Source organism: Melitaea cinxia, chromosome 24, assembly GCF_905220565.1.
Source record: "Melitaea cinxia chromosome 24, ilMelCinx1.1, whole genome shotgun sequence".
NCBI classification, from domain to species: domain Eukaryota; kingdom Metazoa; phylum Arthropoda; class Insecta; order Lepidoptera; family Nymphalidae; genus Melitaea; species Melitaea cinxia.
In genome coordinates this window covers 6,608,285-6,730,889 of record NC_059417.1, presented here as the reverse complement: position 1 = coordinate 6,730,889, position 122,605 = coordinate 6,608,285, and the positions used below count along the sequence as shown (strand labels likewise).

The window sequence follows — 122,605 nt, the reverse complement described above, 5'->3', positions numbered from 1 at the left end:
CTATAGATAGTGAAAAGGTGTCCAAATAATGTATCTTAAGAAATCAACACCCTTTTGGGGTTAAAATGGAGGATGGTAGGTTGACTCGCTCATTACGAAATCTCCGAAACTATAACATATACAAACTTGAAATTTGACAGGTAGGTTTCTTATAGGACGTAGACATTTGCTAAGAACCGATTTTACGAAACTCGACCCCTAAGAGGGTGAAACGGGGGTTGGTAGTTTGAATGAAAGTCCTATGTTTTTGAAGTAAGAGACTTGAAATTTAAAATGTAAACTCTATAGATGGTGAAAAGGTGTCCAAATAATGTATTTTTAGAGATCAACTCCTTTTTGGGGTTAAACCGGGGGATGGTAGGTTCGCTCCCTCATAACGAAATTTCCGAAACTATAACAGATACAAACTTGAAATTTGGCAGGTAGTTTCCTTATGGGGCGTAGACATCTGCTAAGAACTGGTTTTATGAAATTCAACCCTTAAAGGGGTAAAACGGGGGTTGGAAGTTTGTATGAAAGTTCTATATTTTTGAAGTAAGAGACTTGAAATGTAAAATGTGTGCTCTATAGATGATGAGATGGTGTCCAAATAATGCATCGTAATCTATATATATAAAAGAGAAAGGTCACTGACTCACTCATCACGAGAACTCAAAAACCGCTGGAGGGTTCATCCATCCAGGATGGACAAAGATGAAATTTGGCAGGGAGGTAGATTATAGTTAGTAGACGTCCGCTAAGAACGGATTTTGCGATATTCCACCGCTAAGGGGCTTAATTGGGGTTGATAGTTTTTATGAAACATATAAGTTCGCCTGATAGGTTATTTATACTGCTGCCTGAAAATAAAACTAAGAATGTGGTGTATAGAGAGGTTTTATAAAAACAACTATTAAATTATACTGAATTGTGCCTTTTAAAAAATTACTCAGTGTGATAAGCATTTCAAGTAACTGAAATAAAACAATAATTTGCGTTAAACATCTTAATAGTAATGCATATCTTTATAACCACGCGGATGTAGTCGCGGGCAACAGTTAGTGTATTATAAAACAAAGTCTCCAAAAGCGTATGTGATAGATTCCCTCAAAATCTACTGAACGGATTTTCATGCGGTTTAAGAGGAAGGTTTACGTAAAGGCTAAGCCGATTTTGATGAGAGTTTCACTGGAAGTTTGCCGGGAAAACTTTGTGACACACTGATTTCAACGCGGGCGAAGCCGCGGGCACAGCTAGTATATCTATAATCTATAATCTATAATCTATAATATATATAAAAGCGAAAGGTCACTCACTCATCACGAAATCTCCGAAACTATAACACCTACAAACTTGAAATTTGGCAGGTAGGTTCCTTATAAGACGTAGGCATCCGCTAAGAACGGATTTTACGAAACTCGACCCCTAAGGGGGTAAAACGGGGGTTGGAAGTTTGTATGAAAGTCCTATGTTTTTGAAGTAAGAGACTTGAAATTTAAAGTGTAAGCTCTATAGATGGTGAAAAGGTGTCCAAATAATGTGTCTTAGAAATTAACTCCCTTTTGGGGTTAAAACGGAGGATGGTATGCTGACTCACTCATCGCAAAATCTCCGAAACTATAATAGCTACAAACTTGAAATTTGGCAGGAAGGCTCCTTATAGAGCGTAGACATTCGCTAAGAACGGATTTTACAAAATTCGACCCTTAAAGGGATTAAACGGGGGTTGAAAGTTTGTGTGAAAGTCCCATGTTTTTGAAGTAAGAGACTTGAAATTTAAAATGTATGCCTTATAGATGATGAGAAGGTATCTAAATAATGTGTCTTTAGAAATCAACTCCCTTTTGGGGTTAAAACGGGGGATGGTAGGTTTACTCACTCATCACGAAATCTCCGAAACTATAACACCTACAAACTTAAAATTTGGCTGATAGGCTCCTTTTAGGGCGTAAACATTCGCTAAGAATGGGTTTTACGAAACTCGACTCCTAGGGGGGTAAAAAGGGGGTTGGAAGTTTGTATGAAAGTCCTATGTTTTTGAAGTAAGAGACTTGAAATTTAAAATATATGCTCTATAGATGGTGAGGAGGTGTTCAAATAATGCATCGTAATCTATATATATAAAAGAGAAAGGTCACTGACTCACTCATGACGAGAACTCAAAAACCGCTGGATGGTCTATCCATCCAGGTTGGACAAAGATAAAGTTTGACAGGGATGTAGATTATAGTTAGCAGACGTCCGCTAAGAACGGATTTTACGATATTCCATCGCTAAGGGGGTTTAATTGGGGTTGATAGTTTATATGAAACATATACAGCCTGAAAATAAAACCAAAAATGTGGTGTATAGAGAGGTTTTATAAAAATAACTATTAAATTATACTAAATTGTACCTTTTAAAAAGTTACTACAGTTTGATAAACATTTCAAGTGCTGAAATAAAAAAATAATTTGCGTTAAACATTCAGATAAACAACGTTCATAACCACGAGGACGTAATCGCGGGCAACAGTTAGTGTATTATAAACAAAGTCCCCAAAAGTGTATGTGATCGATTTGCTCAAAATTTACTGAATGGATTTTCATGCGGTTTCACCATTGTAGAGGGCTCCACCATTGGCAAGAGGAAGGTTTACGGAACGGCTAAGCCGATTTTGATGAGAGTTTCACGGGAAGTTTGCCGGCAAAACTTTGTGACACACTAATTTCAACGCGGGCGAAGCCGCGGGCACAGCTAGTATATATATATATATGTGTGTGTGTGTGTGTGAATGTTTGTCTATGTGTCCTTTATAGATTCGTAAACTATGCATTTGATCATGTCATGACCTTCAGCAGTGTTGTGCATAAGCCCACAAAGGTCCAACCAAGAAGCTTATACAAAACACTGGAGAATGCATCGCAAACAATACTTTGAAGACAAAAAATTTGACCTTGAATTACGTCGCGTATGTTCTTTATCTCTTTCTGTAGGGCGACCACCTTGATCCTAAGTTCAGGATCCATACTATTTAAAAAATTTGTCAAGCATTTACTTCTTTATTTTGTTTGCTCGCAAAAATGAAAAGGGACAGCGGCGTCCCTATGGACGATAATGGTACTAATCTATCAAAAAACGTTTACTATTTGAGCTGGTATTTTTATCGTTTCTAGCTTCATTTTGAAGCTTATTTCGGTAGATTATGATGTGCTAGGGATAAGGAATCTTCAAACTCAAGTGATAATTAGATCATCAAATTTGGTAGGCTAAAAAAAGTGATGACGAAGATGCGTTGTTACTTGATGGACCCTATCGTAATGTTTGCGATTAGTTTGATCTCAGCCCAATCCACGCGGGCATATCCGTCCGTCATCCGCAGTGGATGTGGTAACGTCGCAATTTAATGTCACTGGTAGGCCGATGCGTAAAATAAAAATCAGTGGACATGTTCTAGCTCAGTATAGTTTAGTGTTGATAAACAGACTTACACCAATTAGCTGCTTTATTTTTAAGGCGCGCACACTTTGAGTATCTAAAGCACATGAATGACTCCTAACACAATAAATATTTGTGTTTTTAGAAACAGAGTGAATTGAAAAGGTAAACTGATGTAACAAAAGTTACAATGAAAAAAAACTTCTCGTAACATTATGGCCCATTTCTTTTAAACCACTGAACCGATTTTGATGAAATTTGCACTGTACGCTAAGATTGAAAGATTCTTAAAACAATTAAAAAATATTTTTAGATAAAGATCATCATCATTATCAGCAACCTATCAATGGCTCACTACTTGGCGCAGGTCTCCTCTCAGAATAGGGTTATAGGCCATTAGTCTATCACGCTGGCCGAATGCGAATTGACGGACTTCACATACCTTCGAGAACTTAATGGGGAACTCTCAGGTGTATAATTTTCTTCACGATATTTTCCTTCACCGTTGAAGCAAGTGTTATTTAATTACATAAACGCACTTTACTTCGAAAAGTCAGAGGTCCATGCAGGGATCGAGCTGCGACCGTCCTAATAGGAAGCCACAGTCCAAACCACTAGCCTATTAATGTTTAAATAAAGATAAAGTAGGTATTATTTTATTTTATTTATTTATTTATTACTTCTTGCATACATATAATCAAACACATTTACGTAGTAAAAAAGCAACAGTATAGAAATAAACATAAACAAAAAGTTGTTACAATGGTATATAGGTATATTAAAAAATAAAACTTCTTCAAAAAGCGAATATTCTCTTTTTTAATACTTTCTTATTATGAATAATAAAAGTAGTCAACCTAAAATCAACATCAAATCATACTGTTTTTTGGAGTACAGTGTTGCTATAATAATAAAATAGCAGCTCTCTACAATTAGGGAAGTAAAACCAGAAAGGAGAACACTGATCTTACGAAATCCTAAAAATCAGCATCCACATCAAGGTAGGTACTGATAGATATGCTATTTATTATATGCATGGTTTGACCATGCTATTGGATAAGCAATGGTTTTAGGCAAAAAACTTGGTAAAATCATCCTTTTAATAATAAATAAATTAATAGTAAAAGAAACATGCTGATCAAGTTAAAATTATACAAAAAAAAACACAGTGTATAATTTATAACAGGACAAAGTGAACGCAAACGAAAAACAAATAAAAGAAAAAAATAAAAGGTTTGTTGGTCATTTTGGTGGCATTCTGATAAAATACACATAGACATGAATCCATACATAAACACAGAAAACTATGGACTATATGTAACATAAGATATTACAATAAATAGCGGTAATGGAAAACGTTTCCAAAATAGACTTATGATTTTACTTGGAATGCAAGGCGTCGATTGTTAGTGAAATGCGAGAGGAAGATAACATGACAGGCTAGTAAAATAACCGGTCGATACTAGCATGCTCATAAGCAAATCTGTTTTGTTTAGACGCGCTCAAAACACGTCCCCTTCCACCCGCACTGCAGTTAGCAGGCTAAAAATCAAACGACCGTCAATTTTTGAGCATGTACTAATAATAAGCATGTTTATTCTTCTACCTATAGTATGCTTGTTATAAACATGCTCTTAGATAAGCATGTTCAAAGCATAAACACCAATACACATGCTGTTTAATAGCAAACTCTCTGCCAGTGAGCGTGTAGTAATAATAGTAAACCAAGTGGTCCTGCACACAGAACTTAATTAAATCATCTTTTTTTTAATAAAAAAGTGAGCAAATGAGTAGGCGGTCACCTGATGTTAAGTGATTAGCCCCATCCATGAACATTTGCAGCATCAGAGTAACTACTCAATGTTCAAGTCTTTCAGGAATTTGTTGGTCTGCCCCTTGAATAACCCTATGTTGTAATCTAGTGGGAACACTGTCGAAGGGCGTTGATCCCACAGGTTCCCCTACAAATCCTTTTGCTTGGAAAACATTGTGTCCAAAAATTACTACTATAATATATAATTATATATACTTATAGGTAGCATTTGCTCAAAAAAAGCATGCTTTCGTGCTAAATAATGAACATGTCTGTCTGCTCCTTCGCACGTATTGATTGGGATTTTTCGTACATGGCATGGCAATTTTAAATAAAGTGTGAGGGGGATAGAAAACATAACTGGGGTGATTGAACTTGTCTTCACTAAAATGTTTTAGATGCACTCTCCACTGTTTTATATAAACTTCTTGGTAACAACGCACGCAAGGTTTAATGGCAATAGGCAATTATACAGCTAGTTTATAAAAAGTTTGGTTACAGCCAGACTCTATGGTTAAAGAAAGACACCAGGACAAGAGAAACTAAAAACAGGTTACAATATGAGTGTACCTACTGTTATTTATTTAGTACGGAACCCTTCGTGCGCGAGTCCAACTCGCACTTGGCCAATTTTTTTTATACAAACCTCTTTTTATTTTTGTAACAAAACTAAATACTTAAAATCTACATATAAAATTACACATCATCTTTTGTTTCTTGGTTACCCCTTTCTAACAAGTTTATTCGTTTTCTGCTCTCTTAACTGCGCCATTAAGCTCGTATCGTAAATCATTTCATCTTTCACAGTATTATTTTTAACTATAACGCTTACTAGTATAAATTCTGCACTCGACTTTCTTACAATAGGTTTTTATTTTTTCAAGGCCGTGGTCATTTCCGTGAACGTTTCGGGTTTTAAAGTAATGAGGCATATAAAACTTAGACATCTGCAGATTAAACAACTAAAATCGTGAAAATAAATATCTACACAATACACACACGGTCGTCTGTTCCTAAAGTATACTTGTGTTATAGGTAACAGTCGACTACTATAGCTACGTTTGTTTTCGATAAACATACTTATAATAATAAATATGTATAAACATATAAATAAATATGTATATTACACCTAGACCCGGGGTGGGAATCGAACCCACAACCCTTGGAGCAGAAAGCACGGTCACTACAAACTGCGCCAATGGGCTAGTCGTAAAAACATTAAAATATTTTCAGTACATTAAAATATATGAGACATTTAAAAAAATTAAACAATACGATTTTTTCCCGATAATAATTGTCTATTCTAGGAGAAAGGAACAACTTCTAATCAATAAATATTTATTTTAATTTAATGCAAGCATTCTTGTTTCTTTTGTGAGAAATCTTTACCCTTTATTTGGGCCACCCATTATTTTGATGCAGGGTATGCTACTCTGCATATGAACTGCTTAGACAGAAGGAATGAATTTTTTGCAATTTATCAACTATATCGAACTTAGTGGTAAGTAAATTGCTGGATTCACAATCTTTGTCACTCTCCTGTTGACAAAACATTATCAAATAAAATAAATGACTATGACTTATTAACTTATTACATACACACCGTTGTCTGTTCTTAAAAAAGTAACAATGATTTTTATTACAAAGGTAGCAAAACAATCTATGCTCCGTCTGAGGACAAGCAAACGCAGTAGCTATCTGTCACCGACCCTCCCAGGTGCTCTGGCTCCCTCACTCACCACAGGCACACAACACTACACGAGCGCAGTATTATTTAGCAGTGATCTTGGGCTATTATTGTAATTAAAAATTACAATAACACTTGTTTATGGCACTTAGTAGTGCCATAAAAAACTTAGAAATAAATTTTTCCTAACTATTACTTTACCCTATTATACCAACTTTGCTCATTTTCTTTTTATTTGCCTCTCTCTCCACGTAGGATGGAAGGGTTCTTTCATACACAGATTCACTGCAGGTTTGCCCAATTAATAATTATTTAAAAATTATTAATATTTTCTACATATTTGACTAGTGAAATAAATTTCAAATAACTTCCTAAAGTATAACTATCAATATAACAGTTTCTATGACACTTATTATAATATCGTAATAAACACTATGGCAACGGTCTTATTTATACCATAAAATAAGTACTGACCGAAATCGTCATGAAAACAAACAGGTCCATTTAAATAATACTAAAGTGTGAATTAAGATATAATATTACATAAAATTGTGTTCATATGTATAAAGGTTTAACTTTTTTTAAGCATTGTTTAATTTGACCTAATTTAATTTTCATTATCGAACAATTAAAAGTGGTATGATTATTCATACATTTAGTATAATAAAAAGATTACAATTTTTACAAAATTCATAATATGGATACCTGTATTGTTCATGGAATACTAGTGTAAGCAATTACACTGGCAAGTAAGTATATCTGAAATAACATATTTATATGAATGAAGTAGAAGTTATTATGTATCTACATAATAAAAATAAATCATCGAAATAAATGCACATACATAAATTCCAGAATTTGGAATCCAAATGACAGAACTAAATTGGATATTTATTTTATTTGTGTTTCTTATTGTCAGAATAATGTTTGTATATATGAGATAATGTTAAAAAGTTGATATATACGAAAAAAAAGGGTAATTATGTACATCGCCGGCAAGAAATTTATGGGGTTGGGGGGAAGGGGGGGTGTGGGTTTTTCACCCCCCCCCCCCCGGACAACTATTTTCGTGTAAACCCCGTTGTTACAGAGATATCGTGGTTGAAGTTTTGAGGTTCAATTTTTAAATCGGAAAAAATTAACCTACCACCTTTGAGGTTAGAATAACGCTTGGCTCCGGCGCTGCGGGATGTGCAGCCCTTCCGCCCTTGCGTGCAAAAGCACGCTCACTCATGCTCCGTTCCGCAGCTTCAGCCGCTCCTCTACGCTTTCGCATGGCGGGCGAGAGCTACCTCCCTCGCGCCTCCGGCTTAAAAAAAACACTCCAGGGGTAGGGCAGACCAAGACCACGTGGACAGTGGGGTGCTCCAATTCGGTTTTGGGTATTTTTAGAATTTCTATACCTATATTCTAGCACACAATGTTACTAATTTTATTAGAATATTATGCCTGACGCGTTATTTTGTTTTAAGTGTCTACATAGTTGTCAGTCGTTAAAGGTCAGTTCGTATCGTATTTTGATCTTGCAGTAAAGATCGTTTTTACGTAAATTTGTTCGAAAATAACGCGTGAAAGTCGCAGAACGGAGCATGAGTACACTTCCCGCAGCACCGGAACTAAGGTAGAGTCAGAAATAACAAAAATTTAACCTCCCATAAATTAGTCTACCTGTGATGTACATAACCCAAGTTTTAAAGTATGTATTCGCTGTATATAAAACCTAAGTAATTCATGAAATTAAATATTTTAGGTAGTTAAATAGAGTTTTATTATTACTGTATTTGGTTGAGACCCTGATTCTTTACTTATATGAACGAATTTTTATTATTGAAAAAAAAAATTATTTATAAAACTTCAAAAACAAAGAAATTGTTTCCTATTATCGACTGTCAATAGCATTTTTTTGTCTTCAGTACGCAGTCCATTAAATTTGAAAGGCCTAAGGTCGTTAAACATACAGCATTCTGTGATATTTAACCTACATTTCGTTAAATTTTTTGTTTTTATAATATTATTATGTATTTCAAGTAGTAATAAAAAGAACAATAATCACTAACTTATCACTCTAATTAAAAATATGAAAAAACTATAAAGTAATTTTAATAAAAGCTTTTATTATAATAATAATGTTATTTTTCCAGTCAAATGGGTGGCGCGTTGGGCAAGCTTTGTTCAGCTTCAAGCGTACAGGCCGTTGGATCTGTTCTCGACCGAGTAATTTCACAGCCTAGCAGTGAAGATCATACTGTTCTCTATAAGCTCGCGGATTATAAAAAAGGTGACATTTGAAACCTAAATTTAAATTAATTAATTATATAGCATAAATATAAAATGACGAAGGTAATCTTTTATAAAGGTCGATAACACTTACGACCCTATACTACAACGCTCAGACCACGACAAACATCTATATGGCCGATACAAATGTCTGTGGTGAACGGGAATCGAACCCGCGACCGCCTGCGCAACAGCCAGTGCTATGACCGCCGCGCCAACGCGTCGTCAATGAATATGAACCTTATATTCTCAAAGACAAAATCATTCAAAAGGCATTTCAAATATATCGAACTGAACAGGAGCAATTTAGTCTGAAGTTATAAAATATCAAAATTATTTTAGGAGGTTTGTTGTTGGAAACATACGCTAAAAGTGGTATGATGGCAGCGGAGAAGTTAATACGTGAAGAATTTGCAGCATATATGTACGCGGGTGGACAAGGAAGAGTTATCAATCGTGCAGAGTATTTACGGTGGAAATTTAGAGACCAAGAACAAGTAATTCATAAAAAGAACGAATTCGTTATAAAATTAAAATTTTATTTATTGAATAGGGGTTTACCTTTTTAACAACTATCAGGTGGTGTTGCCAATAGAAGCTTCACTGTCTCCACACGATCCACTCGCGAAATGGGAAGATCACACTGCATGCTGGCAAATGAGTTACCGTGGAGCGCTTGGAGAGTCTCTATTACATGTCCTTATTATATGTGACACCAAGGTTTGACTCTGTCTTATATGGAATGCTTACTGCTTACGGGTATATTATTTATACGACACCACTTTAATCATGGAGAGTAAATTATTACTAGCCTATGATCTTAGCTTTACCTCCCAGAATGTGGACTTTAATATTATTAAATAGATTTTCCAAAAAGTGGAGTAAAATAAGACCTTCTCATTCGTCCTTTTAATTTTCCTTGCTGGAAAGGCTATCACCAGGGCTACCACTATACTAATGATATAAGTCCAGGACTTGGTAATGACACCGATATCTTACCTCTGATAACACTAAATAAAGATGTTTTTACCGACATCTCCATTCAACTCGACACATGGGAATCCCCCTACGACGAGTTGAACATTTTTTGTACGGAGCGGCAACAGCTAGGAGGTTTCGAAACAAGGAGGATAAAAACAAGTTTATTTAGTGATTTCAGAGGTAACGCTATCGTTATCGTTACCAAGCCCTGCTCTAAGCTACTCGCTTGCTCTTGTACTCTTAAAAAATAAATAATTGTATGTACATCATAGGATGAAAATGGCCGACCAGCAGATTTTAACAGGTATTTCATTACGGTTAGCCCCTACCCTATGGAAAAAATCTCATAAAACATGGAAAAATGAAGACAGAATTCTCATAGATCTCATAACTCGGTATAAGAATTTCGTCTGCATTTGTCCATGTTTTATGAGGTTTTATTAGATTTTTTCCATTGCGTAATCCTTTCCTTTCGTTAGCTAGTTAGGCCATTTTTTACTACAAAGTACCTTCATGATATATTTAAATATTGAGTTAATTATCATAAAATTAAACCTATATCGGTACAGCTACTAACAGACTCATCGATGTGTTATTGTTAAAATTTTAGATACACACAAGACTAGCCCGGACACTTGTAAAATGTTTTCCAAAGTTATCACTGGACGTTGTTGAAGGCGAAGAATATTTGGGTAAACTAACTTATATTTTAATGAGGAGCTTTTATGATCTTGTGAATATAGAACTACTAACTATAATACTTATCAATTTTATATTACAGGCGCGAGTTCCTTACATCTTGCGATCGCATACAGCAATAATGAATTAGTCCAAGATTTAGTGGAAGCTGGTGCAGATGTAAATCAAAAAGCTATCGGTAAGTTAATTTTGAAATAATAAAAATAAAAATAAATAAACAAACGCTTCACTCTCGAGTTCATTTTAAAATAATTTAAGGAATGATAATTTAAGATCTCGTTTCAATTAAAATAAATACCTCTCAGGTAGTTTTTTCCTTCCACGTGACCAGCAACGTGTTCCACCAGTTCGTCAAACAAATTACGAAGGTCTTGCGTATTTAGGAGAATACCCCCTTGCCTGGGCTGCTTGTTGCGCTAACGAAGCAGTATATAACCTTCTATTGGACTCAGGAGCAGATCCTGATTCACAGGATTCCTTTGGAAATATGATACTTCATATGGTTGTTGTGTGTGATAAATTGGTAAGTTACTTGTCATATAAATATACAAAATTATTGGAAACTACCAACCGCATCAATCATTAAATAGTGTAAGACTTTACTCACAATATTTTCAGGACATGTTTGGCTATGCCCTTCGACATCCAAAACTCCCAGCGAGCAATGGCAGAATAAATAAAGCAGGTTTCACACCATTGACTTTGGCTTGTCAGTTGGGCCGAGCTTCTGTATTTAGAGAGATGTTAGAACTTTCTTCTAGAGAATTCTGGAGATACTCAAATATAACGTGTTCTGCTTATCCTCTTAATGCATTGGATACGCTGCTACCCGATGGACGAACCAGTAAATAATAAATCATTTTAATATAAATTGGACCGCAAATAAAAATATTCAATATCTTCAAAAACACAAGCTTAATATGTATTTATTTATTTCATACTAGCTGACCCGGCGAACTTCGTATCGCCTAACAGTGACTTTTGTACTATCACAAATCTCTTGTATGGGAGTATAGAAAAGTGTTGTTTTTAGACTTTTTCAGAAAATTTAAATTTTTTTTTAGAATTTTTCTCTCCGTTAGAACCATCCTCGTACTTCAAGGAATATTTTAAAAAAAGAATTGGCGAAATCGGTCCAACCGTTCTCGAGTTTTGTGCTTAGCAACACATTCAGCGACTCATTTTTATATTATAGAATAGTTAGGTCAGGTACTTTTGAAGATATTGAAGATTTTTTAACCGAACCTTTTTCTTTGTAATCCAATGTATTTGTTTATTATCAAAATTAAGTTATTTGTGTCTGTTGCTAAGAATTAAATCGATAAAATTGTAAATAAAATCTAACCACCTCATATTGTTTATTATATATGCCTCAAATACGACTTATTTCATGACTAATTTCATGATTTTACTTTTTTAAGACTGGAATTCTGCTCTTTTTATTATTCTAAATGGCACTAAGCAAGAACACTTGAACATGCTAGACGGTGGTATAATTCAAAGACTTTTGGAAGAAAAATGGAAGACATTTGCAAGAGTCGGTAACTTCACGAAAATTTTCAGATATACAAAATTTTTAAAAGCATTTATTTATACTGTGTTCTTTTTTCAGACGAAATTTCTCAAACGACTTCTCATTTTAATGCTCCATCTGCTTTTACTCTCAATATCTGTGTACCTCCGACATAGTAGTTTGGAAGCTGATGCCCATCCTGATTGGGGACTTGAGGTGTACGATGCTAGAAGTGGAATACGTCTAGCTACTGAACTGGGCACTATTATAAGTACATTATGTTACATTATTTTACAACAAGGAGATGAAATTAAGAATCAAGGTCTAATTGCATACTTTAAGCAGTTGGTGTGTCATCTTAATTTTTAAGCTTTATTTCCTCTCTATAAATGTAACATTGTTTTAAATAGATTTTTTCTTTCAGATACACGAACCAGCGAAGTTTATCTTTTTAGCTTCAAATCTGCTACTTTTAGCTTGTATTCCAGCTCGTTTGAGTCGAAGAACAACACTCGAAGAAGCAATACTTATATTCGTACTGCCTGGATCCTGGTTTCTGCTAATGTTTTTTGCTGGGTATTCTTTCGTTTTTCATAAATATAAAATAATTATAGTATCATAGAATTATACCTTACTATTTTGATGTGTAAATTTGTTTTATTTTCTATAATATTTTAAAGTTACATACAAATGCTCAAATTATGAGATGTTTGATTTTGTAACTAATTTGTGCAAGATACTTTGATACCTACTCAAAAATATTCAAAGATGAATTTTTCAGATAATGCAAATGTTTCGTTTCAGAGCTGTGAAACTAACTGGTCCCTTTGTAACTATGATATACAGTATGATCACAGGTGACATGTTTACTTTTGGAATTATCTACTGCATCGTCCTTTTTGGATTTTCACAGTCGTTTTACTTTTTATACAAAGGTGTGTTATTGATGTTAGAATATAAAACATATACAATATTTTGTTTTTAGTATTACAAAATAGGTACAGAAATAAATTACGATTTCAGGTTAAAAACAAGAAAATTTTAAGTGAGTTTTTGATTTTCTTGCAGGTTTTCCTAGTGTTCAATCAACACTATTTTCAAGCTATCCAAGTACGTGGATGGCTTTGTTTCAAATAACTTTGGGCGACTATAGTGTAAGTTAATTTTATTTTTAAATTAAAATAAATTTCTAATAACAATCACATCCTAGTTCTAAGCCCCGCTGACAGTTCCAGATAGATCCAAATAAAAAATGATGATTGATTGGATGTTATTGTAAACTATTGTGTTTGAAACAGGGATTCCAAATACTTTATTCCAATTTGATACGTTAAAGTCCAATTTTCATTAGGGCATTTTTCAATCCAGATAGATCTAACAGGATCCCCAATGGAACTTAACACTTTATACCGGAGTATTTCCGCAGGGAGCCCACGTTCATAGTGATTTGACGATAGGCTGGCGCAGTGGTTGCGTCAGCTGGTCATTGTGGCATGGACATGTACAGTTTGGGCATTTGTGTTGTGTGTATATTTTTTTCGACACAGTGGGTGTGACAAGAAATTTATCCCAATAGTGTTCGTTGACTATGAACATATTTTATTAAACACTTATATACTAAAGTATTGAAATAACATTAAAAGGTACGTTAATATTTTGGATATAATTATGATATTTCATCTGAATTAATGTTTCCTACAGTATTCGGACCTTGGTCTAACAACATATCCGAATCTTTCAAAAACGGTATTCGCAGTATTCATGGTATTTGTACCAATACTGTTGCTTAACATGCTGATCGCCATGATGGGTAACACGTATGCACATGTCATTGAACAGTCCGAAAAGGAATGGGTAAAGCAGGTAAATACTTAAAAAAATACTAACTTAGGGCCATTATTCCTTAGCTAGGTAGTTAATAGGCAAGTTACCTAAAATTGAAGCTTTCACGGTTACCGTTAACACTTTCATTGAAACGAGACTGAGGCCGACTATTTTGAAATTCCTGATATTTTGGCGACGTTGCAGATGCTATGGTCACAGAAATGTTGTATGTATTAGCATTACAAAAAAAATCGTTTAATTTCAAACCTCCCTTACACTTACTTTTAGTGGGCAAAAATAGTGGTGTCACTTGAGCGATCTGTGTCCCAAGAGGACGCACATCGTTATCTTCAAGAGTATTCAATAGGGTTGGGTCCATCGGATGATCCTCGATATGAACAACGAGGAGTTATGGTTATCAAGAGTAAAGCCAAAACCAGAGCTAAGCAGAGGAAAGGGGCTCTGGCTAATTGGAAGGTATTAAATTAAATTTTTACTAAATTGACTAGCCGTTGGCGCAGTTTGTAGTGACCCTGCTTTCCGCTCCGGGGGTTGTGTGTGGGGGGGGGGGTCTTTTACAAAAATAATAATTTAATTTTAAAGTTTTGATTCGTAAAATGACGATTCGAAAGTGCTCTTAGAGCCTATTTGAATAAAGCCATTTTTGATTTTGATTTTGATTCCCACCCCGAGGCTGTATATTTATTTATATATGTATTTATAAGTATGTTTATCGAAAAAAGTGTAGCTATATAAGTACCAGTCGGCTGTTATCTATAACACAAGCATTAAGTTGCTTACTTTATTTTTATAAAAAAAAAGAATTACCGTTTGAAAAAGATTTGGAAATTTATTTTCTGTGTTTAATTTAATGTAGCGAGTTGGAAAAGTAACTATAGCTGAGTTGCGCAGAAGAGGGATAACTGGCGAAGAATTGCGGCGACTAATGTGGGGCAGAGTTTCTATATCTACACCAACTAAAGCCCCTTTGGTGTAAGTATTTAAGACGCCCATAAAATATGTGCCTATCGTTATAACTAGGTACTCATGCATTGCTATTTTTTTTTTTAATCTAACTCATAACTTGGAAACTAAAAAATTTCTATACTGTACCTAGTAGGTACCTTTTTAAGATACTTATTAATTAAGCTCCATAAACAAATAACTTTTAAAGAAAATAAAATTACTACACATTTTGACACTAAAATATTTTAAATAATTATTTGTCAAATAGTTATTTTAACTACGGTATACGTCCTTTGGTAAAAATATTTTTTACTTTTACAGACGTATTCCTCCTCCGGAAATAGTAAATACAGCAGAAGGTCCAGAAGCTGGAGTAGGACCAGCTTTGTCTTCTGCTCTTAATGTTATGGCATTCACACACGATCTTGATCTGACTAATACAACGTCAAGTAATTATAAAACTGCTTAATTTTTAATAATAGTTAAAATAGAATTATAGCATGCAATAATACAAATTTTATTAAATAACTAAAATTTATAGATTTAAAGTAATCGCTCGTATTAACTTTAATTTTATTTTGACATACCTAATTCTATACTTTTAAAATTTATAATGTGAATAAAGGTAGTACTGGCGCAGTCGACAATTTCAGACTAATATACCAAAACAAAAACAGTTTCAGAAAGTCAAAAGCAATCAACACCTGACCTTCTTGTTAACGGTCAGATTCCGAGAACGAATCTTCCTCAAAATCAAACAATGACGAATCATATGACTTCACAAAACCAGCTATTAATGGTTTCTACAAATCAACCACAAACAAAAAGTGACCTTGAAATGAGAATACCCTCAAATTTACCTTCGTCTGGAAACAACCAACCACAAATGCCGATGAAAAAAGATGCTCTGACGGTTACTTTGCCGACTCAAGATCTTCAAACGATACAAAATATAAAACCATCAGGTAATTGACATTTAATACAACAAAAGTTGAAACAGAACTTGTACTTATATGAGACATTATCGCTATTGTAATTCTGAAATACCCAATTTTTAGTCAGGTGCGGGTCAGTTGATTCAAAAAAATCTGGATAGAATATTTTTTACGATTAATTATTACCATCTATTTTTGGTAATCTTGGTTAAAACAGTCAAGGTGAAACCATACCTTAGCCTACTACCTACTTACTAAACAAAACTTAAAATGTTGAAACTGCTGTACTTAGTAGTTGGCAAACTGTTAATTTATTGAAAATTTACTAACCAAATTTTAGAAGGCATAAATGAAAAGGTCTACAGAGACTATCTCCGCGAATTGATGGCTATGGAGCAAAAACTAGACCCGAATGATGAAAAATTGAAAATGTTAGCAGAAAAAGCCGCTAATCTTGTCGACGTACCAGAGATCGATATTAACGTAACGGTAAGTATTTTAAACATTATCGCTTTTCGAAACGGTAAGATATTGCGTAAATCTATGTACTCGTAAGTATATAAATAAAAATGGATGAACACTTCGTAAGGGCTGCACCAAGTCGGATATTTATTTTTTTGTGCTCGTTTTTATCAGGACAAAGTTTTTATCAACATAATCGTATTTGCTCGCAAACGAAAAAAAAACCGACTTCAATTACATCGACAAGTAATACAACGTAGATCGACGAAAAAATAGTCAAGTAACTACGCGTTATCAAAGATAACTCAAAAGTAGTTATCAGATCTCGATAAAATTTAAATGTGACCACATGATAAACATCCAGCTTTCGATTAAATTAAAAATTATCAAAATCGGTACACCCAGTAAAAAGTTATGCGGATTTTCGAGAGTTTCCCTCGATTTCTCTGGGATCCCATCATCAAATCCTGGTTTCCTTATCATGGTACCAAACTAAGGATATCTCTATTCCAACAAAAAAAAAGAATTATCAAAATCGGTACATCCAGTGAAAAGTTAGTGGTATAATACAACGTAGGTCGACGAAAAAAGCGTCAAGTAAAATCGCATTATTAGATATAAATCGTTAAGTTGTAGTTAGATCTCAAATAAATTTAAATGGGACCAAATGACACACACCACTTTCGATTAAAAAAATTTTTGTCCAAATCGGTCCACCCAGCCAAGTTCTGAAGTCACATACATAAAAAAACACACAGTCAGTTACAGTCGAATTGAGAACCTCCTCCTTTTTTGGAAGGCGGTTAAAAATAGGTATATTCACGAAAAGAAAAATAGGGTGATACGTAAATCGACGGGTCAGCTAGTGTATTATTATTTATTACATTTGATTAAACATTTTTTAAATATCATATCAAAAATCGACCGTTCCAGCGGGGATCGAACCTGCATCCCAAATGACCATGTCGGTGCTCTAGCCAATTAACCTATGGAACGATGTACCCGTTAGGTCAGTCGAAGATGCAGGAGTGCGATCCCCGCTGAAACGGTCGATTTTTGAAATGATATAAAAAAAATGTTTAGAATTCAAAAATAATATATTTAATTATTTATACAGATTGCGGTAAAATCAGCTCGTTTAGTAGTAGCAGGCGCAATGTCTGGTTTATTCGGGGTTGCAGCTGATATACCGGCACCGGATTCCGGCTGGAAACGTGATCGACAAGAGCACACTGATAGTGAACCAGTACCAGGTACCTACAGCAATTTGTACAGTAATAATACAACAATATAGACACTTCACAATCAACGGTCCCCGGTAAGGCTTTCGTCCTTTGTCCGTTCCTTTGTCGGGGGCATGCACTGCATTGCAATAAAAAAACTAAAATAAGAAAAGTTATATAATATATAAATAAGCAAACACCAATCAATCGAAAAAAAAAAGTAACGTCACTTTATTTTTCGAATTACTCAACAAGTCCTTAATAGATACCCAACTTTACTGGTCCGTCATATTGTATTTAGTGTAACGTCACTTTGTTTTAAAGGCTAATCTCAGCAAGCCCTTTTTTTCGATACCTATATTGTAGAAGTGTATTAAAAATAACTACTCCGCTACCTTAGATGTGAATGCCATGTTGGATTTGAGAATTGAGAATGACGTCACACAACTGAAAGTGTATACTTTTCAGCTCAATCGTTTAAAGATGTATGCTTCAAAATTAAGTTGCAAGATTCCACGCTAACAAACATACATACATTGCAAGTTAAAAAGCTTTTTAAAAACCGATGAAAGTTTTTGTCGCGGTTTCGATCGCGTAATTTGCGATCCCGTGCGGATATCCCGGTATAAAAATCAGCCTGTTATTCTAGATTTCCAGTTAATTATTTGCAGTTTTTGCATGAAAAAGTAACAAAAATCTATCCACTAGACCCACCCTGACGAACTACGGCATGTATATGTATAATATTACTATAGCATTATCTATAGATATAAATTCTATCATTGTTTCAATTTAATATATATCATCTAAAAAAAATAAGAAAAAAAACACAATTTTCTATTTAAATCGCCATTGATGTTAAAGTTGTTAATACATTTATTTTGTATTATTGGTGCAATTTTTAGGTACCTACTATTATATAAAACTAGCTGTGCCCGCGGCTTCGCCCGCGTTGAAATCAGCGTTTCACAAAGTTTTACCAGCAAACTTCCAGTGAAACTTTCATCAAAATCGGCTTAGTCATTCCGTAAACCTTCCTCTTGAAGCACTCTCTCCATTGGTGAAACCGCATGAAAATCCGTTCAGTAGATTTTGAGGCAATCGACCACATACGTTTTTGGGGACTTTGTTTTATAATACACTAACTGTTGCCCGCGACTACGTTCGCCTGGGTTTGAAGATACGCATTACTTAATAGTATGCATAACTTAATAGATGCGCATTACTTAATAGATGCGCATTACTTAATAGATGCGCATTACTTAATAGATGCGCATTACTTAATAGATGTTTAACGCAAATTTTTTTATTTCAGTCACTTGAAATGCTTATCACACTGAGTAACTTTTTAAAAGGCACAATTTAGTATAATTTAATAGTTATTTTTAAAAAACCTCTCTATACACCACATTTTTAGCTTTATTTTCAGGCTGCAGTATAAATAACCTATCAGGCGAACTTATAGCTGCTGTTTATGTTTCGTACAAACTATAATCCCCAATTAAACCCTCTTAGCGGTGGAATATCGCAAAATCCATTCTTAGCGGACGTCTACTTACTATAATCTACCTACCTACCAAATTTCATCTTTGTCCAGCCTGGATGGATTAAAAACCACTGGATGGTCCCAGCGGTTTTTGAGTTCTCGTGACGAGTGAGTCAGTGACCTTTCTGTTATATATATATAGATTACGATACATTATTTGGACACCTCCTCACCATCTATAGAGCATACATTTTAAATTTCAAGTCTCTTACTCAAAAACATAGGACTTTCATATAAACTTCCAACCCCCGTTTTATCCCCTTAAGGGTCAAGTTTCGTAAAATCCGTTCTTAACGGATGTTTACGTCTTATAAGGAACCTACCTGCCAAATTTCAAGTTTATAGCTGTTATAGTTTCGGAGATTTCGTGATGCGGGAGTCAACCTACCATCCCCCGTTTTAACCCCAAAATGGAGTTGATTTCTAAAGATGCATTATTTGAACACTTTCTCACCATCTAAAGAGCAAACATTTTAAATTTCAAGTCTCTTACTTCAAAAACATGGGACTTTCACACAAACTTCCAACCCCCGTTTTACCCCCTTAAGGGTCGAATTTCGTAAAATTCGTTCTTAGCGGATGTCTAAGCCCTATAAGAAGCCTACCTACCAAATTTCAAGTTTTTAGGTGTTATAGTTTTGGAGATTTCGTGATGAGTGACCTTTCGCGTTTATATATATTATAGATTTATGAAAATCACTAACCTAACCTTAAAGTTACTAAAAACCCATCTTAACCCATAATAAGTATATTATTATGGATTTTTTGGTAATTTTATGTTCAAGACTCAATAGTGCTGGGTCGCGCCGCTCGGGCTCGCCGAGCGCGTACGGCCTCCCGTCGCGCACCGCCTCCTCCACCACATCTCTACGTACCGGCCAGGTATATTATACAAATTATAGATACTACACGTCATTTATGAAGAAGATTGCCATACTCCCGAATTTTAAATGCAGGTTTACATATTAAAATATTAATTCACATATTTTTTGTTTCATATAATTATGATCAACATTAATTTTATCCGATTTTTTTTTTGTTGGTAAATAATGTAAAGGAAAATTTACTTCTACTTTTTTTTTAGAAAAAATTCTTACTAAATTGAATTGAATATCCTAATTGAATACCAACTAGTAAAAAACACACACATATCAAATAACACAAAATATTAGGATTTGGTAGGAGCGGATCCAGCTCTCAAAAAAGGTTGTGGTCACAGCCACTAGAAAATCGGAGAAGTGCTAATCGGAGTACGAACTCGCTCATTAACAATCATGACTTAAATATAAATAAGTTGAAAATTGCTATGAATTTATTTCTTTTTAACCGCAAATCTAAAGCATGAAAATAATCATCGAAGGAAGTCAAGGACTTCATTTAGGGTTGTGGGCAGACCCGGGTCACAGTGGAGAGACTCACAAGTACGTGAGTAGATCAAAACTAGAAATTAATGCACATATCCCCGGCCAAACCTCGAACCCGTGATCGCTGGCTTTAGACGATTACCCCCATCGATACTGCAGATGTGTGAACATAATTCAAATAAATGAAAAACAGACAAGATGTATTCGTAAAAAAAACATACCACTAAGTATCCAAAAAAGACGTTACGAAACAACCTCTCGTTTTCATTTTACAGATCTATGTATTTTGCAGCATCGGAAAGTAGTGCCGTTGAAAGTGACGTTCCATTAGAGGATCAACTGAGCTCCGGAAATAATTCGTAAGAAAAATATCAATCATTATAAAATAGAATCTAAGCCGCTAAAACCCATAACAAAAAACTTTACTATTATTTAATTTAGAAAGCATTGGAACAATATACCTTGGCATTAGAATTTTATACTCGAGTAAAGAATGAATTCAAGAAAAATTATATAATAGATAAATATATTCTGACAGACAATAGAAGACCGAGATAATGATAAAAAAAATTGCTTATTATCGTTAAGATAATGTTAGTAAGCAAAATAATAATCAACCTCTCTAGACTATAAAGAAATAAGTTCTTTAGCTTTTAAAAATTCATGAAAACCGTAAACGTGTAGGTAATAAATATATTATTGTATAATGCACCAAATTACTTATGTTCAATTACTTTTTAGAGCAATTGGAACAAAACGCGACAATCTAATGAAAGCAGCAAGACCCTTATGTATTCAGAATGCTACAGGGCAAGCCCAAGACGAGTATTCATTATTTGTCGTAGGTAAATAATGTTCCTCTAAGTAAGTATTTTTTCCAAAATTGATCTCCTTTTGATGTAAATTGATATATATTCAATAGAATTTTAAAATAAAAAATTATGTGGTGTCATGGGACACCAGGTAGGAACGAAGTTCCTTCGGATAGTATTGAAGCAATATAATTTGAAAAAAAAAAACGTCGAATTTTATATACATTTTCTAGTTCTTGATTTTTTTTTTAATTTTGTTGATTGGTTTTTAATTAAGTACATAAAAGTATTTAGTATTTTAGAAAATACCAAATAAAATAAAATAAATCAAACAAAATAATAATTATAATAATTCAAACTATTAAGTGAAATAAAAAAACATACCAGTCTTTATTTATCTTTGTCGACAGTATAAAATTACATAAATAATTTAAAAAAAAAGTTTACTATAAGTAATATTTTAGTTTTACAAACGTCATATTATACAGTCGTGTGACTGATATTACGTCACTTCCGTTATATATTTTTCTTACGGTTTTAGTATCACATTTTTTTCAGTTCGGTCGCCCAGCCAAATATCAAGTCTGTCGTAAGGAACTTCGTTCCAACAAATAGTCATGGATCAGAGCTTAATCCACCAGGCTGCTCCAATGCGGATATATTCCCTACTATGAGTAGGTAACGATCGCCATCAGGTGCACATGATAACAACCGGGGGATAATCGCTCGCCTATATCCAATTTTTCGATATGGAGTATCAGCTCTTGAAATAATTAATGAGACCACTTCAGGGTTCCGCGACACTGATGCCATAGATAAGTATATGGTGATGCTGGCTCCACGATAACTGAGTTGCAATCAGCTGAGGACGAACAATATCAAATTAAGTGACATTCTGTCAACTTTATTAGACGAAGAAATGGTATGAGTGAGATCTCACAGCAAATTGTCGCATATATATCAGGGTTGGGTCGTTAGAAACATGATTTAAAAAAATTCAATGGCAAAAATGTTGCAGCAATTTAATGAGTAATCAAAAACTAAGTTTTCATAGGCTGATAACTTTAAGAAACTTAGGTTTATGTTTTCTTCGCGCGATGTATTTGATATTTGTATCAAAACAGAAGCATTCCTAAAATTATATTAAAAAAAACTACAAGACAATAAAATTATTTTCATAATGAACAGATTATAAAGCTTTGAAATCAGTACTGAATTATTTTTGTTCATCAAATCCAATGTTTTCAACAATTCAGCTATCATTCCCTAGAACAACCAGCAACTTGGAACCATAAAATACAATTATTAAAATCCATAATTAAATGCTAAGTTGATGTTAACAAAACAAACAGGCAAAAGTATAATAAATTGATTTTATTTCATGGAGAATAAATATTATGTAATATTAAAATAACCTGTTTAATTTTTGCAATTCTTATAAATTACTAGCTGACCCGGCGAACTTCGTATCGCCTAACACAAACTTTATCGTATGGTATTAAAGTTCAAACTGACTTTTTGTATGGGAGTGTAGAAAAGTGTTGTTTTTAGACTTTTTCAGGAAATTTAATTTTTTTTTTTGAATTTTTCTCTCCGTAAGAACCATCCTCGTACTTCTAGGAATATTTTAAAAAAAGAATTAGCGAAATCGGTCCAACCGTTCTCGAGTTTTGCGCTTAGCAACACATTCAGCGACTCATTTTTATATTATAGATTTACATTAAGAACCTTATTTTTTACATTTTTTAATTTGATGAACACTGTGTGACCACTTGCAAACGAACATATTCAAAAATAATTGCAGTCTTTCAAGGTGAGGGCGCATCTAACAATTTATATATTTGCTCGTCGATGTAATTGAAGTCAGTTTTTTAACCGACTTCCAAAAAAGGAGGAGGTTCTCAATTCGACTGTATTTTTTTTTTTTTTTTTTATGTATGTTACATCAGAACTTTTGACCGGGTAGACCGATTTCGACAAATTTTGTTTTAATCGAAAGGTGGTGTGTGCCAATTGGTCCCATTTAAATTTATTTGAGATCTAACAACTACTTTTCGAGTTATATCTAATAATGCGTTTTTACTTGACGCTTTTTTCGTCGACCTACGTTGTATTATACCGCATAACTTTCTACTGCATGTACCGATTTTGATAATTCTTTTTTTGTTGGAAAGGGGATATTCCTAGTTTGGTACCGTGATAAGGAAACCAGGATCTGATGATGGGATCCCAGAGAAATCGAGAGAAACTCTCGAAAATCCGTAATAACTTTTTACTGGGTATACCGATTTTGATAATTTTTAATTTAATCGAAAGCTAATGTTTATCATATGGTCACATATAAATTTTATCGAGATCTGATAACTACTTTTTGAGTAATCTTTGATAACGCGTAGTTGCTTTACTATTTTTTCGTCGATCTACGTTGTATTACTTGTCGATGTAATTGAAGTCGGTTTTTTTTTCGTTTGCGAGCAAACACAATTATTTCGTTTGCTGGGAAATACAATTATTTTAATAACTGACAGCTGTCATTTTTTACTAGGATTCTGGGCTTTTTCTCTAGGAATGGAATAAAAACATTTTTAGAAACTGATGTGATATGCTTGATATTTCCTATTAGAAATAGTTAATGCTATATGTACCTAAGAGATATTTTATATATACATGTTATTATCATTAGGGCCAGGAAATGGCGCGGAAGTTGAAAGCGTCGCTCCAACTCGAACAGTTAAAAATAAATCGAAGAAAAGACGTCCAAAAACTGCACGGCCTCGTCAAAATAGGTTTGATGTTCACTATTAATTAAGTACTTTATTAATTCCGATAGATTTAAGTTAATACTGTTTACCATTATAATTATTTCAGAGTATCTCCGGTGTTGGATACAGGAAGTCCGCTGGAACCATGGGCGACTGCCCCATTATCGAGGCTTTCTCGTTTGATTCGCTCTAGCAGCTCTTCTTTGTTGAAAGAAACTCACTCATCAATAGACAGCTCGTTGGAAAAGTATTGATTTACTATTTTAGTAAATAGTCGTAATCACATTAAAGTATGTAAGTAAAACTATTTCAATGTTTTTTTTTTTCGTTTTTGTAAAAAGATTTTTTTCGTTTGACATTTACCTCAATCGTTTGCATATAAAATATATAAATAAAACAACTCGTTAATTCATAAATTTTATTATCATTTCTTCTTTTCCTCGATGTCGAAAAACAAATTAGAAAATGCCCGTTTTATATTAAATGGAATAATAGGCACGAATCGCTATAAAACATATTAAGCATATTCAAGAATATTATGTAGATCATGTATTTAAATATAAAAACGTAGTATATATGAACATGTGTAATAAAGATAAAATATCAATAATTGTAGCCATATATCATTCATTTGAGTTTTGTATCTATGATCATAAATTGACGCCTGTTATAAGCACGATGAAATAATTTAATTCAAATAGCTTAGAACGTTAAAAAATAATCTGTTCATTTTCTAAAAAAAATTTATCCATGATGTAGAAGAATTAGGTAAATTTTGTTTTTGTTTCTATTGTTCAGTTTTGTAGTGTATATTCATTTCCCATGAAAATTTTTCATCACAAATTTAAGTATATTATACATAATTATCATATTAGTTGTTATTTGTTTTCAATTATAAGTTTATTTAAATTTTAGTTTATTAGTTAGTTAATTAACATTTGTGAATTACGATAAAGGACATTAATAAATTCAATCGATATAATCAACAACGCTAAATTTTAAGGTTATATATACAAACGCTTAAATACGAATGTGACCTTTATTGTAATTACACAATTCTGGATTACTTTTCGGTTTTAACTTACCATCGCAGCATTGTCGACGTTGTATACTTACCACGACTATGACTAAAGAAAGACCCTTTCGCCATTCCAAGTACCGATAAAACTTCTTTTACATGCTTTTAATATTATATCGGCTTGTCACCTTCAACAGACCGACAACATTGAAGAATATGGTATATGAAATTAAATAGGTAATGCAAGTATAAATATCATCAGAAATATTTCAATATCACACACATTCCGATTAACATGTGGCAGGAAAACTTCGTGCTCAGTTCAGTGACTACTTTTTCAATAACTTTGTGAATAACAAAAAAACATTTTAAATATCAAATGAGAATACAGATGTGTCAGCAATATATCATCAACCAATAATGTAACATAACTCACGTCAAAGCACATAAATAAAACATTTTCAGACACGTCACTCAAGAAAACAATAAAATGTAGACATATTCACAATAAATATTATAATAAATTTCATATGTATGTATCATTTAGAAGTGCGAAATAAATTGTCAAATAAATAGTGAAATTGCCCAATCTAGAGCTAAAACACACAAATAAAATCAATAAATCAAACGAAGTAGTAAATAATAATCAAATGGCAACAGATTTTATTTCAATTTAGATTATTGTCAGTAGAATAGGGACACTTACCTCGAGGGTCTGTGGAGAGAATTAATGATTATAAATAAAATGAACACATCAATTAACATACACTTTATATCTTAATATTAATACAATTAGACGGGACTTCCCCGTAAACGAACGGTCCTTCCACTGATCTTATACTGTTAAAAACAATTTTTCCAGGAATGTTGCTCCATATCGCGTTCAACTTCAGCGTTTGGATAATTCCCTCCGTACCTTAATTATTTTTTTACCAAAGCTAATTTTAATAATTAAAAATACATATACTAAGTTACGATTCTATATTTCTGTTAGTCGAATTTTAAGTTACCTAATGAGCGAGCTGTCGAGAGAGGTCACGACGACATCCTAACATGTGATACCTAACTTAAAATTATACATCGTTTATTGTGAGACATCGAATGCGGAGTATTTCTAATTTAATGCGGATTCGGAGTATTTCTAGTTAAACGCTTACTTATAAGTAACAATTGAATCAATGTGAAGATAATAAATTATCTTCGAGCGCAAACCCGCTGGTCTCCTCATTCGAAGTTTGAGATTACACAAGTCATATTATTCTCATAGGACTAACATTGTGGGTAGTAAGCTAGTCACTCGATACAGTGCATTTACCTCGAGTCCTCGCAGCGGCGAAGTATCTCTGTCTCTCTCATTACGCTCTCATTTTTCACTCTCTGTCTCATTCTATTGCTCCGTCGGATCTCTCTGTTACATCTTTTTAGGCAGTGTGGCATTCTAAAAGTTTAAACCTGGACAAACTGGCACGTCAATGATCAATATCGGCACAGAATTATACAAAGATATTCGTTGTTAATTATATACGTTAAACGACACAGGTGTAAACACAGGTGCAATTAAAAATCAAGGAAGTACCACACGGCCGTGAATGTTTCATGTATATATGGAAGCGGTTTGACGTAAAAAATAATCTCATACTCTAGATAAATTTCACAATATTTATTGACGTGACCCACAAGAAATAAAGATACATAATATGTAGTGTGCAAATAAACATTTTGATTTGACTATTATTTATTGTGGGTGATAAGATAGGTGCTTATAATATAACTTTATGATCTACAATGAAGAGGTATCTTCTCGGTTCCGTATCGCGCGGTCCGGCCGGTCTCTGCAATCAGACAAACAAACGAACATGGCAAAATCACACATATTATGAAAACGCTGTATAGCGTAGAGCAGCCCCCTGGCACTGGCGAGCCTAAATAACATCTGCAAAACTACACACACTACACGACTTATTCGTTTATAATTATTCATCTCACACACGCTTTGAAATAATCTCTCAATATTGATAATATAATAATATATTACATTTCTTTATATATCATGCAAACTAAAATAAAATTTGATGTAAATTATATACCATGCATTTTAAACAGTATTACCAAAATCCCTGTAAGATAACATTTTACAACAAAACAATATGTGTAGATATTGGCTTATGAAATATTGACTAGTAATAGCTGCAAATACATAAGAAATTAAGCACAAGTAATTAAAACATACAAAAGTAAATTAGTAATACGTGAACAAAGATAATTAAATTACGTTTTATATGAAGCTACTAAGGTTATTAACTACTAATACATAATAAAATATTTCAGTGCTATTTTTACATATTTTTAACAGACTTCAAAAACGGCGGTTACTCAATTCGACCGTATTTTTTTTATGTATGTTCGGGGATAACTTCGTCGTTTATGAATAGATTTTGATAATTCTTTTTTTGTTGGAAAGCAGATATCCTTATCCTAAGTGTGGTATCATGATAAGGAAACCAGAATCTGATGATGGGATCCCAGAGAAATCAAGGGAAACCCTCGAAAATCCGCATATTTTATACGCGTTTTTACTAGGTGTACCGATTTTGATGATTCTTAATTTAATCGAAAGCCTGAAAATGTTTATCATTTTCACATTTAAATTTCATCGAGATCTGATTACAATTTTGGAGTAATCTTTGATAATGCGTATTTACTTGATTATTTTTTCGTCTACCTACGTTGTATTACTTGTCGATGTAATTGAAGTCGGTTTTTTTTCGTTTGCCAGCAAACACGATTATTTATCTATCAGAGTACTTTAAATTGTTGTGATTTTCATAAGACGCCTTGAATCCGTTATTAATCCGTTCAGTAGGTAAACAGAATCTATAATACACTTATATGACTTATTCAGATGGTCAAAACACAGAAAGCAAATTACTACTACACATTGGACATTTTTGGAACGTTTTTTTTTCTTTAAATACCTACGTATGCGAAAAAAGTTGAATGTATTTACTTATAAAAACAAATAATAACAATAATAAAACAATAAATACTTATAAAAACTTTTTATAGCTTAGTTGGAATTAACAAAAATATATTGAAATACTAATAATAAATTCATATAATACCACTACACTTAGGGATTTGTAAAATTTAATTTAAAAGATGTTATACTGTCCTACTAACGTCATATATTTTTTTAACATTCATATTGAATATCTATATATTTACACCTACTTTCTTTAAGCGTTTACTATATTACAAATAAAATATACAATTTATCATTAAATATAATGAAATATGTCCTAAGAATCTACTCCTGAGTCCAGAGAATGTAACAAAATGTAAAATAAAGTTACACACTAACATGTTATATAACATTTAACTCACTCTGTAATTAGCATAGAATACGTAATTATTTAGCTTTTATCAAAGCGCGGAACATTTAAAGATAAATAATTGAATAAAAAATAGTTGTGTCAGTGTGGCACAGCAGGTAAATTCCCGCTCAAAATATGGAGCAGCCCGAATGGAGAAGTACCTCAATCTTGTAGAAGACCACAGCTAAATAATACTATTTTCAAGCAGTATTATGTTCCTGCTGGTGAGTATTTGAGTAAGGTGACCACCCCCCAGGAGGGGGAAATTTAGGATAGGGTCGGCAACGCGTTTGCGATGCGTCTGGTGTTAAAAGAGTGCTACGGTAATCGCTTACAATCAGGTGAGCCGAACGCTTGTATTCCGACCTAGTTACATAAAAAAAATGGTTTTCTGTAAAATCGGTTTACGGACGATAGTTTTTTTGTGATAACGTCATAAAGAAACATTGATGAAAAATTGCATACATTTATAAATTGAATTGAATTATTATTTTGTATAATACAAAAAAAGAAGTTAATTGAAAATTACAAATTTTTCCTTAAATTGACATTTATGGGTTCTAACTCTGCTAGCTCTGACATCGCGCGAGAAGAGAAATAAATGTGTCACAAGCCAACGCTTGGGCCGATCGTGCCTCTCTATCGCTTGTTCCGCGCTCTCGCTTCTCCGCTCAGGCTCAGGCGGAACGTGACACTTTTTCGTTCGTGCAGCCGGTGTTCATCGATTTATAAGATGTTATCACGTCAAAAACTATAAATTTTAAATTTACATACATTATGTGTTCAACGATATCTAATACTGAAATTGTCATACAGATATACAAGTTCATACAGTAATTATAATTTAAAACTTTCAATGTCACAAACACTACGATTTATACGTAAAAGGAGATATTTAGCGCGTTTTTTAGTAGTAATTTTTTGACTAGGTATTGTTACTCAGACTGACCTGGACACCAAAGTGGACATTTGGATACCAAAATATCGAAAATTCAAAATAACCAACAATAAACAAGAGTAATCAAAAAACATGAAAATTTTCTGAGATTACATCAAATTAAATGTTTAAAGTTATAAAAGCACATAATTCAAATACTAAATTAAATACTATTAATGAAATACTATAAAATTACTATATGAAATTAAATAACAACTACAAGCATTGTTGAAATAATATAGGCTCGCTTGCACCCAAAACAAATATCGAAGCATTCTTGCATAAAATCATTCATATCAAAAATAGTGTTATAGGATGATTCGACCTTATAAATTTTTAAAGTTAATAATTATCTTTTATTCTCTTGTACATAAGTTATTTACAGCCAGACTAAATGAAGAATACAAGAAAGTCCTTAATTTTTGAATCAATGAAAAAAAAATTGATAAATATTGGCTAAGGAAGAACTTAAGTACATTTTACATACAAACAAATACAGTTCATCTGGCTATTAGTTAATAAAAATAAATGAGCAAATACTGTTGAACATTTAGATATATACAATGATTATGTTTCTCATAGTAATTTAATTTTTTGAGCATTTACATGTAACTATGTTTTTACTTCTGACTGTATAAAAGTTTAATTCACACAGGTGTGCACGTGTTTCAATGTTCATATATAGTAAGGAATAAGTTGATTCAAGGAAATGTTTATTAGGTCGAATTCGAACCATTACACGATTTTCAACACATCGAACATTAACTTAGCTACACACATTACTCACCGGTATAATATTCATCAGTTGTTTACTGGTGGTGTTGCGGCGCGTCGGGGGCCGGGGGTACCCCAGGGTAGGGGTAGGGGTATCCAGGGTATACCGGTGGATACACGCCATATTGCCCGTACTGGACCCCCGCGTTTGATGTAGGCGGGGTGGGGTTGGGAGGTGTCGCTTGTGGGGTCGGCTGTGGAGTGGCCGCTGGCTGTGTTTGTTGCTGTTGTTGCTATTGGAAAATAAATTTGTAATTAAACACATTTTTACATTAGTTTTAGGTATCGGGAACAGATATTGACAAAATAACATAGAGTCTGCACAATCAACAAAATATATGGCAAAATTATCAATCAAAAAATTGTATACTAATATAATTACATATAACTTTTTACTGGGTGTACAGATTTTGAAGATTCTTTTTTTTTTTTTTATTCAAAACAGTTTTTGCTTAGTGTGTGCTTCAATTTTAATTTGATCAACATTTGATGAGTAGTTTTTGAGTTATCTCTAATAATGCGAATTTAAATAACGTCGGTGGCCGTGCAGGATCGTCAGTTACCTCAAAATGATGGCAGATAACAAATGCATATACGACCGATCGTAAACCGTATAATTATGTTTTTGTTATCGCGGTCTGGCCAGTAGTTTTTGAGTTATCGTGAACGTCGTGCTCGTCGACGTAAGTACAAGCAAGCCCAGCCACCTTAATCTTGATCTGAGCCTCGATGGCCTCGGCCTCCTTGACCTTGCCGATGCCGCGGTAGTACTCGGCCCACTGCGCGCTGTAGTCGGCGGCGGGCGCGGGCGAGGCGGACGCGGCGGGTGAAGGCGCCGCGGCGGCGGGCGCGGCGGGCGCTGCCACTGTAGAAATTCAATCATGTTATATTCATTATGGGACTCACATTTTCGGCCTACCTGTAGAAAGTGAGATTAACTGAGGTAGGGCACAGCAGGAATTTCCTGCTCCTACAGAAGATCAAAGCTAAATAATACTGTTTTCAAGCAGTATTAAGTTCCTGTTGGTGAGTAAGGTGACCAGAACTCCAGGAGGGATCGGGGATTGGGTCGGCAAGGCGCTTGCGATGCTTCTGGTGTTACAGGCGTCTATATCCATATATTGGCGGTAATCGCTTACTACCAGCATCAGGTGAGTGAATATTTATTCAAAACATTTTTAGTAGCAAGTTACTTTTTCATTGTATAATAACTTTCTTGTCTTATGATCAAAATCCAACTTTTAATCCAAATTTTAATATCTCCTCTCATTTTAGTAAAATCTTATATATAAAATTCTCGTGTCACGATGTTAGTTAACATACTCCTCCGAAACGGCTGGACCGATTTTTATGAAAATTTGTGTGCATATCGGGTAGGTCTGAGAATCGGCCAACATCTATTTTTCATAACCCTAAATTATAAGGGGAGGGGGGGATTAAGAGGGTTAATAACATATATGGTAAAACAACGTTTGGAGGGCCAGCTAGTTATTTTATATAAATGGAGTACCAAATATACAAATACTATTCAAATAATCGTACCTTGCTGTTGCTGTTGTTGCTTGGTCTGTTGCTCCACAGCTTCAGCCTCTCGCATTAGTCCGAGAGATCGGTAGTAGTCAATCCACTGTTGCGAGTAGTCTGGCTGACCAGTCGCCGGGTTTATTTGGACTTGTTGCTGTTTAATTATAATATAACTTGTTATTATAAAATATTTTTAACTATGAATTTTTAATGAATTTTAATTCTATATTACATTAACACTTTTGATTCTACTGCTCTTGCTTGCTGGCGGGCAGGACCGAAATATCGCGAGTATTAACAATCGCGTAAGTCCCGTAAAAACAACTGTTCATATTGACCGTGAAGTTTAAAAACTTTGGTTACATTAATAAGGTTCATACTTTATAACGCAAAAAATTAACATTGTGATGTTCCTCATTATAATTACACCACCATCACTATCACATATGTACATCAAAACTAACAAATATTAAATTGAGCCAAATTTGAAACAGCTTTTTCATTAATTTGTACAAAAAAAAAAAAAAATTGTTAATAGTTAGTTTTTTACTATGATTATACACCAAATACTACAATATACAATCACTAATAAAATATTTAATTTAACAGAACTTGAGAACTTTCACTAAAATTAGTAAAAAAAAAAAAATATAAATTAGTTACCTGTGGTTGATGCTGTTGCTGGTGATGCCAATGGGGATTGTAACCCCAAGCGGGAGGACCGGGGGCCGGGGCCGCGCCATAGTAGTCACCCCCGTTACCATTGTTACTACCGCCGCCTCCATTGTTGCCACCGTTACCGTTGTCCGGGATGAAGTTCACCGGCTGGTAATAGAAAATAATTTTTATATAAAAAAATGTTGGAATAGCCCTATAGAGTTCATTTTTCATTTGAGGCATCACTGCCTGTGTCATTCATAAGTGTAATTGTCTTGTATATAACACAAAAGGTGCATAAGTTGGTGGAAGTATTCATTCATAATCAAATGCATGTGTACTGTATCATTATCATTAAACACATGGAGGTATGTATTTCTTAAGCTGGATCTTAGACTATAAATGAAACCTAAAGCAAGACGATATCCCCCACCACCATTTGACTAGCCCGTTGGCACAGTTTGGGTAGTGGTCCTGCTTTCTATTCTGTGGGTTGCGGGTTCGATTACTGCCGAAACTGGGTGTTTAGCTTAATACCCAGGCTCAGCGGTATGTGTTTATAAGTCGGCTGTTACCTATAACACAAGCATTAAAATACTTACTTTAGGAAAAGACAACCGTGTGTGTGTGTGTGTGTTAAAGATATTTATATTTTTATATATTGGTGGGTTATATGTATATTATTTTTGGTGTCCTCACAGTGCCAACTTTCTCCATGATGATCCGCTTGCAGTGCTCCACTGCGTCGGGGTGTCCGCGGATATAAAAGGTGCGGTTGTTGCGGTCGCTGTTTTGCGCGCGACGGTCTAGTTCACAATGTGCCCCCGACTGGGCGTTGATTTGTTTTATCACGTCGCCACCTGGATAAGGATATCAATCATTACATGATTTACTTTCACATATCTATGTATGGAGATGATTTTCTATTTGAAACAGTATAAACAGTACATTACTCGAGACTATCAAATACAAATGAATTTTTACTACATCACAATGATAGTAAACAGCGGATATTATAGAGTTGTCGACTAAAGATGTTTGCAACACCTTAGTGTATTGTTCTCGAGCTCCCCCAATTCGAGCTTGTTGCTGACTGTACCTGACAATTAACAACACATTTCAAAAGCAGTACTATTGGTCCGGAAGCCAGGTACAAATTTGGTCAATTATTCCCTCCATTGAAAATATAATTTTTTTTTCATGTTTAAGCAGCCAGCTGACATATAATCCACCATGTTATTGTCATCTGACTTTATATTTCCTTCAAGATATTAGGTAAACTATGATACTACAAATTTTAAAGTGGGACGAAACAACTAAAAAAACTTTTTTTCTATCCATGCGTGGGAGGTTGCCACTGCCCGCCCCGCCCCACCCATGGAGTCGCAGCTAACGGTCTCGAATATTCATATTATAAATCCCTAAGGCATTTTACTAAGTTTACATTGGGAGGAATTGTGAGGTCATGAAAATTTGTCACTAGCTCCCGGACCACATCTGCTGTAAAGTCGAGGTGTTTGGCGACATATTTACCGCCGTCTATCGTATCCGAGCCTAGGTCAAGTACGTAGCAGAGTTACACGGCACTAACCTCGGCCGATGATGAGGCCGCACTTGACGTTGGAGACGGTGAAGGTGACGCGCACCTCCGGGCCGGGCTCGCTCCACTGGTAGTCGCGCTCGGCGCCGGCGCCGGCGCGCGCGCCGCGCCCTCGCCCCGCGCGGATCGCCAGCTGCGGGGACGACTGCACTACGTCACGTGCCGCAGCGCACTGGGCCGGTGCGCTGCGGCACTCGGCGTGTACCGCCTCACAGCACGGAGCCGTCCATAGATTACGTCACGCGTTAGTGGGGGAGGGGGTCGCCGGAGTGTGACATTGTGCGACGAGGGATTCTTGACTTGTGACATCACATTTCAAAATATAATTGTTAGTTAAATGGAAATAAAAATAATGTCGATGCTGATATTTACATTAATAAATATTAATTTATAGGGGTAATAATGCAAAATATGTGACATCAAACTAGAAAGGTCTATAAATATGACCATGATCGGTGGCGAAGACGAAAAAATCGTGTGACGTAATTTATGGATAACCTCTGCAACGGTGCGGTATACCATCGCTTCTCACGTCGCGATATAACTCGTTAAGGGTGGAGTTCACCGACTATCATTTAACCAATGTTTGAGTAATCAGCCGATGAATTCCTAAACATCGGTTATGCACCCGGTAAAGTATTCACTGTTCACCACGAATATTTTAACCGTGGTTACTAAATCAGGCAATCACCATATGCTCAGAGTGTTTGAACCACTAATGAATGAATGCTATAAGTCTACTCATTAGGGAAGTCACATAGTTTTATTTAGTCGACACGAGTTTTGGTGCCATCTATAGTTAGTAGCATAAAATAAAACGCTTTCAACTTGAGAAGTTCGAGAATGCATTGGAAACTGTTACGTAAGCATGTAGTGTCCAATTTGGATGGGTAATAATATAACGGCACGGCGCTGTCATTGTCAATTTTTTTTTATTATTTCTTTACACGTGCTAGCATTCTTTGTGTTGATTATTATTTTGTTCTGTTGTGAGTGTTTTATTTTTAAATTACGGTTTACTTGAAAAATGGCAGCTTTAAAAAAGATGTTTTGACAAACGGAATCTAGTTTTAAATGAGGAATCATTGTATTCTTCGTAATAATTACGACGCATTTGAAACAGGTACTCTAGGTCTCCTTGTTTTGGTCTCTATATTTTCTAGATTTTCAAGAAGGCATAAAGTCTTGATAGTTATCAATTAATACATTGAAATTGAAAACTGACTATGTGTTTATCTCTCATCAAAAACTTTCAACTAATAACGTAATGTTGCAACTGTTGTAAAGTCACAGCAGAATCTGTTGAGCAGATGTCCGAATATGGCATTAATGGACGGTTAAACAATTCTGTAGAGCTCGGTTATAGTAATCGACTGTTTAAGGGCTGTAAACACTGGTTAACGTATGGTGAACAGTAAAAATGATTTAATCAGTTGTTTAACTGATAAACAACCGTTTTAAAAGTCGGTGAACTCCGCCCTAAAACTGTCGAAACGACGAGTTGACGGTTGTCTCGAACCCATTTATTATATCATTAAGACCTTGCTTTAATATTAGACATTCTAATTATTTACTTTTTAGAAATTCTGTATTTATACTTATTTGCTTATTAATTAATTTTTGTAACTTTAATCGTTAAGTACGTAAATATTTAATAAAAATAAGACGAATGTGGCACAAGTTTTACGATGGTAATTTTACGATTTAATACAATCAATCGCAATCACAAAAAGTGTAATTCTATCAAAAATCGAATATCTATACAATTTAATTTTTAGTTTGAGTTCCTGAAATTATGCATATATAACCTTTTAAGAGATTAGACTCATAACTTAAATAAATGATGCTTACATTGACGCTTGCGATTAAATCTTCAATCATCTGCCTCGCTTGTTCTACTTGATGAGGCTTGCCTTGTAAGTAGCACCTGGTTAAATAAATTGTGTTTAAAAAATGTTAAGTATAAACAAATAATGATAATAAAATGGAAACAATTTCATTGTATTTCCCTCACAGAAGTTAAGTGCATACATACATTTTTGCGATTAATTTATATATATATAATTTCCCTATACATAAATAACAGCCGAAATACTTATATAAACACATTTTCTTTTGAAAATAAGTCTTAATTCGTTAATAAAATCTGTGTTAATCTAAATACACTTATGTTTTCCAATTAAAAACATATGTTTTGATAATGGAATGAGTATAATAATATAATTTACCTCTTATCACCAGGACCATCATCTCTTTCCTGGTGAAACTGGACCCGACAGCCAGTCTCAGCTTGGATCTTCTTGATCATATCTCCACCACGTCCAATCACAACACCGACTGCTACTTTTGGCACTAACACCTGTATATGAGAGTATTTCATGATTAACATTCCTTTTTTTATTTTTCATACATAAATCATATGGTAAGACTTTTATTAATGCGGGACATATTCAAACTGGTTACATAAGGATCTAAAGTATTTTTAAAAGGTATATTTAAAGGATTTTTGCTGGATGATACAACAAATTTAATGTTAATGTCAGTTTTGAATAATACTTTGCGATCAATTTTTGCGTGTCATATTGTTGTCTAAACATGTATATGTTAAACTGCGTTGTATAATGTATGTCATGTTTAATGCAAATAAAATTATTTTTATTATTATAAGTATGTTATATAAAAAAATATTCTTTGAAATGAATCACTCAGATCAAATTCAGTAATTATCCAAAAAGGTTATTTAATAATCTAATCTTATAATTAATTTTTATATTATGTACTATTATTATTTAATATAAGTACATTTTACTAACTTATAACAATTCTCTATCTTAAAAATCATATTAAAATCACCAGAAATAATCAACTTCTTCGAGAATTAAACACATAAATTTAAAATACAAATAATGGTGTCAATTTCGCTTTTCAGGTTTTATATAATTGTCCTAGCTGCGACTTCTGATTTCACTTGAGTAATTTCCAATCCTATCAAAATATCTGGATAAAAAATAGCCTATGTATTCTTAATTACTAGCTTTCTTGTACAAAATTGAATTAAAATTACTTCAATAGTTATTTTAAGAGTAACAAACATATTTATCAATTTCCACAAACGTACATTTATTATTTTATTTATTTTATATTTTATTGTACACCACAAACTCAATACACTACAAACAAAGCTTAAAGAAAGTTACAGACTGTGAAGTGCGGGCGGACTTATTGATAAGTAGCCATTTCTTCGAAATAACCCACACATAAAAAGGAAACGTATAGGATTTGTTTCGACAACTTATGTCTGTCATTTCTTTTCATATAATGATGAAGACATACCTCAGTTGAATTGGTAGCCAATCCATTGCCCTGTTCCTGTTGGTACCCTCCATCATCGTAGGGTCTCTGACCACCCGCTTGTTGCATGTCTTTATCTGCCAGTAGCTCATACACTAGCTGCTTTGCATGTTCCACTTTTGATGGATCACCGGATATACGGAGTGGCTTCTCCTATTAAAAATATGACATTTTCAAAAGAACTATAATTAACTACATTACCATGTTTAGATAAAAGGCAGTAATGTTTTAAAAATCTAAAATTGAGTTCAATGATTTTGAATGTGTTTAAACTAAATTAATGGTATTATATAAATGATACAGTTTAAATTCTATTGCACAGTTATAATCACATAAAATATATAATGGCGTCAAAATTTTATAAAAGCATTGAATGGTGTTAACTGCCAGCTATCTAAGAACCGCAGTATAGTCAATAACATATAAATTTGTTCAACAACAAAACCTTTGTTCAATAGTAATTAATATATAGATATCTAATAGTTAAAAGGAATAAAGCGACATATTGCTTTCAAAAGAGAAATAAATCCATATATTCTAAGTTTGATGGCCTAAATAAAATGGTAAATCAGCTAGGTAATTATTCTACATAAAAATAAAAAAAAAAACACATACAACACATTATGATATAGTATAGACACTTAATGAATCACTGCATGATTCAAATATTCAATAAATTATTGATATTATTAATTTAAACTTACATATTCAGTGTTTGGTCCGTCCTGTATGACCACCATCTTAGCTCCGGACTGCTCTTGCAGTTGCTTGATAGTTTTACCATTCTTGCCTATGATAAGACCCACTTTGGGACCAGGTAGCATTATTTCATCCTGTTAATATAAATGTTATTCAAATAAAAAAATTGTTGTTTTAACTGTTACTGATACAAATGATAGTAAAATGTGAAGAGCATTCAGACAAAACACTATATTATATAAATTTTGATCTTTATAATTTCATTTATTTTTATAAAGTTATTAAAAAAACTGAAGTTATTCATATCAAGTCATGAGTTAATTTACATTAATTTTATATATCATTTGATACTTTCAAATATTTATAAAACAAGTTTTCAACTTTTAGTTTCCCTTAAAATGACACCAATGTCTAACATTTAATATAGAAACATACAAAGCAGAGAGGTTTTAACCAGACTTAAAATAAAGAATTAGTTTAATAATACTAACCGTGGTAGCGAGGCCGCCTCCACCTCCACCGCCGCCCCCCCTGTTGATAGGCGGCATCCCACCACCGGGGTTATCCTGGTGTTGGGGCGCATTTTCACGACCGCGGTGATTAACAATTTGGTTTACTAGTTCCCTGTGAATATGTCAACATTTGTAAAATTAAATAATTAAACGCTTCACACACAACGGCATCTAGTAGGATTTACTCCTGTGTCGAGGGTCCGGAAATACACGACACAATCAGAGACACCACGGCGAACATCTGTATGACCAATGCAAATGTTTGAAACTGACAACCGTGCGTGTATGTTAAAATCATTTTTATTTAATTCTAAAACGTAAATTATATACGCTGACAAACAGAAAATAGTATACTAGATGATCCTTAGAACTTTTCCGCGTAATCATATTGTTTATTGTGGATACTTTGGGATTTTTAGTTAATTGTCCAACAGCAAGCACAAGGAATAGCTTCCAACTTTTTTTATCTATTAAAAAGTATAATAACAATCCTACAATATTTATTTGTATGACTAACAATTACTATAAATATTTACACGATTCAATATAATTGTAGCACCAAATGATGTAAATAAAGTCAGATAATAATAAACTATATTACTTTACTTGGAAATTCTTTAAATTCAAATAGGTACTCGTAATAAATGTAGTAACCGAAACAGTCCGAAACTACCAGAAACGCCGAAATAATTAAATATCCGTTTCAATTACCGAAATCTATATATTATTCAAATATTCGTATACATATCAGAAAAATCATAAGATACCTAGTTTAAATCACATTAATTATATAACACAATACACTCATCATTCATCATCATTATTTCAGCCTATTGCAGTCCACTGTTTGACATAGTGATGATGTTTGAAGACAAGTCTTCGAGCAATGCGTCCTGCCTGTGTTAATATACGGAGCCGAGACGTGGACACTGACGAAGGGACTGGTCCACAAATTTAAAGTCGCTCAACGTGATATGGAACGGGCTATGCTTAGGATTTCTCTCAAAGATAGGATTAGAAATGAAACTATCCGCGAGAGAATGAAAGTAACCGATATAGCCCACAGAATTAGCATGTTGAAGTGGCAGTGGGCTGGTCATCTGTGTCGCAGGACCAATGGCCGTTGGAGTAGACGGGTTCTGGAGTGGAGACCGCGTCTTGGCAAACGCAGTGTGGGACGCCCTCCGGCCCGTTGGACCGACGATCTACGTAAGATTGTCGGTGTAGGCTGGATGAGGATTGCGGAAAACCGGGATGTCTAGCGCGAACTTGGAGAGGCCTATGTCCAGCAGTGGACTACCATAGGCTGGTGTGTGTGTGTGTGAACTGTGTTGGACATAGACCTTCACAAGTTCGCGCCAAAAATGGCGTGAATTCAGGTGTGTTGCCCATAGTGACCACGCTGGGCAGGCGGGTTGGTGACCGAAGGGCTGGCTTTGTCACACCGAAGACGCTTCTGCCCGTCTTCGGTCTGTGTATTTCAAAGCCAGTAGTTGGATGGTTATCCCGCCATCGGTCGGCTTTATAAGTTCCAAGGTGGTAGTGGAACTTTGTTATCCCTTCATAGCTAGTTACGACACCCACGAAAAGAGAGGGAGTGGCTATATTTTTTAATGCCGTAGCCACACAGCACGACACAATACACTACTGAAGGTAAATTACTTACAATGTTACAATGTACATGATTTACAATATTACAACTTTAAATTTGGCCTTTTGCAAACGTATGAGAATCTGGCTCTTAGCTCTAGACTACTAATTACATTCTTATTTAGGATATCACTATTATTTATTAGGATTATCACTAACCTCATTAAAAACAAAATGACGGTAATTTATTTACTATATTTTACTATTAATAAGCACTTTTAATAACAAAACGGAATGTAAATAACTTGTAGTCTTTCGACTGATTGGAAGCTCCTTTTCTATATTCGCAGGGCGCGGGCGTAGGTTATACTCGCACTCTTTACAATATTATGTAGGTAGTACTTAAAAGATTATAACAAAATTGTAACGTTCATCGAACACGTGGATGCGTGCACGCTCTTTAGCGTTCCGATCGAGTCTATCGCGTGGCGGAGGGAGTAACTCAGAGCAGTGCCTAGGACTTGCGACCCAGGTGTAGGTTTAAGGAGATCTCCTTTGAGATACGTATCAACGCTCACCTTCACTGCTCGAGTTATCCACCATAATATGTAACAATTAATTCGTATGCACAAATTAATTATCGAATGAGTCTAGGTTAAGCTACTAGCAGGATACAACAAATGTATCGTGCCAAGCCAGAGCCAAGACTGCCTTAGCGGCGGTTGCACTATTCGTTTTATACACGTCAGAACAATTCGAGTAATATAATAAATGAGGGTAGGTGACTATCGAACGATGTGCTAGGTGGCGCGATCGTTGCATCTGTTGTTTATAAATTCCTTTCTAATTGCGTACGACAGTGCTATTGCTGACAAACTTAAAACGAAACAAAATAAAAATAATAATTTCAACGACAAGAACTATTTTCCCAATCAAATTCGAATATCAAAATATTTTTCAACTACCCACTTTATAGCTATATATTAACGCCAGAGTAAAGATTACATTGATAGAAATGTAATTTACAAGAAGACGCTTATCGATTACTGAATCTGCAATTTGACACTTAGATTGGATTATTTGTTTTATTATTCATTGCATTAAATTTATTGATATTATTTACTAAAATTTTAATAAATAAATAAATATTTTTACGTTTTAACGGCTTCTTAAGTTCCAAGATGGTTGTGGAACCTTGTTATCCCTTAGTCGCCTCTTACGACACCCACGGGAAGAGAGGGGGTGGCTAAATTCTTTAGTGCCGTAGCCACACAGCACCTTAAAAGTATGTTATTTGGTTAATATAATAATAATTAACGCCCAACGAAGTGGGCACGGTTCGGCTAGTAAGCTATAAGTGTACGATATTCCATAGTCCTCCGTACGCGCAATTTTCGTAAAAAGGGGTACGAAATTTTTGCTTCACGTGTTAATGTAAAGATATCAATGACATCAATTACAATTAATTAAAGTCACTTACAAAGTATGTTTCAGTGCATTAAATTTCCTTTCCAACTAACATACAATACTATAGGTATAGAGATTACGAAACCAGAACATTACATATGGTAATAGTATTCCTTGCGGTTTACTTGCGTCAAATTTCAATTCTAAATACATAGTGCTTATGTTGTTTTGGTAGCACAGTATTTATTAAACTGAGTTGTCATCTTAGTTGTCCAGAAAAGACTATTTGATACATTTTTTTTTTTTTTTTGTTGAATAGAATAGCCTATTTAAAAAGGAAAGCTAATAATAATTGTTTGTTAACAAACGAAAAAAACAGACTTCAATTAGATCGACAATACAACGTAAGTAGACGAAAAAAATTAACAAACGTACTATTCGTCACTACGGTTTTCGAGGGTTTCCATCGATTTCCCTAGGATTCCATCATCAGATCCTGGTTTTCTTATTACGGTACCTACCATCCTTGAGATATCTACTTTCCAACAATATACAATCATCTGTTCCTGAGGAAGGCAACTTGTTTTCTGTGTTATAGGTAACAGCCGGCTGATATAGCTACAGGGTGGAGCACCGCAGGAAGTATTTTGGTCAAAATTTGGAACAGTTCGACTGGGGAAGAACCCCAACCTTACTGAAGATCGAAGCAAATTAAACTACTTGTAAATAGTGTTACTCTGGCGAGTAAGGTTACCAGAACTCCTGAGGAGGGTCGAGATAGGGTCGGTTAAATGCTGGCAAATCTTCTGATTTTGCTGGCATCCATAATAAATAAAAAGCCTTTTATTTCTTTCAGAAAATGCTAGTTTACAAGTTAGTTTTGTTAGTATTGTATTTTTTTTTTGTAGTGTAATATTTAAGGTTAGATATAGTTTTATATCGATAATTTTAGATACGTTATTATCATAAGTATATACCTATTTTTAATAAAATTATTCTGTTTGAAGGAGGCAAAGGCCTGCAGGTAAAGGCCTCCTCCAAATTGAGCCAGTTTTCTCTGCATTTTTGATCTGTTTGTTTGCAGTTGGGACCCACTATGCATTTTATTTCGTCCTCCCATCTGATGCCAGGTCTCCCTTTCTTTCTTTTACGCACTCGTTCCATTCTGTCACTCTTTTTGTTCACCTTTGATTTTAAGCGTTCTATGTGTCCGGCCCACTTCTATTTTAATGCAAGAGCTTGTGCTAAGCCGTCTAAAGTCTGTTCAACGAGAAGCGATACCAAACGTAAACAAAGCTCATCATTTTTTCGTAGCGACGACGGAACAAACAAAATATAGTCTATCTCTTTCTATCTTGTTTGTTTGCTATGTGCTGCACGTCTCTCGGCAAGGTCGAACGATATTGTCGTTTACGGTTGGTATTTCGGCTCGTTGAACGCACTATATTTAATTTTTTTGAGAGCTTCGTTTAGCTCTAACAAACATTCATATGTAGAGTGTTTTAACGTTATATGACAGAATGTATAGCATCTTTTGTGAGGTTTTATTTTTGTTTTTGGAAGGTTATTTAGAGAGCTTTGGTCATGATCTTCCATGGTGACCAGCCAGGCTTGGAAGATGAGTTTGGTGTTCTGATAGTGGTTGTTGTATGTTGACGTTTCGAGAGGGGGTAATTGCTATATATTAACGTTATTACTTTGCTGCAGATCTGATGAATTGTTTCTGTTATTCTGGTAATTCAGCATTTTTTTCTTTTGCTGACGTCCATACGCAATGGTAAGTACCTACAATCAGGTCTACTACACGCTCTGTGCCACCTTTGTAACAAAAGTTTTAATACTTACTTAGCCCTAGTGATGGCTTCCCGTGAGCCAGTGAGAGTGCAGAGCCTGTCTGGTTGACCGCCCGAATCAGGAGCCATCTGGATCTTGCAGCCGGACTCCGCTTGCAAGCGCGTTATCTGCTCACCACCGCGTCCTATGACTGTGTAAATTTTTTTTTAATACATTTGTACTGATAAAACCGACTATAATTGCTTCTATATTTCCTTTGATTTCTTTAATTTTGATATAATATCAACTTATCTAATCGATTTACATTATTTGATGGAATAAAATTTCTATTCTATGTCATGATGTATTTTACTAAATATACTTACTGAGTCCGACCATCTTGTCTGGTACTCGAATATACTCGTTGATGGGTTGGTCTGACATCATGTTGGGGGGTGCGGAAGGGGGAGCGGGCGCGACCGCGGGATTGGGGATCCGCGTCGCAGCTGCTGCCGTCACACTATAGAAACAAATACAATTTTAAATAATTGGGAATATGCATGTTTCTTTTTTAATTATTTACAAATTAATCATTTGCATCTTTTTTTCCAAAGTTAAATTTAAAGCATTAAATAAAGTGCCTCTCAAACGGATGCTTAATGTGCCTCAACTTAGCCTGCGATTTGGATGACGTCATCTGGCGTGTCCCGTTTTTGTTTACTCAAAACGTTTCATTTACTTCATAGTTCATACATATTAAATGCTATACTACAGATCATGGAAAAAACTAAACTTAAAACCTTCTTACAAGTAAGTATTATATGGTACACTAATCGAAGAACACCCAATAGTGTTTTTTTTATATATATTCCAAGCGATGCTAAAGTACAAACTTTTTTTAAGATTATGGGACAGGATACAAGTATCTCTAAATGTATAAAATATAACATAACTTTATTTCCAAAAAATCTTATTAATAGTAAAAGTCTAAAATTCGCCTTATCGCACTAAGAAATTTCTTTAAGGCAACCTTTAAATGGAATTTGGCTGAATGGAAACTAAAAACTAAGAAGGTATACTGAAACAAAACAAATGGTTATAAAACGCTTCAGCCTGTAACATCCCACTGGCAGGCATAGGCCTCTTTCCTCAGACAGGTCCTACAGACAAGGATCGGAGCTGCTCCACTCTTGATCCACCACGCTGCTCCTCTCCGGGTTGACGTTTGAATTGAAAATTAATAAAAATTGTTAAGAAAAGGGGGAATTCTTTTTTTGAGAGCTTTTATTGCTAACACTACTTCAATGGTCAAAGCTACCAAAAAATAACGTATGACGGAATTGATCATCATTAAAAGTTCTAAAAAAAGTCCAAGACAGCTCCACACTGCGACATGCTCCTAAGCTGCTCAAACCGAATGAGGCTATCACGGGGGATCGCTATCGACCTCAATGAATGCGTTTAATTCAAGCCGAAAAAGTACCGCTATATGAGCAGAGATACAATAAAGCGATTTTGCTACATGTTAACGCTTGGTCTCATGTTGTGAAACCAGTGAAAACCAACCTCGAAACGCTTCAGTGGGAAGTTCTACCTACCCGCCGTATTCACCTAACATAACCCTTTCTGATTTTCACCTATTCCGTTCGATAGCACATGGCCATCGCTTTCATTCTTATGAAGAAGCTAAAAAATGGATTGATTCTTGGACAGCCTCAAAAAACATGTCGATTTTCCGACCCGGAATTTCTATACTGCCAGAAAGATAGAAAGAGAAAGTGGTTGCTAGTGATGTTGCTAGTGATAGTGATCCTTATATTTAAATAGAGCTTTTATTTTGTAAAAAAAAAAAAAAAAAACCAGTGAGAACTTATTCAAGGTCCTAATACAACACTCAATCACTACATAGTATACTATAATTTATATACATTATATACATTATAATGCTATAGATTGATAAGCTTGTTTTAATAGTAAAACACGAGTATTTGTTATAAACTTTAGATTTCAAATTAATATTGTGTATGGAACTCTTGATATTGACAATCACAACATGAGTCTTATTTTTACACTTTTTGCTAGTGATTAGCTAGTGACACAAATTAATATTTAGTTCTCAGAAAATATAGAATTAAATGTGTGACAAATATATTTTATGAGTTTAGTTACTCATGTTTGGTCAACTAGTAGTAGTTGTAATATTGTCAAAAATAATTTGTAATTAATTTAATTTTATAAACCAAGTATGAAATTTATCATGCTTCAGACAAACTTTATCTTGGTGAAAAAGATTAATATAATATTGAACTTTTACTAATAAATAAAGTTCTCTCTCAAGACTCATTGGTAAAGGAGGAATCGTTTTAATATTCAAGATCTATGTTAGCATGTACATAGACATTTTGAGAACAAACTCAAGTTGTTGACTGTTGACTTTAATGCCGTAACCACACAGCATATATGACTGACTTTATAATTATATTTAACTGCTGATATAGATGCAATAATGGATGGCCGTTAGGTTCAAGTATCCAGCTGGGTGCAAATTATTAATCTAATACTTCTGTTGCCATTATGACTTTTTCAGAGGTGTTATAATGAAATGCGCGGGAATGTGCTAGCGACGGAGCGTGTGAGGGGGGGGGGGTCGTTTTGGTTCAAAAGTTGTGTGAAACATACCTCATCACTGGTGGTTGTTGTTGTGGTGGGGGCTGAATCGGATAAGAGTCCAGTGAAGCTTGTTTCTTTGCGATCGGTTCCGGTCCTTCTTCCAATGACCTTTTACTACCACCACCTTCAATTTTAGCTGCAACCTGTAAATGAAAGGAATAATTAGCCTAAGCCTGCACTAATATATGAATCCCATCGCAGGACTGTCAGGAATACGTACGCAATGAAAAAAAGTAGGTTAGCCGAGTTGGGGAAATCTCATGTTTAACAATTACGAAATTACACGAGGGGGAAGCTTACGGGTAGTGCATTCATGTTTACGAAAAGAAATTATGACAAATATCTAAAGTATAATGTCATAACTCAACGATTATGCAGATAATGGATATCCGCTCACCAGTCTAGCACGTTGTACAGCAGCCGCAAATCCCCCCGGTTGGCTATTGTTTTGAAGCGTAGCCATAGAAGAATAATCACTCATGTTTAAATTAAGGCAACCATTCAATCGCGCAACGAGGCAGCCATTAAAACGGATCAAAAGATCCAGAAATTATTATGCTGTTGTCTCACAAACTTGGAGAAAAGACGCGGACCATAGACACGAAGAGAATTATACACATGTTGTCAAAAATGTCATTAGCAGAACGAAGCATATAATTGACCAATCATGTCACAGTACAAACATTATTCTCTTTTGCTATTGGTTAAACGATTACAAGCTATTTTATAAAATATCGTAAATTATATTAATTGCACAAATAAATTGTATATTAGTAAATAATTCAAATTTTAGCATACCTTTCGAGTTAAAATAATAAGCTACTTAGATTTAAAAAGAGAGTTTAATAGCTTACCAAGAGTGACGTTATAAAAAAATAGGTTTATCTCGTCTATGGTATTTTGCGTTTTGATTTTACATTCAGTAAATTTGCAATGGAAATAGTATGTAATTTAAATTTCTATTTCATTTAATTTTTACTTAAATTTAAAACATAAAATTTATACTTAAAAGATTTTGATTCCAAAACATATTTTTTATTAAGTACTTTTTCGATTTTTTTTTGTTCGTGATAAATGAAATTCTATTTATGATAATTAAACCAAAAAGGAAATAATTAAATACAATATATTTTAGTCATAATTAGTTTCCATTTTTATACAATTAATTTCATTAATTTCATAAATAATAGAAAGTTTACCTAAATTGAATGTAACGAAACGCAAACTTTTTTTCTATGTTGTGGGTGCGTGCATTTGTGTTGTCCGGTGTTTGAAGACGCTTGGAATTCGCTTTCAATTTCTTCATAGGAAAAATGTCGGGTGATACCGATAAAGCAAAAATCAGTGACAATCAGGTATAGTTGTGAAAAATGTATTTGTATTAATTTTCTTTATGTCGGTGTGCATCTATTAAGGACTAATTGAGCTGTGAAGTGGTGTTATTTCCGTGTTATATCACTAATGTTTGCCTGCGTCTCAACATGGCTGACAGAACGTTCGCTTCCCGCTAAACGCGGGAACTACGCCACGGAGGGTTGTGATATTAGTCAATATTTCGCATTAAAAACTGTGAATACGGTATTAATCAGTTATCGAAACTGATTCTAATGGGATAGTTTTCAGTATTTCTCATATTTCGCACCCCCGCCCCTTTGCATTTCATTGCAGGGCCTTTGTTAAATGTGCACGATATAATGACATTGATAGGAAATCCGCATGACCTTGATATTTTGTTTCTTGCGAAATTTCTATTCAAATGTATCGTAATATGATGTTATTCCACTGAGCCGTCGCTTCGCGCCTACATATTAACGCAGCGTACGCGACGGGCGATGTAAATAAAACCAAAGAACACGGCTCAGAGGCCTTTATTGGTGACCTCTTTAGTTTTTCTAGTCGATTATTTTTTTCGCGTCTTGTATATTATCATATGCGCAAATGTTAAATATCAACACCGTAACAAATGAACTTAACATATTTCGATGTTGCGAAAAGATTTGACCTTTAAATTAAATTAATATTTTGGGTAATATCGGTGCATACTTGTTATGTACACAGATCTATGTATACGACATAGACAATACGGTAGTATAGTATCGGTGTATTGTAATATATGACTTAGGGGCAAGACTTAGAGTTGATAGTAGCTTAACGCGTTGTAAGAGTTGACGCCACTAGAATCAAGGTGTACATATCGAATTGATTGTGGACGATATTTCTATGTGTTTACTATGCTTGGTATTGTTTTCGAAAATTTTAAATTTTAACGAATTTTAAATTTTCGAAAGACCTTTTATTACCATAATTCAACTGAGAATTCAACATATTTATTGGTTTAGTTAAGAAAATTTGATTTCTTATTAATTAAACTATTCATTTCATTTTTTTAATTGCATTGAAATATAATGTCTAATTAGACTGATTAAATTGTGTAACATTATCAAAATTAAAACGAAAATCAAGGTAGTAAATTGTATGTATAAATTACAACTTATAAAAAATTACAAGGTCAAGTTATATAAAACATTAGCTTTAAAAGGATATATTTGTTATATTTGTACTTATTTAAAATATAATCCATAACAAACTTTTAATTATGTAGTAATTAAACAACTTATATTGTATGTAGTAATTAAACAACTTATATTGTATGTAGTAATTAAACAACTTATATTTTTGTAACTTATGAAAAGTTACAAAAATATAAGTTGTTTAATTAGTAAGGATGAAAAATGAAAAAGGTATATTATAATCTTAATTAATTTATGTACATAGGATGAAGACAAGAAATCCGGGGCCGGTGATGGCCAGACCACAGAAGATGAGTCCTCGCAGGATTCCAAGGGTGAGTCCCTGAACCAAGAGGTCCAAGGTAACACTGATGTAGATACCGGGGACAAGCAGCCAGGTCAGCTATGTTTGTGTTGTCATCTACATCGTCACTAACCTGGGGTTTCACGTGTGTTGTCATTTTAAAAACATTTTATGTATCTATATACACTATTTAACTTATTATCTACATAAGTTCATTTATTTATTAACTTGGTCACTTGTCAGGTAATATATTCATAATTATTACATATGATTTATTGATTGATTAGTTTAATGGCTTTCAGTTGTGCCAGAGAAGCACCGTTGATTAAATATGATATTTACCTTAATATATTTTGACAGCTGTCATTATGACAGTTGTTGTCTATGGAGAAGTATCAATAGACAAAGTTGAGATAAAAAAAAACTTGTTCATATAATCCTAAATAATCTAGATTTTGTTTTGCATAACTAAAAAATAAATAAATATACGAACAAAAAAAAAAGAATCTTAATTAAATGTGATTCATCTGGTCCATTATCATTATCATGTTTTTTATGTTCATAACCATATAAAAATAAATACACTTCACTTGCATCACATTTTCATTATTTTTATTATCTGACAGTTAAAAAATTTCCACAATATTATTAATAGAGATAAATATATTAAAACTAAAAATGACGTAAAAAGATGCAAACAAAAAAAAAAAAATTACAAATTCTTTTAATACTACAACGAATAAATTGTGTTTGCTCGCAAACGAAAAAAAAACCGACTTCAATTACATAGAAAAGTAATGCAACGTAAGTTGACGAAAAAAATTTAACAAACGTACTAGTCGTCACTACGATTTTCGAAGGTTCCCCTCGATTTCTCTAGGATTCCATCATCAGATCCTGGTTTCCTTATCATGGTACCACCCCTGGGATATCTCCGTGCCAAAAAAAAGAATTCTTTTTTTTCGTCGGAAAGGAGATATCCAAATCGTTTCATAAACGACGAAGTTATCCCCGAACATACATAAAAAAATATATTATACTAACCAACCCGTGCCCATTTCGTTGGGCGTTAATTATTATTATATTAACCAAATAACATACTTTAAAGAACAAATTTTATAGCACTAAAATAAATAATATGTTGCTCCCGTGTATTTATTATTTTAAATTACAGAACCAAATAACATACTTTAAAGAACATATTTTATAGCACTTAAATAAACAATATGTTGCTCCAACGCCATCTATCAAAAATCGAGAAAACGTCGTCGATAGACTAAAATAAGACTAAATTAATAACGTCGAAAGACTAATAAATTGTTTTCTAATAGCGATAGATGGCGCTAGTTTTTTTACCATTTTGATATTATATTTTATTCTTTATCTTATTTACTGAATTTTTTGTTCAATTACAATAAAATATAGCCTATGTCACTCCTGAATAGTGTAGCTTTCTGTTAGTGAAAGAATTTTCATGATCGGATCAGTATTTGCGAAGATTACCCCCTACATATAAACAAAGTTATAAACTTCACCTCTTTATAATATTAGTATAGATATATAAATATATACATACGGTCGAATTAAGTAACCTCCTCCTTTTTTGAAGTCGGTTAAAAAAGAGTATAAGAGTGTGTGATACATATTATATTTTTTGTTGAAAAAACACGAAAATTAAAGTATATTTAGATTATTAAATTGAAATACATTTGATTGAAGTTTTAATAACTATTTACATCTTGTATAATTATGGATTCAGTACCGCGTAAAATAGACAGACAGATTTGATAGAAAAAGACGATAGAAACAATTACATAGAAGAAACTTCAAAGCTCTATACATAATAGTTAAAAAAAATCTATATTCAAGCTGAGTCCCAAAAGACTTGAATCGTCACTGACATAACAAGTCAAATTATAATTTTAGCACAATATGCCATGTCTGATAAACTTCAATTTCATAATATTAACACGAAGAACTTTAACACTTTTTTTATTATCAATTTATAAAAAAACGCTGTTGATCAGCAATGGTAAGTAATAGATACTACCGAATATTGAGCCTAAAATGACACATGTAAATTTTACAAATAATTAAAATATAAAAAAAAAAATCAAAAAAATTTTTCATTCGCTGAATGTAAAAAATAAAAATCGCAATTTAAAAAAAATCTGCCATGTCGTTTATCTATACTAATATAAAGAGAGGCAAGATTTGATTTTTTCACTGAATAGGCTCCCGAAACTACTGAACCGATTTGAAAAATTCTTTCACTGCTAAGCTACACTATCCGCGGGTGACAAAGGCTATAATTACATTTTTGTTAAATTCTCAAATTCAAATTTTTGTTAAATGACCCGTGCGAAGCCGGAGTGGGATGCTAGTTAATCAAGAAATATTTAAATAATAGGTAGGGGGGAAAGTCTTCTTCGTATTTTCTATTAAAAAGTTGCAATAAAATCTTTTTGGTTGTATTGTTTGTTAACTGGCTGGTTTTGATATCATGAATAGGTGACATTTTTAAAACGAAATTAAATAATAGAAAACAGTTTCCCGCCTCTTTTCATTTGTTTTGTGAATCTAACGAAGAAATTCGGTGCATTTTAAAGTTTCACTTTAAAAAAGAAAAAATGCTGCTCCAGCCGCGAAAAAAAATTGTGAAATTTATGGACGTAATGCCGTGTTAGTAAGAGGCATAAAATTTGTTTAAGCGTTTTCAGTCGGGAAGTTTTGATGTCAAAGATCCATTTCACCCCGATCGCTCAGTTAAATACGGCACGGATAAACGTGACGACGTCTTTGAAAAAGTGGTGTTAGATCGACATTATTTTGAGTATTAGTTACGATGTAGCTAAAGATCCTAGAATTGCCCATAAAGCAGTTTTGACCCGTTTGAAAAAGGCTGGCTACATAAAAAAGCTCGATATATGGCTGCCACATGAACCCACTGAAAGAAACCTAATGGATCGTGTACTCATTTACGATTCTCCATTAAGACGTAATGATATCGAACGACTTATCGCGATTTTTTAATGAGAAGTCCCAAAATTTCTACACAACGGAATCCTGTCACCACCTATGAGATGGCGACAAGTTATCGAATTTAATGGCCCAATATATATAAGGGTGCTATTTAAATTCTTCTTTTTAATAACATTTTTTTCCCGTAAAAATCTACAGTCTTCTAAATAAATAAGTCAGCCACAAATAACAAGCGTCTGAATGATACTACTATCTTAGCCACTGGTAATTCTATGTAAGCCACTCTAAATACAACTCAGCATAGTGGCTATTTTTTAGCATCTAAAGTTGTATCATACATTCAAACAATAAACTTGTAAATATTAATATGACATCAAATAAGATATACTATTTGCTTCTAATTTTTTAACTTAGTATGTTTAAAATGTAAATCACCCCATATTAATTGATTGTCAAAATTTAGGCTATTTTAAGCCATCAAATAGTATATTATGACCACCAATATTAATCAGAAACTATTGAGGTCTCCGGCGCTCCGGAAGGTGCAGCCCCTTCGCTCTTGCGTAACAGATACCCGGGCGAGCCGGAGCAGCTGAAAAAGCTGAAGTTGCGGAGGCGAGCGTATTGTTACAGCGGGCGAGGACTACCCTCCCTCCGCGCCTCTGGCTTCTAAAGAATACTCTAGGGGTAGGGCAAATAAGACTACGTGGAGTCGGGTGAAGCTGATTCCGTTCTGTGACCATTTTGAGGCACAAGTAAAATTTACCATTGCGTTCATTGCAAGCGCGTGTTTACGTTTGTTTTTTGACGCAAGAGCGAAGGGCTTCCGTAGCGCCGGAGATGTCACTAAATGAAACTATGCCGATAAACGGTTTAGATTAGGTCTTTGGATTTCTTTTTTTTTTCAAAAATTGGTGCATTTCGAAAATAGTGCGAGTGGTATGGGGGAGTATGATGGAAACTATTTAATTACAGATGAAACAATTACACGCACGAACGACAATAAACAAATACACGTGACTAACTCGTCGTCGGTACATGGTCGGTACAATCGAATGGCGCTCTCTGATTGGTGCAAATGGCCGGTCGCTGTCGTCTCTCGCGCTCGCGCCAAATCATGCATTGGCTATTTTCATGATAAAAGATTATAATTTATTATTTCACGTGCTGTTATAATGCATAGTTTACAATTTTATAAAGGACATAGAGAGAAACATTCATTTATATAATATATACTAGCTGAGCCCGCAAACGTTGTTTTGCCATATATGTTATTAACCCTCTCATATATGTTATACACCCCCCCCCCCCCTTATAACTTAGGGGGATGAAGAATAGATTTTCTTCGATTCTCAGACCTACCCAATATGCACACAAAATTTCATGAGAATCGGTCAAGCCGTTTTGGAGGAGTTTAACTACAAACACCGCGACACGAGAATTTTATATATTAGATATATATATATGGATTTTATAGTATCTTCATATGTTAATTAATGTAGTTTTGTTGTTTATCCATACCTGATATCAAATACACTTAATGCAAAATAACGTTTACGAAATTATCGAATAATTATATCATTAGTTTTTTATCTCTGCGTTATCGGTCAAGTTATTGTTGTTAAGCACTTATCAACTACTAGATTTTGGCTGCTGCTTCGTTATTTAGGTTTTCGTTTTTATAAAAAAAATGAATAATTTAAATTATACATACTTACCTACAGAAAGATTTGATTGAAGGATTGAGGAGAGACCCTTTTAAATTTGAAAAAAAAAAAAAACTTTTGATGTTTTAAATTAACAGAAAAACGTAGGTAGTCATAAACTTTATCGTACACCCTTTAAACGTTATTACTTTATTTAATATAAGATTAAAATATATAAAGTACACGAATACGCTTTATTATGAAGATGTCATCTTAATTGAACTTGTATAAAACAAGCTAAAAAATAATAGCTACACCTGACATGACTGTTAAAGCCATTCTTTTGCGTAGTTCAGTTCTCGATGTTCCCTATTTTCGCTCCAAATACTCCACGTAGGTGTCATTGCTCCTTAACTCGCACTTCGGGAAAATTCATTAATAACTAAAATATAAATTAATCAAAAAAAATTTAAGTTCCTAGATAATTTAATGTTTCACTATGCTAATGGCGGTTTAACGGTTAAGTTAGTGAAACGGATTATCATCACAATTATAACATTATTTTTACATAAGAAAAAGCCTATGCAAATAATCATACGAAAATTAAAAATAATTCAATTTTTTGCTGAAAGTGCTTCAAATTATTATATACATAACCAAACACAGCTAAGAACTACCGAAACGAAACATGCATTCAACAGCCTATGCTTACGAACTTGAGTTACATAGGTACTGGTAAATCAACAGGCGACATATTTTTGTACGTAGGACCCATTTTTAGCGGGATACTTTTAATTTTTATTTACTCATTCACTCTTTATTTATAAAGCCTTCTAACTTTTCACGCTTTAAATTTTAAATTAATTGACAAATAATTATTGCTATAGCTAAAACTTTTGTTTAGTCTTATAACTACAGTAAAATAAAAGTTTATATATCGCTGTCCCCGGGCAATAAAGCGGTAATATCAAAAGTCAAATTTTACAGGAGAAATAAAAGAAGCTAATTTGTTTATAGTGCAGTGTACAGTGATCCAAAACAGACGTTCAATATGTCAAATGAAAGCTAATTTTTTTACCAATTTAAGCGTTTAAAAATAATTTTTTAAAAACAAATCGTATAATTTTTTAATGAAATAATTAAAAAAATGTATAATACAATTCATAGATGATAGTATTTTAATTGCAAGATCATTAACAATTACTGTTAAGATGTTCACCGGTTTTTTGTGTTATTTTTCTTAGAGTAATGCAATAATACATAGCTTAGTCGTAAGAGAATTATCCATGCAATAAAACGGTTATTGTCATTTATTCTAACGAAATATTAATAAAAAAAACTGAAAAAAATAAGAGTGATAGATTGATACTCAGAGAAGCCAAAAATTAAATAACATTAAAAAGGGTGTAACCGGCGTATACCGCTTTATTGCCCGGGGCCAGCGATATGTATGTATTATAATATTTGTATTTTTCCATAGAAACCGTGTTTTTGATTTATTAAAGGTTAATTACTCCCGCCTAAGTACTGTAATAATAATTAAAATAATTGTGTTTGCTCGCAAACGAAAAAAAAACCGACTTCGATTACATCGATCGTCGATCTACGATGTACTACTCGTACAACGTAGATCGACGAAAAAATAGTCAAGTAACTGCGCGTTATCAAAGATTACTCAAAAAGTTGTTATCAGATCTCAATAAAATTTATATGTGACCACATGACAAACATCAGCTTTCGATTAAATTAAAAATTATTCAAATCGGTACACCCAGTAAAAATTTATTGCGGATTTTCAAGAAGTTTCCTCGATTTCTCTGGGATCCCATCATCAGATCCTGGTTTCCTTATCATGGTACCAAACCAGGGATATCCCCTTTCTAACAAAAAAAGAATTATCAAAATCGGTATATCCAGTAGAAAGTTATGCGGTATAATACAACGTAGGTCGACAAAAAAAGCGTCAAGTAAAAACGCATTATTAGATATAGCTCGAAAAGTAGTTGTTAGATCTCAAATAAATTTAAATGGGACCAATTGGCACACACCACCTTTCGATTAAAAGAAAATTTGTCGAAATCGCTCCACCCAGTCAAAAGTTCTGATGTAACATACATACATAAAAAAAAAAAAAAAAATACAGTCGAATTGAGAACCTCCTCCTTTTTTGGAAGTCGGTTAAAAAAAACGTTACGGAGATTCTCTACAAATATCTAGCACATTATGAATTTAAAATGGGAAAACTGAAAAACACGGATGCTAGACGTCTAGATTTGAACATGTTACACGCTAATATGGCTTTAATACAATGCATTAAGAGACTTGTCTGTTGCAAAAAAATCTTATTTTGTGTTTTAATCAGCCATTTACGCCTTTCACTTACTGTTTTTTTTTTTTTTTTTTTTAAGTTGTACCTTTCTATTTGAAATTATTTGTTATAATTATAATTCAGATATTAGCTACAGTTCGAGACTACGCCCGCGTGAAATTTAATCACAGGTGGTAATTTCGCTAAAATTAATATAAATTACTAATTTCGCTTAAAAGAATTTTATTCTAGATCCGATCGAAGGCCTTCGCGATATCAAGACTGACTACCATAACTTTTCCCTTGCTTTCAATGGCGATTGTCCAGCGGTGTGTTAGGTACACTAGAAAATCTTCAGCGCTGCGGTCACGAAGGAATTCGTACTGTCGGTTGCTTATTAGCCAGCAATCTTCCAGGTAACCAAGGAACTGGCTATTCTCTACCCGCTCTATCACATTAAAAAGCAAGAAGGTAATCGCGATTGGTTGGGAATTGAATGGATCTGTGCTGTTACCCTTCTTAGGGATAAACACTTTAGAACCGAAGTCAATTCAGGAGTACACGTCTCAAGCATATAACGGTGGAAATACCATCAGGACGACTGGATTTCTTGATTTCGAGAGAAAGCAGAACATGACGAACGGCACTTTGCTCAAAGCAAACTTTATGCGACGCTTGCCCGCACCTAGGGATGCTAGGTAATACTTTTCGCTCATCATCTAAGGCTTAAATTCAATGCGAAAACAGTGCAAAGAAGTTTTGCTTTCTCTCTTGCGGAGGAATGTACCAGGTTACCTTCAGGTTTGCGCAATGACGGTAGTGAAGACTGACAGATTTAATTTCGACAGCTTTGGCAAGAGACCAAAAAAGCTCAGGTTCCAGTTAAAAAACTCAATTCTTAATGGCCTCACGCCAATTCTACGAATGTGTTTGAACTTTGCCCTAGCGATTTGCATCCTGCAAGACCTGGAGGCCGCGTTGAAACTCTTCTTCAGTTTATGAACCTGAGTATCCCTGCATCCATTGTCGCAGCCCACGCCCGATAACTCTCCCGCTTGAAGCTACAAACTCTTGCAAAGACATCGAACTAGTGCCGCGACCTGCCACCGCCTTTTACCGTTAAACTGAGCACAGCAGGAAATATCGTGCTCAAAATCTGGAACAGCCTGACTAGAAAAATACTACGTCTCTACTCTATCTTACAGAAGATCACAGCTATGCTATGCTTTAAGCAGTGTTGTGTTCCTGTAGTGAGTAAGGTGAACAGAGCTCTTGGGCGGGATTAGGGGTAGGGTCGGCAACGCGTTGCGATTCTTTCTAGTGTTGTAGGCGTCTATAGGCTACTCACTCACTTTAGCCTATCGCAGTCAACTGTTGGACATAGGCCTCCACAGGTTCGCGCCGAAAAATGGCGTTAACTCGTGTATGTTGCCCATAGTCACCACGCTGGACAGGCGGGTCTATAGGCTATGGTAATCATTTTATTATCAGATGCGCCGTACGCTTGTTTGGCGAGCTAGTTGTATAAAAAAACGGGAACAACCTCCCTGGGAAGGAAACATTCCATTCCCTGCAAACAGGGTATAGTATGGTGAAGAGAAACAAAGCCGATCCTATGGGTAGGATGGATAGAATTCACGCAAACCATTCCAATCCGTTTACTTCTAGTGCCACCACACTCGGCAACTTCTTGGTGATCGAGAGCGATTGGTACGTACTACAGGTGCCTCGGAGTGCACCAGGCAATGGACAATTGAACCTAACGGCGCACCAACAGGCATCAGGTAACCCTCGGCGAGTGGTCAGCAAAAGATGCAGCGGGAAAGCAGTATGATCTCCTCTTCAGAAATTCTGGTAATACCTGACAGCAGTTGAGAGAAGCCATACGCGTGGGCAAAGTTGTATATGGTTCTTCCTGTGTGGTCTGGGGTGTGGTACGTGAACATTATCAGTCAATATGGTGTGCGTTAAAATTAACTATAATCACCATCATCATCTCCGCGCAGGGGTACTGATGACACACATATTCTTTAGTCTTCTTGACGTGCCCGCCATGTGTGTGTGTGTTCATGTGTGACGCCACCAAAATCTACTCGCACCCATAAAATGGACGGTCTCTGAAACAGAAAAAATTCTCAAACCGTTGACAAAAGATATCACTCTTGATGTACACACAGACGCAGGCCTTGGGTAAAAAGCCGTGCGTAAAAAATGTAACGTGCACGTCGCATTGTCAAGAGTAGATATCTGTATCTCAGAAAAAAAAATGTAGGACTGGCTTCGGCGTCTCAAAGTGGTAGTGGACGGCATTTAAGTTCCTATGAAGTCCCAAAGAAGAAAGAGGAGCCGCTGTAGAACCATTACAAATTTTACCGTTTCGAGTCATATATGAGTGAGTGTGTAGAAAAAGGGTATAATAAGAAAATATCACGTGGCAACTCCGGTAGTCCACGTGTGGGCAATGAGTACACCAGACAGTTTCGACGACGAGTAGTGTGTCGCTGGCATGGGGGACGGAAGGGCCTTCGTTCCGACCCGTTAGTTCATCTAAGAAAAAAAATACTAAGAAAGTTTAAAAAATGTGGACTTTGCTCTTTCCATTGCATATGCTAAGCAAACTGCGAGCCGAGCTTCTTCCTCGCCTCCTAGGCTACGATCAACTTCGGGGTGTAGTTGATTTTCTATTAGTTGTTCTTCACGCAGGCGGTTTTCTTTAATTATTATTATTATTTTTTTAATAATAAAAGGCTGATTGACAAGTAGAACTCTACCTACACACATACCATACATACCATTGCATTACTGTTTACTATCATAATTTATTAAAAGTAATCAGACCCTCGCGATTTTACCAGGTTTTAGTTTTATTTTATTTATGTGTGGTGTCAGGTATATTATGTACTTCTATGTTACTTTTGGCCTAACACGTTTATACAATACGTTTTCACTTCATTTTATCATTACCATAGATAAAATAATTCATATACAGCCTATAATATATAGTTTCAAGCAAAATATATATATATATATATATATATATAAGTTTTTTTTTGTTAATATTAAAATTGAGTTACATAAAAGTTTCCAAGTCTGTTGCAATTTTTTGGTTTTATTTAATTTTTGTTTTTCTAACAGATGTTATTAATTTGACCTAGAGCATCTCATTTCAAATCTTCTGTTATCTTACTAGTGTAGTTATATTACTAGAGAACCTACGTTAGTATCGCTGTGATTCTTTTGTAAAAAAAAAATAAGGATATCTGTTTTTTTAATCAAATCTTAACATTAACTTTTAAACAAACAAACAAACTACCGCTTTTTATATTATTGTTTTCATTTCAAAACAGGCGACGCAAAGTCAACAACGGCAAATGGTAAAGACGACGGGCCCGCGGACGATTCTAAGGACGAAAAGGACGATAAGGCAGACGGAGACTTTAAGAAGGTTAGTTTCTAGTCGTCCTTGTTCATTGCTGAAACAGTTAACCACAAAAATTTTGTAGAAATTTAGCACTCGTTGATGATAACTCTTAAATTTTTACTAAGGGTAAGAAGGGACAGCAGATAATATCTTTAAAATTTGATCTAGCCCGACTTGGTAAGTATCTCAGTAAGACCTTACAGAAGATTGCAGTTAATTAAGACTGTTCTCCTGTGGTAGTCATGTGGCTGGTAAGGTTGAGAGCTTCTGAGGATAAACGGTGACAGGATCGGCAACGCGGTTGCGATACTTTTGGTGTTGCTGGCGTCAATAAGATAAGGCCTCTGCTTATCATTATGCACACTGTAAGCTTGCTTGCCACCACTTATATAATAAAAAACAAAAAAAAAAACGTTAAAGAATTACGTTTGTGTTGATTTAACTTAATGCATAATTTTACTATATGAGTATTCATCATAATCTCATTCTCTATAATGTAGGAAGAAAATGGTGAAACTCACGAAGAAAATGAGAAAGAAGATTTAAAAGAAAATGACAAAGCAGCAAAGAAAGTAGCTCCAAAAAAGAAACCTAAGAAAGAGGTAAGGATATATAACTGTTAAAATTGTTTTTCTGTCTACCAAACAATATATGTTTTGTTATTGTTTATTTTAATACAACTCGTTTCCCGCATTTCTTTCTGTATTATTTTTAGTATTATTTCGTGTAACTTTTATTGTAATTAGTTATAGTGCAATGTTGAATACCTTTTTTATCCTTATGTATACTATTGGGTACCCGAGTACCTCGTCATCGCTCGCTTATAATTTATTGTATTTATTTCACTTTAGCCTATGGATCCGCGAAAATTAAATCTTTACGAAGAGATAGACGTCACAATTTACCTATTTTTTAGCTCCAGAAAAGTGACATAATAATAATAATAATCATATAGTCATAGTATACAGTATTTTCGATTAAACTAATTAAAAATGTGATTTGTTTATTAAACTTATTTAAATGTGCTACTTTTGTAATATAGGATACCGAGGAAGAGGAAGAAGAGGACGATGAAGAGGAGGAGGAGGAAGACGAGGAGGGAGAGGAAGGAGATGAGGAAGACGAAAAGAAGCCTAAAGATAAGTAAGTGATCCAAGGATTAGTAATGTTTCCATTTCTTACCTATAGAAATAAAAAGGATTCACGGAAATGTATGTACGCTCATAACTTCCGAACGACTGCACCAATTGGATAATTCTTTTTGTATTCGTTGTTATCAGGATAAAGTATAAATCTTATGAGGAGAGGGAGGAAAAATAAAAAACAATCGATATATTCACAAAAAAACTAGCGATACGATGTTTGCTGGGTCAGCGAGTATCTAATCTATATATTTTTTTTTTTGGAATAGTCTTAAAAAGTAAATCAATATGGTGTACTTTCGGCCACAGACAATAGAGTAATATTATAAGTATAGTAAAGTGACACAAAGAGCAAATGAATGAACAATATATTAATAGTCAGCTATAGACGAATATAAAATTCATTTTATGTTCAAATATTTAACGCTAACATATTGATAAAATTATTTCAAAACCTTATTAGGTTTTGAAATAATTTTATCTATATATTGAATATTTTTGCTAAGAATTAGTAGAGGTACAGAATTACGAAAAAAAAAAAAAAAAAAAAATATTAATCGAGTATCGAACATATTTGGCAACAAATTTATATTTTGTTTATGTGAAATGGTCGGTAAAAAAGACGTCAAAAGTAAAATTTACAACAAAAAGGGCCGCCTGTGTCTAGAAAAAAAAGTCGACCCTATTAATATTATTGTCACATTATTTGTATTTACTATGAATAAAACGCCTTGCGCCGGCGGCACACTCTCTAACACCTAAAAAAGAACTAATAACATTGTTCTCCACGAAGCTCTCATAGGGTTAATCCTAAGACCTCATCCTACAATCTCAAAAATTTTTCCTGTGAACTACAGTAAACTTTTATGCCATTGCTATGTGGTATACTATAATATTATATGGGATAGCGTTAAAAATGTTCAGGGTGAAATTGATATTCAGAAATGTTCATAATATAAAATAAAATCTGCACAATGAACACTTTACCATAAAAGATTGACATTTGCAATATTTAGTAAGGTTTTGTTTTTGTACACAACATAAAAAAAAAAAAACAATTATTAACAAAAAACAAATGAATAACAAATCGCTTTACGGTAACATCATTTAACAAATTATAATTCGTGAATATTTAAAATATAGGTAAAGAACATGGCCTATTTTATCGCTCATGCCTTTCATTCGCTTATACTCATTCACCTCTAAATATATTATGCCCACATCCCAAGATATTGAAATGTCATATTCAAAAATATTAGTTATCTGTACTGTCGGAATTCGTATTTTAGTAGGTTTTATGTGTTTAAAATGATAAATTGTTAATTGTTTTTTGTTTTGTAGTGAAATATATAGTAAATGGAGTTTTACAAATGTCCGTAAGCTAATATGTTGTGAAAGTAAGTGATAAATGCGGAAAAAACTTGAATTACGATTGACACGGGTTTGTTTACTAAATAAGACTCTTCCAAAAAAACGGAATATAATCTAGAGCATATGGAATTTACTTTTTATTAGTCAACTTTTTTGTCCCTGAAATTTTTGAGAAGTGTGAGAAAAAGTAGTCAGGGTTGAAAATATCACTATTATTGTAGGGTAAAGAAACCAGCAAAGAAACCCAAAGAAGGTGACGACGAAGGAGATGACGAGGAGGAGGGAGAAGAGGAGGGTGAGGAGGAGGAGGAAGAGGAAGAAGAGGAGGAGGAGGCGCCGAAACCGAAACCTAAGAAAGAGGTAATGTATTTATGACGATACATTAAAATGTAGGAGTAATTTGTTAATTTAACAATTAAAAGAATAACTTTTTATAACTAAAATATCAAAACAGGTACGATGCATTGAAATGTATGAATAATTTACCAATTAAATATTTAGATTTATTATTATTACCTTTGTTTATGCAATTAAAATTTAAAAATGTAAGGTATGTAGTTACAATAAAATGATCTTAATGATCTGTAAACTTGTACTTACAATTAATAAGATAATAATAAGACATGAGACATGTTAAATATATTCGAAAATTCATAAATTATTCAAACAGTATTTTTCGTATCCAAGAAGCCATAAGATAATTATATCCCTAGCCAGTTTTTACTCAACGGTCTGTTTTATCTGATTTTAACATAATAACTAATATTCATGTCTTTACAAAAATAAAACTAGTGAGATCAAACATCTAATACTAGTTTTTGTTTAATTTAATTTAATTTTTGTCTTTAGCCAACAGAACCACCCGTTCCACTGCCCGCAGGCAAGGGTATTCCCCTCGGTCATATCAGCAATGTCGAGGTTTCTCTTTCACGTTTCAAGACCCAGGATCAGAAAATACTACATCAATACTTATATGGGGTGAGTTATTTTATTGTTATAATATTAGAAGTAGGCTTCGGGTTTTAAATGTGACTGTATTTGCACTATAAAGGCTTTATAATGCCAAATTAATTCTTAATATTGATAGGTCTTGAATTTAGCACACTCAAATAAATTCATTGTTATTAGGTGTATCATATATATTTATTTATATATGTATTTTAGTTATATCAGTTGACTGTTTCCTAAAATCAAGGCATAGTAAGCCTTCTTTAGGAATAGACGCCTAAGTGTATATGTTAAAGATACTTTATTTACTAGATATTTTATTAAGTTACTTTATAAAGAATTTTCTTGTCAGCAACTATGTCTGGATCGCAACGTGAAGCGTAATATAAAGAAGTTCAAGGGCTACGAGTGGGCTATTGGATCCTCAGAATATAAGGCCAAGCTAGAGGAGACGACCAAGATGGAGCTTAAGCAGTTAAGAACTATGTGTGAGATGCTGGACTTGGATAAAAAAGGTTAGTTAAAAAATAGTGCCTGGATGTCTGAGCTTAGCTCAGTTTTTTTTGGTAAAGGTGAAAAATTTTTGGTACAAGTTCGTGTCTTGGAAATTTTATTTAAATACGAATTACATACTGATGAAATATGAATAATATTTTTCGACCTTACTGTCATAATAATAAAAAAATATGGTTATTGGTTATTTAAATAAAAAATCACGAGTGCCATAAAAAAAAGGGGGAAATAATCAATCTGGAGACACAAAGATTGGAACCAGGGTCTTCTTGATTCGGGACCGGCCAATTTACCACCTGAGCCATTACAATCTAATATTATTAAAATAAACATTGGCGAAATTTACCTCGTATTCTAATAATATTGCAGCCATATCTTCATTGCCTTAAAACAGGGATAATTTTTGTTACTTGGTAATAGAAATACAAGTACAGTACAATAATAAAGTGTTCATAGTAACCGTGAAATTTGTCTATCTCTCAATCTACCTAGCTGCTTTACTGTGGATTGGTGGCCACCTTATTGAAAGTTTTGAGTTACGATCACTATCAGATTTCTATGATAACAACCGGGACGGAGAGCCTTACGGGCTCTCTGGGACACAGTAAGGAGACCTACAAGGACAGACATCATAAATGGAAAGAAATATTTGTACAAATATTGTATCCCGAACAGAATCGAACTCGCAAATAATCGGTGTTTAGGCGCGTACATGGCATACGCAAAATTACACCAGAGCGGTCGTTGAGTCGTATTATACTGCTAATAAAACGTTTTATTGATTTATTAAAGGATAACCAATAAAATTATTTATGTCAATAATAGTTTTTGAAGTAAAACTTCTTTACGCACGCTCGACTTTGGGGAGTAAGCTGGTGAATGTGCGATGAGAGCGTTACGAAAAGTGTGAACGGGCGAGGGAGATAAGTTAATGAAGATGAAAGAGAGAGAGTTACGTTTTATAAGTTTTACTTTAGTCGTGTGGTCTAAAGCACACTCGTTTTTTACATTAGGATGTCTACGTTAATTTAATTACAGGCTTAACAACATACAATATTACGGCGAGTAACACGAAGACTTTGAATGTAATTGATTCACTAAGTACAACTGTTGAATATGGCAATGTTTATACATTAACTAAAGGTTATCTGTAGTACGTTATTGTCAATTTATAGGTTGGCAAAACTGTATCCGTTAATTTTTAATAAGTTTAATTTTAACGATCACGTTTGTTCTCTCGCTGTGTAACGTTCTGGAAACTCTCTTGTAACTCTGTATTAACTATTAACTAAAGAGTTAAATTTATACACTGCTTTTATTTAAATTCACATCGACAACAATTAGATAGCAAACGTGTCGCCGTGCTAACACGTGTGGCTTGCAGGCGGCGCCGGCGAGCTGGCGGCGCGCCTGGTGGGCTTCCTGCAGCAGCCGGCGAGCAACTCGCCGCACGCGCGGGGCGTGGCGCGCGCGCCGCCCGCCGCGCCGCCCGCCGCCGCGCCCGGCGGCCGCCCGCGCCGCTCCGCCGCCGTCAAGGTCCACAACCGGGGTGCGTGCGAGCGCTCGGCTCACTCGGTCGGGCGTACTCCTTATTCGTATACGACTAGGTCGGTGCTGTGTGGCTACGGCACTAAAGAATTTAGCCACCCCCTCTCTTCCCGTGGGTGTCGTAAGAGGCGACTAAGGGATAACAAGGTTCCACAACCACCTTGGAACTTAAGAAACCGACCGATGACGGGATAGCCATCCAACTGCTGGCTTTGAAATACACAGGCCGAAGACGGGCAGCAGCGTCTTCGGTGCGACAAAGCCAGTACTGCGGTCACCAACCCGCCTGCCCAGCGTGGTGACTATGGGCAAAACACATGAGTTCACGTAATTTTTGGCGTGAACTTGTGGAGGCCTATGTCCAGCAGTGGACTGTATAGGCTGTAATGATGATAATGATAGGTCGGCAACGAGCGTACACTCTCCTGATGGTAATGGCGGTCAAAGGCGTCGCAAGTGCGATGCCGACCCTATCCGCAATTCCCCCCAGCAGCTCCGGTCAACTTACTCACCGCCAGCAACAGCAACAACACTGCTCGAAAACAGTATTATTTAGCTGTGATCTAGGGTACAGCAGAATATATCTTGCACGAAATCTGGAGCGGCCCGTCTGGGGAAATATCTCGGCCTTACAGAAGATAACAGCTTCAATAATACTGTTCTCGGCAGTTTTATATTCCTGTGCTGATTGAGGTGACTATAGCCGAGGGTTTGGGGATGGGTTCTTTAAGGTGCTTTCGATGCTTCTGGTGTTGAAGGCGTCTATAGTCTACGGTAATCGTAAATTTGTGTTTGAGTGAAAGATAGGTCGAGGGCTTAACTGAAGTGCTAGATCTGACTTTCAATGTACGTTGTTATTTTGTAATGAATTGTATGACAAGTAGTATGATAACTTATTATATTGTTTGTAATTTGCATTTATTGTTGAATAATTTTTCAAAGGTTATTCAGATGAAGAGTACGAAACTGACCCAGAAACAAAAGTCAAGGGTCCAAAACCGGCAAAGGAGGGATCAGAGGACTCTGATGTAAGTTATATTTTCTAATCTATTACTTAGAACTTAATAAGTTTATTATCATTAAATGATCAAATAGAAAATTATAATGTTTGTTTCATTCAGGAACTACTGGTCCGCACTGTTTTTTTTTTTTTTTGTAGTCTTTACCTAGGAAGGCTATAAGTATGCTTTGTTCCTCAAAATAATATGCAGGTGAAATAGTGAAACCTCAAAATATTAGTATACATTATATGCTCAAATAAAATACATTTGATTTTTTTTTAATCTATCCAGGGTTCATTTAACCCAAGTGGCTCGGAGGCGGATTCGGACTTCGATCCCGAGGGAGGCGAGGGGGCCAGTGGGCCGGGGCGTAAACGTAAGAGTTCTGGGCGACGTCGTTCCTCCGGCAAGCAAGGGAAACGTGGACGTAAGAGCAAGGGCCGGAAGAGTAAGGTGAGATGCGAAACACTGTAATACTTAATCCATATTAAGCAATATTAAACACCGGCGCGGCGTTGACAGCTACCCTGTTACTCTTACACTTGTTCCTCATTTCTTTCCTTTACAGATATGTTTTCTAACATGGAATAAAACTAAAAATACATAAAAAAAGAAATTTTTAGCTTTGTGTTGTCTATTTGTTTAATCTGTAGATTGACTAACTTAGCATAATTTACTAAACAGTTATTACATTTTCCACATCACGTTCTATAGACTTATAAATAAATGAAGACTTTTGAAACATAAATATAAACAAAGTGTCTAAGATCTAAAATAAAATTGTATCAACACGTTAAACGCACCATGTAGTCGACACACAATTTTTTCATTGGTGCCGCGGGGGATACCACATTACCCCCAGCCAGAGTCAAGTTATAAAATATGTCTTAGAAAAATATATATCATATAGTGTAAGAAAAAATAAGTATAGTAAATAGATCTTTAAAAATGGGTATGGTAGTAAATTAAAAATTTATTATAACATAAATAATAAACATATTATAAAAATTTTGTAAATAAGGACTTTTAAACTGTTCTATGGACTAAACAAGTGAGGCCCAACTAGTGTCCTCGCGTGACGTTCAACGTGTTAAGTTTAGTAACTTAAAAAAACTTCAAAGTATATTTTTCATAATTTTTATCTGTCCATATACGCGGGAATTCTGTGCTAGTTAGTCATTTAGCCTAACTTGATCTCATTAATGTCAACGAAAGTAAACATTTGTTCGTCGGCTAATAAACTCTAAATACCCAGACCGCTCAGGTGTAACGGTGCGGGTGCCATTTCGGCGGTGCCTAAATACCACACACCACACCAGACACCGACGGTCGCGTGTTCGATTCTCGCTCGGAGTGGATATTTGTATTTATATACATATTTATTTCCATTCTGATTGTTAGTCTTTGTGGGTGGGTCTCCATCTTTAATTTTATTATAATACAGGGAGCGAGTAGAGGTCGTGGTCGCAAGGCGCGGTCTGAAAGCGATGACGAGAGCGACAAGTCGGAGAGTGAGAGTGAGGGAGAGTCCGGCAGCGACGCTGAGGAGTCCGATGTGAGTCATTATTTTATACTATTGTCTAGAATCTAGCTTATTTCTGGTTATCTATAAGTTCTTAAAATAAATCTGTGGTCTATTGAATTTTATCTCATATCTATCTATCTAACTATGATCTCAAATTTAACTTTAAATAGTGTACCAAGTACGGTTTTGAACTTGATCTAAAGTGGTTCTGTGACACAGTATGATGTTAATATATTTTTTTAATTATTATTATGAACTGTTTTATAATCATATCATTCATTGTAAGTCCAAAGTTATAATTTGTGAAACAGTTTGTGAAAGAGTAAAATATGTGTGCGCTTACAACATTTTTATGAAACAATTAAAATTGTCTATAGGAGCCGAAGTCCAAGCGCGGCCGGCCGGCGGCCGCGGTCGGCAAGGGCCGCAAGGGTGCCGTGGCTAAGGCTAGCGCTAAGGCCACGCCCGCTAAGCGGAAAGCTCCCACACCACCAGGTAGTGTACACGTACTGACTGATTACGACCAGACAGAAAACCTTTTGAAAAATAAAAATTAGGTTGAAGCATGTACATGCACACGCATATACTCAAATACACATAACACAAATTCACTCACACACACATGTGGTCAGTAAGATAGCCAGAGCGCCTGGAGTATATAGACTATGGTAACCATTACCATCAGGTGGGCCCCATATGCTTGTTTGCCGACCTAGTTTCATAAAAGAACTATTAAAATATAAGAAGTAACAACATATTGTATTTCAATGTCTAAATAATGTACAGACTAGACTGTTAATTAATTGGCTTCGTTACTAAAACATTAAAGGTATATTCGATATTTTAGATTTATACATTGATTTATTTTTATTTACTATAAACACAATTATTATGTAGAATTTTGTCTATAGGTAAGAAAAAGGGCGGTGCCAAGCCTGTTGGCAGGCCAGCGAAGAAGAGCAAGAAGGCGTCGTCTGAGGAGTCTGGAGAAGGAAGCGAGGACGAAGATGAGGAAGGGAGTGAGGAGGAAGAGAGCGGTGAGGAATCCGACACGCCTGCAGACAAGAAGGCCAAGCGGCCGCCTACCGTGAGTAGATGAGTTAAAAGTCTCACTGTACAGTTATTTGAAATAAAAGTAGCATGCAGTTATGTGTCTCTTAATATTCTTTACACGTAAGTACAATAATGGCGAGTGTTTGATAAAAATAGTGTAACGTAAGTTCATACATAAAAATTGTTTTCATTACTGGTTACCTAAAAAATTAACCCTTTTTGTCACTTAAAAATATAAATGACTCAAAAACTGTTGTACTTTGACAATAATTTCTTAGATACGATTATAATGCTTATCAGCTCTTCTATGCTTTCGCTCGCATATTTTTCTTAGTATTCTTATTGAAATTTAGAAATTTATTCCCATTATAGCAAATAAAAAAAGCTTGGACTCTAAGATCAAACATCTATAAAATATACTATATGAGTATATGACGAAGCAAAATAATAATTGTTAACATATAGGCTAAATAGATCATTGTCGTAGTCTGGGCGTTTTTTAAATGTCGTGTTTAATTCTGGACCTCCAATACAGCAGTCATTGTACTGGGGCCATATATATTTGCTTATTTATTTATATATATAATATATTAAGGATGAGGAGATCAAGAAGTACGTGAAGCAGATCCTAGAGGGCGCGAACCTCGAGCAGATAACGATGAAGACGGTGTGCAAACAGGTGTACAGTCACTATCCCGACTTTGACCTTGCACACAAGAAGGACTTCATCAAGGCTACAGTCAAATCGGTAAGTTTTTGTCGCTTATGTCCTCGACCATGATATATAAAATGATCATGATCATATATTTAGGACAGTGCAGTACTAGGGTACTCTTAGGGAACATACCAATACTACGTGATCCGTTCAGGAAGGGTAAGGTGTCTTCAAAACTACCACACTTGGTCACTGGGGTGGGAGGTGGGTGGGGTGCCACCACCTTATTTTCTTATAGGTTTTCTTCACGTAGACCTTATCTTCTAGAAATATCACACTCTTTTTCGACCTATATTCAATATGGCGCGCAGCGTTTAGCAATTTTTAAACTCACAGGTGTAAATATTTTTTTTAACTTCCTGTTTGCAAAAATTGGTTTTAAACCATACTGAATTACTAAGTGAAAACTCGAGGAGGAGAGGTCTTAACAAATACGACCGATGGTCATGGAAGGAAGTGAGAGGGGTACAAATTTAAAAAATGGGCCACGTAGTATATATAAGTAGGTTACCTTAGGCATTTCATGATGTCCTAAAGTACACCACTCAAGTGCAGCATTGTTTCAGGCAGTCATGTGGCCATTTATGTGACTATTTTTTTTTTTACTGTCATTACCATGAACCTTAAGATACGCTTCTTTTATTGGTTTTAAATATTTGTAATATTATAGTATATATTTTTTTAAATATCATTCAAGGATAACTCTTTAAATAGCTTTAAAAAAAAATATATTGTTATTGCATGTTTGAGGAGTTTTTATGAATGTATATTTATTTATTTTTCTTTTTTCTTTTTGTTTGTTGCAGTGTATTTAAGATATTTAGGAGTTAAGGGCGGAGTGTAGATGTCTACGTAGCATACCTATAGTTTATAAACGGACATAGTTATATATTATTACAATAATAATATATTATGAAAAAAAAAAATATTATCTGCAATGAAGTGGAAAGGATAAACGCCCGCTTTCTTTGCAAGGTAGAGACATCGTGCTTATTTCTGCATGTTTATTTTTTATTTTGACTTTTGTTTTTTAATTTATAAGAGCGATGAAATAAAATTGAAAATATTAATTTAACATAAAAAAAAAAATCGAAATTTCAAATGATAAACAAAATTGATTTTGATTAATATTTATTTTTTGTGTAATATCTGCTCTTATAAATTTTTACTTTTTTATTATTGAAGCTAGAAATTTGTTTTGTTTTTTTTTTAGAAGGTTAGACCGCGACTTTCTACTTTATGTTCTATATAATATAATTATGACTTAAAGATTTTTCTTATTTCTACAAGCAAATGCCTTCAATGGTACTTAGTTCCATTAAAATTTTAGGGATTTGCATTCGTGCTTGTTGTGTATTGTTATGATATTACATGTTGGTCACTATCTATTACGATAACAATAGATTATTAACCAAGGGGATAAAGCAGTGTCTTCTGTCGCGGGTGACGATTTAAATCGCAAGCGTAACGAAGGAAGGTTTACTCCCGAGCGTAGTTCGCTCGTGATTTAAGACGAGTCCTGAGTGTAGCGAGGGATTTAAGTTCACCCAAGACTAAGACAGCTTTATCACCGAGGAAAATACTCTACTCTTCGTACCATTTGCGAAAAAATTAACACAATAATAATATGAGATAAGCATTTATTAAAAATAATGACATTTTTTTAAGACAAAAAAGTAAAAGTTAACGTTCGAAACATAGGTCCAATTATTGATAGAGAGAGTTACATTTTTGTTTGGTACATTTATTGTTGATGAGTGGCATCAAGCTCATACGGCCTCGTCGGTTTTCGTAATTTTATTTAATAATCATAACTGCATAATAAATGCGTATTCCTTTTTCAAAAAGACGTATAATGCTTTATATACAAACTCAATGGTGTAAACACAGACGTAGTTCAGTATAAATTTCGGTAAGTATTCCAAATTTAAATCACATTCTCCCCCTAGAGGATGAATGAAATTCAGTACAATTTTCTTTCTCTGTTTTTAACAGATTAAAAATGACTATTGTTATGTTCGCTTTTTGTGGCATAGAATGTCACTTTTTTGAGCAAGTGGTACGAAAAGAATATTTTAATATAAATTTATACCTTTTTTTATTGACAATCGCTCATAAGTGTTAACAATAAATATAGGAAAGAACTAAAAATTTAGAAATGAAATTACTTTTGTTTCTTCGTTCAAACCAAAAAAAAAATTGTCGTTGTTCCGTTCGATGACGGTGACTATCGATCGATGTTCAAAAAGTATCACGAATTTTGTATTTTTTAAAAAAGCATTTATTGACTAGACCGTTGGCGCAGTTTGTAGAGCCCTGCTTTCTGCACTGCGGGTTGCGGGTTCGATTCCCGCCTGAGTCTGCGTTTAATATTTGTATTTAAATATGTATTATCTCTGAATATTTAAAAAAAATATAATAAAGCTAAGCAATAAGACTAAGATAATAAGAAGAAGAAGAATAAGATATTTATTTATTAATGAATATTTATCGTATAAACTGGCTCAGTTCCGCTATTTTATTCGTATTAATTTAAAGAAACAACGTACTAAAGTTTTATAAAGTCAATGGCCTGCCTCGGTAAATAGAGTATCTAAAACAAAAAGGACTTCAATTCGGCTAGTAGCTCCTGAGATTAGCGCGTTTGAAGAAACAAACAAACTCAGATAATATTAGTACAGATATTTATTTATTTACTTACACATCATGATATTGCAACCATTTACAAATCTTAATAATCTAATTTGTTTACAAAATTCCGGTTATTATTAAATTTTTGGTCTCAATATACCGCTTTGCCGTTCTGCGAAACAGCAGGCGTTGAGAAAAATTTATAATATGTAACACGTGTTGTTATTTCCAGCTCATCTCCTCGTGAGTCCGCAGTCCGCAGCTCGCTAAGTTAGACTAATTGACTCCGACGCGCCCGCCGCGGTCCGTCTCTGTAGCCACTATTGTACGCGTTTTTATACAACTCTAGACCAATGTAAACGGTGTGACGATTTTATAGCTAACCTTATTTTCTTTCAATTATCAAAATATCTTTGATTAATAAAAGTTTCACTAACCTGCGTTTCAAAACTTTCTCTTGTAACTCTATGTATTAAGAATTTCAAGAAAAATGTGCATTTTAAAACCTCATTTAATTGGGATGAAAACAGTTTTATTCAAATAACGATTCGTTTTGTTTCTTGTTTTCTTTGTTTTTGGAATATATGATTCTTGCTTCAGTGTTTTTTTATGAAATGTTAAACGTGTTAAAAAAAGTTTTAAACGTAGTCATACAGAAGCCTATAATATCTCTGTTTATACGTCGTTGCGCACTATTATTCGAGTTTACATTTTCGAACGAGTTGTATTAAAACATAATAGAATAAGGATAGTCCGTGAAGAGCCAACCGGATTCATTTATTTAACCCACTGTTGTTTTGTGAACTATTTTTATATACTTTGTTAAAGGAGCTCGATTTTTTTATAATACATGAGTTTTGTACTTTATATCTTGTTTAACGATTGAGTACCGCGTCGGGACCACTGTTTCGTTTCTATAGCTATTTTATCTGTATTTTTTTCATATTTTTAAGCATCGAATATTGTACAAATTCAGCAAATTCGATTCGGCTTCAACAGACATACGATTTAAATAATTCGCCTAGTGTCATCTCAATGTGATTTTATGTCTGTGTATATTTAAAAAAATGTTGTTAATTGGTTTTAATGGTGTGGATTGTAAGATTATTTTTCTAATGTAGGCTGTAAACATATATAATTTGCAGTCTAGACTCTATCGCAAAACTTATGTAAGGTTCGGTTAAGTGTACATTTAAGGGTGTAAATACACAGGACCTGCACCGTTTGGGAACCGCGCTTCGCTAACATCGGACTAGGGTTACACTATAAAGTAAAAATTATTCTTATACAAAAACTTTGGAGCCCCGGGTTATAGGCGGAACTTTGCATTTTTCAATTATATTTCTTTTTATTGATGTCGTATTTGAGTTAATTTCTATAAATTGTAAAACGAAGCTACATAATTATTATGTATGAAATATTCTTTAACTATTCGTGCAATAATGTTGATCAAGTTCTAATTAGTAAAACAATTAGTACAGCGCATCCGAGCATACCGAAGTATAATTTACAGTGTCAAAACTTCACACAATTTTGTTTTTAAGTTTAGGTGCTTTGATAGCGTTTGGTACATTTTTTTCTATGTATAACTTGTGGTCGAGCTGTTGCTAAGTCCGTGGGTGAGCTAACATTCTAGGTTTAAATGGTCTGAACGCATCTAGACTTTGACAATCCAACGCCTTGCCACACCGAGACCTATTAAAGCCTGATTCCTACATCCAAGTAACGATCGACGAACGAACATGTGTTCAAAATGGAATGATTTGGTGAGCAAAACGAATAGTTTTTGAATATAGGAACGGGGCATATGTCTGTATCCGATGTCTTCGTGCAGCAACGCGTTGGTCGTACACTCGTAATGCTATTGAGTTATTATTGGTTATATTTTGTTCGCTCGTTTACGTAAAACTCTCGTTGCGCCCAGACCGCATTAGTTATAAGGTAGTTTTAATCAAACATTAAATGTGTATTTGTGAATTTTAACCTTATTTTTTGGTTGTTTCTTTATATTGTGTAAATGGCTGAGATCAGTAGAGAAGTAGTGACACGGAGTGACAAGAGTGACTGGTTCCCCTTTTACAATTGGAATATAGATAATAAAGCAAATAAAAGTTTGAAATGTCGTATATTTCTTTGTTTTTTCTTCCCCTCGTCTTTTACATAAATATACAAGTATCATACAAACGTACAGTATTACAATTTTAACTTAGATATTAGTAAGTAATGGACGTAGAAAAGATTGTTACGTATAGTGATCTATTGTTCTACAAATTTTAGTAAATACAGTTTAACATTAAGTTAATATGCAACATCTTAGTCTTTAAATCTAAATGACTTCAATTTAATAATATATTACACTATAATTAATTCAAAACAATTGTATATTTACGGTTACACCTGTCTCATTGCTGGGTAAAGGCCTCTTTGCCGTGTAGGAGAATGATCGGAGCTTGATCCACCAGTGCTCCACGCGGGTTGGCGGATATTAATTGTACATTAGATTCTTATTTGAGGCTAACTAATATTTATTTATTTTTATAACTTTAATATTTTGTTACATAAATAAAATTAAAACGCTAATAATATTTATGTCATTTATATATCAAGTATATCAAAGTTCAACATATTAATCATTTTAATACACAGTTGGAATGTTTTATATTGCAAATTTTTATTTAAAAAAAAAAATATAAAAATTCCATTCTTATATTAATCAATAATAACTAATTCTTGTACATTTTATATTTACTTACCCCTATTTTACAAATATTTACTACCAGCAAATAATCCAATTAATTTTTATTTTTATATAAAATCACGGTGGTAAACCTTTTTTAAGACATACATCTATGGCCACAGATAAAGAAGCAATTTATATAATACACAATTTGAGCCAAAATCATATTTTCTCTTATTATTAGTTCAAGGTCGAAGGTCCTGTTTAAGAAATATACCATAAACCAATGTACTTACTTGATGATAATGATTCAGTACATGTGCAAGATAATACATATATGTAATAATGATGATCAAATGCCTTATGAAATCTAAGTAAATAAATTAAGAAGGTAAATTAGTTCTGCATAAACCGTTCAAAAAGCGCGTAAGCACGGTTATAACTCAACGAAAGGACGCGATTTCATTAGGCAACCTATCAGATATAATGTGTTGACATATGTGTTATCTTGCATATGTACTGCATCACAGGAGTACATATATTTCTTAAGCCGGATGTTAGACTATCTATCAAAGTTTAGTCTCAGGCTTAGGGCCTTGCTTCCTAAAGCCTCGCCGACGTCTATCAGGGCAAGCGTACACGCCTTCATTGTAGCGTTCATCTTGTCTCATGTCTGGACGGTACTGGAAGCTATCGCCATACGTCGGAGGTTGTATTTGAGAGGAAGCTGAACAGTTGGAGCGGTTGTCGCTGTCATTGTCGGCGCTGTCTACGTCACCTGATCAAGTAAAAAAAAAATATAGAAAATGAAATAATTTTCGGTAGGTTAATCAAGTACCTATGTCTTATCAAAAAATATGAAGTTTAGTATTTATTGATTGTCAGTGTCAACATACCGTCACTGCTATTGTTGCTAGGAACGTGCGCATCTCGCAGTCGCGGTCTCCGTCTCCAGTAGCGAAACTCGCGAGGGAGGGTGTACGACCGTGGCAGGGATATCTATGGATGTTAAAAAAAGATAAATAGGTACAAAAACTATTTCCCACAGCATCAAATATAAGTAGGGTTTGAAATTTTAACACATAATTGACCAACAGAACCAAAGTTTTTGTTTCTATAATCGAGGTAACTATTTCAGTAAAAAAGGGATTCAATTAAGATTAATTAGTCAAGTACACGAGGTGATATCTGCCTGATGTCATTGTTGTAGTAGATGAGAATTATGGTGCTGGTGGTGAGTGTTGTGTGCGCGTGCGTGTGTGTGTGTGTGTGTATGTGTATTTGGGCATGTGCGTATGTGTGCGTGTGGGCGTGTGTGGTGTGTGTATGCGTGTGTCCTCGTGTAGTATACCTGGCTGTCGATGTCGCTGGGCGGGCGAGGAGTGTCGCGTGCATCGGGCGAGTCGGAGCCGCTGCTGGCGCCGCCCGCCGCGCCGCCCGCCCCGCCGCCGGGCCCAGTGTCCTCTTTCTTGCGATTACTTTACATAACACTTAGCGTCAGTGTCGAATAAATGTTATTAACACTGAAGATATATACATTCAGTTCGAGGGACACATAAATGCAACTAGTTTTGAAAGGACTAAATTTTGATTTGACACATCTGTGGTGTAAATTATATTTATTGATAACAACTTTTCGTGTAATTATCATTCATCGCCATAATTATGGCGATATTTTTTTCTCCCCATATGGTAAGTTAAAATAAGATGGTTAAATTAGTAACATATGCATATTATACTACTTGCCACTAAACAATATTTCAACTAGGTATCTTTGGACCATTATTGATTGATTGTTTAGAAGAAGGATAGGTCAGCGATTTCTTTGAAAGCACTACACTACAGGACTTTTATGCATTAAAAAAACGTACTGCAAAAAATAAATCTTTTCGGGTCGTTAATACCAGAAGAATAAAATTAAAATCTCTCCAATTCCATTTCTTTTTTTCACACTAATTTGTAAGCATTAAGCCTAAAACTATATTACTATTCGTATTTGTGATTAAAAGAGTTTTATTTCGAGATAAACTTTTCCAAGGCGGACTAAAATTATAAAAAAAAAAAAATGACTTACGAATAAGGACCACCCCAATTGCAGCACACTTGTCTATTACAGCTCTCTAAATAATGCGGTGCCAGTAAAATCTCCGGTGTCCTGCACCTCTGTATCTTCCTTAACTGTTCCATCTTCTTACCCCCCAATCCTGGATATGGAAATATTCTTTCACAGTTATGGTTGTACTGGTTACAGTTGCCCACTTCATTGTATATACCTCTTATATTCTCCATACCTTGTACGTTTGCCAAACTTTGCAAGGCAGACACATACTCCTCTTTATTCTCACCAAACTTATTATATACGTTTTGAGCATTTTCTTCGCAGTAACCAGAAAAATCGGTCATATTTTGTCTATCTTCTGAATAAATTTTTTGATTATTCTGTGCTGGTATCCTTGTATTATTCTGAGCTGTAGCTTCATAATTGTTTGCGCTCACGTCTGGTAAGTAATTTCTGGGACTGCTGTTAAGTACGTTTCTAGGACTTCTGCAAACGTTTGATTCATATTTCCTATTTTCTCCAATGGCTAAGTAATTTGGAGATCTTAATGGAGTTCTGTTGATTTCGTTCCGAAGATTAGAAGGATTCTCATAGAATGTTCTCGAATCTTGATTGTACATGTTTTGAGCACGCATATCCGTGGTTGAATTTTCGTTGTTCTGAAAATTCGGAACGTTGTATTCTGGTTTTAATTCAGTGTACGTTGAATACATATTACACGTATGGGGTAGGACTGGATAATTTTGGTAAGAATGCGTCATTTCTATACTAGGCCAAGCGGGTGGTTCTGCATGCGTTTTAGCTCTTGGTATCGGCTGTCTCTGTAAGCTACTGTATATTTCTTCAGCAGCCACGGGAGTAGTTTTGGCTAACTTCCCCTGCTTTATTTCCTCCTCGATAACCCTGAGTTCTGCTAGCTGTTTTTGTTTCTTCTCTTGCAGTTTCTGTTGTATGTTTACTCGGGATCCTACACTTGAGCCTTCGTTTTCTGATGAGCCGCCCTGGAAAGTAACATTAAGTATATGAGAGTGGACTGTGGGGTGATCAAACATAAGAACTATGTCTATACATTTAAACTTTTTAACTTTAATATCAATTGAAAAAAAAACTTAGTTATATATGTCATTATGTATGTATTTAAATAGAAGTCTCGTTCCGTAATAGTTTTCGTAATATATATATATATATTTAATACATAAAATTCTCGTGTCACAGTTTTCGTTGCCATACTCCTCCGAAACGGCTTTACCGATTTTGATGAAATTTTTTGTGCTTATCCGGTATCTATGAGAATCGGCCAACATCTATTTTTCATCCCCCTAAATGTTAGGGGTAGTCCACCCCTAAATTTTTTTATTTTTATTTTTTAGACAAAATTTTTAATTTCTATTTTTTTATGATACAACATAATTGTGTTTGCTCGCAAACGAAAAAAAAACCGACTTCAATTAAATCGACAAGTAATACAACGTAGATCGACGAAAAAATAGTCAAGCAACTACGCGTTATTAAAGATTACTCAAAAAGTAGTTATCAGATCTCGATAAAAATTATATGTGACCACATGATAAACATCAGCTTTCGATTAAATTAAAAATTATCAAAATCGGTACACCCAGTAAAAAGTTATTACGGATTTTCGAGAGTTTCCCTCGATTCCTCTGGGATCCCATCATCAGATCCTAGTTTTCTTATCACGGTACCAAACTAGGAATATCCCCTTTCCAACAAAAAAAGAATTATCAAAATCGGTATATCCAGTAGAAAGTTATGCGGTATAATACAACGCAGGTCGACGAAAAAAGCGTCAAGTAAAAACACATTATTAGATATATCTCGAAAAGTAGTTGTTAGATCTCAAATAAATTTAAATGGGACCAATTGGCACACACCACCTTTCGATTAAAACAAAATTTGTCGAAATCGGTCCACACGGGCAAAAGTTCTGATGTAACATACACAAAAAAAAAAAAAAAACAAAAAGAAAAAAAAAATACAGTCGAATTGAGAACCTCCTCCTTTTTTGGAAGTCGGTTAATTAAAAAATACATACAACCCAAAATTTTCAACCCTCTACCATCAACCCCTATTTTTAATAGCGTTTAGCGGCAAGACAACGATTGCCGGGTCAGCTAGTATATATATATATATATACTAGCTGTGCCCGCGGCTTCGCCCGCGTTTAAATCAGTGAGTCAAAAAGTTTTCCCGGCAAACTTGCCACGATGTCCTTAGATGGCGAAGTAGCTTCTTCCGGACCGAGACAGATATAAATAATATCATAAATAACGGTTCGTTATTAAACAGGTTTGTTATTTTTGATGGCGCATTGGCGTGTTGGAGTGTTGGCGTGTTGGCGTATTGTCGTGTTGGCGTATTGGCGTGTTGCCGGATTGGCGTATTGGCGTGTTGGCGTTTTGACATGTTGGCGTATTGGCGTGTTGGCGTATTGGCGTGTTGGCGTGTTGGCGTATTGGCACATTGGCGTGTTGGCGTGTTGGCGAATTGGCGTATTGGCGTGTTGGCGTATTGGCGTGTTGGCATGTTGGCGTGTTGGACTGTTGGCGTGTTAGCGCATTGGCGTGTTAGCATATTAGCGTGTTGGCATGTTGGCGTGTTGGACTGTTGGCGTGTTGGCGTATTGGCACATTGGCGTGTTGGCGTATTGGCGTATTGGCGTATTGGCGTGTTGGCGTGTTGGCGTGTTGGCGTATTGGCACATTGGCGTGTTGGTGCATTGGCGTATTGGCATGTTGGCGTGTTGGCGTATTGGCGTGTTGACGTGTTTGCATGTTGGAGTGTTGGCATGTTGGCGTGTTGGAGTTTTGGCATGTTGGCGTGTTGGCGTATTGGCGTGTTTAAGTTAAGCGGACAATAAAAAAAATGTCGATGTTTCCGATTTTAGTAATTTTCCTATATATAAAAGAATCAAAACTAATGAATGAAAACTATTGCTAATGTGCGTCAGATGTAGCCCGGACGATGACCACTGACTACTGCGCTCAGTCAGGCGTTATACACATTATATAATTTATATGTAGAAAGCCGGTAGCGATAACTCTAGGAGAAGTCTCTTCCAGCTAATCTGCGGTAGTTGTTTTATTTATTTTTTATTTTATTACTGGACTTTCATTTGGCCAAAATATCTGTGTTGTTACGGCAATAAAATATATAGCCGCCCCCTATCTTCCCGTGGGTATCGTAAGAGGCGACTAAGAGATAACACACTTCCGCTACCACCTTGGAACTTAAAAAGCCGACCGGTGGCGGGATAACCATCCAACTGGTGTCAAACGCCCTTACCAGTGGAATATTAAAAAATCCGTTCTTAGCGGACGTTTTCTAACTATAATTACCTCCCTGCTAAATTTCATCTTTGTCCATCCTGGATGGATGGACCATCCAGAGGTTTTTGAGTTCTCGTGATGAGTGAGTCAGTGACCTTTCTCTTTTATATACATATATAGATTACGATGCATTATTTGGACTCCTTTTCACCATCTGTAGAGCATACATTTTAAATTTCGTCTCTTACTTTAAAAACATAGGTCTTTCATACAAACTTCCGACCGCCGTATTATCTTTTACGTCCTATACAAAACCTACTTGCCAAATTTCAAGTATGTAGGTGTTATAGTTTCGGAGATTTCGTGATAAGTGAGTCAACCTACCATCCCTCGTTTTAACCCCAAAAGGGAGTTGATTTCTAAAGATACATTATTTGGACACCTTCTCACCATCTATAGAGCATACATTTTAAATTTCAAGTCTCTTACTTCAAAAACATAGGACTTTAATACAAACTTCCAACCCCCGTTTTATCCCCTTAGGGGTCGAGTTTCGTAAAATCAGTTCTTAGCAAATGTCTACGCCCTATATGGAACCTACCTGCCAAATTTCAAGTTTATAGCTGTTATAGTTTCGGAGGTTTCGTAATGAGTGGGTCAACCTACCATCCCCCGTTTAAACCCCAAAAGGGAGTTGATTTCTAAAGATATATTATTTGGACACCTTTCCATCATCTATAGAGCATACATTTTAAATTTCAAGTCTCTTACTTCTAAAACATAGGACTTTCATACAAACTTTCAACCCTCGTTTTACCCCCTTAGGGGTTGAATTTCGTAAAATCCATTGTTAGCAATAGTTTACGCCCTATAAGGAATCTGTCTGCTAAATTTCAAGTTTGTAGGTGTTATAGTTTCGAAGATTTCGTGACCATTGAATCAACCTACGATAACCCGTTTTAACCCCAAAAAAGAGTTGATTTCTAAATAGGCATTATTTGGACACATTTTCACCATCTATAGAGCTCACATTTTAAATTTCAAGTCTCTTACTTCAAAAACATAGGACTTTCATACAAACTTCCAACCCCCGTTTTACCCCCTTAGGGGTCGAATTTCGTAAAATCCGTTCTTAGCGGATGCCTACGTCTTATAAGGAGCCTACCTGCCAAATTTCAAGTTTGTAGGTGTTATAGTTTCGGAGATTTCGTGATGAGTGAGTGACCTTTCGCTTTTATATATATTATAGATATACTGTGTAACTCACGTGGTGGTGGTGCGCGGGCAGCGGTCGGCGCCAGAAGGCGGCGGGCGGCGCGGCGGGCGCGGGGGCGGCGGGGGGAGGCACGAACGATGTCGGCTTCTTCTTCTTGCGACAAGCCGCCGCACTACACACGTTACCAGAATTATAATAAATTAATAAACTTGTGGACCAGTCCCTTCGTCAGTGTCCACGTGTCTACTTCGTATGTTAAAGCAGGCAGGACGCATTGCTCGAAAACACTACTTGTTTATAAACAACATTTTTCATTTAAAATGGTAGGAAAGTCAAATCTGTACATTGAATATTTTTTTTAAAGAATACTTGGGGTGTGATCTACATTCGATACCGAAGCCAAAAATATAGTTTTTAGAATTTTTGTCTGTTTGTCTGTATGTATGTCCGGGATAAACACAAAAAGTACTGCATGGATTTACTACAAATTTGGCACGAATATTATTAAGAAGTCGGGTCAACATATAGGCTACATATTATCACGCTATCACCTACGGAGAACGAGCAGTGAACCTTTATTTCTTCAACGCATTCTGTAACAAAGTGTAATCTAACGACGCATATTTGATTACTCATATAAAAAAAATGCTTGACATACATTAAGACGATAAATACATTTCTTTTGTGAGTTTTTTAAATATGTTAGTAAGGATTGAGATAGTAATTGGCCACTATAAGAATGAATAAATAAATATCATAATTATAACATTCACACATAGCCGTCTGTTCCAAGGTAAGCAACTTAATGCTTGTTTTATACAGGTAACAGCCGACTGATATAGCTAAAAAAATTTTGAATAAATAAACATGGAAATAATACATATATAAAGTACAAGTATTACACCCAGGCTCAGGCGGGAATCGAACCCATAAGCCGCGGAGCAGAAAGCAGGGCCGCTACAAACTGCACCGACGGGCTAGTAGAATGAAACAATATTTATAATAATGTTATATATATATATATATGTAATGTTATAGATAGATATAGGGTAAAGCTAGGCTTAGAAAAGAATGTAATTTAAGACCGAGTTGTTCACTGTATAATAAAAACGTTACTTTTATGTATCTGTAGATTAGATACATTAAAAGTGAGTATACATAGATTATAATGTATGGTAATTTATATATATCGCACACATGATATTCGGAAATGTAATCAAGATAACTGTGCTGAAATTAAGAAGCTAAAAAGGCACTAATAAGTTATGTCCATTGTAGTTTATGTATTTATTAAATGATACTTGAATTACTACATCTTGTACCAGTTGTCCCTAAGTTAATATAATGAGTAAAAGGTATGAATAATCACTCTATTTAGTGGAAGAGGGCAATTGTTACATTGAAATTGTGGAGGTCGTCCGACCCGAGGAGTTAGTAGACCATTATTCTCGAGGTGTACTATAAATACTACAGAAAAAGTAAGTAAAACGAAACATATAACTTCATACCTATTATTTACTGGATTTGAAAATCTACAGTTAAATACACCCGGTATTGCGGCATTATCCGTTTGGCTGGGTTTACCTTAAACAAAAAAGAAACGTTCACATGATTTTCCAGAGTTCAATTTAATATTGCGTGATTCAGACATATAGACGCTTACCATTTTTGTTTTGCGAAGAAGCATTTGTACTATTTGTTCCTTGTTGGTGCTCTCCTAACATATATCCCAGCCTCCGTACATGAAAATATCTGCAAGATACGATTTTTGTAATGTCTTGAAGTAAAAACGTATGGTACGATGTAGCTTTTGATTTTTTGTCGCGTAGATTTTTAATTTAAAAGCGACGGTCTTAAATTTAAATAACTGGAACATATATCTATACGAGTATAGACAAATTGTTCTATTCGTAATTTCAAATTAAGTGAACGGTATTTTAGGTACCAAGGCTTGCTGATATCAATAGCCAAAAATATATCGCATATTGTATTCTCAAACACTCGTATTAAGTGACCAAAAAGAAAATCTTTTTCGTAAAATCCTTCATAAACAAATAAAAACGAAATTTCTATTTGTAAAACTAATATCACAACTTAACAGCAAGAATCGAATTTTGTAAATCTAGTAACTAGTTTAAATGAATAAAAATGAATGTTGCTAAGCGCATAACTCGAGAATGGAGAATGGAGGTTTTACTACTAAAAAAAAAACAATTTTTTACAATTAATTTTCAACAGAACTAAGTCTGTTCGGACAGCTAGTAAAATAATAAAAAAAGTAGCCCATTTAAATCGCCGAGTTTAGAAGATTCAGATTTATTCGTATCTGTAATATATGAGTTTACTGAGGTAGGGCACAGCAGGAATTTCTTGCTCAAAATATGGAGCATCCCGAGTGGGGAAGTACCTCGACCTTACAGAAGATCACAGCTAAATAATACTGCTTTTAAGCAGTATTGTGTTCCTGTTGATGAGTAAGGTGACCAGAGCTCCTGGGGGAGATTGGGGATTGGGTCGGCAACGCGCTTGCTATGCTTTTGGTGTTACAGGCGTCTATAGATTACGGTAATCGCTTACTATCAGTATCAGGTGAGTGAATATTTATTCAAAACATTTTTAGTAGCAAATTACTTTTTCATTGTATAATAACTTTCTTGTCTTATGATAAATGGGGGATTGGGGATTGGGTCGGTAACGCGCTTGCGATGCTTCTGGTGTTGCAGGCGTCTATAAGCTACGGTAATCGCTTACCATCAGGTGAGCCGTACGCTTGTTTGCCGAACTATAGTTGCCATGCCATGGCTTACAAGCCTGGCCCAGTCCCGGCAACCAAGCCTGGCCCAGCCCCGGTGACCAAGCCTGGCCCAGTCCCGGCGACCAAGCCTGGCCCAGGCCTGGCCCATCGTTATCATCCCAGACTTCTACCAATACTGGGTCAAGCCTGGCTTGCAGGCTTGGCCCAGAGTTCTACATAGTTCGGCCAAGCCTGGGTCAGGCTTGGCCCCGTGGTACTTTCCTGTATGGGTAGTGATATAAAAAAAATTATGAGTAGGGCCAGGGCGGCAACAAGAGGAGCCAGCTCGTGAGTAGGGCCAGGGCGGCAACAAGAGGAGCCAGCTCGTGAGTAGGGCCAGGGCGGCAACAAGAGGAGCCAGCTCGTGAGTAGGGCCAGGGCGGCAACAAGAGGAGCCAGCTCGTGAGTAGGGCCAGGGCGGCAACAAGAGGAGCCAGCTCGTGAGTAGGGCCAGGGCGGCAACAAGAGGAGACAGCTCGTGAGTAGGGCCAGGGCGGCAACAAGAGGAGCCAGCTCGTGAGTAGGGCCAGGGCGGCAACAAGAGGAGCCAGCTCGTGAGTAGGGCCAGGGCGGCAACAAGAGGAGCCAGCTCGTGAGTAGGGCCAGGGCGGCAACAAGAGGAGACAGCTCGTGAGTAGGGCTAGGGCGGCACAAGAGGAGCGAGGTCGAAGGCCGACCTGTAGTACAGCAGCATGCAGGCCAGGCCCGCGGCCGCGGCGCCCGCGGCGGCCAGCGCCGGCCGCAGCGCGCCGCGCCACGACCACCACCACGCCGTCACCAGCACGCCGTTCTCCACGCACATCACGCAGTAGAACACCACCTGCGGACAGGCTCTCCGTTCATCTTATCTTATTACATTTGCAGCAATTAGATCATATTACTAATTTTATGCTGTGGTTACGGCATCAAAGAATATAGCCTCTCTTCCCGGGGGTGTCGTAAGAGGCGATTAAGGGATAACATAGTTCCACTACCTTTGAACTTAAAAGGCCGACCGATGGCGGGATAACCATCCAACTGCTGGCTTTAAAATACACAGGCCGAAGACGGGCAGCAGCGTCTTCGGTGTAACAGAGCCAGCCCTACGGTCACCGACCCGCCTGCCCAGCGTGGTGACTATGGGCAAAACACACGAGATCATGCCATTTTTGGCGCGAACTCGTGGAGGCCTACCTCCAGTAGTGGCCTCGGTGGTAGCTTCACTTTTAACGATAATTAAAATTTAGCGAGATGAAAACTTTACTATACATTTGCTTCACAAAAATAATAAGTATCGCCCAACGAAGTAGGCACGATTCAGCTAGTATAGTAGTAGTAATAAATAAATATACGCATAAAAATACTGTACAAACGATATACATATAGTATACGACGATCACACGACATAATATGTAGATAATATATAATAATAAACATACTATATACACACGAAACTGTACATACTGTAGATAATTTATTACATACAATATATACATAATACTTACATATATAAAATATATACATCACAATTAAGACGATAAAAGCGATCATGACGTGTTTAGTGACAAATAATGTATTTTAAGATATATATTTTTATACAATGACGATACTTTTAAAGTCTATTTGAATAAAGTAAGCAAAACTAATAACAAGCTACAATCTAATCCAATCCAATCTCTCATTATTATCAGAAAATCCATACAATTATTTTCTAGTTACACACGTTTTGAAGCTGCGTTTTCGGAACATGAAACTTTTTAAGACATCATTTACAACTAGCTGTGCCCCGCGATTTCACACGCGTTAATTTGAAAAAAAAAATACCGTATAACCTTCCTCGATAAATGGGCTAACTAACACTGAAAGAATTTTTCAAATCGGACCACTAATTTCACGTTCAAACAAACAAACAAACATACAAACAAACTCTTCTGCTTTATAATATTAGTATACATAACAGTCGATAATCGAGTTATTTTATCAATTTTTGAATTTACGATACTGAAAGTACTGCTTTTTAAACATTAATTTAATTATAGTTATGGCACGGTAATACCTATAAATCATGTTTTATATCGGACTAATTATTTAAAGTCTTAAAGCTGAGTATATTGTAAGTTAGGAACACAAATGTACCAAAAATACAGCTTGCGAAATTCTTAAGTTTTTATTAACTTTAAAACACATTTAATTCATTTGGATATTAGGAATACGATAGTAAAAATACTAAAGATGACGTTGATAATATGCCATCAAATAATCGCAACCTCAGCTGAACTTAACCGCCTTATCCACGGCTTCGCTCCCATTGAATTTTTTAAAATAAAATAGTACCCTACGCTTCTTCTTATACCTCCAAGAATATGTGTATAAAATTTCATGATAATCGGTTGAGTAGTTTTTGCGTGAAAACATAACAAACAAACTTACATTCACATTAAAATTATAATATTATTAGGGAAAACTATAAAAATATGCACATAAATAATGTTACCATTTTCTGTCTATGGTTGTGTTCCTGTAGATTGATATACGCAAATACGTATACGAAGGCGATCAAGGCAGACAGGTAAGCTTTTCGCGGACGACTGATGTGTTCACCGTGAAACACGTTCTTTGGAGATATCAGCCAGAGGAACATCGACACCCAATGGAGACCTGATCGGAAACTTCAAGACTTAAGTATAGGAATAGTTTAAACATTATCCCATTGAGGACATATCAATCCTTAGAATTAGTATAAATTCTACAATAATTAGTCTTTCTTATTTCTTTACCATAATGCGCTAATCTGATTATGATGAAAATAAATATGGATATACTCGTACATATGTTTAAACCTATTAAATACGAGATACTGTTAAATTTTAAAAACTTATGAAGCTTTTAGAGAATCATTTACTAAGTGATATTTTCTCATAATGAATCATATGAATCATACGATCATCATTCTTACTGAGACTTACCTATAACTAAAAATACCCAATATTCGTAGACTAGAGCGTAAACACTAAGCGCCCATATCCGAGCGGATACAGTTCCCAAACGCCATAAAAACTGCAACAAAAATAAACTTTCTGTATATCTTAAAATCTTCCTAAAAAACAAAAATATGTTTTTATTCAGTTTTTTTTTTTTGGAGTGAAACTTCTTTAGGCGCATGAGGGTATAATTTTTACGGATGACACGCAATAATAATAATAATATTAGCGTCACGAAGACGTGCAACGTTTTTGTCGAACAATAGAGCCACCTGGCGTGTACTATAAAGGTTGTAGCGAAACTACAAACTAATGTGTGGGTAACACAAAAATAAAATCGTAGAAACTACAAAGGTTGTTACATTAATATCGATAATACTACATTGAAAACTGGCTAGATGGCGTTGGAACGGAAAGCTTTAGATAAACGACACTTAATAATTAGTTTGCCAAAGAAGTTTCACTTATGATACGTGTATTTTGTACGCACGCACTTTTTTTTTGTTTATATAACGGATTTCTTATATGTGCTAGCAAGTTTTTATCAAATATTGAATTTTTTTATGGTATTCGTTTCTTGTTTCCAAAGGTTCTTACGATATTTGATTTTTGTTGTTAGTTTAAATCCAACCATTTCCATTTGAATTGTTCTATATATTATGTTTTAGTTTATGGTTGTCTATGTTTATATAAAAGATTAATTATCCGTGATAAAAAGTGTCAAAAGTTTAATTTTATCTGTGGTTTCTTATCTCTCAACGAAAAATTAAGTTCTGTTTTTGTAAATTAATTGTTTTTCTTTTTGTTTAGCTTACTTGAAAGATAACTCCAAGCCAAGTAAGCACCAACCGATGCACATTCTGTAGACGCACGTTCTTGCTAAAGCTGGCGAGTGCCCAGCAGACGGAGAACAGAGACAGTGACGCAGATATCACATTCAGCTCCGCAAATGCTTTGTTTGCTGTGCAAGAGGAATTGAAGTAATTGTTTAATTGAACGAGCTAATTTCAGGATCTAGATCTGGATTGAGGGCTCTTTCATAAAGGAGATGTCTCAGAACCTAATCTTCAAGTCGTTCAATGACAAAAAAAAATGATAAAAGCGACTTCACCAAGCTATTGCAGATGTTGAACATTTACCCATAACAAAATAATAAAAAAAAAGTTTTATATCCTTAAAATTAAAAAAATATTTGAAATAACCAAAACACGATTCTTACTTTTGCTATATTTTCCGGAATTTTATCGGAGATTTATAAAAATGCATTATCAAATCTAATTACAGACCTGCTAGCCTACCTGACGGTTCGTCAACTGTTGGCTCAGGAGTGACTCCAACTAATTCACTGGTAGACTCTAAGTCTGCATCTTTGAGCAAAATGTGAAGTTGTAATAGTAACATAGGTGCTGCCTCACAAAATGCATGGACTAGCCGTAGCATACCTGAAAAAAAAAATCGTTCTTTTGTTGATTTTGGCGTAAATGTGCCACAATTTACATTACAAGGAAAAGGAGTTTTCCGGTCTTATTACTCCAGTATGTATAAAGTAAGTAGTCTTACAAAGATCCCGAACTTGGTGTTTGACTCTTCGTAGTTCCACTGGTACGAGTAGTCGCGCGTATCGCCATAGAACACCCATTTGTAAGCAATGAAGAACAATTGGTAGCCAGGGAGGTCGATCTTTTCGTCCTTCGCTCGCCCACCACACGTGTAGGTACCATCGAAGAGAAAGAACCTAAAAATAGTGTTGTGCCTTAGAAAATTGAAATATCTATTAATGTTACCGGAGTCTTCTTGATTCGGTTTTGATTCGATTTAGACGAGATGGAAACGAGATTAAAACAGGCTTGGTTCGTTTTAAATATGTTTATTAAAACGAACCAAGCCTAAGCCTGTTTTAATAAACACTTATATACCTAAATAAATACTAGATCACTGTGTTTAAAAGTTAAAATAATTAATTTTTGATATGTAGACTACTTACTTGTGATATTAATAGTGACGTGATGACTATCGATATAGTGGCTGCAAAAGTGCATTTATACCCACGCTCTAGTAATGCATAGCCCATCACTAAGTCGAAAACAACGTCGCAAAAATATCCAGCTAGGGATATAATGTTGAATAAAACATCGCATAGGGGTAAGAATTCTGCCATCTTCTAACATTTCTTCTATTATCTTGATAAATCTTGCATTTCTGTCGGAACCTACATATTTAAAACCATATTAATCTGAATTGTTTTATTACTTGAAATAAAAGAAATTAAATTGGTTTTTTCCTTTTTTATACACATATAAGCCTTTGCCTTAGCTCGTTATTATGGATTTTAATCGACGGAAATCTCTCTTTCTCATATTTAAGACTTTATAAAGCGTATCTATAAAAACCGCATCCAATTTATTGCAACAGTTTGTGTTAATATACGTAACCAAAATTCTTAACTGGGATTTTCTCTCTTCTTTGTCTATATAAGAGCAAAATAAGGCATATTCGTACAAATTGCTCTTATAAAGATTTGTTCTTAAAACGTGTAGGTACCTGCTGACTCTGACCAGTAACAACATTATTATTAGCAATGATTTCAAAATAATTTTTTAAAATAATAATCATCATTTAATAATATTACCTAAAAATGGAAAAAAAAATCGTATATAAATTGAATAATTACGTAATATTTTAGTTTAAGCTGAACAAGTGTTAGGTAGTTCACAAGTATAACGTTTTATATAAAAATTTACTATTTAATCAATAAAGGTATTAAACTATTAGGGTAGTATTTTTAGTTATTTAAATTAAATATATAATAATTAAATTGGTTATAATTCCCTATTTGACCGGTTGCATTTTTATATGCGTTTAACGAAACGTTTCGTAAAAGAGCACGCTCAACTCCATCTCAACTCGCAGAGCAATTTGACAAATATGTGACAGTTCAAAATAAGCGTCAACAACTCAATAGTAGTTCAAAGCACTTTGGTTCAAAGTTTTACTTGTAATAGGTAATTTTCTAGTATTTTCTAAAACGATTAGTGAAAAAGATGTCGAACTATACTGATTTAGTGACTAAAATAGGAAAAGATACTTCGAGAGCGGCATGTAAAAAGTGCGGTTACGCCGGACACTTAACTTTTCAATGTAGAAACTTCATTAAAGTAAGTTTATTATAAGTTAAAATTGATAACATAACACTATATATACAACAAACATGTGTGATATAAAATCAAATATCATATGTATATCAATCAAATGTACTAAAATAATACTGAAAGCTTAGATAACTTGCACTTTACTAAAATAATCTTCACGAGGAAGTTGCTTAATACAAGACAATAAATATTTGTATTTCCTTTACAAATATTTAGAAAATAAAGAAACATTGATTTACAATACACAGCAAAATAAGCATATTATGCTAGGAATAACCTTCCCTCATCAGCTTAAAAAGAAATGATAACAAACACAAGTGTGACAAAAATGCAGTCAAATGAAATTTTAAATTTGATCCAAATTATCCAATATTTTTATGTTATTTCATTCTGTTTTGGGTGATGACAATATATTCTTTTCTCTAATAATTAAATTACCAACTCAATATTGTGTTCTATTTATTTATATGTAAGGTTTGATAATAAATTTTCAATATTAACTAAATTTTTTGTAACAGGTAGACCCCAATAAAGAAATTGTTCTAGATGTAAGCAGCACGAGTAGCGACAGTGAAGAAGAATACGCAACTCCCTTACAAACTTTACGAGAAGCTGAGCTACGGCAGAAACTGCAAGAGAAATTACAGAAAGCAAAGGAGAAAAAGAAAAGCAAGAAGAGAAAGAGATCTAGGTATTTTTCTAATTACCCTTTTTACAAATGCCCTTAACATAAATTTATTTAAGAATAGTTTCCAATTTGCTAATCCACACCATCTTCTTATTTTCAAATAAAATATTATTTATTTTTAAAAGCTTCCTTAGTTTTATTAGTCTAGCATTTCAAACATTAGCTAAAACAATACTATTGACCAAAACACACAAATGCTCTTCATTTTTTTAACTGTTTGTTGTAAGGATTATAATTTTTGTAGGCTGTACATTATTTTAATTGACAGTATAGTATAAAATTAAAGTATTTAAGGATAGCCGCATCTTTAAAAGTTGCAATATTGCAAATTAGAATTTCCTTGAAAGTGTATAACTCTTAAATTGAATACAAATACTATATGTTACACACTTGGCACCCCTGCATAAGATGAGAATCCTTTTTTAGATGTCAATAAACACTCAACTAAGATAAAACAAAAAAAAAGCATAAATACGCAGATTATCTGTATAGCTACTAGAAAAATTTGCAACATCAAGTCGAAACAATGAATCGGGGAGACAAATGATAATCTTAGGAATTTATTTTCAGGAATGGCATATTTACTGAGTAAAATGTTTCAAGTAAATTAATTTCTATACTGAATTTGAGAGTATCTGCTTGATAAAGGCTTCTTATTTTGTTTATTAAAAGGCTAAAAGACGTTGCCTAAATACTACCACAAGTCATATTATGCAATATTTAAAGATTTTTTTTTGATGTGACAACCTGTACTAAATCGCCGGTGGTATACACGAAAAAGGATGAAAAATTGCGTTACGCGCTCACTGTCCCGGATTGCTCAATAATAGTATATGGAATGCGGGCATCTATGTATATTCCATATACTATCACTCGATTGGCCTATACGTCCGAGGAGATGTTTTGTTAGGATGTTGTCACGTTAAACTATCAACCGTAAACCAACTTTACAGACAACCAAATTTTTTTTAAATGACCAGAAAAGTATTTTAGAGACAGTTATATTCTTCTTTTTCTTTGTCCTACCAGTTATAGATATAACAATAGAAATTTTTTATGCTGTTTGTAATTTTCAAAGTTCCAAAGTAGCTAATAAATACATATCATATGAAATTATTTCAATACAATAAGTAATTAATTTATATTAAGTTATTAAAATTATCCATTATGAGTTGTATTAACAGTCATATCTTTATCCTTGAGGTACTTAACTCTGATTCTATGGGATTTTGCACCAATAAAAGGTTATATGTTATCTGAGGTCTTTAACTAGCACACATTTATTGTATACTGTTTTCCTTGTAGTGAAAAAAGTGCTCTAATAAAAGTTCCTATATTTTTTATGCTAATTATATATTAACGTGTCTTATATATCACACGATTCTCTGTTTCTGAGGTAGGCAACTTAATGCCAGTATTACAGGTTGTAGCAGCAGTTTGAAATGAATATGTCTATATCTTAGCTGTTTATAATGTTTTTAACTTTTATTTATTTATAGGTCATCAAGTACATCTTCAACGAGTAGCAGCAGTTCAACATCATCAGATAGCAGTAATTCAGATAAAAGAAAAAAAAGAAAACACAAGAAAAAGAAAAAGTCCAAAAAATCACACAAGAAAAGTAAAAAGTATTAAAAATAATTTGTACTCGACTATCTGACTTGTTCTAAAATTGTGTTCAATAATTAATAGTTTTTGAATAAATTGATCTTTTATAATCTGCTTCTTTTATTTATACCCCAATATCATTTCACTTGTGTGTGTATTTACAAAGAACAATTTTTATAAATATTGTATTTATTAATTTAATAATTTTTATAATTTTATTGCACATTTAAAATTACATTAAAGAAAATAAAACTTAAAAAAAATTGCCAAGGCGTTCTTATCACTAATACTAATATCTTACAGACAACCTTTATCAGTAGAGAAAATATTAATAACATAAACAAAGTATGTAAATTAATTACTTATTGTATTGAAAATTAGGTTGGCTTATATTCAGATATGATTTTTTAGCGTAATATGCACATGCTATAATAATGTTTATATTAGAAAAGTTTCGCGTTTAATAAGTGATTTCATAATTTTATTTTTCGATAATTCCGTTATTTACTTTTGTTCATTGACTAATAAGAGCTACTACAAAATATGCTTGTGTTAATTATATGACAAATGACATACATTCGCTTATATTGTGTGAATTATAAAAAGTGAAATAGATCAGCTCTACGTAGCGCGACTAGAAAGTACTTCCTTTAATTATTTTTCATACCTAGAAGTTGTCCTTATATAGTAATAACTTAATATTTAGCATATACTATTAAATAATGAATGAAACTAGTTAATATAACAAATATTTCTTACCTGAATCACTCGAATTCCTTAACTTATGTTGAAAGTACGTACAAAAAATTGACATAGGCACTTAGACGCGTGGTACAAATAAAAACACAATTTATATCTTTAATTACAAATGAATTATATCAAATTATAATATTATTTCAAATATTACACTTTAAAATCTACAAAAAGCTCAAATATTTTGGTTAAGTTGTTAAAAAGTTTTAGTCAAGTTCACGTCAAAAGTTCACAGACTGGTCTGCCATCTAGCGGTCGGTATGTGAAGTACGTGAAAGCTCGATCGATTGTTTTGTTGGAAACATCACTCACAATCTCAGGCTCAACATGATTAGAATGAACGCACCCAGTTTAACAATTAGAATTCTTGCTAGACAGCGCGTCCTGAATTTTTTATGAGTTTGAATATTATTCTTTTTTGCTAAAAAATACTTTATCGCGAGATCTTGATCCGTCACACGGCGTAACGGTTTTTTTGTATTTTTTTTACGGCGAGACCTAAACAATGTACGTTAAATAGTTTAAAGTTTTAAAGATTCTTAATAAATTAATATTTTCGAATATAAACCTTTTTTATTATAAGTTACTTACTCATCACAATGTATCGAGCAAGAATGGTAAAGTCTCAAAAATCCCGGTAAAGCAAATTTCAACATCGTCGTTTCTTGTACCATTAGTTTAATTAGTGATATTTGATCCTTTTTCATTTCTGATATATTGCAAATGGTGTTCTATAATATGTAAAAGTTTAGTATTATTCAACTTAATCATTAAATATAGCACGCTCTATAGACTCAAATGTTCAATAGACTCACAAGCTTCGAATTCTAATTAATTTGCCTATAAATACATAGTGCGTATGATGTAGTTTGCAGGTTGAATTATTTTATAATATTTTTTAACCGATTTCAAAAAAGGAAAAGGATCTCAATCAGATTGAATTTTTGATGTGTACATATTTTGATGATTTTTTTATTATTTAAAAGCTGATGCTAGTTGTGTGATTCCCTTTAAATTCCAGCGAGATTAGACGAGTAATTTTTGAGTTATCTTTAAAAAGTTGTATTTAATTGACTTCGACTATATATGTATTATGGACATTCTTATTTTATCATTTGTCCATCAATCGAAGACAATTTTTTTTGTTCAAAAAAAAAAACCTTAATTGTAAAATTTTTGTTAACATATTACCTCTGTAAGATCTTTAATATCGAGTGTTTTCATTTCTACAGACGTTACGAGACTCTTAGTAATAGTTTCACTCTGTCCACTCACAAGCTTAACGCATTGTCTGTAGGTCGCTTTGTCGTACTTACATTTTGTTTCTATTTCTCGTGTCGCTTTCGTTATCTAAAAGATTTTTAGTATTATTTACTTTTTGATAGTGTTTAACCTCAATATCTAAGCGTAAAATTAAAATGTATCAAGGCTCGAATGCAAAGAAAACATAGATAGTAAATTGATTGAAATCGATATATTTTACTAAAAGAAATCAAATGTTTGTTCACAGATTAATCCAGGAGGTGCTATGAAATATAAGCTGCTTGAAATTAACTAAGCCAGTATTGCGACTGTATTTTACGCACCTAATGCAAGTAAAGACTAATTATTATTCTATTGTTGTATTTACCTCTTTAATATCCCTCAATAGTGCCATAGCTTCTCTTTTATATGTTTCGAACAAGTTTATTAAGAGATCTTTGGTAAATAAGACGAGATCTCTCTGTGTTGGTACTTCGTAAGAACCAATGTTTGAAGGCTGCTCTTCGATGCAGGTTATGTTTTCTTTCATGTATATTGGCTTTGCAGTCGTGTTGGTAATAAGGACGAGAGGTTGTAATGTTGGAGTGACCTTATTTATTTGTAGGTAAAAGTAATAAAATATCAAAAATAATTAAGTATCATTTCGTGGTTCTAATTAAAATATCTATTTATAGATTGGTATTTTATTTTGTTATCAGATGTTTATGAGTTAAAATTGGATAAACTTGATTCTTTCTCTTCCACTAGGTGGTAGTTAGACAAGAGTGTGGACTATTTTTTTTTATTTTATAAGTACAACTAGGTCGCCAAATAAGCGTACGGCTCATCTGCAACACCAAAATCATCGCAAGCACGTTGGCGACCCTATCCCCGATTCCCCCAGGAGCTCCGGTACCTACTGTAAGCTCGAAGCAAGCACGCTAGCATATTTTTTATATATTTTTATATTAAACATACACACAGTCTGTTTCTAAAATAAGCAACTTATGCTTGTATTATAGGTAACAGCCGACTGTTATAGTAAAAAAATCAAAATTATAATCAATTGTGACACTAGAATTTTATATATAAGATTTTTTTTTCTTAAAAATAATAATTACAAAAATAGCCATCTTTCAAGTTGGATCAAACTGCACACGGTATATGCGTATTTACTGTACGTACCACGGCGCGTTGGCGCAGCGGTCACAGTACTGCGCTGACGGTCGCGGGTTCGATCCCCTCTTACGACAGATATTTGTATTGGCCGTATAGTTGTTTGTCGTGGTATATGTGTATTGTGTGTGTTTCCGGACCCCCAACACAGGACAAAATCCAACTGGGGGCCGTTGAGTGTGAAGCGTTTATTTATATTTATTTATTTTAATTTGATTTAAATCGGTAAAGTAGTTAGTCCATCGCGGACAAACAACATGTGTATCGAATCGATTAAGTACTGTGATATTATATTTATGACATCAATCAACAATTAAATAAAGTCTATCCCTGGTAATATATTTATTATATCCCTAGTAAATAATTATATTTTAATCATTATTATAATAAGACAAGATAAACATTTATAAAAAATAAATTATTACCAACAACGAATTAGATAAAACTTACATTTAAACATTTTATCTTTGGTCACTACGCAATTGAAGTTCAAAGCTATATGAACATATTGTTATTAGTTCCAGTGAAAATCCGCCGCGACTCAAATAAGGCACGCTTTTTGATATAACACGGTTAGTTGAAACATGTCGCTTCTATTATTTAAATTATTTAATTATATTAAATATAAAAAAATATTTCTAATATCCAGTTGTTCTGTTTTGGTATTAATAATAAAACGTACGTATATTATATTATATACTTTATTGCACTAAAAATAATGTATAGAAAAATTATACATAAAGTTGATGGCAAAGGTGGACTTATCTCTAGAAGAGATCTCTTCCAGTCAACCAATGGTCATGAGAGAGTGTCATATAGCGGGGAGCACAGTGCAAGAATAATAACGTAATAGCTAAAGAACTGTAATATATTACATACTTACAGGTATAAATACATACACTTACATAGATACATACAGATATCATACATATAAATATACATATACACATATATCATACATATACATATACACATATGCATACATACATACGTACACACATAAATACAAATACACGATATAATATTATAGGTAATTATATACTTACATATCCATTAAGTAGATGATTGTAAATTGAGTTGAGAAATAAAGTGCTCCTTTAATTTACGTTTGAAAGAAACAAGAGAAGGATGTGATGGATAGGTATGTGATGTTTTTGGGTATGGAACTTTTTAAACTATCAAATTACCACCTTTTACAGGAAACCAACGTCAATTCATCGAGTCTCTTGCTATCATCGCGACTAATTCCAGTTGGATCGATAAGAGCAGGAACTGATAGTTACTACCAGAGCTATTTTTATGGTTTAATTAAGGGATCCTAGGTGGGAATACCTACCAAACTCTTGTTGCAGGAAATGCTGTGTAGTCCGAAAGCATCAACCTCATTTCCACATGGACGGCTGTATTCAAAACACAGTGGAGCTCTTAATCGGAGACACAAAGCAATTCTAAGACTTTTATTATGTTAGTATCCCAAGGATTTTTGATGGCCTTGCTTGTAACCAGTGACCTGGTTCTTTATATAAAATAGCTAGAAGGCACGTATTAATTGTTTCATATTGAAAAATACCTCCCGATAGAAGTATATTTAATGTAGTATTGTACAGTTAAAAGATCATACATTTTTTGAGTGACTAATTTAAACAGGTCGAGTTATTCATAGAAATTGTTTATAAGAGTTTTGTCAACATTGCGCAGTTCTTGATAAACACTTTGACGTTTATTATGTTCCCCTTTGTATTTCATGAGTTTTAATTAACACCGTACTTTTGAGTAACACCATACTCTTTATTATCAAGAAAACAGTTTTTTTATTTAATTTGTATTATCTTCTAAAATATTAAAAAATGTGTAAAATTTTATTTTATAATTCCTTTATGATATAGGCATATTAAAGCAAATACGTATTTTGTAACAAATATTTTTTTAATTTGAATATTGTTTTTACTCATCCTTTGAGTCTAATACTTCTAATTATTTCTTGATAAAAAATGTTGGGTTTGCTTTGGTCACAATAATGATCATTTGATCCACTTTATGTAAAATGTGTATATTTTGTGTAACTTTTTCGTGGGCAATGGCTTTGTAATCAGATATTTGTAGTGTAATATCCCGGAACAAAAATAATAAAAAAGTCGTTTAAAAGTAATATCGTTTAGTCGACTAGAAGTAATCGACATTCATAGTTACTGAACCGCTATCATCAATCAATCAATCATTACAGCCTATACAGTCCACTGCTGGACATAGGCCTCCACAAGTTGACGCCAAAAATAACGTGAACTCATGTGTTTTGCCCATAGTCACCACGCTGGGCAGGCGGGTTGGTGACCGCAGTACTGGGTTTGTCGCACCGAAGACGCTGATACCCGTCTTCGGCCTGTGTATTTCAAAGCCAGCAGTTGGATGGTTATCCCGCCATCGGTCGGCTTCTTAAGTTCCAAGGTGATTGTGGAACCTTGTTATCCCTTAGTCGCCTCTTACGACACCCACTACTACTGAACCGCTAATACTAAGAAAACTCACATTGTGATATTTTATGGTCTATATTTCGTCTAGTCAATTTAGGTTCCTTAGAAATAGTTAGGTAAAATCATGTTAGTTGAATAAAGTAGGTTCCACTTTTCTTTTATTTCGTCTGTTTGTGCCATTGTCACAGAGAAGACAGTCTTTTGGACCTTAAACTTTTTCAACTTAAAATTACACAATATAATTAACTATTAGCATGTTGTATTGACACATCGGTCAGGTTTTTGATATTCATTGTTGTAATAAAAGTTGCTTGACACGGCGTTTGTGAATAAAAACGTTGAAACTATCTAGGTTGTTAATTGTGTTTCATAGTTCAAAAAACGTAAACGAGGTTTCTTTTTCTAAAACTAAGCGTAATTCGTTTAAAACGACTAATGGTTCTTGATACTGTACTTTGCGGACTGATTAAATGGATCCGTGTGACAATATAATAGTTACTATTAAATAATATAGTGGATTTTTCCGTGAAAAAATTGTTAATCAGAGGCTTAACATTTCTCGAATGAAATTATACTTTTCTAAACTTTCATTTATTATTACTTATTGTCTTACTAATGGTTCTAGAATACATATGTATGAAGTATCTTTATATACAATAGTTCCAAGAATAAATCGATGTGAACTATTTGCTAAGGAACTCTAAAAAGCACGAAATACTTAATTTAAAAAAAATTGAGTCGTTATTATGTGAACCAAATCGTGAGAAATATAACGTTGTACGTTATTTACATGATAATGTTTTTCTAACCGTCCGCTCACAAGAATATTTGTCTTTAGTTTTAAATTTACATCGATTTTTTTTAATTTGAAGTGGCAGGTATAAGTTAAAAAAAAATATTTTTGAAAAGGCCACTATAAAATATTTTAATTATAATCATCGGCCTATACTAACATTAAGGTAGTTCACAGCCAGACTGGAGAAATCTCTGAAACTTACAGAAGATCACAACCAAATAATACTGTTTTTTTGAATATCATATCAAAAATTGACCGCTCCAGCGGGGATCGAACCCGCGTCTCCGACTGACCGTGTCGGTGTTCTAGCCAATTAAGCTATGGAACGATATACCCGCTAGATCGAAATTTTTGATATGATGATTTTTATATTCGGTTTAAGCGAACCGTGGCGCCCTCTATAGTGAGCTCTTTACAGAAACCCGTAACTATTCAAAGTTTCATTTTGATCAACGATTTTATTTTTGTGAGCCCGTGAAGTCCCGTTAAAATCGGTCCGACAGTTTCAGAGATTACTTGGAACAAACAGACAGACAGACAGACAAAAATTTTAAGAAAATATTGTTTTGGTATATGTACCGTGTACATCAAAGCATCCATATGCATTTAATAAAAAGCGATTATTTTAATATTACAAACAGACACTCCTATTTTATTTATTCGTATATATATATTCTGTGTTTTAAAATCCACCCTTATTATTTATATAGATTGTATACAATCTCAGTACATTGCAACTACTAACAGTTACCATGGTAACGTTGTTATTTATATGACGAAGTTACCACGGTAACGTTGTTATTTATATGACAATTCAATCACTGCAAGCTATTACAAACACTTTGCTTATTAGTCTTCTAATTAATTATTACAAGCATTTTAGTCAACAACTTTAACTATGAATGAACCTCTAAGTCAAGATGATATAATCGCTATGGAGCTTCAACTCAAAAAAAGCGTGGAGCAGGATCGACGGCATTGGAGAGTCAATGATGTTAAATGTGATGCCATTCATACTGCTAAAACATATGAGGAGTTTGCGTAAGTTACATTTTGACCCATTTGCGTTAAAATATACTAGCTGACCTGGCGAACTTCGTATCACCTTATTTTTTTCTGAAATATAATAATAACATAATATATCACAATAAAATATAGCCTATCTTTTAAGTTGGATCAAACTGCACACAGTGTGCAAATTTGACTAAAATCGGTTAAGTAGTTTAGGAGTCCATTGAGGACAAACATTGTGACATGAGATTTATATATATTATAAGATTATCTGCGTTCAAAAAAGTTGTTTTGGAATTGTTGAGGGATTAATTACTTATAAATGATTTTGCTTTTATTGGTTTTTGTGTTTGCTGTTTGTTTGTTTTTAACTTTAACTACATCTATTTTTAATTATACTCATCTGTATTTCAATTTGTAGATATAATGTTTTTGATAATACTAGTGTTACATCTCTTTTTGTGCATGTTGTAATAACTTAAAATGTTGAGTTTTTAAGCTCAATTGTAGTATAGTTTTTATGTGAAAATTGTGATGTAGCAACTACTCTTGTCCAAATGAAATAAATAATAAATAAAAATAAATAAATAAATAAATAAATAAAATAATTGACCAATTAAACTTAGTAAAGTAGAATGAGATATTCAAATCGAATAGTTGAAATAAGCCCTTAAGACAGGCGTTCCCGTTAGAATTTCGGTCGGTTTGAATCGATATACTTAGGAATAGAAATAGAACAAAATATATTCATGACACACATCGCTTACGAACACTATTTAACGAGCAACAAAACAAAACATATAGGTAATTAGTTTTAACCAGAAATCATACAGTACATACATCACACTATATATAGTTATCACAAAAAGGTACTCGGATCATTCAGCTTTTGTTGAAATCCAGGAGATCAGGGATCTAGCGGAGTTTGCTTAACCCATTACTTCCCAAGCATCGAAAACATTGGAATTTTTTGATAAAATCTTTAAATTAAATTCATAATATATTAAGAAAAAATATTTTGACAAAAAATAAAATAAAAAAATTACCTTCCTTGCTGAGTCAGCCTGTCCTATAAATATGACAATGGGGACATGTGATCAGAAATAATAAAAGTGAACAATTATTAGAAAATCAGCTTTATTTGAAAACAATGACCACAAACTGTTTTAAAAAAAAATTGATGGGCTTATTTTGTATGATAAGGTATAAAGCAATCACTGCAAAGTGTTTTTTCACATTTAACACAAAAGGTTAGAGGTTTTTTTTTACAGCCGTGTCCTTGGCAACGCCTCTGTTTGTCCCTCTTCGTCATGTAGTGACCAAAATTATCAAACCTGACAGGTTGTAAAAGAACTTCTGAAGAACCTGGTGTAGGTTTACTTGCCTTGCCTTCCAATTTTTTAATCCAAGAATAACAAACCCTTCGTCTAAAATCTAGCAGAGGGATGTTTTCATCTTTATTTACCTGGTTGTAAATAATCCATGCATTCACTAGGTACATGTCTAAAATACGGGTGACTAGAGGCCAATACCATTTTTTACCTCTAAAGCGGATTGGATATTTAGAAATCAGCCAATCATGTTTATCCACTCCTCCCATGTTTTTATTATAATTATGAATAAGCCTTGGCTGATTCACGGCTATTTTGGCCTTTTCTTTCTTTGAGTACCTATTAGTTTTTACAAAAGGTTCAACAGTATCAAAATTAGTCAAAAGACATACTACATTATTGTCATGCCATTTCACGCATAATATTTCATTATTTTTATCAAAACGATGATCGGAATAACCTCGGTCTTTCTTTTTCATCTCTTGTTTGGTCATGATAGGACATTTCTTAGTTCTATTGTCTCTGACTGTCCCTGTAGCTCTGAACCCTTGAGATTTCAAATCAATCAACAATTGCATGCTGCAGGAAAAGTTATCGAAATAGACTGCATGTGCTCTGGGATCTGTACATACAGAGAGCAACTTTTTTACAACTGCTGAACCCAAGCCGTCGCCAGTACTAGCAGGGATTTGAGCATCCTTGCCTATATAAAGCGAAAAGTTATAACAATATCCGCTGACTCCACACAGTGCCCAAAACTTGTACCCAAACCTCACTGGTTTACCTTTAATAAATTGTTTGATTCCATGGTGACCAAAATATTTGACGATCATTTCATCAACAGCTAAATTGGATTCAAATACCCCAAACTTTCGGAATGATTCATTAGCTTTATCGATAAATGGACGAATTTTGAAAGCTTTGTCAGTATTATCAATTCTTGAGTTGTCATTGAAATGTAAAAAGGATTTAATTTTGTCAAAACGATTACGAGACATTGCTCGCTCAACAAATGGGATGTGTACATCATCATCTCTACACCAATATAGTTTACTTTGAGGCAAGTGGTGATACGAAGAGATAATGTGTTCGGCGTAGACTTATCGACTAATGTAAAAACAAGCAAGACCCGCAAGAAACAAACAATTGACACGTTTGAACCTGTATGTAGCGTAACAGGATCGAACGCGCTTTCGCGGCAAATTGTACAGACATGTTCCCAGTGTCATATTTATAGTACGGCTTATTTTTAATGTATACCACAAGTTCCCAAATCAAATTTTGTTTTTGTTTTTATTTGTTATATATTTGATAGAGATCTAAAAATCAGTTTTATGTACTTTGAAGTCGGTAACCTCTTTCTTTTATGGTATTTAAAATCGGAACATAATTCTCTTCTTGAGGTAACAGAAAAGATCAGTTTAAAAAAAATACAGTAAAATTGCGTAAACATTTTTTATAGTGAAGAAAAATTATCTTATTAGAAAAATATTGTAAAAATATGATTTTCATCAAAAATAATAAAAATAAAAGGCCTAACATGTAAAAAAAAATATATGAAAATAGTGTCTTAAAAATAGGACACTGGGGAGGAATGGGTTAATTCGTATGGAGAGAGTGGTAGTTTATTAAAATTGATCTCATTTATTGTGTGCTAATAAAGATTTATGACAACGCTGCGACTCTTCGTCAATATGAATAAAGCCTTGGTCAACAATTTCATTTTATAATAAAATAGAGATCAAAACTTTAATGTCAATTATTAGAATCAAAGGGATTTGACTGTTGAAAGGATTATTTACATATTAAGAAACTTTCTCAATTTCATTTAAAACATTATTCATTTCATAACGTTTTACAAGCCCTCTCTTTTCTAGAGTTGTTATTGCTTTATTATTTTAATAGAGAATCCGCGTGGTTTTGTCTTAGTTTGTGACGACAACTTATGCACCAGTGTGTATAAATGCTACGTATTATAATCTTCCTCCAAAAACAGGGTGTGTTTTTGCAAAAAAGTCAATGCAATAGGTCAGGAAGTCAGACCGATTAAACAACCCAACTCTTCTACTATATAGTATTATGTTAATATTCTAGACAAGCTTAAATTCTCTAGGTTTTTCAGATAATATAAGCAAATTTTGAGATACAGATACTATTTGATAAATACCTACATACTAAGGTTTTGTGTTGTTTTGTGTATCATTCATGAAGTAACATTTAGCTTTTACACAGACCAAATTATTCTTAAAATTCAGGCTGTAACAATCATATTTAAGGTTTGAGAAGAAATTTTTGTAATGCGTAGACCTGGTAATGGTGAAATTTTGTTAACATAAACAGTAATAATGTCATTTTTATCAGGAGGACTAATGCTGCCGAATTGTTTGCTTTAAGTATAGATAGATATACCATAGCTCTCAATACTAGAGTCAACAGATAAATATATTATTATTTTACAGTGATCGAGTCGCAGCTGCTCACTTACGTCCACTGGACAAGAAGGATTTCAATAAGAAAGCGAAAAACTGTTGGAATCAATACGCCGCTAAAGATAAAGAAACGCAGGAGTAATTGTAATAATAAAAATAAAATCTAAATTATAATTGACGAAAAATAAATAAATGTTAAATTAGACATATTTTTATTAACACGTTTATACTGAGCAGTATAGAGCTATCAAAGTATTAAAATGTTTGAGTACAGATCTTGAGATAATCTGGCCCAAAGCGGTTTACGCTGCGCTTGGAAGTGTCTTTTTATCTTATTTTTTTGCTTGTTAATTCCAATTTAGGCATTTATTTCACCTTTCGTGGGACATCTTGCGAGGTTTGTCCTCTTTTCCTCGGGTTAGACATGAGGATAATGATTTCGACTTTAGTGTGTGAGCTCTCCCTCTTCGGATGATAGAAGCGTCGGTCGTTACGGTCCATTGGAACTAATGGTTGGTCGTACCAGCCATAACTAAAAAAAATATCTCAAAAGTTTTCATTTAGCAGTTTATGCTAGTTTTTATGCTATAATGGTGGCAAACAAGTTCGCCTGATGATGAGCAGATACTGTGGTATATGGACGACTGCAATACCAGGAGCGTTGCAGTCGCGTAGTCAACTCTGTCAATGTCACTATGTCATGGGATGGCAGTGAGAAGTGTTATGAGATTCATTGGCAACTTTAAATTGACTACCGATTATGATGTGATAATCGTTGTTTTTCGTTCATCAACGCAGTAACAGGGCAGTACTTACTATTCCAGTTATCTAATTGAAAAAATTGGTGTGAAAGTACATTGACATTAAAAATTTGCTGATATTTAAGAAATATATACTAATTATCTAAATTTTCTAAAAAAAATTACGTACACTTGGTTGTCAGTCGCCGGTGCAGGGTATTTGCTATGTGGTCCCTTAGCCCTCGTCTGCGCAACGTTGTGATGATAGTTATCGACCTTCTCAGTTTGCTCTTTCGATTCTGCTTTGAGCTGGTCATGAGCGGCATAGAATTTGCCCGTCACTGGTATAGCTATGAGAAATAATTCAGTTTATAATTGTTAATCATAAGTTTATAGTTATTGAAAACGAGATAAGCCATAATAAGTACATTTTGGACTAGAGTAAAGCTTTGGATAAGTTTTAATCAAAAAGCTTAATCAAATTCAATAGTAACATGTGGTATTTGTCAAAAGTATTATACTTGCAGGCTGCTGTAGTATTGTTTTATAGTACAGATATGTTGGTATTGTGTAACGAATTATTTAAATTCTTTCTAATATATTGTATTCATTTAAAATCAAAATTATAAGTTGATTAAATTCGAAATAGAAACATATCTATCTGTTTTGTCTAAGAAACATTGTTTGTTAGATGTAATAAGGTAACAAGAGGTCAAAAACCAATATTACTTAAAAATAATAGATTTATGCGCTAACCCGAGTAGAAATTTTTTCGTCTTCCTTAGAAGGACCGGACCAGGCATGCCTGATCAGGACTAGATAAGGCATGTAACGCAGATGATTGGTCTGGACCTGATCAGGATGAGATGAGATTTCCTGATCGGGTCCAGATCAGGAAATCTCATCTCATCCTGATTAGCCGGTTCGGTCCGGTCCTTTTAAAAAACACGAATGTATATTCTCGAAAAATTGTTTAACAAAAAAAAAAAAAGAATTGATATTATAAATATGTTACTTAACATAATTATTATGATATTTATTTCCGTTTATTTTTTTCCAATATATTATTTATTTATGTTTTTACTTTAAATATTATTATTTGTATTTTTATGTTATTAATTAATTATTATTATTAATTAAATTTTATTTATCAACTTCTAATAATTAACTACTAATTAACTATTTCTTATTACTTACGACTGCTCCACTGTGTAGAAATGGACTCCCTGCTAGACTGTCCTGATAACTGTATCTATACTAAGTGCGCTTAAAAACATTAATAGCGCGATTCAGGCTCAGTTCGCGTAATTTCTTTCAGGCTATCCTGATCTGGACCGGACCGGGTCCTGATCCTATATGCCTTACCATACTTGATTATATTTTACATCAGGCTATCCTGATCTGGACCGGACCGGGTCCTGATCCAGTATGCCTTACCATGCTTCATTATATTTCACACCAGTCTATCCTTGTCTGGACTGGTCCAGGACCGAGACCCGGTCCTGATAGAGCTTGCCGGATCTGGCATGCCTCATTCTATTCTGATCCGGTTCAGATACATGATCTGGTTGAGCCTGATCTTTTTTTCTAGTCGGGAACCCGCATTGGAGCAGCGTGGTGGATTAAGTTCTGATCCTTCTCCTACATGGAGAAAGATACCTATGCCAGTAGTGGGATATTACAGGCTAAAGCGAATAGAATTATGGGATCGTTATGTTTCTACTTACATCCAAAGTTCGGTCTATATATCTTATAATTGCGAAAGTGTTTCACTTCTCTGTATATGATTTCGTTAAGCATGTGAATGTCGATCGGCATCCGCGTTCCGAACGTACATTTTCCTTCTCGGCCCATTTTTAATACCACTGCGTTTATCCCTTAAAACTGTAACTATCAATTCATGTTATTGATTTAAAATTATTTAGGGCTTCTAAACATTTTTGAATATCATATCAAAAATTGACCGCTCCAGCGGGATTCGAACCCGCGTCTCCGACTGACCGTGTGACCGAACGCGGTTCGCTTAAACCGAAAATAAAAATCATCATATCAAGAATTTCGCTCTAGCGGGTACATTGTTCCATAGCTTAATTGGCTAGAGCGCCGACACGGTCAGTCGGAGACGCGGGTTCGAATCCCGCTGGAGCGGTCAATTTTTGATATGATATTCAAAAATGTTTAGAATTCCTAATGTGTGGGTACACAAAAATAAAATCGTACATATTATTTAGGGCTTGTTTTACCTCTTGATAAATCTTCAATACATGTCAGTAACTATACCTATATAACTATAATTTTTGGTTTTGTTACTTAGGACATATTATGTAAGTAAGTACTAAATTCAATTTCATTACCTTAAATAAATAAGAATACTTACATGAAGTTACAAATGTATATAGTTATATCTGTAAAAAAGAAATATTTTAGGTATGAAAGAAAACTGATTTCACTTCTAAAATTATATCGTTTACAAAAATTTTGATTGACGTCGTATGTCGTCACACGTCACTACCTCTAAAAAGTTAAACAATGAATTGAAACGCAAAAATTAATTTGTCGCATCAACTTGCACATGATAAAAGTTTTTGGTCAAGGATTACTGATGTAACTTTATCTAAATCTATAATATAAAAATGAGTCGCTGAATGTGTTGCTAAGCGCAAAACTCGAGAACGGTTTGACCGATTTCGCTAATTCTTTTTTTAAAATATTCCTTGAAGTACGAGGATGGTTCTTACGGAGAGAAAAATTCTAAAAAAAAAAAAAAATTTAAATTTCCTGAAAAAGTCTAAAAACAACACTTTTCTATACTCACATACAAAAGATTTGTGATAATACTTAAAAGTCAATTTGAACTTTAATACCATACGATAAAGTTTGTGTTAGGCGATACGAAGTTCGCCGGGTCAGCTAGTTAGCAATAAATGACTAATAGATTATACTATTAATATATTTATTTAAATATATTGTACGACGGATTTAACTTATACAATACAACAAGCTATTTACAGTGGGTTTGTTTTTGTATTTTATATCAGGCAACTTTGGTATTTGGAAGAAAGAATGGTTAGTGTAGGTACACTTAGTATGTCTAGCCCCTTGGAAGCAGTTTATAACAATCCCGGCTCGGGGTAGAAATCAAACTCACAACCCTCGAACCAGAAAGCAATGATGTATTCATATATGTATATGTACTATTTACGTGTATTGTATGTGTGTTTATTGAAAAAAAGATATGTAACTATATCAATTGACTGTTCAATAAAACAAGCATGAAGTTGCTTACCTAAGGAACAGACGATCATGTGTGCTTGTTATAGATATTTATATTTATAGTACGATAGTAATAACATAACACGACGTGACGTCACGTAATGTTATGTGGTTTATCGTGTCGTGGCATAACGTGTCATAACGTGACATGACCGCAAACAATGCTTTGCGAGCTTTAAATTAAGTAAGTAAAGAAATATAATTACATTTGTCGTTTACGATTACAAAAAGTAAAAGCTTTAGATGTGTCTATAATACATCCTTATTTATATTTAGCGTTTGTAATCAACAGGTGAGGGTGACTTTAATAGCGGCGTAATTAGCTTAGTGGCTCGCCGGCAACAGATTAGTGTTAGATGACGAAGGATTTACCACAGATTACCTATAGTTTAAAGCTGGATTAGGCCTTTCGTTATTTACTATAATAAGTAATTGCTTACTTTAAGAAAAAACGTTCTTTGATAAACATGTTAAAAATAAGGTAATCTTGAAGAAATAATGGTTGAGTGGATTGATTTATGTCTCTGATAAATGTTTGATTAAACAGACTTAGATGATGTTTTGGATGTCCTTGGAATCATTTGACCAACTGGTCATTACAATTAAAATTTTTTATACATAGCATGTGATAATCACTAAGATTATAGTAGGGTACATATAGTTGAAAAGTTTAAGTGAATAATTAATAATATAATTACAGTCATCTTTATGAAAGTAACAAAATTGTAGTTTTCTGATCTAAATATAAAAAACAAATACTAAAATAATATGAAAGTATATTTTATGCAGCATATGTATTGTTCTAAGTAAAAAGCTACTTTTTGCTTAGCAAGATAAATATAAGTGATATCGTTTACTACTTATCCTTAGCAAATAAGAAATTAATCGTTGCTAAAGTCAAAATTATAATCTATTAAAATATTGCTTTGTAAAATAAAGCGGATAAATATAATCGTAATAAATATAAAAATGTAATAAATGAAGTCCTTCAAATGAAGATCCCAGGGAGAATTTAAAAACGCTCCGTACGGTATATCTGCCATTCTTGACGCGACCGCGACGCGCGTGGAGTACTTTACAATTGATGGATTGTGATGAGCGAAGCGAGAGAGGTTGCGGAAGCGGATAAATGATAAAAAATATATAAGACTTATTTCTAGGTGTATAATAGTTGTTGTATAGTTGACAAACTTTTATTCAAAATCGTAAAAAAATCTACAAAATGTGATAAAATCGGGGTTTAAAGTCTGAGCTTTATCTATTGGACTTAGAAGTCTGAAAATTAATGTTTAGGTACTTTGTATTAATTGGTAATGACATGTTTTAAAATTTTCAAAATTGCATATTTCAAGAGTTCATGTCCGGTTGGAAAGTATGATTGTTATGCTTTTGTTTGGAAGATGCTTTTAGACAAAGTGAAGCTTACTAGGCGATTACCGAATTTACCACAAATATTTACTTTTTTTTTATAATGATATGGGCTTACTCTTGACCTCAGTCTAGCTCTAGAGCACAGAAGAGGTCGAAGATTGAGCGAGTTCGCCCAGAAGAAGCCTGTTCACTCGCGCTTTAAACATGTTCGGGTTGTATGAACTCGGAAATACAGACGCCGGCAGGGAATTCTATTCCTTGGCTGTGCGCATTAAAAAAGATGATTCGCACACACAAAAAAAAATGATATTTTTCTCCGTCATAAGTCGCCTCTATTTAAAAGACCCATAGTATAATTCAGCTATACGAGTACTCGTATTACGTAATATTAGAAGTTCAGAATTAATTTTTTAACGCGTTTTACCGGATTTACGTCACGATTATTTTGTAGTAAAAGACGATTCATGAAAATTCTAAATTGTCAAATTTTTAGGGATCTAGTAAAAAAATAGAACAGTAACCACATGGTCAGCCACATGCTTCAATTGATATCATAATCAGCACCAAAAGAGTTCAAATAGTTCTTTATTATGGACAGCCTTAATGATTTTAGACATTAAATACCGATGTCAACCATAGCATATTACAACCATTTCAGTTGGTAGAGTAAAGTACATACATTATTTCTAATGTTAATAAATCTTGAGTGCTCTACTTCAATGATCATTGATGTGGGACACAGCAGGATATGTCCTACTCAAAATTTGGAGCAGCTCGTCTGGGGAAGTACCTCACAGAAGATCACGGCAAAATAATACTATCCTCAAGTTGTCTTGTGTTCCTGTGGCGAGTAAGGAAGCCAGCTTACAAAACCTGTTGTTCTTATTTGCTTCGACTAATAATGAAATAGCGTGATCTATACTTTAAATACATTTTCTTAAAAGTTCGTTGTAAACAAGTAAATATCATCAAAGAAATGAGCGGTTACATTCATAGAGTATTAAAGAATATTTGTTGGTAATTTGCAAAACCAAGCTTTTACAAGCAAAATTACTGCGCTATGTTTTAGGTTTCGATTGTCGAAACAGAAAATAAAGCGAAGAGACAAATTTTACAGAATTACATATCCTAAATTGTAAAGATATTAAGTCGCTCCTTTCATGACTGCGTCTGTGGCCAATCGAAAATTCCGATCGCCTATCGCACCGCGCCAATATTGCGGGCATCCATGAAATCGACATCGAGCGAGACAACTATTTCATAAGGCGTATAATTGAAATATCCTCAAATGCCCCCTCGCCTCTAATGGGGGTAGGTCTCGGCCATATTGTGATTTCTTTGAAATAAATCTTGAAACCTATTCAGTGGTTAAGGTGATTATTGTTTTAAATATAAGAGTTCATAAATTTACGTGAGGTATTTTATTTAAGCCTACTGTTTCTTTATATAGGCTATGTGGCTACTGTAGTAAATAATATAGCCACCCCCTCTCTTCCCGTGGGTGTCGTAAGAGGCGACTAAGGGATAACACAGTTCCACTACCACCTTGGAACTTAAAAAGCCGACCGATGGCGGGATAACCATCCAATGGGTGGCTTTGAAATACACAGGTCGAAGACGGGCAACAGCGACTTCGGTGCGACAAAGCTAGTCCGGCGGTCACCAACCCGCCTGCCCATCGTGGTGACTATGGGCAACACACGAGTTCATGTTTTCACATCAGTCCATTTTTGTCCAACTTGTGGAGGCCTATGTCCAGCAGTGGACTGTGATAGGCTGAAATGATGACGATGATGATGATGTTTCTTTATGTTTTAAGTCTAAGAATAAAGAAGCCTTTAATTTAATTGATTGATTGAAACCTTTTTCTAGCCGTAAAAATTGCGGTTGTACTAAGTTAGTTTTTAATAATTTTGATAAAATTCCAACATTAAAAGGAACAAGTACCTACTGTATATTATATATAAAAACATCACAATTACGATAAGCAGTCAGCCTGTAACTCCCCACTGCCAAGTATAGACCTCTTGCTCCGTGTAGGAGAAGGATTGGAGTTTATCATTTTTAAAGTAAATTACTAATTAACATTTAAATTAAACCAGTATGCTGTCGCCCTTAAGAGGTGTTCCATTAAGGGAGCCTGCTTTGCGCGAAACAATGCAGCGTTTAATGAGCACCTGTAGCAAGAACAGGTGGTAAGCAATCTGTTCACAATTATTCATACAATTTATTCTACCATCTCAGCACAGATTGATTTTATAATTTGATTTTGAGCAGATCTACGGTTTAATTTGATTATATCTCGTTCTACCCATATGTTTCACGTGGTTAGCTTTTATCGCTTCGTTTAGATTTAAATATTGTACCGTATTTTTTTAACTTTTTTTTTGGAATTTGTCTGGATGGAGGTGAATCGCTGATGAAAAATTGTTTAAAGATATTTTTTTTTAAATATTTTATTAAGTCTGAAATAATAAAGAATATTTTTGGCCGAATGTATAAAAACTTGTTTTAGCTACATTAGAAATATAAACATAGTATAAATCAGACCTAACAACCTTACTGCTGCAAAAAGAATACACAATAACTTGCAATGAAATGAAGTTGTCTAAACGTGACACACGTTTGTGTGTAGACAAACATAACATAGGTAGAATTCTATTTATTTTCTTCATAGTTTAATTTATAGTACGTTATTTTAGCAAAAAAAAAAAGATAAACTCGAGAAACTCAAGCAAATACAATTTATAGTTGGCATGAAACGTTTTAGAATAGTATGCTAAGAATATGAATTAACTACCAAGATAACCTTTATTATATTCATCTATAGCTGATATAACTTCACTTTTTAAATTTATATTACCTCCTACTAACTACTAAGTTAAGCTATTTATTTACTTTCACTAAAGGAATAATCAAAGGTTTCGCAAAAATTGTCAGGTAGAAGTTTCTCATAGTAATGAGGCCGACTTTGCGAATTTAATTTGTTTATATTATGTACCTATTTTCTTTTCCTTATTGTTAGCTGTAAGTATGGTGATCGCAATGGACTTTTTATCTTTGTATCTACTTCGCCTGTGGCTTTAATATAACTATCTGACATGTATCTAAGAGATGGAAGTTTCAGATACGTTCTTTTGTTTCCTACCTGCCAGATATGTAACCTTCGAAACCTATGGCATAGTTTATTAGTTGACACAAAACAGGCCATAAGGTCCTGTTTTATTTCTTACTGATAATCTCAGATAGCCAGACCTTATTTCTTATTGAACATGCCCTAAATTTGGTAGAAATTTATTTTTTGCAAATATTATACTTTTTAGACTAATTTAAATTACATCTTGACCTACTATTCAATGGCTGATTCAGCATATCTCTAGCCTGCAATATTTTTATAATCGATTCTTCTAAGCATGCATTTCAATTCATACGAGGAAATGAGTACATACCGAGTTTAAATTCATTTTTCAAGATATTACAATATGTAAGTTTAGTTCTTAACGATAACAATATAAGGTACTTGGCATAAAAAAATGTGCGTGCTGAAATCGTGTGAAACAACTAACACTGACACTCAGTGTGGCTGACAGGGACGTTTTATAGCGCTTTTAGCTGTTTATGTAAAATATAGCTATGTATATATATACACAAAATATATGTGTGTGTAAAAAAGTAACTTGTTAAAATGATAATAAATTAACTTGTCGGATTTTATAATTGTCGTACTGACACTGTATAATTCAATTTGTATAATTTACTATTACAAGTAAATGTGAAAGATGGTTTGAAAAATTGAGATACAGCAGAAAATATCTTGTTCAAAATGTTGCCATGTTTATTGTGTTTTGGGCGTCCATTGGCTACGGAATCCGCTTACCATCCTGCGGGTCGTATGCTTGTTTACCACCTTTATAGTATTTTCATACTAAAGGTATGGTAGTCATAGATTCATAATAATTGTTGGTGTATATTGTGATGTAAAATGTAATATCATATTAACAAAATCATTGCATAAATTTTTAAAGCACTCAAAACTAGAGATTCTTCAAAGTTAAACATTAAATAAGTGGTCGATAGGAAATAAATGCTTTTTCCTAATTTTGCAATAAAAGTTATTACCACCAAAATCCAAACAAATTTAAATATGATGACAATGCTGCTCTTAAGTTATATTGTGTCCTTTTAGTAAGTGAGGTAGCCAGAGCTGCTGGGGGTGGGCTTTGGTCACACCCGGTGTAGAGTTGCCGTCTCTACATCCGGTATTACCAGCCCGCTCTTGTTTTGCTGCTTCTGTTGCTAACGTCCACATATAGCTGCTTACCTTCCAGCTAACTTTACCTACGCTTGTTTGCTAGCCCAGCGGTATAGAAAAAAAATCTTACTCATCTATTAGACATATGTGTGCTTATGCTTTTACGTTTCACAAGCCTGTTTTTGTTTGAATAATAAAACAATTATTAATAATATACAAGCTTTATAATATTAGTATTTTTTTTTTCGAGTGAACTAGCAACACAATTGGGGCAGCAAAGTTTTGATAAACCAATTTAACTTATGTTAGGAGTTTTGCAATTTTATGATAGGATGCAGTGCTGTGTGCTTTAGAAATAAATATCTAACCAATTTCAATGAGATATGGTTATATGCTTTTACCTTGCTTCGCGCGATCGCAAACTGTACTATTGCTAGATTAACGCCGAGTTACACGAAAATAAATTAAAATTTAAGTAGTGATTAAAGTAATTTCATCACAAGAATTGTATGATATTCTTGTGATTAAATTAGTTTAATCTCTACTTAAATTTTGATTTTGTTTCTTCTATTCTATTCTGTTCTCTATTCTGTTCAGTTTTGTTGTGTTCTGTTCTTTTCTATTCTGTTTTTATTCTGTTCTGTTCTATTCTTTTCTATTCTTTTCTTTTCTGTTCTGTTCTTATTCTGTTCTGTCCTTATTCTGTTCTATTCTATTCTATTCTTTTCTGTTCTCTTCTATTCTACTCTGTTCTCTATTCTGTTCTGTTCTCTATTCTGTTCTGTTCTATTCTGTTCTGTTCTATTCTGTTCTGTTCTATTCTGTTCTAGTCTGTTCTAATCTGTTCTATTCTGCTCTGTTCTATTCTGTTCTATTCTATTCTGTTCTGTTCTATTCTATTCTCTATTCTGTTAAGTTTTGTTCTATTCTGTTATATTCTGTTCTGTTCTATTCTTTTCTATTCTGTTCTATTCTGTTCTGTTCTTATTCTGTCCTATTCTGTTCTGTTCTTGTCCTGTTCTATTCTGTTCTGTTCTGTTCTATTCTACTCTATTCTGTTCTATTCTGTTCTATTCTATTTTCTCTTCTGTTCTATTCTATTCTACTCTATTCTGTTCTATTCTATTCTGTTCTGTTCTATTCTTTTCTATTTTGTTCTATTCTGTTCTGTTCTATTCTATTCTGTTCTATTCTGTTCTGTTCTGTTCTATTCTATTCTATTCTGTTCTGTTCTATTCTGTTCTATTCTTTTCTGTTCTATTCTATTCTCTATTCTGTTCTCTTCTGTTCTATTCTGTTCAGTTCTTATTCTGTTATATTCTATTCTGGTCTTATTCTGTTCTATTCTGTTTTGTTCTATTCTATTCTGTTCAGTTCTTATTCTGTTATATTCTATTCTGGTCTTATTCTGTTCTATTCTGTTTTGTTCTATTCTTTTCTATTCTGTTCTATTCTGTTCTATTCTATTCTGTTCTGTTCTTATTCTGTTCTGTCCTTATTCTGTTCTATTGTATTTTATTCTTTTCTATTCTGTTCTATTCTATTCTTTTCTGTTCTCTTCTATTCTATTCTGTTTTCTATTCTGTTGGATCTTGACACTAAATGCATCACTATGTCCTTAAATGTCGATCATATTCTGTATGTTTTTTCATGAGATGTATGAGTGTATATTTTATATTTTGTATGTAATCTTTCTTTTAAAAAATGTATTGCTAAAGTTAAGTTGTTATTGTTTATGGATAAATTGATTTTTTTTTTCTTTCTTTCTCTTTGTAAATTGTAATATATGTATAAGAATTTGTTGTTGAGAGTCTTTAGGTTTTTGTTTTTTACATTTATATAAATGTAAAAGAAATAAAATAATTATTACTGAGATGGAACTGTCCTTAACCACGGCCACTGCTTTCTATTCCGCGGGTTGCGGGTTCGATTTCCGCCTGAGTCTGGTTGTAATTTTTCTATTTATATATGTACTAGCTGACCTGGCGAACTTCGTATCACCTTATTTTTTTCTGAAATATAATAATAACATAATATATCAAAATAAAATATAGCCTATCTTTTAAGTTGGATCAAACTGCACACGGTGTGCAAATTTGACTAAAATCGGTTAAGTAGTTTATAGTCCATTGAGGACAAACATTGTGACACGAGATTTATATATATTAAGATTATTTCTATGTATATTTAAAAAAATATAGTTATAGCAACTTATTTATTTATTTTATTTAACAATTTATGTACACTAGGATAGCAAAAGGAAATAGCTGTTATAAACAATGCTGGTACAAAGGCACTACTTATCCCATGATGGAATCTCTTCCAGTAGTCCTGCTACAGGAAACTTATAAAACAGTCGCAAAATTAGCGTGTACACTCTAAACATATAGATAATAAAAATATAATATAAATACATAATTATACAATATATAAATGCACACATACATAATAATTTATACACACGTAGATACAAATAATACGATACTTATACATACACGCATACACATATACGATACATAATAAAATACATACGATAATAAATTCCAATACGCATAAGGACACTTAATTAAATTGATTTTAGACTAGGATTGATTAAAGTAGAATTTTCTCACTCTTTTCTTAAATAGCGATAGTGTTTTGCAATCGCGAATTTTATATGGTAGGGAATTCCAAAGTCTAACGGAATGTACAGTAAAGGAGTAAGAATAAAAATCGGTACGGTGGGTGGGCATCTGAAGAAGAGAACGTTTAAGTGATCTGCACGGAGAATCATCGTCGTGAGAGAAAGAAAAGCGGTCCCGTAGATACGAAGGAGAACGAGGATTAAAAAGAGTCTTAAAAAGGAAACAAAGTATTCTAAAATTTCTACGATGGCGGATAGGTAGCCATTGAAGCTGTTTACGAAAGTGATCATATTTTTTTTAAGCCGAAAATGAAACGCAAGCATAAATTTTGTAGTCGCTCAAGTCTGTTAAGCAATTCTTCGGTGGTATCTAAACAAGTGACATCGGCATAATCAATGATCGGATGTATGAGAATTTGCACAAGAGAAACTTTAGTCTTGAAGGGTAAAAAATTTTGTAGTGCTTTTAGAGAATGGAGCGAAAAGTATACCTTACGACTGATCTCATTGATATAAGCATTCCAGTTAAGATTGGAGTCAAAAACAACACCTAAGTTCTTAGCCGAATCGGAAAAAGTAATAGGAACGCCGTTGACGGTAATAGGGGGTAGTTCAGCTATATCAAGTCGAGAGCGAATGCGTTTACTACCTACGATTAATGCTTTAGTCTTTACCAGGTTAACAGTAAGACCGAAACTATCAGCCCATTCAGTAATACGCCTTAGATCATCATTGATGGAGATAATAGCAGATGCAACTTACTACTTTTATTACTTAAATAATAGTAGTTGGTAAATGCCCTGGAAAAACATTAAACTCTATATAAAAAACGGGGCGAGTCGGACTCGCGCACGAAGGGCTCCGTACCATTGACTAGGTAAAATACTAAGACATTTTTTTTGTCTAAATATTTTTTTATTTTAATTTTCTTATTTATTATTAAAGTAGATATACAACTGAGTATTTTGTGAATATTTCAAGTGGATATCGAGCTAAAAAGGGCAAAAAATCACGTCTGTTGTATGGGAACCCCCCTTAAATGTCTATTTTATTTTGTTTTTAGTATTTTTGTTATAGCGGCAACAGAAATACCTACCTAATTTGTGAAAATTTAAACTATCTAGCTATCACAGTTCTTGAGATACAGCCTGGTGACAGACAGACGGACGGACGGATGGACGCACAGACAGCGAAGTCCTAGTAATCCCATTTTTACGTTATCGTTATTCGTCCTGTTAACACAGGATACGTTCGTACTAGTGGCATTAAAATTATATTCTGACTACTTACGAAAAAACAAAAAAGAAACAATCAATGAAAACAATGTACTATTCGATTGGTTTCTAAATAAAAAATCAAGATAGTATTGGCTATATGAAACCTTGAAAAAGAAAAATACGTATAAATTAACCTTTATCAAAATTCAGATTAAAAACAAAAGTAAAATTATATACTTACACTAAACTAGAACGCAGCAGACTTAAAGCTCGTTTACATAGAAGGCTGTTGCATCTCTACGACTTTAGAGGCAGGACATCTTCACTTACACACAGATCACCATATCAGTTTCAGACTTCAGTCGCTTGTTATGCCTCGTCGGAGACGCACGGTCGCGTCCCGCTGCACTTTAAACTTTTAAATATATCGATATAAATAATAGTGATTCAATACTAAGAGTAATATAATTAAAGCTGTTAGTTCTTTGGTCATTAAAACCGTTAACCATGTTTGGGGGTAAGTTTAGTGATTATTTCTTATGACATTAAATTATTATTTTATAATGAATTACTAAATTTTAATTAAAGGTAAAAACTTTATAAGCTTATATTAAGAAACATCTGATATACTGTAATAAATATTTATTCATATTTGTTGAATTTTTTAGTCGAAAAAATAAAAATGTCTTCTAATACTGGTAATACTATCCAATATATTTTTTATGATTTTATTATTTGCATATTATACTATCCCAATCTATAAAATAAAAATTAAATTAATAATTAAAAAAAAAAACCAACACAATAACCTGAGTTGCCTTTAAAAAGTAAAAAATAATTAAAAAAAATCAAACTTAAAGTAGCGAGCTTGAATAACGGTCTCCCAACGCGATGTATTTTTTTTTAGAATTATTAATACTCGTACATACTTAGGTACTTAAAGATTGAGTTTGGTTGAATTTTTAATTTAATTTTTATTTTATACTTTTTATAGAGGTACACTTACTATAATTAAGATTTTGTATCTTTAGCAGAATTACAAAAACTGAGATGTAGTAATTGATACTTTCACTTGACAATTGTATTTACATGTCCCAATTTCTGACACCATAACCATAACTTTAAAACAGCTTTTCACCAATTTTCTCATCAAACGAAACTAAGAACACTCGCGATTAAGTCATTAATATTCTTTTTCAGTGCTCTTTCATTTGATACAACATTAGGATACATTCACAGGCATTCTGTTTTCTATCCCCACTTTTAGCCCCATTAACTTCAAACGGCTCAACCGATTTTTTTAAATAGTTTTCATTTATTTTTATTATTAATTTTGTAAAGTGCATATGATGCTATTTCATTTGGTACTTGGGTAAATTTACTGACATTCGGATTTCCATCCTCATTGTCTCCCCACCACATATATTTGCAGATAATAATAATAATAATAATAATGATATTCTTTATTGCACACCATTAAAAGATACAAACAAAAGTAGTATAATTAGAGGAAGATGTACTAAAGCGGTCTTATCGCTAAAAGAGCGATTTCTTCCAGACAACCTTTTGGTATAGAACAGCGCATAGAAAAGCGGTTAGGAAGTGTACAAATAATTGATAAGATATTGGGTATTTTCCCCACGTTTACCCCCAGAGTTTTCTCAAGGTTCAACCGATTTTCATTGAACACATTATTTTGTAATGTGCACATGATGCGCTTTCATTCTCATACATTCGGTTATTCTTCCCCACTTTCACCCCCCACAACTTTTAAACGACTCATTCGATTTTCGTCAAACAAAGCTAAAACCACTCGCCCGTAACTCACCTTTCATACAAAAAAAAACTAAATTGAAATCGCTTCATCCATTCGCGAGCTACGGAGCCACAGACAGACAGACAGAAAGACAGATAGACATGTCAAACTTATAACACCCCTTTTTTTGCGTCGGGGGCTAAAGATGAATTTTGCTAAGCGCATAACTCGAGAACAGTTCGACCGATTCGGCTACTTTATTTATTTTGTATGTTCTTTAAGGCCCACGGAAGGTTTAAATACTAAATAAAATTAAACAAAAAATTTAAAAAAATCTATATAAAGAAAAATCTATTAACTTTTGACAGAACGAAGTCTGTCCGGGCAGCTATTCTTTAATAAATTGTTATTATTAATGATTTTTGAAGTATCTTACAAAAGGAATTAATATTTAACAAAAGATATTTCAAATAAGGTTTTGTTCTTCTGAAGGTAGAGACTAATTGGTCTTTTAAAAAAGAAACGACTTAAGGCCACTGAACTTTTGTGGTTTCACTTTGACTAGTTTTTGATAAAAAATATTTTATCTACCTCTTTATGACTGTGAAAAGAAATTGCTCAAGATATTGGTTACATGACTTTATGTCATATTAGTAAATAAGTTTGTAATAAGATAATATTGTAATAAGAAAAAAAACCGACTTCAATTACATCGACGAGTAATACAACGTAGATCGACGAAAAAATTGTCAAGTAACTACGCATTATCAAAAATTACTCAAAAAGCAGTTATCAGATCTCAATAAAATTTATATGTGACCACATGACAAACACCAGCTTTCGATTAAATTAAAAATTATTAAAATCGGTACACCCAGTAAAAAGTTATTGCGGATTTTCAAGAGTTTTCCTCGATTTCTCTGGGATCCCATGATCAGTGCCTAGTTTCTTTATCATGGTATCAAACTACGGATATCCCCTTTCCAACAAAAAAAAATTTATCAAAATCGGTACACCCAGTAGAAAGTTATGCGGTATAATACAACGTAGGTCGACGAAAAAAGCGTCAAGTAAAAACGCATTATTAGATATAACTCGAAAAGTAGTTGTTAGATCTCAAATAAATTTAAATGGGACGAATTGACACACACCACCTTTGGATTAAAAAAAAAATTGTCGAAATCGGTCCACACGGTCAAAAGTTCTGATGTAACATACATAAAAAAAAAAAATACAGTCGAATTGAGAACCTCGTCCTTTTTTGGAAGTCGGTTAAAAATCGCTCCAATCAGTTAAAAGTGACAGTCACGCAAAATAGTACACTTGAATTGAAAATTATTAGAACCTTTTCCTTTTTTGGAAGTCAGTTAAAAATAAAATTCAACCGACCAGAAAACTACATAATACGCATTGTCTACGAGTAATTTATACCCCGAATCTATACACATTTTGTAGCTTTGTTATCTTATTTATAAATCCTTTTCCTTTTATAGAAGTCGGCTAAAAATATGAAAATATAGTTGCGTTAAGCACAGCTTATTATGCGATCCTACTCGTAAATTATTTAAAGTTAGACAAAAAGGATTTCAACGGTGAGGAAGGAAGATAACAGTTTAAATTGCAAATGAAATCTTCATACAAGGTATTATGAAGTAATGTTATTATGAAGTTTTGATTTTGTAGGGACTATCTATTTAAACTAATTCTAGTAATGTTATAAATACGAAAATTAATGCTAATGGATGGATAGACGTTTGTTACTCTTTGTTGAAAAAACAACTCAACTGTCAGTAACCAGCAAAACAGCCCCTAAACTCGTAATACTGAAGAGAAATACCTATTATAAACGTCATCTAAACTGTCGGGTTTTGAAGTTTAGTGTGGTTGAAAAGTGTCACCTTCTACAATTAGGAAGTTTAGGAGTTTGTATGAAAACCGCCAATATTAAGACTTACTTAGGGCATGTTTTACCGTATCCAACGAATAAAAATATATCATAAACTTTATTATTATTTTTCACCATCGAATTCCACTATATTTATAGCATTTTAACAGACTTCAAAAAGGAGAGATTTCTGATCCTTTTTACGTTTTTTTTTTTTTTTTGTTCAATGCGTAATTGCCATTTGGTACTATAAAAATAAAAATAAAATGAGACGCATACTAGGCGACACGCAACAGCGACAGCTTGGCAACTAGACATGACGACAAACTGCGGCCGACAATTTTCAAATATTTTGTTCAAAGCTCCGCACACTTGGCAATCCGAGTCGCGGAGTTGCGACGACAAGCTTAGGGGAGTCGCGTGAGCTTGCTACTTGTCACCGCGTCTAGTTGCTCTATGCACGCTGACACACGACGACAGTCGTGCGACAGCGCAGCGTCAGTCTCACTATGAGCGTTGAGGAAGATGTATGTGATTATTTTGAAAAATCTGTCGTAACGTCAGTCGTACCTACTAGCCTCCAAAGTAAGCGACAGCTCCAAGTCTAGTCATGGCGACAAGACGCCATGTGCAAACGACAACGCCGCGTCTACGTCTTGTCTCGGCGACAAGTCGCCCAGTTGGCGATGGCCCTTAGTTTGGCTAAGCAGTTTTTTTATGATAATGTTTTCTAAATTAGACGATTTAATTTTTATGTGTGTTACCTTATAGCTTTTACTTGGTTTACCGATTGTGCAAATTATTTTTTTAAATTGATAGCTGGTTTTTGTCTTGTTGGGACTACATTAAAATGAATCAATTTATATTTAATCGAGATCTGACGAGTACTCTTTCAGTTATCTTTAATAATGCGTATTCACTGAGGTAGGGCACGGCAAGAAATTTCATGCTCAAAATATTTAGTAGCCCGACTGGGGTAGTACCTCGACCTTACAGAAGATCACAGCTAAATAATACTGCTTTCAAGCAGTGTTGTGTTCCTGTTGGTGAGTAAGGTGACCAGAGCTCCAGGGGGGAATTGGGGATAGGGTCGGCAATGCGTTTGGCATGCTTCTGGTGTAGCAGGCGTCTATAAGCTACGGTAATTGTAATTAACGGTGAGCCGTACGCTTGTTTGCCGACCTAGTTACATTAAAAAAAATTACTTGACTATTTTTTGAATGAACTACGTTGTATTACTTGTCAATGTAATTGAAAACGGTATTTTTTCATTTGCGAATAAACACAATTATTCTATTCGCAACTATGAATCTAAAACGTATAGTTTTGTTAATTGAGGCGAAACGGGTCCGTAATGGCATATTATACCTAGGAAATTGTTCTCGAATCTGTATAATACATTAAAGCAGGAATTAGGAGAACCAAAAAATTATAATTCTTTTCTTCGAATCCACTAAATCTAACGCATCACTTTTATTTTATATTTTATTTTTTTATTTATTTATTACTTCTTGCATACATATAATCAAATACTTTTAAGTTGTAAAAAAAAGAAGAAAGAGAAAAAAAAAAACAACAGAACAGAAATAAAATTAAACAAAAAGTAGTTACAATGACAGCATGCAAAGGCGGTCTTATTGCTTTAAGCAATCTCTTCCAGACAACCCCAGGTAAAAGGAGATTATTAGTAATAAAGTGCGGGATTGTGCAAAGTAGATGAATATAAATAGAATTATAAATACATAAAAACATATATACATACACTTATTTTTATTAGTGGAAGTTAAAAGTTCGTCTGCTGGATATGCTTGCTTTATTAAGATTAGAAATCTTTTTATAAGGTCCCAAGTTAAGTTATTTTATTTATTTATTTATTTATTTATTAAAGTTTGCTAGCAGTTGTTACATTTACTTATAAAAAATAGACTATTTTTGAAAAATAGTCTATTATTTATAAGTTTACTTTCAAATGTCGTACGTAAAGTTTTGGAACAGTGAACTTGATTAGTTTTTAAAATAGCCTCTTAACTTACCTCTATTATTTATTCGTTTTTATTTAAATTATGTTGTACACACA

At 34.0% G+C, this 122,605-nt stretch overlaps 8 protein-coding genes across 8 annotated transcripts; 4 read left to right on the top strand and 4 right to left on the bottom strand.

Annotated features, from left to right (window-relative positions):
- Positions 1-9,041: 9,041 nt before the first annotated feature.
- On the top strand, positions 9,042-24,567 carry LOC123665464. Its single transcript, XM_045599765.1, has 24 exons — positions 9,042-9,174; positions 9,516-9,670; positions 9,753-9,893; positions 10,765-10,846; positions 10,936-11,031; positions 11,159-11,376; positions 11,472-11,697; positions 12,275-12,390; positions 12,466-12,714; positions 12,791-12,942; positions 13,171-13,301; positions 13,435-13,520; positions 14,068-14,229; positions 14,479-14,667; positions 15,068-15,183; positions 15,478-15,605; positions 15,834-16,121; positions 16,435-16,580; positions 17,671-17,806; positions 20,108-20,204; positions 20,962-21,045; positions 21,428-21,531; positions 24,182-24,284; positions 24,367-24,567. The coding sequence occupies exons 1-24, from the start codon at positions 9,042-9,044 to the stop codon at positions 24,512-24,514; spliced, it is 3,486 nt and encodes a 1,161-aa protein (XP_045455721.1). The 3' UTR covers positions 24,515-24,567.
- Positions 24,568-26,032: 1,465 nt separating this feature from the next.
- Positions 26,033-46,748, bottom strand: LOC123665466 (far upstream element-binding protein 3). The gene is made up of 17 exons (XM_045599767.1): positions 46,544-46,748; positions 46,156-46,289; positions 43,863-43,996; positions 43,549-43,687; positions 38,686-38,818; positions 38,200-38,328; positions 37,478-37,648; positions 36,373-36,503; positions 35,996-36,071; positions 35,048-35,056; positions 34,136-34,277; positions 33,244-33,404; positions 32,551-32,712; positions 31,906-32,041; positions 31,071-31,228; positions 30,377-30,596; positions 26,033-27,110 (listed from the first exon to the last, which is right to left on the bottom strand). The coding sequence occupies exons 1-16, from the start codon at positions 46,625-46,627 to the stop codon at positions 30,399-30,401; spliced, it is 2,097 nt and encodes a 698-aa protein (XP_045455723.1). The 5' UTR covers positions 46,628-46,748; the 3' UTR covers positions 26,033-27,110; positions 30,377-30,398.
- A 627-nt stretch (positions 46,749-47,375) lies between these two features.
- On the top strand, positions 47,376-73,892 carry LOC123665467 (protein DEK). The gene is made up of 16 exons (XM_045599769.1): positions 47,376-47,501; positions 48,922-49,054; positions 59,244-59,341; positions 59,818-59,919; positions 60,360-60,460; positions 62,052-62,190; positions 62,680-62,808; positions 63,131-63,293; positions 64,676-64,840; positions 65,782-65,867; positions 66,132-66,293; positions 67,285-67,395; positions 67,743-67,860; positions 68,277-68,452; positions 69,014-69,166; positions 71,997-73,892. The coding sequence occupies exons 1-16, from the start codon at positions 47,460-47,462 to the stop codon at positions 72,009-72,011; spliced, it is 1,893 nt and encodes a 630-aa protein (XP_045455725.1). The 5' UTR covers positions 47,376-47,459; the 3' UTR covers positions 72,012-73,892.
- A 1,115-nt stretch (positions 73,893-75,007) lies between these two features.
- On the bottom strand, positions 75,008-88,915 carry LOC123665465. Its single transcript, XM_045599766.1, has 14 exons — positions 88,742-88,915; positions 88,318-88,492; positions 88,056-88,199; positions 87,573-87,718; positions 86,743-86,833; positions 86,271-86,434; positions 84,475-84,617; positions 82,667-82,755; positions 82,512-82,587; positions 81,055-81,175; positions 76,516-77,501; positions 75,793-75,919; positions 75,338-75,440; positions 75,008-75,219 (listed from the first exon to the last, which is right to left on the bottom strand). The coding sequence occupies exons 1-14, from the start codon at positions 88,913-88,915 to the stop codon at positions 75,011-75,013; spliced, it is 2,748 nt and encodes a 915-aa protein (XP_045455722.1). The 3' UTR covers positions 75,008-75,010.
- Positions 88,916-89,656: 741 nt separating this feature from the next.
- Positions 89,657-92,312, top strand: LOC123665472 (protein SREK1IP1-like). Its single transcript, XM_045599773.1, has 3 exons — positions 89,657-89,912; positions 90,425-90,597; positions 92,094-92,312. The coding sequence occupies exons 1-3, from the start codon at positions 89,799-89,801 to the stop codon at positions 92,227-92,229; spliced, it is 423 nt and encodes a 140-aa protein (XP_045455729.1). The 5' UTR covers positions 89,657-89,798; the 3' UTR covers positions 92,230-92,312.
- Positions 92,313-93,263: 951 nt separating this feature from the next.
- LOC123665339 lies at positions 93,264-94,747 on the bottom strand. The gene is made up of 4 exons (XM_045599652.1): positions 94,586-94,747; positions 94,147-94,305; positions 93,547-93,686; positions 93,264-93,453 (listed from the first exon to the last, which is right to left on the bottom strand). Exons 1-4 carry the CDS (start codon positions 94,745-94,747, stop codon positions 93,264-93,266), a joined length of 651 nt encoding a protein of 216 aa, XP_045455608.1.
- A 4,696-nt stretch (positions 94,748-99,443) lies between these two features.
- LOC123665641 (coiled-coil domain-containing protein 103) lies at positions 99,444-103,620 on the top strand. The gene is made up of 2 exons (XM_045599916.1): positions 99,444-99,681; positions 103,442-103,620. The coding sequence occupies exons 1-2, from the start codon at positions 99,539-99,541 to the stop codon at positions 103,551-103,553; spliced, it is 255 nt and encodes an 84-aa protein (XP_045455872.1). The 5' UTR covers positions 99,444-99,538; the 3' UTR covers positions 103,554-103,620.
- On the bottom strand, positions 103,607-106,005 carry LOC123665640 (protein FAM183A-like). The gene is made up of 3 exons (XM_045599915.1): positions 105,879-106,005; positions 104,342-104,501; positions 103,607-103,943 (listed from the first exon to the last, which is right to left on the bottom strand). Exons 1-3 carry the CDS (start codon positions 106,003-106,005, stop codon positions 103,778-103,780), a joined length of 453 nt encoding a protein of 150 aa, XP_045455871.1. The 3' UTR covers positions 103,607-103,777.
- Positions 106,006-122,605: the final 16,600 nt, after the last annotated feature.

Coding starts and splice junctions, on each gene's coding strand:
- LOC123665464 (XM_045599765.1), top strand. CDS start 9,042: ATGGGTGGCGCGTTGGGCAAGCTTTGTTCAGCTTCAAGCGTACAGGCC. Junction 11,032..11,158: donor TGTAAATCAAAAAGCTATCG/GTAAGTTAATTT, acceptor AATACCTCTCAG/GTAGTTTTTTCCTTCCACGT. Junction 17,807..20,107: donor TGATAGTGAACCAGTACCAG/GTACCTACAGCA, acceptor TTTATGTTCAAG/ACTCAATAGTGCTGGGTCGC.
- LOC123665466 (XM_045599767.1), bottom strand. CDS start 46,627: ATGAGTGATTATTCTTCTATGGCTACGCTTCAAAACAATAGCCAACCG. Junction 37,649..38,199: donor ACGGACCAAACACTGAATAT/GTAAGTTTAAAT, acceptor TATTTTTAATAG/GAGAAGCCACTCCGTATATC. Junction 33,405..34,135: donor CGGCCTCATCATCGGCCGAG/GTTAGTGCCGTG, acceptor ATCCTTATCCAG/GTGGCGACGTGATAAAACAA.
- LOC123665467 (XM_045599769.1), top strand. CDS start 47,460: ATGTCGGGTGATACCGATAAAGCAAAAATCAGTGACAATCAG. Junction 47,502..48,921: donor CAAAAATCAGTGACAATCAG/GTATAGTTGTGA, acceptor TTATGTACATAG/GATGAAGACAAGAAATCCGG. Junction 59,920..60,359: donor AAAAGAAACCTAAGAAAGAG/GTAAGGATATAT, acceptor TTTGTAATATAG/GATACCGAGGAAGAGGAAGA.
- LOC123665465 (XM_045599766.1), bottom strand. CDS start 88,915: ATGGCAGAATTCTTACCCCTATGCGATGTTTTATTCAACATTATATCC. Junction 86,834..87,572: donor GGCTTGGAGTTATCTTTCAA/GTAAGCTAAACA, acceptor TTTTTGTTGCAG/TTTTTATGGCGTTTGGGAAC. Junction 75,220..75,337: donor TAGCAACAATAGCAGTGACG/GTATGTTGACAC, acceptor TTACTTGATCAG/GTGACGTAGACAGCGCCGAC.
- LOC123665472 (XM_045599773.1), top strand. CDS start 89,799: ATGTCGAACTATACTGATTTAGTGACTAAAATAGGAAAAGATACTTCG. Junction 89,913..90,424: donor AATGTAGAAACTTCATTAAA/GTAAGTTTATTA, acceptor TTTTTGTAACAG/GTAGACCCCAATAAAGAAAT. Junction 90,598..92,093: donor AAGAAGAGAAAGAGATCTAG/GTATTTTTCTAA, acceptor ATTTATTTATAG/GTCATCAAGTACATCTTCAA.
- LOC123665339 (XM_045599652.1), bottom strand. CDS start 94,747: ATGAAAGAAAACATAACCTGCATCGAAGAGCAGCCTTCAAACATTGGT. Junction 93,687..94,146: donor ATATTAAAGATCTTACAGAG/GTAATATGTTAA, acceptor TACATATTATAG/AACACCATTTGCAATATATC. Junction 93,454..93,546: donor TGCTCGATACATTGTGATGA/GTAAGTAACTTA, acceptor TACATTGTTTAG/GTCTCGCCGTAAAAAAAATA.
- LOC123665641 (XM_045599916.1), top strand. CDS start 99,539: ATGAATGAACCTCTAAGTCAAGATGATATAATCGCTATGGAGCTTCAA. Junction 99,682..103,441: donor AAAACATATGAGGAGTTTGC/GTAAGTTACATT, acceptor ATTATTTTACAG/TGATCGAGTCGCAGCTGCTC.
- LOC123665640 (XM_045599915.1), bottom strand. CDS start 106,005: ATGGGCCGAGAAGGAAAATGTACGTTCGGAACGCGGATGCCGATCGAC. Junction 104,502..105,878: donor ATATAGACCGAACTTTGGAT/GTAAGTAGAAAC, acceptor TATTTCTCATAG/CTATACCAGTGACGGGCAAA. Junction 103,944..104,341: donor CCGGCGACTGACAACCAAGT/GTACGTAATTTT, acceptor TATTTTTTTTAG/TTATGGCTGGTACGACCAAC.